This window comes from Anolis sagrei, chromosome 6, assembly GCF_037176765.1.
Source record: "Anolis sagrei isolate rAnoSag1 chromosome 6, rAnoSag1.mat, whole genome shotgun sequence".
Classification (NCBI taxonomy): Eukaryota; Metazoa; Chordata; class Lepidosauria; order Squamata; family Dactyloidae; genus Anolis; species Anolis sagrei.
The window spans coordinates 25317355-25461533 of NC_090026.1; the positions used below are offsets into that span (position 1 = coordinate 25317355).

The window sequence follows — 144179 nt, forward strand, 5'->3', positions numbered from 1 at the left end:
CTATAAAATATTCCCAGCAAATTCTGGAGTATCCCTCAACTTTGCTTAAAGTGGGATAAAAGTCTGAGTAAATCTAGAACACTCACCATAACCTGCTGTGCATCGAGAAGCCAGCCTTTGGTTCATTTGTGGTGGGTTGAGGTTTTTTAACAATGTAAACAATCTTCCAAAATTGGGGAAAACATCTCACAATCACAGGAGGTTCATTTGTGCTTTTAGATGTTTTTTGAAAAATGTTAAACCATGCAGGGAGATCCTGTTATCAGTTTAAAGATTAAATAACCTCTCCTAGAGGCTTTTAGGAGAGCCTTCACCTAAATAGCATGTGATCTGGGTGCTACACCAAGAGCCCAAGAGGGTCACATATGGTGCTTTGATGACACATTGTTCACCCTTGTTATATGTCAAGAGACTAAGGATTTTCAGATTACTGGACTCTGACTTTTAGCCTGCCTCCTTGTTTGCAGCTAGTACTTGCCTGCCATTATCTTGTTTCTGCCCTTGTCTTTGTGCACACTGCGTACCTGTTCCTTGCCAACAGACCAACAGATTGTTCCTCAGCACACAGGCAACTGAACAGGATGTAGGCATTTCATGGAAGAGGCTATTATAAGAAGGGCCTCTTGAGGTGGAAATAAGACTGAGCCCGAAGTCTAAGGTCCCTTCTATACTGTCCTTATATCCCAGGATCTGATCCCAGGCTATCTGCTTTGAACTGGATTATATAAGTCTCCACTGCCATAGAATCTGAGATAAGCAGATAATCTGGGATCAGATCCTGAGATATAAGAGAAGTGTAGAAAGAGCCTGAGGATCATTATTCAACCAATCATTATGACATTATAGGATAGAGCACTGGAATGTTGTGGGGCAGAGTTGCCACTGTCAATTGAAGAAATTTCACACCATCAGGAAAAGCAGTAAATGGTGGTCCTTTCTCCCTCACCCTTATTAAGGTCATATGTTCCCAAGGCCATTCATTTATTTTAAAAAACGCGAATAACAATTTTGACTTCCTCCTTTCAGTGATGACAGTGACAACAGGCTTGTGCTACCTGTTCACAGCATCTTATCTATAAGTTTGAAATGTGAAGCGGAAACCTTCAGGAAAAAGGTTGGAAATTTGAGAAACATACACACAACTTATATTTCAAAATCATGTTCTTTTTAAAAAAAAATCAGTATTTTGTAATATTAATTACAACTTTAAAATCTGATGTTCATTTAAACTACCTAACGATACCAATACTCTACTGTTCTGAATAGGCCTAAATCCGAATCTCTGGAACAATGAGTCTGACAACTTTCAGACATGAGAGTCTGTTTCACCTTAATTTCTACTCACACATTTGAAGGGGGTGGGACTGAGAGCAGGGCAGATCTCAGTGCTTGGACTGGCTCATAGAGGGAGATACATTCAGATAGGTAAGTTGGGCTGGAGCCGTTTAGGGTTTTATAGACTAAACCCATCACTTTGAATTGTGCTTGGTAGCAGACAGGCAGTCAGTGGAGCTGACGTAACAGGGGGTTGTGTGCTCCCTGTATGGCGCTCCGGTAGCAACCTGGCTGCCACCCACTGGACTACTTGAACTACTTGGACTACTTGAAGCTTCCGAACAGTCTTCAAAAGCAGTCTCACATAGAGAGCATTGTAGCAGTGTATTCGAGATATGAGAGCGTGGACTACCGTGACCAAGTCTGACTTCCCAAGGTGCGGGCACAACTGGTGCATACGTTTTAATGTCGTCAAAACCTGGGGTTCCAGGCTCAGTGAGGAATCCAGAAGAACTCATAATCTGAGAACCTGTGACTTCAGGGGGAGTGCAACCCCGTCCAGTACAAGCTGTAATTCTATGCCCTGTTCAACCTTTCAACTGATCAGGAGTACCTCCATCTTGTCTGGATTCAACTTCAATTTGTTCGCTCTCATCCAGATCGTCACAGCTGCCAAGCATTGGTTCACTCTCTTTGGCCCAGCTTTTTGCTTGCTGGATTTGGTAACAAGAAGTGCTGATGCAACATAGAAGTCTGCTTTGATCATTGCTTGAACTGACATAGGTTCAGTTTCACATTTTCTACTATACCATCAAAACTTGAATCTACGGCCCCTTCTACACAGCTGAATAAAACCCCACATTATTTTCTTTTAACTGGAATATATTGCAATATGGACTCAGATAACCCAGTTCAAAGCAGATACTGTGGGATTTTCCACCTTGATATTTTGGGTTATGTGATATTCTGAGTAGCAGGGCCCTAAGTGAGTCCCAACTGGGAAGCAGTGGAGAAATGGTCAGGGATTCTAAAACCAAGAATGGCTCCTTCAGAGACATCACATTTCAGAGACATCTCTGAAAAATCTAAGAAAACAATAGAGAACTAGACCTTTCTTGCATCTTTCTAGCTCAAACTTTTTCTTTGCAGTAACATTCTCGTGTACAGTTTTCTAGCCATGATATGTCTAGAAAAAAGAGGAGTACACTAAGATAGCGCCAAGAAGATCTGGCCCATCTGTGTGGGTGGACTGGGGGCACACAACTTAATGGAAAGGGCTGGCAAACCCCAAAGTGGTGACAGAAGATGCCTTCATAATTACCATGACATGTCCCAGTATCCAAAATAGCCCTGCAGCCGTGTTACTCGCTCGGCCAGCGCTAAGCCTTCCAGGGGACATTGCAAGTCCATAGCCTGAGGAAAGCACTGACACTTGAGAAGAGAGGCCACGACCCGTCTCCTCTTTCTTACCTCATTTCTAGCATCACGAAAGGCTCAGGCTGAGTTGCTTTAATCCTGGCCCATCCATCTACTTTCTCATTAACTTTTCAACCTTTCCCACCTAAAAATATTTAAACTCTCACAGTTGAAGAAGGCAGAAGATGAAACACTTTGTGGGGTCCAGCACAAATATGGGAGAAGTGCTACTGATTTGCTCTTTAATCACACCAACATTTTATATTATATAATATGCGAATCTATTCCTATACAGTGCCAGTATGGTATAGTGGTTTGAGTGCTGGACTCTGGAGAGGTTCAAATCCCTGTGCATCCAAATTCCTGGTTGACCATACACATGATACACATACTCTCAGCCTCAAAGGATGGCAAAGGCAGGCCCTGCCTGAATGAATCTTCCTAAGAAAACCCTATGATAGGATGACCACTACTCAGGAGAGATTTGAAGGCACACAGTGAAATAACACATTCCCATATTTTCAATAACAGCATTGGTCTGCAGAAACTGGTAAGTGAAGTGTTATATATCATGAACATTAACATAATCATGTGCTACTTTCAACTTGTTATTGAAAGCAAGGGAGCTAGTAGTCAAGCTGGCAATGAATCCCTTGCAGGTTTTTGCTTCTTCGTGCCTTTTTTGGGCCATGATCCTATAGCTCAGTGTTTCTCAACCTTCCAAATGCCGTGACCCCTTAATACAGTACCTCATGTTGTGGTGAACCCCAACCATAAAATTATTTTTGTTGCTGCTTAACTATATTTTTGCTACTGTTATGAATTCTGATATGCAGGATGTATTTTCATTCACTGGACCAAATTGGGTACAAATACTTGATACACCCAAATTTGAATACGGGTGGGGTTGGGGAGGGGGGTTATTTTGTCATTTGGGAGTTGTAGTGGCTGGGATTTATAGTTCACATACAATCAAAGAGCATTCTGAACTCCACCAATGATTGAATTGTGCTAAACTTGGTACACAGAACGCCCATGACCAACTGAAAATGCTGGAAGGGTAGGTGGCCATTGACCTTGAGTTTTGGAGTTGTAGTTCACCTTCATCCAGAAAGCACTGTGGACTCAAACAATGATGGATCTGGAGCAAACTTGGCACAAATCCTCCATATGCCCAAATTTGAACACTGGTGGAGTTTGGGGAAAAGAGATCTTGACATTTAGTTGATGGGATTTATAGTTAACCCATAATCAAAGAGCATTCTGAACTCTACCAACGATAGAATTGGGCCAAACTTCCCACAAAAAGTCCCTATGACCAACAGAAAACTAAATGGTCTTTGGTCTCCCCTAGGTTGAGAAATGCTGCTATAACTGGAGGACATTCCAAATGTAATGAAGTTCCTGGGGGCCTTTCCACACAGCCATATAACAAAGAACATCAATGCAAAATAAATAAATAAATAAATCTCACAATATCTGCTTTGAACTGGGTTATCTGAGTCCACACTGCCATATACTCCAGTTCAAAGCACAAAATGTGGGATTTTGTTCAGTTGTGTGGAAGGGGCCTAAGAGTCAGCCCCCTAATTGCTTTTAACCCAAGGTCCTTTTACACTGCCATATAATCCAGAATATCAAAGCAGATGATCCACATTATCTGCTTTGAACTGGATTATCTGGGTCTACACTGCCAGATAATCCAGCTCAAAGCAGATAATCTGGATTTTATACAGCTGTGTAGAAGGAGTCCCAGTGGTAACTGCTTCACTAACTGAGATATACCTGTATATGTAATTAATGTAGAACAATTTCTTGCTAGGAGTTAATACTTAATAATAATACATATTAATTTTACACGGCTGCATTCGGATTTATGGGGGTGGGGATGTCTGTGGTTGTTTCAAAGCTCTCTTCTGGACTTTTAACTTATATCCCACATTTCTCCTATTATGGGATGTTTGCACAAATTCACACATGACTATTTTCCTATATACACACATTTCTCCCCAGTCTTCCATCAATTGAGAACAATATTTCATGCACTGGATGAACCTTTATCTGATCTATGAATCAAAATATCAATACTATTTGCTATATATCTTACTATGCATTTTCTAAACCAGAAAGCTTTTTGCCTAATTCAGGAGACACTGCTAACACATTACTTAATTGCAGTTTTAACTGAGGCCCCTTCCACACAGCTTAATAAAATCCCACATTTTCTGCTCCGAACTGGAATACATGGCAGTGTGGACTCAGATAACCCAATTCAAAGCAGATATTGTGAGATTTTCTGCCTTGATATTCTGGGTTATAAGGCTGTGTGGAAGAGCCCATAGTCAAGGGACAAAAAGTTTTCTATGCCTGAGTCTCTGCTGCCCTCTAGTGACCAACCTGCTTACCAGCAACTCCTTTAATCTTTTGCACTGGACCCATTGCAGAAGGCTCACCAAAAAGTTTCTAAACGTTTGAGGACTGCATACATGTATCTACTAGGGCTGTCCAACCACGGAAAAATTTGTTTCTAAACTCTATTTGTTTTTAGGTGGTTTTTGCGTTTCGTTATTTAAAAGAATTCCGAAATTTTTCTTTAAAAAAGTTCGATATTTACGAAATTTCGTAAATCACAAAACAATACGAAACAATTATGAAACAATTACGAATCAATTCGTTAATGGCGGACGCAACCGCGCAATACGCTAAAAAACCTCCATATGGGACAGGGGGAACTTCTGAAGCTTCCCTCTCCCTCTGTTGTTGACTGTTGGTGTGATATTTATAATTTTTTTCACTGATTAAACAAACAACAACTATAAAACCTGCCCCAGACATGCGGAAATAATAACAAAACAATTTCAAAACGATAACGAAATGAATACAAAGCGAATTTGAAACAATTACGAAATGAATTTAAAAATTCGTTTCGTTTTTTTAGATGCTCCTGAATGGTTCGTTATCGCTTCGTTAACAAAAAAAATAACGAATTTTTAACGAATTACGAAATTACGAAACGAAACCGCCCAGCCCTAGTATCTACACATGTGCATAACCATAACACTCACATGTTCATTCTCATAGAATGGAAATTGCAATTCATATGTAAAGAGCTGGATCTCTGTCTCCAGGCAGATGGGTTTTAGAATACAGAGTGCCATTAGTTTCTTCAGGTATCAATCAGCCATGGCTTGAAACTATTTTTAAAAAACTCAAAAAGGAAAATTTACCGTTTGTATAAAGGATGCCATTTGATTATACTATTCTTTATAAAAGGGGCTTGAGCATCTATGGAACCAAAACCCAATGGGTATCAAGTCACCACTGTGAAATTGAGCAATTTAGAGCAGTAGCGGATAGTCAGATCTGGACCACGGGTAGTGAAACCCAAGCCGCGGATGTTGAGATTCAGTCAACGGATAACGAGACCCAGCCGCAAGCTGCTGAGAGTCCATGCTTGGTGAGATGAAAAGCTACAATCCAGTGTTCCCCAATCAAATAAATCTCACCAGTCGAAGAAGAAGCCACCAAAGAGTTTATTTGATCCACCCAGAAAGGATGACAGCTAGTGGTAAGTCACTCAGAGAAGCTGACATGTTTTGTACAAATAAAACAGACATTTTAATACAGTTTAGTCTTTTGTTTTTCCTGCGCACGCCCTGCTGGAGTTGGCTTTGCACTGATTGGCAGAGCTGCGTTGACGTCATAGCTAGCTGGGAGGATTCCCTCTGTGAGGCAGGACTGTGGCACCCGCCAGCCAATCAAAGAGCATTCCCTACTTTCAATGCAGATTCCCGCTCTCCAATGGCTGACGGGGCAGGACGACCAGCTGGACAAAAGAATACATCATTTTATGAATGAATCATATTGTATCTCTTTTGAGATGAGCAAAGCAGATCCCTGAAGATTATGTGATTGTCCTTTGTATTGTCTGTGACCTATCAAAGCAGGCTGGGCACCCATGGTGCCTATGTCCATTGTTGTCCATACAAGATTATTGTTCAAAGTGATAGGATTATGGAATCCAATTCTGGGAAAGGGGAAATGGCATCTTGGAAAGCATGACCTCCCAGCATCAGGGAAGAAATGCTGGGTGATTGTGTCCTTGTGTTTCCTTGTGTCCAGGTGGCTGCACAAAGAACAGGTGGCTTGGTATCAGGTTCCTGTTGTCCCTTGTACAGCCAGGTTTATGAGGCCGAAAGAAATGGAGTTGTGGTATAATGTAAAATAAACCACATGCAATTCACATTTGATCAGCCCACACACTGCCTTGCATGAGAAAGAAAATATGCCACACAGATGAATAAAGAACTAAGAGTAGTTTACTCTTAGTAATTCAGAACAACATATTTACAATCATGTAATCAGTTACATTGACTGACATAATGTTCTTTTATGACAGATTTAAAATGCTCTTTCTTTGTCCATGTGGAGAAACTCCTTCCAGCAGCTTATAAAGCAAGAGTACACTCCAAACTGTGTCTCTCGCTGATTCTCTGTAAGCACCTGCACAACTCATACCTGCAAAATGTAACAGTATCCAAAAGTCCCAGGCTCAGCCAGCTCCCCAAGCGTAGACTGACCAATTAGCTTTGTGCAACTTACTTTACAGTTGATACACACACACACACACACACTAACTGATTTCTTACATGCTCCAACGGAATTGGCCCAGGAGATGTTGGGTGCGTGAGTCCATTGTAGTTAGGTAATGACCAGGAAAACTGCTGGAGGGAATTCCAGGGTCATGAGGTTCCGGGTGAAATGTCAAAGTGGCTTCAGGTTTCCAAAAGTTTTATATAAAACTTAAATTATTATATTACACACAAAAGGGGTCTGTGGATACCAGGGAGACCCGATTGCGGGAATCAAGGTACTCACAGGGGCTTGGGGCAACTCGGGGTTTGTTTGGGTGAAGGGAGGTTATGCTTAGGGGGCAAGAAGGAAAGAAGCCGCACTCTGAGGGTTGTGAGGACTATGGGGACAAGCAGTTACCAGGGTTGGCTGCAGGAAGTGAAAAGGAGAAAGATACAGAAGGCAAAGAGGACACAAGGAATCAAATATAAGGATAACGAGGATACAAAGAATCAAATATAAGGATAACGCACTGCAGTGCACATTTATTAAATGGGTTACTTTGTAATAAAGGGGAAAAGAAAGTATCCAGGATGCTGGTAGCTGCTGCTGGATTAATCTGCTCTGCCAATCTTTCGCATGTCCAATCAACTGGGCTCCAGGTTCCCACTCTACCCAGGTTTCTCTGCCACAGATTCAATGTTATAGTTTTATTAATTTGACCTGGGGAGGTGGGGGTCGGTGCTCGACAGCAACTGTAGTGTTATGAGCTATCCCTAAGCATACAGAATCTCTAGATATGGAGAGTTGACTCTATATCATTAACTGGGGCAACCTAGGCCTCTTCCACACCACTGTAGAAAATCCACATTGAACTGAATTATATGGCAGTGTGGACTCAGATAATCCAAAGCAGGTATTATGGATTATCTGCCTTGATATTCTGGGTTATATGGCTATGTGGATGGGCCCCAGTTTCCCCTTTCCCTCATTGTGAAGTTTGCAGCCATGTTCAGAGAAAAAAAGGCAGCTCGAGGGGTGTGTGTGCAGATAAGGTCAACATCCCTTTTGAGCCATGACAGTTGAAGCGGTGTCAAACTGGCTTAGTTCTACAGTGTAGATGCACCTAGGATCTAAAGGCCCAACCTGCCTTGATAGGTCACTTACAATACAAAGGACAGTCCCTCAATCATCAGGGACCTGATGGCCCCGATTTCCTCATCTCAAAAGAGATACAATATGATTCATGGGCACAGATAGCATAACAAACACCAGAGGTGTTAATATAACAACAACAGCAGCAGCAGCAGCAGCACTTTATTTATAACCTGCCCTATCTCCCTGAGGGTACTCAGGGCGGTTTCAAACAAAATATTCAATGCCATAATGAAAACAAAACCCAAATCTAACCAATGAATGAAACAACATCAATATCAACTTATGATAACTATCAGTTTATAAGCTTGAATCCACAGGACAAGGTGAGCTCCTACTGTTAGCACCAGCTCCTGCCAACCTGGCAGTTTGAAAACATGCAAATGTGAGTAGATTAATAGGTACCGTCTCAGCGGGAAGGCAAACAGGCACTCCAAGCAATCATGCTGGCCGCATGACCAGGAGGTGACTATGGACAATGCAGGCTCCTCCTCCCCCAGAGCTGGAATTGAGCATCGCCTCCAGAAGCTGGAAATGAAAGGGGAAGCCTTTGCCTTTGTTTCACCTGTGAATCTCTGTATCATTACATCAAGGCATTGAATGTTTGCCTGCGTTTGTGTTTGTATATATGTTGTAATCCGCTCTGAGTCCCCTCAAGGAGATAGGGCGGAATATAAATAAAGTGTTGTATTATTATTATTATTATTATTATTATCATTATTATTAGAACAAACCTACAGAACCTATCTTGTTCATAACGTGGAAACTACCTATACAAGCACCAGGATTCTACAGCATTGAGTCTTGCCAGTTAATTATGCAATGTCGATGCACTCACTGTGATCTCCAGCTCCACTACACCATTGACCATGGCCCCATCAAACTGCATGACATATCAGTGTAGATGAGACCCAAAACTCCTTGGGGTACTCGGGCTGTTCAATTTCTTCGCATTTGATTTTCACTGGTGTGGGCCCCTTCCACACAGCTCAATGAAATCCCACATTATCTGCTTTGAACTGGGATATATGGCAGTGTGGACTCAGTTAACCCAGTTCAAAGCAGATACTGTGGGATTTTCTGCCTTGATATTCTGGGATATAGTGCTGTATGGAAAGGGGCCTTTTTTTTTTTTTTTGTCGTTTCAGGAGCGACGTGAGAAACAGCAAGCCACTTCTGGTGTGAGAGAATTGGCCATCTGCAAGGACGTTGCCCAGGGGACGCCCGGATGCTTTGATGTTTTACCATCCTTGTGGGAGGCTTCTCTCATGTCCCCATAATGGGGAGCTAGAGCTGATAGAGGGAGCTCATCCACACTCTCTCCGGATTTGAACCTGCAACCTGTTGGTCTTCAGTCCTGCCAGCACAGGGGTTTAACCCACTGTGCCACCGGGAGGGGCCTGTGGACAGTCCATTTCATAATTGTGCTTCAAGGAAAACAAAACTCAAAGCTCCAAGTTCCTCTATTCAACATCCCCTGCACTTGTGAAACAGAAGATTGCCCTATCACAAGAAGCAGGTATATTTCAGCTGGATTTTGCCAGCACAGGCTTAGGAGAGGAAGCCATACTACCATCTTGCGATGAAGTAGTCCCGAATTAAAACTTGTTACTCTCTACAACATGGAACAGTTTGGAAAAGTAGTTCATTCCAATGAGGTGAGTGCTCTGAAGCTGAAATCAAGCTCAGTGGTGTGTTGTAATGAGAACACTGGCATCGGGTGTGTGCGTGTGTGCAAACCGCAGCAGGTGACACCATCATTGTTACAGTTCTCTGCTGAAGAGTGCTGGTGCCAAAACAAACTATCAGTTCTATGATTCCATAGCATTGAACCACAGCGGTTAAAGTGGTGTCATTCTACAGTGTAGAGCAGGCATGGGCAAACTTTGGCCTTCTAGCAGTTTTGGACTCCAGCTTCCACAATTGTGGGAGTTGAAGTCCAAAACACCTGGAGGGCTGATGTTTGCCCATGCCTGGTGTAGAGCTAACCAGAGCTTCCATAAACTGTAAATTCTGAAGGTCCCATAGAAGACAACTAGGCTGTGAAAGTGGACTCCAATATGAAAATGTGGCTGAGAATCATTTTTTCCCCCCAGGAAGCTTTCAGTGCATGAGTAGAGGGGGTTATTGACAAGTTTTACTTATCTTTTAATTTAAAATGTATCATATGATTTTTATTGTGCTTCAGTGGTTGAATTGACACTGTCATATAATGCAGTTTGAAACTGCATATAGTCAACATAGAGCCAGTTCAATGTAGAGCCATATAGTGCAGTTCGACTGAAATTATACGGGTGTACACTGAAATGTAATGTGGTTTCTAACTCCATTATATGGCAGTGTTGTTCCAGCCAATGGTATAGTAAATGTTTTTAATATATTGGGTCCTGCTGTGGACGAAAAGTGATAATAACATATGTAACAAAATTTGAGAACTGTTCCTGGTTTGAGAGTATTATTAGCTGTTTAATTGTGCCACACTTACTTCAAAAGTATTTGTTCTTCTCCAGAAACCTCGTTTTTGCAGCTGCCACAAACTATGTTGAATTACTGGGTTGTTATAGGTTTTTCGGGCTGTATGGCCATGTTCTAGAAGCATACTCTCCTGACATTTCACCTGCATCTGTGGTAGGCATCCTCAGATTGTGAGGTTTGTTGGGAACTAGGAAAATTGGGTTTATATATCTGTGGTAGAAAGAACTCTTGTCTGTTGGAGCTAGGTTTGAATGTTTGAGTTGGCCACCTTGATTAGCATTTGACGGCCTGACAGTTTTTAGATGCGGTTTGTTACTGCCTGGGAAATTTCTTTCTTGAGAGATGATTAGGTGTTCCTGACAACAATCCTGTGATTCTAGCCATGAAAGCCTTCGACAATATATATGTTGAATTGGTTGAGACTCAATGAGATATATTGTCGAAAGCTTTCATGGCTGAAATCAGAGGGTTGTTGTAGGTTTTTCGGGCTATATGACCATGTTCTAGAAATATTCTCTCCTGACATTTTGCCTGATCTGTGGCAAGCATCCTCAGAGGTTGTAAGGTTGTTATAATTTTCCTATTTTCCAGCAAACCTCAGAACCTCTGAGGATGCCTGCCACAGATGCAGGTGAAACATCAGGAGAAAATGCTTCTAGAACAGGGCCATATAGCCTGAAAAACCTACAACAAACCACTCAATGAGATAGTCATCGAAAAACTATAGCAAAATGTGCTGCTGGATGTTCTGCAAAAACGAAGTTTTTGCAGTTTAATAAAGTTTTCCCATTTTTAAATGATAGATCCAATTAGGAAATTTTTATAACCATGGAACAAAAATGGTGTTACATAATGTAATTCAGGGGTCCTCAAACTAAGGCCCGGGGGCTGGATACGGCCCTCCAAGGTAATTTACCCAGCCCTCAGTCAGGGTCAACCTAAGTCTGAAATGACTTGAAAGCACACAACAATAATCCTATCTCATCAGCCAAAAGCAGGCCCACACTTCCCATTGAAAAACTAATAAATTTATATTTGTATTGTTGAAGGCTTTAATGGCTGGAATCACTGGGTTGTTGTAGGTGTTTTTGGGCTATATGGCCATGTTCTAAAGGCATTTTCTCCTGATGTTTCACCTGCATCTATGGCAAGCATCCTCAGAGGTAGTGAGGTCTGTTGGAACTAGGAAAAAGGGTTTATATATCTGTGGAATGACCAGGGTGGGACAAAGGACTCTTGTCTATTGGAGCTAGGTGTGAATGTTTCAACTGATCACCTTGATTAGCATTTGATTGCCTGGCAGTGCCTGGAGCAATCTTTTGTTGAGAGGTGATTAGATGTTCCTGATTGTTTCCTCTCTGTTGTTGTGCTGTTCTAATTTTAGAGTTTTTTTTTAATACTGGTAGCCAGATTTTGTTCATTTTCATGGTTTCCTCCTTTCTGTTGAAATTGTCCACATGCTTGTGGATTTCAATGGCTTCTCTGTTTAGTCTGACATGGTGGTTCTTGGAGTGGTTCAGCATTTCTGTGTTCTCAAATAATATGCTGTGTCCAGGTTGGTTCATCAGGTGCTCTGCTATGGCTGATTTCTCTGGTTGAAGTAGTCTGCAGTGCCTTTCATGTTCCTTGATTCGTGTTTGGGCAATGCTGCGTTTGGTGGTCCCGATGTAGACTTGTCCACAGCTGCATGGTACACAGTAGACTCCTGCAGAAGCGAGAGGATCCCTCTTGTCCTTTGCTGAATGTAGCATTTGTTGGATTTTCTTGGTGGGTCTGTAGATAGTTTGTATGTTGTGTTTCCTCATCAGCTTCCCTATGTGGTCAGTCGTTCCCTTGATGTATGGCATGAACACTTTTTCAGAGAAGCCATTGAAATACACAAGCATGTGGACAATTTCAACAGAAAGGAGGAAACCATGAAAATGAACAAAATCTGGCTACCAGTATTAAAAAAATTACAACAGCACAACAATAGAGAGGAAACAAACAAGGACATCTAATCACCTCTAAACAAAAGTTTGCTCTAGGCACTTTCAAGCCATTATATGCTAATCCAGGTGGTCAGTTGAAACATTCACACCTAGCTCCAGCAGACAAGAGTCCTTTGTCTCACCCTAGTCATTCCACAGATATATAAACCCCTTTTCCTAGTTCCAACAGACCTCACTACCTCTGAGGATGCTTGCCATAGATGCAGGCGAAACATCAGGAGAGAATTATTATTATTATTATTATTATTATTATTATTAAACTTTATTTGTATGCCGCTAGCATCTCCCGCAGAACTCAATGTGGCTTACAAAGCCCAAGGCCTCTTACATCATTACGCAATAAAAACCAGGGCTGGGCCAGTGATGGGTACAGGTTAAAAAGTGCTGGGTGTGGCAGGTGGTTGCTGGATTTCTGGGCAAGTGCAATGTGCAGAGAGTCTTAAACTCTAATAAAGTGCTTCTGGGACGTAGTGCTGGAGGTTATCCTATTCTGGAAAGGCACATCGGAATAGCCAGGTCTTCAGATTTTTCCTAAAGACTGCCAACGTGGGTGCTAGTCTAATGTCTTTGGGGAGGGTGTTCCAGAGTCGGGGAGCAACCACAGAGAAGGCCCTGTCCCTCGTCCCCACCAAACATGTCTGCGACGCAGGTGGGATCGTGAGCAGGGCCTCTCCGGATGAACGAAGGGAGTGCGTGGGTTCATAAACGGAGATGTGGTCACGCAGGTAGGCAGGTCCCAAACCGTTTAGGGCTTTGTAGGTAAGCACCTGCACCTTGAATTGAGTTCGGTAGGTAAACAGCAGCCAATGGAGCTCCTTAAAAAGGAGGGTTGACCTCTCTCTGTAAGGAGCGCCAATTAACATCCTGGCCGCTGCCCGTTGAACCATTTGGAATTTCCGAGCCGTTTTCAAGGGCAGCCACACATAGAGTGCATTACAGTAATCCAATATGGAGGTGACCAAGGCATGGACCACCCCGGCCAAATCAACCTTTGTGAGGTACGGTTGCAGCTGGCGCACAAGTCTTAGCTGTGCAAAAGCCCTCCCGGACACCGCCGATGCCTGAGCCTCAAGCGTAAGTGATGAATCCAGGAGAACTCCCAAACTGCGGACCTGTGGCTTCGGGGGGTGGGGGGAGGGGGTGGGGTGTAACCCCGTCCAACACAGGTTGCCATCCTATACCCTGATCCGGTTTACGATTGACCAGGAGGACCTCTGTCTTGTCGGGATTGATCTTCATAGAATCAAAGAATCATAGAATTAAAGAGTTAGAAGAGACCTCATGGGCCATCCAGTCCAACCCCCTGCCAAGAAGCAGGAATGTTGCATTCAAATCACCCCTGACAGATGGCCATCCAGCCTCTGTTTAAAAGCTTCCAAAGAAGGAGCCTCCACCACACCCCAGGGCAGAGAGTTCTACTGCTGAACAGCTCGTACGGTCAGGAAGTTCTTCCTAATGTTCAAGTGGAATCTCCTTTCCAGTACTTTGAAGCCATTGTTCTGCATCCTAGTCTCCAAGGAAGCAGAAAACAAGCTTGCTCCCTCCTCCCTGTGGCTTCCTCTCACATATTTATACATGGCTATCATATCTCCTCTCATCCTTCTCTTCTTCAGGCTAAACATGCCCGGCTCCTTAAGCCGCTCCTCATAGGGCTTGTTCTCCAGACCCTTGATCATTTTAGTCGCCCTCCTCTGGACACATTCCAGCTTGTCAATATCTCTCTTGAATTGTGGTGCCCAGAATTGGACACAATATTCCAGGTGTGGTCTAACCAATGTGGAATAGAGGGGTAGCATGACTTCCCTAGATCTAGACACTATGTTCTATTGATGCAGGCCAAAATCCCATTGGCTTTTTTTGCCGCCACATCACATTGTTGGCTCAAGTTTAACTTCTTGTCCACGAGGACTCCAAGATCTTTTTCACACGTACTATTCTCGAGCCAGGCGTCACCCATTTTGTATCTTTGCATTTCGTTTTTCCTGCCAAAGTGGAGTATCTTGCATTTGTCACTGTTGAACTTCATTTTGTTAATTTTGGCCCATCTCTCTAATCTGTCAAGATCGTTTTGAATCCTGCTCCTGTCCTCTGGAGTATTGGCTATCCCTCCCAATTTGGTGTCGTCTGCAAACTTGATGATCATGCCTTCTAGCCCTTCATCTAAGTCATTAATAAAGACTGAAAAACTAATTGGAAAACTTCCCATTGAAAAACTAATAAGTTTATATTTGTTAAAATTGGTCTTCATTTTAATTATTTTATTGCTTTTATGTGTTTTTTTTTTGCACTACAACTAAGATATGTGCAGTGTGGATAGGAATTCATTCATTCTTTTTTTTTTTTTCAAATTATAATCTGGCCCTCCAAAAGTTTGGTTAAAAAGTCTGGTGTAATTAATCAAAGTGGTATCAACAGGCCAAGGAAGATAAGCTCTCGCCACGTCCTTGGCTGCATCTGCACGGTAGAACTGGTGCAATTTGACCCCACTTTAATGGCCATGGTTCAAAGGCTATAGTATCCTGGGATTGGTAAATTGCTGAGACAGCAGCACTCTGTGGCAGAGAAGGGGAAAACCCTTGGAAGTTAAAGTACTGCACAGTGCTTGAATCCTACAGCGTGGAGGCACCCCCTGAATTCAAAACACGGAAGCAAACCAAACAGGCCAGCGCTAGGACGCATGAGCACAACTGGAGCAACACACGCTTCCTTTGCAAAGTTTCGTTTCCCAAACAAAGGGGAAGCCCAGTCATGTGACTCTCCGCAGCAAGTCACGTGACGGAGACCAAGTAGATTCGAACGTGGAGCTTCCTCTGCCTCCAAGTGTGGAGCGAGTTGCTGGATTGTTGCTTCGCTGATAGGAGAAGATTGCTTGAAGCAGACGAGCATCACGTCTCCCTGGTTTGTCTTCCTCGGGATGGGCGTTAAGGGTTCCTGGAATGAATGAATGCATCTTGGCACCAGTTGACTTGCTGTGGCTCCATGCTGTGGAATCCTGGGAGTTGTAGTTTAGTACTCTTTGGCAGAGAAGGCTAAAGACTTGGTAAAACTAAACGCTCCACAATTCTGTAACATTGAGCCCAGGCAGTCAATGCTATGGAGTCCTGGGATTTGTAGTTTGGTGAGGCACCAGCACTCTTAGGCAGAGAAGGCTAAAGACTTGGTAAAACTAAAAGCCCCACAATTCTATAACATTGAGCCCTGGTAGCCAATGCTATAGAGTCCTGGGATTTGTAGTTTGGTGAGGCACCAGCACTGGCAGAGAAAGCTAAAGACCCTGGAAAGCTAAACGCCCCACAATTCTATAACATTGAGCCCTAGTAGCCAATGTTATAGTGTCCTGGGATTTATAGTTTGATGAGGCACCATCACTCTTTGGCAGAGAAGGCTAAGGACCTTGTAAAACTAAAAGCCCCACAATTCTATAATATTGAGCCCTAGCAGTCAGTGCTATGAACTTCTGGGATTTGTAGTTTGGTGAGGCACCAGCACTCTTTGGCAGAGAAAGCTAAAGACCTTGTAAAACTAAAAGCCCCACAATTCTATGACATTGAGCCCAGGCAGTCAATGCTATGGAGTCCTGGGATTTGTAGTTCCGTGAGGCACCAGCACTCTTTGGTAGGGAAAGCTAAAAACTTTGTAAAACTAAAAGCTCCATAATTCTACAAGTCCTGGGATTTGTAATTTGGTGAGGCACCAGCATTCTGGCAGAGAAAGCTAAAGTCCTTGGAAAACTACAAGTTACATGCTTCTATGGCATTGAGCCCTAGCAGTTAATGCTTTGCAGTTCTGGGGTTTGTAATTTGGCGAGGGCATGAGCACAGAGAAAGCTAAAACTATGGCCCCTTCCACACAGCTGTATAAAATCCACATTGAACTGGATTATGTGGCAGTGTGGACTCAGATAACCCAGTTCAAAGCAGATATTGTGGATTATCTGCCTCAATGTTCTGGGTTATATAGCTGTGTGGAAGGGCCCTATGACTCCTTGCCAGGCAAACCGCTTTACGGGGTCATGACAAGTCAGAAATGGCTCAAAGGCCCTTTCTACATTGCCATATAAAATCCAGAGTATCTGCTTTGAACTGGATTATATGGGAGTGTAGACTGATATAACCCCAGTTCAAAGCAGATCACGTGTTTTTACCCACTTTGATAAACTGGGTTATATGGCAGTGGAAAAGGGGCTGAAGATACACAACAACAAAGTCCTTACACCAAAATGCCACCTTCTGGCTTTCCAAAAGTAATCCTCATTTCCAAAAGTAATCCTCATTCAGCTAGGGAAGAGATTGTGGTGAAAACATGAGATTGTGCTGGCACACTGATTAGGAAATCAGATTTATCTGAAGTCAACAACTAAACAGCCAAGCGGTTAAACTGAATCAACTCCAGATGTTGTTTTGGCTGCTGGAATTTCTTTCAGGAAGGCTAGATAAAAAGGTCAAGGTTTTCCTCTGACATTAAGATCTCAACCTTGCATTTGAGAGAGACTTTACTTAGTTAGGAGATCCCTTGTCTGAGTAAGATTGTCCTCCAAGTGCGGAGTACTGGCAGTGGGTATGTAGATGACTGTGGAACCCTATTCTTGACCCGCATGTTCTCCCGCAGTGAGGGCATTGGTTTTCAGGTGGAAGGCGGTCCCGGTCGGGGTTGGAGAAGCTGCATTAATTAAGGATCAATGCAGTTTGACACCATTTTAACGACCAAGGTTCCATGCTATGAAATTCCGGGAGTTGTAGTTTTGTGAGACACCAGCAGTCTTTGGAAAACATTGTAAAAACTGGGTTGTTGTTGTGTTTTCCAGGCTGCATGGCCATGTTCTGGAAGCATTCTCTCCTGACGTTTCGCCTGCATCTTTGGCAGGCGAAACGTCAGGAGAGAATGCTTCTAGAACATGGCCATGCAGCCTGGAAAACACACAACAACCCAGTGATTCCAGCCATGAAAGCCTTTGAGAATACATTGTACAAACTGCACTCTATAATTCCATAACACCATGTCATGTCAGTGGTATGAAACTACATTAATTTTGCTGTGTAGATGCACCCATGGACCCCTAGTCTCCTCCATCTGGAGAAGTCAGAGTAAGTAGCAACAAGGGGATGAAACACCCACTGAATATAAAATGCTATAGCAAAGATATCCTATTTTCTGTGAGTGTCAAAAGTCACTCTGGACTAGGGACCTGTCTAAAGACAGGCTCTTAGCTCTCCGAGTTCTACTTTTGTTCCATTGTGGTGAACTTATTTATTCCCAAGCCTCAGAGATAGGGCATGTGAGGCAACATGAGGCAGAATGGGCATCTTCTAGCCACTGCACATGCATATGGTCTTTGATATATTCATCTTGTTTCAGGGCTAATGGCCTCGGAGGAAGGAGATGCCAATACCTTAAAACGCCGTGTAGTGGAACTACTGCTTCAGAACCCCCAAGGCATTGGGTTTGAGGATTTCTCTGGGGCCTTCCATCAGTTGCATGGCTATCACCCCCGTATCGCTCTTCATGGATATAATACACTAAAAAAGTTAGCGGCCGATATGGAGAATGCGGTGGTTGTGCAAAGGAATTCACATCAACAAGTTATGAAGATTGCAAAAGGCTTCCGTCTTGAACGTTGGTTGAAAGGAGAAAAAGAGAAAGAATTGCAAACGTCGAAAGGAGAAGTGGAGAACCTGAAGAGCGGTGAAGACCAAGTTCGAGACGGAAGAAGTAAATGCAGTCAAATTTGGATTCTGGCAGCTTAATTTAGTTGGACATGACAAAAATTGGCTCTTACAATGATATTGTACATGTTTTTCAGATGGTGTATCTACACTGTAGAACAATACAGTTTGACACCTCTTTAACTGTCATGATTTAATGCTATAGAATCCTGGAAGTTGTAGTTTGGAGAGGCACCAGTAATCTTTGGCAGAGAAGGCCAAAGCTCTCATTAAACTATAACTTCAATGATTCCATTGCAGTTAAGAGTGGTGTCAAACTGTATTAATTCTACAGTGTGGATGCACCCTGTAATAGTTTTCCATGTTAGATATTGCACATTGTTCCAGGTTAGGGTTGAGCTAAATTCTGTCCCATGGCTTGACACTCAAAACGGATCAAATGAAATAGGGGCAAATAACAAATGAGTTTTACCGGCGTAGAGTATTGCTCAGTCTTAGGTGGAGAACTTCATAGGAAGAACAGGGTCAAGAGTAAAACTTAAGGTGAAGGATATATTATCAGACCCTATTTCATAGCGAGCAATCTCAGCTGTTGTAATGCAACTCCCATTAGTTTTGGACACCACAGCCAGCAAGGAGTGATGATGGGAGATGTAGTCAAAATATTTGGAGGACCATAGCTGTCTACTCCTGTTTAAATCAAACAGGCTATTTTGAATTATTTTTGCCAGAGTACCGTATATACTCGAGTATAAGCTGACCCAAATATAAGCCAAGGCACCCGATTTTACCACAAAAAACTGGGAAAACGTATTGACTCGAGTATAAGCCGAGAGTGGGAAATGCAGCAGCTACTGGTAAATTTCAAAATAAAAATAGATAGCAATAAAATTACATTAATTAAGGCATCAGTAGGTTCAATTTTTTGAATATTTACATAAAACTATAATTTAAGATAAGACTGTCCAACTCTGATTACACCATTATTCTTTCTTCAATTTAAAGGTGCTTATGTATTCTTCCAATAATAATAAAGTAATAAATGTAATAATAAATATAATAATAATAAATAGAGTAAAAATAAATGTAATAATATTGGAGTAAAATAATAAATGTAATAATAACAAATAAATTTGATTTCAATTGATTTTAATTGCGTAATTGTGTGTTGTTAATGTTATTGCTTTGTTTTTTGAGTTATTTTGCTGTTGTTGTTGTTTTTACTATTGTATTTGGGCTTGGCCTCTTGTAAGCCGCACCGAGTCCTTCGGGAGATGGTAGCGGGGTACAAATAAAGGTTTATTATTATTATTAAATTAAAATAATAAATGTAATTTAAAAATAACAACAACAACACTGTAAAATAATAAATAACCGTTGACTCGAGTATAAGCTGAGTGGGAGTTTTTCAACCTAAAAAAAGGCTGAAAAACTGCTTATACTCAAGTATATAGGGCGAAACCACATAAAATCAAATTGCAGAGCACCTAGACATTAATAAAGTGCTTCTCCCATGATCCCTTGTTACAAGACAGGATTGTCAGGGCTCATGTAAATAAAAGACCCACAACAACTGACAGTTGATCTTTTCCTGTCATCTTTTCTCTCTTTCCTCAATAATACAATAAATGGACAGGGAAACTCTGACCCTCCAGATTTTGCTGTTTTCAGCTCCTCAAAGCTCTTGCTGGTTTGTCGTATACATCTGAGAATTGTAGTCCACAATACCTATTTTCCCATCACTGGAGAAACATGAACATACTGCATTTTGTTTTGCTACTGACAAGTGGCAGAACAAATTGCTGTAATGGAAAATAAAAAGATAATTTCTGTCAGTCACTCATGGGTCATGTACATTAAGGGAAAGGCATTGTTAGATAAGGTCTCTTTATCTATTGTATGTATGCAATATGGTTTTAACATGGCAGGATTCATAGTTGTATGCAGACAGTTGTCATTCTTGTTTTCAGAATAGTTCTCATGATTACCTAAATTACTGTCATCATAGTGCCTCACGTTTGACAGAGGAAAGAAGGAGAGGGCATACATTAGCATTACCATGCTAATGTATGCCCTCTCCTTCTTTCCTCTGTCAAACGTGAGACACTATATGCAACCATCATCTGGGTACATCTAGATTTAATGCAGTTCAATACCACTTTAACTATTGTGGCCCAATGCTATACATTCCTGGTATTTGTAACTTGCTGAGGAACTAGTCTTTTTTGGCCACCAGTGCTAAACACCTCATAAAACTGAAACTCACAGGATTCCACAGCAAGGGGCTGTGACAGTTAAAATGGTTTCAAGCTGCATTGATATGAGAGTGAAAATGCACCCCAAGAAAGGGATTTTTGGATATTGTTTGTGGATTAATTGGTGAGTTATATATCAGTAAGAGCTCCAGCAAGGTATATAAAATGTCTGTGGGCACTCCAGTTGTGATCTAAGCTAGGGAATAATTCATTCAAAATTCTTGGCAAAGCTCATGTGGGTACAAGTGTCATATTATGAACCATAATAACAAGCGGAATATTGAGTTGAAATCCACATTTGGAGGCATCTTGATTTATGACTTGTTCTGTTTTGTAGTTCTTACAGACGTCTTGGATTGGCTCATCAGCCTCCTAATGGAGTACAAATCAGGACTGAGAATGAGCTATATCGAGAAATTCATGCTATCCAAGCATGACGTGAACATGGAAAAGTTCAGCATTGCCCGAGGCTACAGGAACGTCGTAGAATTCTTGGAACATGAACTGCCAGATCTAATAATCAGATATCGAGAGAAAAGCTGTGAATATGTTGTACAGATTCCTGAAGGTACAGGATTGTAAAATAATATTGGATTCGGTAGTTGTAGGTTTTTCAGGCGATATGACCATGTTCTAGAAGCATTCTCTCCTCACATTTCACCTGCATCTATGGCAGGCATCCTCAGAGGTTGTGAGGATTATGTGGAAAGGAGGAGTTGGTGCAATGTAGCAATTAGAGTTTTGGACTGGGACTCCAGGAGATCACGGTTCGAATCCCCATTCAGCCATATAAACCTTTTAGGTCAGTGGTTCTCAACCTGGGGTCCCCAGATGTTTTTGGCCTACAACTCCCAGAAATCCCAGCCAGTTTACCAGCTGTTAGGATTTCTGGAAGTTGAAGGTCAAAAACATCTGGGGACCCCAGGTTGAGAACCACTGTTATAGGTGATCTTGGGCAACAACCTCTGAGATTCCAAGGAAGGGAATGGCAAACTTCTGGATGTGTCTTGCCAAGAAACCCCATGATAGGTTCACCACGAATCAGAATCAACCTGAAGGCACATAACCACAATTGTGGAGGCGAGGGGTTGGTTACAGTTTTCCAATAGCATTGAGATCATAACATTTTAAAGTTGTTATGACTTTGTTAGATCTTGTCAGCAGTGAAGTGGGATTTTTGTAGGTGATGTGATAATCAGCAATGCAATGTGGGTAGCTTTTCTTTACAGTAGGTTCTTGTGGGTTTTTTTGGGCTATAGGGCCATGTTCTAGAGGCATTTCTTCTCACGTTTTGCCTGCATCTATGGCAAGCATCCTCAGAGGTAGTGAGGTCTGTTGAAATTGGAACAATGGGTTTATATATCTGTGGAAAGGCTGAGGTGGGGCAAGGAGCTCTTCCCTGCTGGAGCTAGGTGTGAATGTTTCAACTGATCACCTTCATTAGCATTTGAAGGCCTGGCTGAGCCTGGGAAAATCCCCTGTTGAGAGGTGTTAAGATGTGCCTGGTTGTTTCCTCTCTGCTGTTTTGCTGTTGTAATTTTAGAGTTTTTTAATACTGGTAGCCAGAGTTTGTTCATTTTCATGGTCTCTTCCTTTCTGTTGAAATTGTCCACATGCTTATGGATTTCAATGGCTTCTCTGTGTAGTCTGACATGGTGGTTGTTGGAGTGGTTCAGCATTTCTGTGTTCTCAAATAATATGCTGTGTCCACACTGGTTCATCAGGTGCTCTGCTATGGCTGACTTCTCAGGTTGAAGTAGTCTGCAGTGTCTTTCATGTTCCTTGATTCGTGTTTGGGCGCTGCGTTTGGTGGTCCCTATGTAGACTTGTCCACAGCTGCATGGTATACGGTAGACTCCTGCAGAGGTGAGAGGATCCCTCTTGTCCTTTGCTGAACGTAGCATTTGTTGGATTTTCTTGGTGGGTTTGTAGATTGTTTCCTCATCAGCTTCCCTATGTGGTCAACAGCAAAACAGCAGAGAGGAAACAACCAGGCACATCTTAACATCTCTCAACAGGGGATTTTCCCAGGCTCAGGCAGAACTTCAAATGCTAATGAAGGTGATCAGTTGAAACATTCACACCTAGCTCCAGCAGGGAAGAGCTCCTTTCCCCACCCCAGCCATTCCACAGATATATAAACCCATTGTTCCAATTTCAACAGACCTCACTACCTCTGAGGATGCTTGCCATAGATGCAGGCGAAACGTGAGAAGAAATGCCTCTAGAACATGGCCCTATAGCCCGAAAAAACCCACAAGAACCTAGTGATTCCAGCCATGAAAGCCTTCGACAATACATTTTCTTACAGTATTTCTTTACTTCAGTTTTTACTCAGATATGTTATGAAAACTGGATCATCTCTGTAATCTAAGTTTTGCCAAAGGTTTTGTTGTTTACATACCTCTAAAAATAGTTTGTTCCTTTTGACCAGGACACAAAGTGTTGCATTGCAAATCTCCAGTAGATCTCAGAGATTGAGTTAATATTGTATCAATTGCTACAGAATCCGTCAAGTTCATGGATTGGCCACCTTAACGTTTCTATTAACTACTGAGAAGCAGAGATTGAGCAAGTTGAAAGACAATAGAGTCTCGCTTATCCAACATAAATGGGCCAGCAGAACGTTGGATAAGCAAAAATGTTGGATAATAAGGAAGGATTAAGGAAAAGCCTATTAAATGTCAAATTATGGTTTGATTTTACAAATCAAGCACCAAAACATCATGTTTTACAACAAATCGACAGAAAAAGCAGTTCAGTACACAGTAATGTTATGTAGCAATTACTGTATTTACAAATTTAGCCCCGAAACATTGCAATGTTTTGAAACAGCTGTGGATCCAGGTAGGAGGCAGACTGCGTTGGATAATACAGAACGTTGGATGAGCAAAGTCTGGATAATTGAAACTCTACTGTACTTGCTGAAAATGAATTGGTTTGTATAGACTCCCCAGCTGCAAATTTCTTTGTTTGCCATGCAGGCTAAAATATATCTTTATTATTTTAACCATTTAATAATGTTTATGAAGAGAGTGAAGATATTTTATTAAGGAGTCAACAGATACTATGAATCAAACAAGATTTCATTGTGTTCTGTGCAAGCAGACAGGTCTGTTTTGCACTATGTAACTCTTTGTAATTTTTGTCAGGTTTCTTTGTCTCAGATCTGTCTCTGGACTCGGATTTTTCTACAGGGAGCTTAGAATCCTCAACCGAGAATCTAACAAGAACAAACTCTGGTAAGATTGCCTTTGAGATTCTGGGTCACTTAGTAACTACTACCATATGTCCTGCAGTTGACCCATTTGGGGCATGATCGTTCTGGGAGGGTTTGAGGATTTAAATCTTACTGTGAAGTCAGAGTTACATTGGATTACTATTCTGAAAAATGTTTTTGGATTATGTGATTTTTAAGTAATGTTTTTAAGTGATAGTTTTAATTATGTGATTTTAAAGTGTATGTTGTTTTATTTTATATTGCCTTGGGTACTCGGTGATGCCCAGGCTATTTGAAAAAGGTATTGCTTGTTTTGGGGTGTTAGGTAATATCATTTATATTTATTTATTATTTAGTTATTAATCAATTTTATATACCGCCACTCCCCGACGGCTCGGAGTGGTTTACAATATACATATGCGATACGTTACATTTAAAATCAAAGAAAAATTTTGATCAGCAAGATTCAAATGTCAGCCTAAATAAATAAGTTTTACAAGCTACGAAAAGTAAGTCTCGGAGAGCTCATGTTTCCACTGGCAAGTTAATTAGTAAAACTATGTATTAGAAAAAAGCCAGTTTTTAATTTTTTTATAAATGCTCCTATTAGACAATGCATAAGGATGTGGGTGAACTACAATTTCCAAAACCATGGGTTAATCCTCCCCAAACCAGGCCTGTATGCACAGTTGGCCATGTTGCATCTGTGTGCCAAGGTTAGTCCAGATCCCAAGTTGATTGGATTCACTTTTCTCTGAATGTAGGTGAACTACAACTCCTATAAATCAAGGTCAATTTCCCCAAACCTGGTCATGGGGGTTCTGTGTGCCAAATATGATCCAGGTCCATTATCAAAGGGATCACAGTGTTTTGCCTTGATGCAAGGTGAATTACAACTTTAGGGTGAGAAGGGCGGGATATAAATGTGACAAATAAATAACATTGTTTGTACATTAGCATAATTGAGTTGTTCTGAAAATAGAGTTAGTTACAACTTTTACGAGATTCTTTTTTCTTTCTTTCTTACAGCTAGCTCTTTGTATTCCACCTGGAAAAGTGATCCAAACCATGTGAAAGAACCTACAAAACATCTCCTAGGTGAAACAGTTTGATGCTCTGAGTTGGGCTGTTGTGACTTGTGTATTTATAGAGCAGGAGTTGTTAGAGTTGCTTTTTTCAGAGACAGCTATCAAGATGAGGCTGTAAGCATGTTTTGAATTTTGCAATACAGTTGAAGGTGTATCCATTATTGGTTTCATTATAGCCAAGATTTTCTACCCACCCACTTCCCTCATAATCTTGAGTGTACTTTTTTCTTGATGGATACTCTAGATGTGAGTACTGAAGTTCAATGCTTTTTGTTACAGATTTTCTGGCTGCTTCAAAGCTAATTCAGGGTGTGCTCAAGCAGTTCCCTTGTGGTATCAAAGTAACTAAGCTAAAAAGTATCCTCAAAAAGAGATGCAAGTTTGACTTCACGACATTTCGCACACAGCAAGGATACCCAGATGTGTTGTCCTGCCTGAAGGATATCCCTGAGCTGCTCCTCCTGAACACAAATAAGCTTCGGAATTGTGTCGTCCGCCTTCAGCCACGTAGGGCAAAGACTGTCATATTGTTTCTGTGTCCCCCAATCCCTTTGTGTTTATGGATTACCAAGCTTCATTGTGAGCGTGGTCAAGGCTGTATAGACTTTATCTTCCTGGTTAGCAGATGAGCACTAATAAGTTAAGTGAGATTTTGCCATGAGTGGGTGGGATTTTGGTATTCAATGTGGTAATACACAATCCCATATGGCTGGTTTTTCTTATAGTATTTCCCTTTTTAAAACCTTGACTTGGAGGTAGCATGCCATCTGTATCTAATTATAATCTATGTTTACCAAAACTTGTCAAAGGTGTTGTTTTTGAAATAATTTGCTTCATATGATTACTATAAGTAGTGTCGAGTAGTTTCCTGAGATTATGAGTGACCATCTTATTGATTGCTACACAATTAGTGGAAAGTCACAATATTATCTTGAGAGGATTGGCCACTTTAATGTTGGCACTCCCCCTCTGTAGTACTCTCTGTTAAGTACTCTATTGAAAAGCAGATACTGTTCCATTTGAATATATATATGTTATGCAGACATTTTCTATCTGTTAGCTGTTATGTTTTCTGTGTTGTTTTGAAATATATCTTCCTTCATTGTTTCAAATTTTTCATAATAGGTTGTCGAAGGCTTACATATCTGGAGTCACTGGGTTGCTGTGAGTTTTTTGGGCTGTATGATCATGTTTCAGCAGCATCCTTTCCTGTTGTTTTGCTTGCATCTGTGGCTGTCATTTTCAGAGGTCTGTTGGAAGTGAGGCAAGTGGACTGTACATATATCTATAGAATGTCCAGGGTGGGAAAAAAGAATCCTTGTCTGTTTAAAGCAAATGTTAATGTTGCAATTAGCAAGCTTGATTTGCAATTGAGTAACCATGAAGTTGCAAAATCAATTAGTGAGGGTATTTGCATAGAGTGGGCTTTGTTGTCGGGAGGCATCCTTTGCTTGGGAGGTGTTAACTGGCACTTGATTGTTTGATGCCTGGAGCTCCCCTGTGAGTGCTGTTCTTTATTTACTGTCTTGATTCTGGTGTTTTTAAATACTGGTAACCATGAAAATGAACAAAATCTGGTTACCAGTATTAAAAAACACCACAATCAATAAAGCACATCACTCTCAAACAAGGGAACTCCAGACAGTAAACAATCAAGTGCCAGTTAACACCTCCCAAACGAAGGATTCCTCCAGGCAACAACAGCCAGGCTAGCTCCATGAAGATATCCTCACTGATTGACTTTGTAGCTGCAAGGCTACTCAGTGCTAATCAAGCTTGGCTAATTGCAACATTCACACTTGGTTCAAACAGACGAGAGCTTTCTTTCTTTCTTTCTTTCTTTCTTTCTTTCTTTCTTTCACCCTGGACATTCCATAGACAGATATATATTATAAAAATATAATATAATATAATATAATATAATATAATATAATATAATATAATATATACACTCCACTTGCCTCACTTCCAACAGACCTCTGAAGATGCCGGCCACAAATGCAGGTGAAATGTCAGGAGAGAATGCTGCTGGAACATGACATGAATGCTGCTGGATACAGGCCGAAAAACACACAGCCACCCACTGTTTCATAAAGGTTATGATGTAAGCCACTGAAGAGATTTCATTACGGAGTCAACAGATACTACAGATGAAATAAGCCAGCTATAAGGCCTCCTGAAAAACATTTCAATGTGCTCTGTGTAAGCAGTAAGGTGTGTTTCACAGTATGTAATTTGGTATTTTTGTTAGGTCCCTTTGGCTCAGATCTGTCTCTGGACTCGGATTTTTCTGGATGCAGCTCTCACTCTGAACCCCGTGGTCAAACAACAACACATTCTGGTAAGATTGCCTTTGAGTTTCTGGGTCACATAGTAAATATGTCATGCAGTTGACCCATTCAGTGCATACTACATCTGGGAGGTTTTGAGGTATTACATCACATGGTGCATGCAAAGTTACACTGGGTTGCTTTTCCAAAGTGCCAGTCAATTCCCAAGTTGTCAATTAGAATTATGATTGAAATTTTGAGAGAAGAATATTGGCTCCAACCTGCCTTTCTTCTCCTACTACAAAGTTTTGACTAGAAGACGTATCAAGAGAAGGGTGCCAGATGAAGTATCTGCCAGTGGGTTGCTCTGGACTGTGCAAGCTTTGGTAGAGTAAATAAAGGCCACTTCATTATCTGTCAAATAAACACTGATTACTCTTAAATGCTATTAGAGGAAATAAATGCAGAAAGGCACAGTGCATTAGCCATAGTAGTCCATAATTTGCTGTGTATGTGATGAGAACTACCAACTCTTGTGGTTGAAGCTTTTCCTGTCATGGAGCAGGAGGCTCAAATCAAGATAGATGACATGGATGCAAATAGATTTCTCTGTTGCAGATGGGAGTTCTTGTTTAGTAAAGAAGGAGTTCTCTCTTTCAATGGGGTTTAACAAGAAAGAAGACAGATGACATGTGTTGTCGAAGGTTTTCATGACCAGAATCACTGGGTTGCTGCGGGTTTTCTGGACTGTATGGCCATGTTCCAGAAGCATTCTCTTCTGACATTTTGCCCACATCTATGGCAGGCATGCTCACAACCCTTGAGGAGGCCTGCCATAGATGTGGGCAAAACGTCAGGAGAGAATGCTTCTGGAACATGGCCATACAGTCCAGAAAACTCGCAGCAACCCAACGATGACGTGTACTGCAGTTACAATGGGAGATGACCTATGGCTGGTATTTTCTCAGAACTGACATCTTGTTTGCCGCAACATAAAATCTTTCCACTGATGGGAGAGTGAACATACTTATTATATCTCAGGGGATGCCAGGCCACTTTCCTCTTATCTTCCAAGACTCACTACAACAATGGCTTTATCTGAACCATGCTGTATTGGCTCTGTTTCAGTCCGGTCTCTGGAAGGTACCTCCAGCTTTACTCCTCTTGATACTAGTTTCTCTGTTGGCCACATAAATGCTCAGCCTGAGAAACCGACAGCAACAAAATCAGGTAAGGTTGCCTGAGATATTTTTCTATAACACATTAGTTCACATGTTCTTCTTGCTAAGTCAGAAGAGCATCAAACTTTCTTGTGACTTGCCACCTTTCCTCAGAAGGAAGGAAGAGCTTTGCTGAAAAAGGAGAAGTTGAGTTCCCCTCTATGTTTTGGACTTCTGGATGAGATTGTCCAAGGGTAACCATAAGCCTCATTTCATGACTGTCATATGTAGCTTTGAATAAAAGTCTACCTTTCACCCATTTTGTTGAGATCCTTTCATTCTCTACTAGAAAAAAGCTCACTGATTCTCATACCTCCATTTCCAGTTATATTCAAGTGTAATTGAGTTATTTTGAAAAATAAGATTGGTGACAGTTTTTACAGGAATCCTTTTTTGTTTCTTACAGCTGTCTCTTTGCCTTCTACCAGTGTGAGTGTGCCGAATCATGTGAAAGAACCTACAAACCAGGCCCTAGGTATAGCAGTGTGATGCTCTCATTTATGGTGTTATGGTTTGTGTACGGGATGGGAATTGTTCATTGCTTTTAGTACTTGTTTTAGAAAACTCCCAGCAAGAGACTATAGACATGTTTCAAATGTTTCAGTATTTTTGTCAAACTTGTAGTGCTTGAAGGCGTATCTATTATTTATTTATTTACTTTATTTGTATACCGTTTTTCCCAGCCCTCAGGCAACTCAAAGCGGTGAACAACATCGATACAAAACATCAGGAGACAAGTATAGGGCAATTAAAAACAATTGTAACATAAATAATTAAACATCAGTATAACAATCATTAGCGCCTCAACAGTATAATCAGAATCCAGTCTCATCATCCATTATTCCATATTGCTATGTTCAATTACACTGTTTAATCAAATGCTTGTTCGAACAGCTAGGTCTTCACTTTCCTCCAAAATGCCAGCAGGGAGCTGCCGAGGGGCCACCATTGAGAAGGCCCTGTCTCTTGTCCCCGCCAAGTGCGCCTGTGATGCAGGCGGGACAGAGAGCAGGGCCTCCCCAGATGATCTTAGTGTCCTAGTCAGTTCATAGGAGGAGATGCATTTGGACAGTAAGTAGGGCCAGAACCGTTTAGGGCTTTATAGGCTAACGCCAGCACTTTGAATTGTGCCCGGTAGCAAACTGGCAGCCAGTGGAGCTGGCGCAACAGAGGAGTTGTATGCTCCCTGAGTGCCGCTCCTGTTGGCAACCTGGCTGCCGAACGCTGGACCATTTGAAGCTTCCGAGCAGTCTTCAAAGGCAACTCCACATAGAGAGCATTGTAGTAGTCTATACGGGATGTAACCAGAGCGTGGACTACCGTGGCCAAGTCAGACTTCCCAAGGTACGGGCGCAGCTGGCGCACAAGCTTTAACTGTGTGAATGCTCCCCTGGTCACCGCTGAAACCTGGTGTTCCAGGCTCAGTGGTTCCTTTTTCAACAAACATTTCTAGTTGCTTTTCCTGCAGTAATCTTGAGTGTATTACTTGAAGCTGTAGATATGAGTACTGAAGTTCAATGTTTTTTTTTTTTTTTTTACATTACAACTATATCAGCTGCTATTTTATTACGGAATCAACAGATACTATAAATCAAATAAGGCCACATGAAATAGCAAGAGTAAATTGTTTAAGCTGAGCAATTTGATCCTGGCTGGTTTTATGGAAATCATAGATGGATTCATAATATCTACTTCACTTTTCAGGTGAAAGAGAAGTTTTAGGTCAGTCTTTCTCAACCTGCGGGTCTCTGGATGTTTTGGCCTTCAACTCCCAGAAATTCTAACAGCTGGTAAACTGGCTGGGATTTCTGGGAGTTGTAGGCTACAACACCTGGGGATACACAGGTGCTCAAAACTCAATTGTAAATTGCCTCTTTTAGCCACTCAACCAAACATTATACAAACTCCCAACATTTTAGCCTTTTCCTTGTCCAACAGACCACTTACTGTATAAAGTCTAAACATGCCTAAACCTTAAACTGGCGTTATTGAGCCGGGCATTTTTTAAATTTTATGTAGTCTTATAGTATATAAGCATTTAAATCATTTCGATTACACAGCCTGACAGCTCTGATGGACTGGATGAGGGCCAACAAGCTGAGGCTTAATTCAGACAAGACAGAGATCCTCCTGGTCAGTCGTGAAGCCGATCAGATATATGGTGGCAACCTGTGCTCCATATGGTTACAATCCCCCTGAGGACTCAGGTCTATAGTCTCAGGATCCTCCTGGACTGACCATCAACACTTGAGGCTCAGGTGTCAGCGGTGGCCGGGAGGGCCTTTGCACAGTTAAAACTTGCGCCAGCTGCGCACATACTTTGAAAAGCCTGACTTGGCTACAGTTGTCCATACCTTAGTTACATACAGAATGGACTACTGTAATGCACTCTACATGGGGCTGCCTTTGAAAATGGTTCGGAAACTGAAGCTAGTGCAAAGGTCGGCTGCCAGATTACTAACTGGATCTAGCTACAGGGAACATACCACCTCCCTGCTGGAGCAACTACACTGGCTTTCGACAAGTTTCCGGCCTCTATTCAGGTGCAGGTGATTACCTATAAAGCCTTATATGATTCAGATCCAGCTTATCATCATGACCACATCTCTTTCTACATTCTGGCGCAGGCTCTGAGGAGGTGCAGGGGAGGCCTTTCTCTCGGTCCCACCTCTGACTCAAGTGCGGTTGGTGGGGACAAGAGAGAAGGCCTTCTTGATGGTGGCCCTCTGGCTCTGGAATACCCCCCCTCCAAAAGAGATTAGGTTAGCCCCCACCCTTTAATCCTTCTGTTTCAACCTCAAAAATGGATGTTCAGACAGGCCTTTGACTTTTAGTAGGCTGAATGGGCCCATATGAAGCTGACACTTGGCATCTTGTGAATTGATGGCAGTTAGTTTTATCTACAGTTATTTTAAATTTGTATTATTTTGATTTTATGCTACATGTGTTGATGGGGGTTGTTGTTACAATTTTATGTGTCTTGTTTTATGCTTTTGTACCATTTTTACCTGTTTGTTATATGTGCCTTGTGGCCCGCTCCGAGTCCCTTCGGGGAGATAATGGTGGGATATAAATAAAGTTTATTAATGTTTTTAAAAATACACTTGCATGAAGTGATATCTATCATATTGAGGATTTTAAAATATGAGATTCTTCCCTTTTGTTACCCATGAACTGGACTGTTGTGGCCATATCTGGGTTGTTTGTTTCACAGGATTATCTTTGATTGCTTTTCTGAAATTTACATCTGTATGTTTTTTCCCTTTGCTCTGATAGCATTACCAGAAGTTTTGGCATTAGTCAATAACATCCTCACCATGTACGTGTCCGGTCTGAGAATTCACAAACTTCAAGAAATCCTGATGACCACAAACAGCTTTGACCTTGAGAAATTCAGCATTAGCCAAGGCTACAAAGACTCACTGGAATTTTTGCAGCGCCAAATGAATCATGTATCGTACTTTAAACGAAAGGAAAGATGCAACTGTGTTATTAAACTTGGTAATGTTCAGATTGTCAACTGCTGGGTTCCACTGTGTTGATAGGCAGGCTATCAAACAGAATGAATTTCAGTTCAGGTTTCAAGTGTCCACTAGAGAGGAAATGGATCAAGTGACAGCACCCAGTGTCTTCCAGCTTTTTTTATTATAACCTGAGACCTTTGGTTTAAAAGGCAATTATATTTGGTCCATCACTCTGCTATTACTGTAGTTCCTGTCTGTCTAAAACACAAGTACAGAATTGGCATAAGGGAATGTCTGGTTTTTGTGTTTGTTGTGAATCGTGGCTTATTTTGGAGCGACATGCCAGAAAGCCCAGTTGACAACAAGCTGAAGAAAAAGAATCTGGGTGACCACGAAAAGAATGGTTGGACTATATGCTCAAATATGAATCTCACTCAGCATCTCTTCCAATTCACTGTGGCTCATTTCTTTTCACAGATACTGTTTATTTCATTTACATAGGGCAAATTTGGCTATATATGTGATATATTGTTGGCCTTCCACATCCGTGGATTCTACATACGAAGCTGAAAATATTTTTAAAGGAAAAAATATCCCTCCCAAATAAAAAAATCAAACTTTTATTTTACCATTTTATAAAATTATTTTTATTAATTATTTTTATAAATTATAAATTTATAAATTATTTATTATAAATTTATAAATTATTATAAATTTATAAATTATTATAAAATTATTAATTATTTTACTGTGCCACCTGAGGATCCACTCATTTTGATATCTCTCAGAGATCCTAGAAACAACCCTAGTGGACATCAAGGGTTTGCTGTACTCTTAAGAGTTAGACCCAATAATCAACAGTGTTTTTAACTGATTTGCAATGGACAAAATTCTATTTGGATGGTGTTGCATGTGAGTGACTCTGGCTTGAAATGATTACTCAAATTTCAGAATCAGTAATGACTTTTCTTTTGGTATAACTCAGGTAAAAAGACAATAAAGGCAAAAAAGAAGCAGTCTCAAACACATCCTCAAAATGGGACAGCCGAAAAGAGTAAGTTGTCTGTCAGAAATGTCTGCTACAGTAGAATTTGTTCTGTCGTGGTTTTTGTATGCCTTCCAGTGTTGGTGGAATTTCCATCTAAGGCTTAGGACACCAGTATATTTGGTAACCCATTTCTTCATTCTTGCAACATCTATCATTAGTTTGCTACCGAGCACAATTCAAGGTGCTGGCTGTAGCCTATAAAGCCCTAAATGTTTCCAGCCCAGCTTACGTGTCCGAACGTATCTTTCCCTATGAACCATCTCGGAGATCATCCGGGGAGGGCCTGCTCTCGGTCCCACCTCTTTCTTAGGTGCAACTGGTGGGAACGAGAGAAGGGGCCTTCTCAGTGGTGGCCTCTTGGCTGTGGAATTCTCTCCCCAGTGATATTAGATCAGCCCTCTCCCTCCTGGCCTTCAGAAAGATAGTGAAAATTTGAAAACAGCTCTGGGATCAAGCCTTCAGACAAGACCTATAGTGCAATAAACGAATTGGAATTGTGTGCATTGACTACTGGAATGACCTGGATTATGTTTGTGGATAGCATGGTTCTATAATGGCTGTTACATTTTAAACATGTTTTAATGTATTTCAGTTTTGTTCTTAATGTAATTTAAGTGTTTATTTTTAATTGTACATGATTGGTAAGGCATTGAATTGTTGCCTATCTGTAATCTGCCTTGCATTCCGTTAGGGTGGAGAAAGGTAGGACATAAATATAGTAAATAATAGGGCTGGGCGGTTTTATTATTTATTTATTTATTTACTGCATTTGTTGACCGCCGTTCTCAGCCCTAGGGTGACTCACGGCGGTGTACAACATATAAAAACAGTTTACAATAAAGCAATAGCACAACGAAATATCAACATAACTATCAATAATACAACAACAATATAATTACAGGTTTCGTTTCGTAATTTCGTAATTCGTTAAAAATTCGTTATTTTTTTTATAACGAAGTGATTTTGAACCAATCAGGAGCATCTAAAAAACGAAAAGAATTTTTCAATTCGTTTCGTAATTGCTTCGTATTCGTTTCTTATTCGTTTCGAAATCGTTTCGAAATCGTTTCATTATTATTTCCGCATGTCTAGGGCAAGTTTTATAGCTGTTTGTTTAATCAGTGAAAAAAAATTATAAATATCACACCAACAGTCAACAACAGAGGGAGAGGGAAGCTTCAAAAGTTCCCCCTGTCCCATATGGAGGTTTTTTAGCGTATTGCGCAGTCGCGTCCGCCATTAACGAATCGATTCGTATTCGTTTCGAAATTGTTTCGTAATTGTTTCGTAATTTACGAAATTTCGTAAATATCGAACATTTTTAAAGAAAAATTTCGGAATTCTTTTAAATATCGAAACTCAAAAAACCCCAAAAAACGAATCGAGTTTAGAAACAAATTTTTCCGTGGTTGCCCAGCCCTAGTAAATAAATAAATGAATTTATTTCCTCACAGTCTCAGTTTTCTAGAATTTTCTGCGTCAGTCCAATTTTTCTCTACAGCATGCACGGGCAGCATATGCTCCTCTCCATGCTATTAGATTACATTTTCCATAATCCTCCATCATTGGCTGTGCTAAAACCACTTGGGAGTTGGAGAACACCTGCATTTGAAAGACAATGTGTTCCCCACTCCTGTTCTGTGCCTATCCTTGACTGTATTGATTGATTCCCTCTCCATGTTTACCCTATCTACCTCTGTTTTCCTTATCTATCTCTGAGTCCTGTCCCCCCCAGGGGGGGGGGGGGTTAAAAAGGGCAGGGTAAAAATGCTGTAAATAAATAAATAAAATAAATAAAAATATCTTCCTCAATTTCCATCAGGTTAGCTTAGCGTCCTTGTTAATGCACAGATATTTCCACTGTTTACTGTTTTGTATAATTAGATCAGCCAAATGTTGATCCCAGCTAATGGGGCTTTTTTCCCTGTTCCTCTCTCCTTGTTAGATCCTTCTGTTGCTTCTGTTCCCTCTGTGATGAATGCCCCTATGCCACCATCAACAAAACCAGTGGAGCCAGCTTATTCACAATCGGGTAAATACCTTTCTAATTGTTATACATGTAGAGGGAGCAGCAAAGGAAAGTGATAGATAAGACAAATGAAACCTTTTGAGTTGGTTTGTAAAGATTCACTAGTTAACATAGCATAGCTGGTAAATCAGCCAGGTGCTCTTCTCGCTAGCAAGGAAGCCTTGTAGTTACTCTTAACTCTTACGGAGATCTTCAAAAGATCATGCAAATGCAAAATTGTCCTATTCTAAGTCAGGACAGGACAACCTTTGTCTGGGAGTTGCTCTTCACAGTTTCTGATTCTCTCATAAACCTGTCTAGAGATCCCTAATTATTATTGCTGCACTTCCGTCCATATACTGATCGAAACTGATGTAGATGAGGGTAGTCTGATACCATAACCAGGGATCCTGTGTCCTATAGATGTTATTTAAATAGTTTTATTGTATAAGCCAAGGCACAAAATGCGGCAAATACTACCCTCAGAGCGAACAGGAAACAAAAGACGCCAAACAAAGGCCATCATTTTGCTCACACAAAGACCAAAAACAATGTGAATTCTCGATAATTGTAAATGCATTATTTTGAGGAGTGTCAAATTAGCACTTTGAGTCTCCATGACAGTTGATGGCAATTTTATCTATATTTCCCTTTCTGATCTTTCCTTGCAGCCAAAGCAAAAAGGGCCACTTGATATGTTACATATAAAGTCGTTCAGCAAAAAACCGAACCGTTCTACAAAAGAGATCACATTTTTGTTTATCAGCAAGCGTTTCAAATATCCCTCAGTTCTTGTGGGGTTTTTTGAGCTATATGGCCATGTTCTAGAGGCATTTCTCCTGATGTTTCGCCTGCATTTATGGCAAGTATCCTCAGAGGTGAGGTCTGCTGGAACTGGGAAAAAAGGGGTCTCTGCCCCGGAGTGTGGTGGAGGCTCCTTCTTTGGAAGCTTTTAAGCAGAGGCTGGATGGCCATTTGTCAGGGGTGATTTGAAGGCAATATTCCTGCTTCCTGGCAGGGGGTTGTACTGGATGGCCCATGAGGTCTCTTCCAACTCTTTGATTCTATGATTCTATATATCTGTGGAATGACCAGGGTGAGACAAAGGACTTTTGTAAGTTGGGCTAGGTGTGAATCTTTCAACTGACCACCTTGATTAGCATACAATGGGCTGACTGTGCCTGGAGCAAACTCTTCTTGAAAGGTGATTAGATGACCCTGCCTGTTTTTCTCTCTGCTGTTTTTGCTGTTGCAATTTTAGAATTTTTTAATACTGGTAGCCAGATTTTGTTCATTTTCATGGTTTCTTCCTTTCTGTTGAAATTGTCCACATGTTTGTGGATTTCAATGGCTTCTCTGTGTAGTCTGACATGGTGGTTGTGAGAGTGGTCCAGCATTTTTGTGTTCTCAAATAAAATGCTGTGTCCAGGTTGGTTCATCAGGTGCTCTGCTATGGCTGATTTCTCTGCTTGGAGTAGCCTGCAGTGCCTTTCATGTTCCTTGATTTGTGTTTGGGCCTTGCTGCGTTTGGTGGTCCCTATGTAGACTTGTCCACAGCTGCATGGTATACGGTAGACTCCTGCAGAGGTGAGAGGATCCCTCTTGTCCTTTGCTGAACGTAGCATTTGTTGGATTTTCTTGGTGGGTTTGTAGATTGTTTGTATGTTGTGTTTCCTCATCAGCTTCCCTATGTGGTCAGTGGTTCCCTTGATGTATGGCAGGAACACTTTTCCTCTGGGTGGATCTTCATCTTGACTCTCGTGGCTTGTTCTTGGTCTTGCAGCTCTTCTGATGTCTGAGGTGGAGTGTCCTTCAAGAAGGATATTCAAGAAGAGTTTGCTCCAGGCACAGTCAGCCCATTGTATGCTAATCAAGGTGGTCAGTTGAAAGATTCACACCTAGCCCAACTTACAAAAGCCCTTTGTCTCACCCTGGTCATTCCACAGATATATAAACCCCTTTTTCCCCAGTTCCAGCAGACCTCACCTCTGAGGATGCTTGCCATAGATGCAGGCGAAACGTCAGGAGAAATACCTCTAGAACATGGCCATATAGCCCGAAAAAACCCACAAGAACTGAGTGATTCCAGCCATGAAAGCCTTCGACAATACGTTTCAAATATCTTTGTATACACTATACAAAGTCACTATACTTTTTATAGTGTATAGCATCACTATTCAAAGGGCAGTTTAACATACAGTGCACAGTGTCTTCCACCTGACATTGGCTATAGATGCATAGTCTGTTTTCCAATGGCGCATTATGATAACAACCGTCTTAACACTGCAGTGGACATTACTTGGAATTGTAGTTCAGTAAAGGCAGTTCTTTAGGAATATAATAATAATGAGTACAGGTGGTCCAGTGGTCATCAGCACACTGGGTGCCGTGCCAAAAGATCTCAACCAGCATTTGGAAACAATAAACATTGATAAAATCACGATCTGCCAATTGCAAAAGGCCACCTTACTTGGATCTGCGTGCATTATTCGAAAATACATCACACAGTCCTAGACACTTGGGAAGTGTTTGACTTGTGATTTTGTGATATGAAATCCAGCATATAGATCTCGTTTGCTGTGACATACTGTGTTTTGTGTCAGTAAAACAACAACAACAACAATAACAACAACAACTTTATTTCTAGACCGTCCTCTCTCCCTAAGTGACTCAGGGTGGTTTACATATACAAAAAAGGCAAACATTTAATGCCTCAGATGAATATTAGCATGTCAAAAAATAATACATGGTAATAACAGTGAACTTACAACGAAGAATTAACCATCGAAATAAAAAATATATAAAAGAACAATCCAATAAGGCATCGTAGACAAAAACATGAGTAAACATTGTAACATATACGATAAAAAGAATTAAGATACAGTTACATTAAAAATGGCTAGCGCCAGTATTCATTTAAGATATATTAAGATATTAAATATTAAGATATTCAAGATCTAGTATATCTTGGCAACCATATAATACAAGTGGGATTAGTCAAAAATCGCATACATTTAATCAGATATCTTGCTCGAAATTTTCAGTTTTCAAAAAGGGAAATCATGGGGAGAATTTTAAGTTTCTTTTTGATTGCAGATTCCTTTTTGAGTTAATCCAAAATAGCCAGTCTTTTAATTGCTTCTAATTCATGTCTGAGGCAGAATTCAACTCGGGGAGGTTGTAGCTGTGTAGGAGATTTTCTAGGCTTCATTTCTGATGTTGATGGTTACTTACTGTATTTCCAAGTGACACAGTGCTAGAAGATGGTTGTTTGGTAGAGTGTCAATCTGTTTCAGTTACCTTAACTGGACACAATCTACTTTTGACTGGCGGTCATCCAGATTTGGTACACAAAAATGCTGTGGGAGTTCCAGTGGGGAGAGAATAAAGTTTTTGGAGGAGCTTGTTCTGCAATATTTCCAAGGCTTTATAAGTGTTAGTATCTTAAGATGCAGATTTCTGCACCATAAAGCATCTGTGCCAACACTTTTAGAGCAGGTTCAATCAGCTAACCACCCTGAATGTAGTAAAATTTCATCAGAACTCATATTTTTTTTCTCACTGCTTCCCTTTGACACAGGAAAGAGATTCACTAAAAACATTTCCCAGATACTTGAATAGATGGATTTGTTCTATGGCATGTTGACCTAAAGTCCATTTCTACCTTAGGCAGTGCCTGTTTGTTTGGACAAAACAAATAGCGTTTTTTTTGTTCTTCATTCATTCTTTTAGGGTCAAATTGTTCTTTGTAGAATGTTAGCTCACCTAAGAACATGTCAGTTCACTAGGAAATGAAAGAGGAAATGCTGGACAAACTCAAAAATAATTACAGGATCTAAAAAAAAGATGTGGTAGTTTATGAATATTTCTTTACTTAGCTCTGTTTGTTAAAAATTGCATAGGGAAGTATTTTGCTCACTTGTCTGACTAGCGTAGTAGTCGTTCACCTACAAACTCTGAAAGTTTTTCTGTAGATTTTCAGAAAGTGCACTAAACCCTCTCTGGAACACCAAAGATGGCAATTTAAGTGTGGCAACGATATGTGCTTCCATTCTGCTGCTTCTTTTTCTTCCTCATCAAGGCAGCCAAGAGCTTTGCTAACTCCAGAAGAACTTTGTGTGGATTGAGAGCAGATTGTTTTAGTCTGTGCAAGCTTTGGTAGAATAAATAAAGGCCACCTCATTATCTGTCAAATAACACTGATTATCCTTAAATGCTATTAGAAGAAATAATGCAGGAAGGCGCAATGTACTAGCCACAGTAGCCCATAATTTGCTGTGTATGTGATGAGAACTACCAACTCTTGTGGTTAAAGCTTTTCCTGCCACATATGGAGCAGGAGGCTCAAATCAAGATAGATGACATGGATGCAAATAGATTTCTCTGTTGCCGATGGGAGTTCTTGTTCAGTGGAGAAAGAGTTATCTCTTTCATTTGGGTCTAACAAGAAAGAAGAATGATGACGTGTACTGCAATTACAATGGGAAATGAACTATGGCTGATATTTTCTGAGAATTGACATCCTGTTTGTCACAACATAAAATCTTCCCACTGATGGAGAGTGAATGTACTTATCATATCTTTGGGGATGTCAGGCCACTTTCCTCTATTAGTACATCTTCCAAGACTCACCACAACATTGGCTTTCTCTGAACCATTCTGCATTGGCTCTATTTCAGTCCTGTCTGCGGAAAGTACCTCCAGCTCTACTACTTCGCTTGACACTAGTTTTTCTGCTGGCCACACAAATGCTCAGCCTGAGAAACCGATGGCAACAAATTCAGGTAAGGAAGCCTCTGATATTTTTCCGTTAACACATTAATATACTGTACTCAGTTTATGGCTTAGGTCCAGGCTATTTGACAGACCAACTTGGATACTGCGGTCATCGGAGGAGGCCCTCCTCTCGGTCCCACTCCATCCCAAGCACGGCTGGTGGGAATGAGAGAAAGGGCCTTCTCCATGGCTGCCCCCCACCTCTGGAATTCCCCTCCTAAGGAGTTAAAGATGGCCCCCTTCCTCCCCGCTTTCAGAAAACAGCTGAAGGCATACCTTTGCTCACTGGCCTGTAAGAAGGAGGAATAGTAGTTGGTAATACTACCATTATACTTCTGATTAATAGTTGTCATCCGTATCTGTACCCTGCTCACCCCACCAGCTCAATAGATTTCTTGAGCAATGATTGATCGATTTGCCCCAAAGAAATGGGAAATTATTGTTTCTATTTGATGTTTGATGTTTTGTCTTATGTCTGTTATAACAGGCTGTGCTTTTTATTTAATTTTAGTTTGTTAAGTTATAATTTGTATTTATATGTTGGGTTGTATAAATTTTATTAGTATGGGTGTATTGTTGTTGTATTCGGGCATTGAATGTTTGCCTTTTATGTTGGGAATCTGCCCTGAGTCCCTTTGGGGAGATAGAGTGGAATATAAATAAAGTTGTTGTTGTTGTTGTTGTTATTGTTATTATTATTACATGTACTTCTTGCTAAGTCAGAAGAGCACCAAACTTTCTTGTGACTTTCCACCTTCAGAAGGAAGGAAGAGCTTTGCTGGAAAAGGGGAATTTGCTCCCCCCCCCCCAATGTTTTGGACTTCTGGAAAAGATCGTCCAAAGAGTAATCATAAGCCTCATTTCATGAGTGTCCTATGTAGCTCTGAATAAGGGTCTACCTTTCACTCATTATAAACACCGCCCCCTGGAGACAGACACTATTAGACTTAATGTCAGGGGAAACCTTTACCTTTTACTTTCAGGTTATTGGAGGGAAATGACCTTTTGGTATGAGGGATATCAGCATTATTTTCAATTGGAGGCCAAAAATCCCTTTGTGAATTTGGTCGCTGCCAAGCTTTTGTCCGAGGCGTTCATGATTAGAGAACGGTTCGACTTCTAGATGGGGGAAAGTGTCTGAAATAAACTCTGTCTGTATGATTTCACCAATTGTTCCTTGTGTTCTTAATCTTTCTAATATGTTGTGTTCTCTGTTGTGAATTTGAACTTGCTCGATCTCTGGACTGTAATAAAGAATTGTCTATTTATGTAGTACAAACCATCTCATAGATGGGATTGCTTAATTTTTTTCACTGTGGAGCCCCTGGTGGCACAATGGGTTAAATCCTTGTGCTGGCAGGATTGCTGATCAAGAGGTCAGTGGTTCGAATCCAGGGAGAACAGATTGCGCTCCCTCTGTCAGCAACAGCTCCCCATGTAGGGACATGAGAGAAGCCTCCCATAAGGATAGTAAATAATATCAAACATTCAGATGTCCTCTAGGCAACATCCTTGCAGATGGACAGTTCTCTCACACCGGAAGTGACTTGCAGTTTCTCAAGTTGCTCCTGACACACTCTCTCTCTCTCTCTCTCTCTAAATGTAATGTTCATTTGTGGGATTAACATAACTCAAAAACCACAGGATGAATTGACACCAAATTTGGACACAATACACCTATCAGGCCAACGAGTGACCATCACTCATAAAAACACTGAAAAAAACAACAGAAGGGACTTAACAAGCCATTTTTTTAAAAAAATACATTACAACGCATGCACAAAACCACATATATACACATATACACAAATATATACACACACACACACAAAACACATATACACAAACTGGGCCACAGCAACGCATGGCAGGGGACAGCTAGTATAAATATATATATATATACTCACTCTCTCTTTTCTTGGGGATTTTGACCAGAAGATAGACCAATTCGTAAATGTCCCCTGGCGGCTGACTTTACAGTAATGGTGTTCTCTCTTTCCCTAGGTGCTGGAAATGTCCCTAAGCCTTCTGTTACACCCCATGATTTTTCCGCAAGCAAATCGCAGTCCCAGAGCCTGTCTTTCCTAGATTCTTCCGTACCACAGGAAATCAAGGACATGATCCATTCCAGCACGCATATCCAACTTCCATCCTTTCATGAGGTCCGTAGTGCTTCACCAGCCAAGCCTAAGAATCCCTGCCAGTCTGTTTCCAATGGTCCACGCCAGAAACTAAATGTATGCCAGGTTGATGGACCACCACCGCCGGAAGAAGTGCCTTGTCAGTTGAATAGGCAGCTATCTAGCAAATCCAACATGACTAAAGAAGAACCTTCAAAGGACCAGGATGACTTGAAGCAGCAAGTAGCCCACATCCTGGCCATGCATCCAGAGGGCATGTCACTCTTCCAGTTCCGTGCAGCCTATAGTGCCGCCTATCAGCGGCACTTCCCAATGGGCAACGCTGCTTCTGCCAAACAACGTTTGCAGGAAATGCCGGATGTTGTTTGTATGAAAAGCTTTGGCGCCCAAACAAGACTTGTACCTGTATCCAGTGCAATGTCACCTCCAAAATCTGGTAGGTTAGGTGGGATATAGTCTTTTGTTCTGTTTATATCTTGGAATGTTTTCCCACTTTTCAAAAGAACCAGCATATTTCCTATGAACAGGGAAAAGTAAAAGGAGTACATAACCCAAGACAAAGATAACTTCTCCTCATCTAAATGTTTACCTTTCTAGTTTCATCTATTTTTCAGTAAGAAAATCAATAGCCATGTAATCCACATGTTTTTAAAAGGGCAGGAGTTAGACAGTGTACTCAAATGTTACAAAAGTAGTGTCAAGGTGGCATAACCTGAGCGTGAGGGGTTATTGCTCAGTGGGGTGATCCATTGGAGACTTAGTCTGTGAAAGCTTATGCTACCAACTTCTCTCAATTAGTTTCTAAGGTGCTACAAAATCCCTTTGCACATTGGTATTCCAGACTAACACAGTTATGTCTTTGAATTCTGTGCAACTTGTTTCAATGTTATGTCTCCTCAAGTATCAAAAACATTTCCAGTTCTCTGTCTTCTGAGCCTAATTTTCTGTCTTTGCAGGTCTGCCTGTCTCTTCCACAATGAAAAAAACTTCTGTTGTCCCTGGTCTCTCACAGCACAGAACAGTTTCACTGACTCAAGAGGTAACCATTTTCAAGCTTTCTCCCTCTTCCTTAGGCTCCTGTGGCATCCCCTACGTTTCTTAACCTGGGGGTTGGGACCCCTGGAGGGGGTCATGAGGGGGTGTCAGAGGAGTTGCCAAAGACCATCAGAAAACATAGTATTTTCTTTTGGTCATGGGGGTTCTGTGTGGGAAGTTTGCCCCAATTGTATCATTGTTGGGGTTCTGAATGTTTTTTGATTGTTGGTGAGCTATAAATCCCAGTAACTACGATTCCCAAATGTCAAGGTCTATTTTCCCCAGACTCCACCAGTGTTCACAATTGGGCATATTGAATATCTGTGCAAGTTTGGTCCGTAGCCATCATTGTTTGAACTCACAGTGTTCTCTGGAAATAGGTGAACTACAACTCCAAAATTCAAGGTCAATGCCCACCAAACCCTTCCAGTATTTTTTGTTGGTTGTGGGAGTTCTGTGTGCCAAGTTTAGTTCAACTCTATCCTTGGTGGAGTTCAGAATGCTCTTTGATTGTAGGTTAACTATAAATCCCAGCAGCCACAACTCCCAAATGACAAAATCAACCTCACCAGGATTAAAATTCGGACATATTGGGTATTTGTGCCAAATTTGGTCCAGTGAATGAAAATACATCCTGCATATCAGATATTTATATTACAATTCATAACAGTAGCAAAATCACAGTTATTAAGTAGTAACGAAAATCATGTTATGGTTGGGGGTCACCAAAACATGAGGAACTGTATTAAGGGGTCACAGCATTAGGAAGGTTGAGAACCACTGCCTTACCCCGTTTGCCTCCCAAATTCAGGCCATTCTCAAGAAACACGGATAATGGTGTTCTCAAAGCACAACCACCAGGAATACACAAAACCCCCTGCAAATCGTTTGCAAGAGCACAAGAAAGCCAAAGCTAACTTGGTGGATCTTTCAGGTCAAGTTGATTTATCTAAAATTGAAGAAGTGACTCATTTTTGGCCGTGCCCTGCATAAAGCTGGCTCTACAACAGCTTCCGAATCTTGCCTTAAGCCTCTATTTCCCAAAGCTTCTGTACTGCTCATACTTCAATTCTCTCTCTCTCTTTTCTAGAATTCTGAAGAACTTGGAGATGACAACAAGGAGGACTACCCATTCCTTACTCCTTTGCTCCAACAAGTAGCTAAACCAAGAGCTCCTGTGCAAGAGGAAGTGAAGAAGAACCCCAAGCCAATGAGAACTCCGGTCATTCCTCAGTCCCCTGTAGTCTGTCATACATACGCCCAAGTCACAGCTTCATGTAAACCTTTGAAACCAAATAGTCTTCACTCCAAGCCGATGCATCTGAATAGCCCTTGTGTTTCTGCCAGTAGTGTCTCAGTATCTTCCCATCCAAATGATCCTTGTATTTCTTCCAGTAGGGCCTCAGTGCCTTCACATCCAAATGATCCTTGTTTTTCTGCCAGTAGTGTCTCAGTATCTTCCCATCCAAATGATCCTTGTATTTCTTCCAGTAGGGCCTCAGTGCCTTCACATCCAAATGATCCTTGTTTTTCTGCCAGTAGTGTCTCAGTATCTTCCCATCCAAATGATCCTTTTATTTCTTCCAATAGGGCCTCAGTGCCTTCCCATCCAAATAATTCTTGTATTTCCCCCAATAGGGCCTCAGTGCCTTTACATCCAAATGATCCTTGTATTTCTGCCAACAGTTCCTCAGTTCCTTTCACCTCTCATCCAGCCTCTTACAATTTTGGAACATGGGCACAGCCGGTGCCATTTGTTCCCCAGATGCCATTTGTTTCTCAGATGCCAGGGATTTCCCCAGTCAAGCCTGCCTACACCCAAGTTTCTAGATATCCTTCCAGGATCCAGTTTCAAAACCCTACAGTGCAAAGCTCACCTTTTGGTCAGCCACCCCATGTGCTCCCAATTAATTGTCATCCGACAATGTTTCTCACCCAAAGCGCAGAACAGTGGACCAACATTCACACTCTCCCACAAGTGGCTGCCTATTCTCGAGTGCAGACATCATCCAATGTTCTTCAGATTGCCCCAAACCCTACAGTTCCAACAGGGATATATCCTGTATCTCCATCTTCTAGAAACATGCCCCAGAGTGTCCAGCAGCTAGAATGTTATAAACATACACAGCAGGATGGTCTGCAGCGCAGTTCGGTTGTGGTAACGAAGAAAAGCTTCACAGTAACATCTCTGGGCACAGAGCCTAAGCCTTCAGCATCTCCTAATCAGAGACAATACGTTGATTGGAATCCTCTGGTATCTACTACAGACACAGCGCCGTTCATTTCACATGGTTGTTGGTCCACTAGCCAGTCCTTTCAGACTTTGGAAACTTCCTCTAGTAGCAAAAGCAATCCTAGTGCTCTGCTTTTTGAACCTCCAGTTTTTGAGGATCAGCAACTATCTGTTAGTGCAAGTGCTACCATAACAACCTCATCATATTCACCACCTTCACTTGTAGATGCTACTGTAAGCCCATATAACAAACACTTGTTTCTCTCCAACAGTAGCAAAAATTCTGCTGCTCAACCTTCAGAGCCTCGGGCTTCCATTAATCAGCAACAATATGCTAAACCGAACACCTCTGTAATCACCTCCAGTAGAAAACAAGCGGGTTCATCGCCTTGCCCTCAAGACCTCCCCATCAGATCATCCCACCAACTCTCCATTACACCTTTAAGTGTTTGTACAGATAATGAGCTTCCTGCCCAAGCTAACCCTGTGGTTTCTTTTTCCAAACATGATGACCATCATCATGTTTCTTTGCCAAAAGCTCAGACCTCTTATTCTCCCCCAAATAGCCCTCTAAAAAAACCTGATAGGTGTGTTATCCTGTAATAGCAAACATTAAGGAGATAGGCATTTTCTGGGATGATGCAATGCTGGATGAGTGCATTCAGAATTTCTAAGATTGTCCCCATCCAATTCTGGGATGTTCTAGGTGAGGTGTGTGGTGTCTGCTTGTTCTTGGGTATTTCAGTCCATTTAGTAGACACTGCATCGTTGACGTCTGTAACCTCATGATAGTAATGCAGTATAATAGTGGGAATTTTGAACTGGAATTTGGGATAAAAAGTATTTTGTTTCCACTTGAAAGGCACTAAGTGACCTTGGTCCGGTTGTGAGAAAAATGTGTGCTGGAGGAAATCCATACACACCACGTTAGGTAATATCAGAAGAAAAGTGGACTATGAATGTACTCAACACATTGCTCCCACAGTTCCGCTGTTGAGGATTATGGGAGTTTTGGTCCAGGGTGCCTGGAGGTCTGAGGTTTGCCCTTGCCTGCCAGAAGTTGACCACAGAGTCATGCTGAAGGACTTAAAGATTCCTAGACAGAACAGCTTTCTAGGAGTCCACCAGACTATAGAGTTGTTCTTGGATGACTTCAAGATTCATAGAGAGGTGTTTCCCCCATGTTTAAATAGTGATTGGTATGGTGTTTTGTTTGCAGAGTGTCAGATCATGAAGGGAGAGACTCAGCTTTAAATCTCCATTTGTCTATGAAGTTCACTAAGATCTTTGGACAGGTAGTTCCTCCCAACTTTACTTAGTGTGGTCGGTGCAAGATGATGGTGGTTGTGGTAACCATCATAGTCGTAATACTACTGGAGGAGATATGTTACCCCAGCTCCTAGAAATGAAAGTCCATTCGTCACCTGTAGTTGAAAGTAGCACATTCTTTTCTACTTACTTAGTTCCTTTTTTTTTTGTTGGATATGTGGGTAGCCTTACGTTCATTTTTCCAAAGGATACTGAGAAAACTATGGTCAGAAAGGTAATTTTTCATTTATGGTGGAGCTTTGAAAAATAATCTTTCTGAAAAGAATAAATATATGGATTGTCCTGAGTGTATCTTAATTAAATAATTTTCAGGGAATCCCATTGCTGTGGGAATGATGATGTGGAACATATAACAGCTGAGGTTTGTGTGTATGGATAGGTATCATTTAATGGGAAAATAACTCCATCAGACTTAGGGATGAGAGTAGTTTGAATGATTACTCCATGATCATTTCCCAGTTGGTTCTTTCACTGGCAGAAGAAACTTGTCAATAGATCTCAGAGGAGGTATTTATAACCATATCCTGAGATTCCTGTACATCCAGAACAGGACATTATAATGCCTCAATGCTCTGTACTTTGATGGGTTTTCCAAACTTACATCATACATATTGAGGATTCACAGGGACTACACGGAAAGGGGAAATCCACTTCCACGGTTTACTAATAGATTTCCATCAGTGCCAGAAGTATACATCAAACAGCTACATCTTGTGGGGGCCATCCAGGCCTTGGCAACTTTCTAGTAATTTTTGTTTTTATTACCATCAGTCTTTGCCTTCCAACTGCATTTTGGTTATGGTTGGTAAATGATGACGGCGCATTTTTAATATGCTAACTTCTAATTGTTTTATCACATTTATCATTCTTTTTAAATTAATTACAGATATATTTGTATATAGTGCAAAATAAATTATAATAAATGACCGGTCTTTTATGGATGACTTTGCTTTTTGTTTTTCTTTCTGTTACATGGTTCTCCGATTTGTGAAAATTGTTTGGTGGTCAAGCACATTCTTGTTTCATATTTCCTTCATCCAGATTTCCATTCATTGTCCTGAAATAGCTTACAAATATAAGTTTGGTGGAAACTCTGGAGTATCCCAAGACTTTAGGGCAGTCTGGACAGTGGAATTGAGTCTGATTTGGGCCAATCCACTGTCCAGATGAACATTGCTGCTACCACCTTTTCTCTGCACTTCTCATGCCCGTGTCCCCATCATCCTTGTTGGCCATGTGGGTGCTCCATTCTAACATCAACAGTGGTGCCCAGGAGCTTTCATGGAACTCTGTGACCAGCTAGGAGCGATGGTGGAGGCAACATGGAGTAAATGACAGTCCAGCAATTCTCTGGTGGGTCCTAAGGGTCGATTGGACAAATCTACCCAGTATAGATTGATGTGCTCTTAGAGACAGATGAGTCAGGAATCTAGAAGAAAAATCCATTCTGTCTTGCAGAACACTAGAGAGATGGCAGAAATCATCTGGATGTACCCAAGTTCAGTGATGGCCAATGCTACCTGAAGCATGTTCAACTTCAGTATTAACAGAGTATGGCAGAACCAGATACAAGCTGAAATCACAGTGAATCTTTACGGATGTGTGCAATCTGCCCTTTTAATAACAGGCGTTTTTCTTATTTGAATCATGGTCTTAGATAGTTATAGTGTCAGGGAGCCTTTGAAGTTTGTCTCTTGGGAATGAAGATGATGGCCAGGGTCCCTCCAGATAATTACCAAGCCAAATAACTATCAGAATCTTTGTGAGTGTATCTAGATTGATGATCCTCTTTGTAAACACAATAAGCTCAGGATGTTTGGTCATTCAATTATACTGTGTTTCAAGTATGTCTCCTAATTTTGCATATACTCAGTTCCTGACCATGCTTACTCACAGACAATGCACTAAGACATGTAGTTTGTTTCCACCTATTTTAGCCTAAATTAATATGCTCAAAATGTGAACTGAGAACTTACTTCCCTTTCAGATTTCTTTGGATTCACATTAAAAGTGTGCAACAGAATGTGGAAACAGATTTAAGAATTTCCTTATAAATAAACACAAGGCATTGCAGAAAGACATCAACTCTCTGCATGCTAGAACTCATTCTTTCCTTGCTATGCCCTTGTTAACTAATGTAGTCTTTCTAAGGCATATTTTGTTCTGAAATTGTGCACTGATTTGATTATATTGCATTATTAAATGTGTCAGTTGCAATGGCTCTGACTTTGTGCCTCCCATATTTGGTATCCAGCTCTGTCAGTTGACCAAAGCCTGTTCGTAACCATTTTGGTAGTAATGTTGGAGAGTGGTCCCTGGTCAAAGTGGTCCCCCTGGTAAAAAAGAAAAAGGTTGGGAACCACTGCTCTAGTCATTGCTAAGATGTCATAGAAAAAAATGTTTGTTTCCTGTCCCTTAAACATCCAAGGAAAATTAATTGAGGCAATAAAACAAAATGTTCAAATGTCAATATTTCAATATTTTATTCTCATTTCCTACAAATTATGCAAATTCATGCTCTCTCAAAACAAAAAGCTATCCCACATTTAGGTCTAGAAGCAAAAGTGAAACATGTAGGCTTTTGCCCTATTAGTCACAGTTGAGGAAAACAAACTGAATAAGCGAATGGCAAGTCAACCACCAGACAGATGATGCCATACCAGGTGACAGACGCATTGAGGAAAAACAATAGGGAAAACTCGGCCGCTATCAAGACCTCGAAATCGAACTGCAAAGGCTCTGGCATAAACCAGTACAGGTGGTCCCAGTGGTCATTGGCGCACTGGGTGCCATGCTAAAAGATCTCTGAGGGCATTTGGAAACAATAAACATTGACATCACGATCTGTCAACTGCAAAAGTCCACCTTACTTGGATCTGCGCGCATCATTTGAAAATACATCACACAGTCCTAGATGCTTGAGAAGTGTTCGACTTGTGATTTTTAAATACGAAATCCAGCATATAGATCTTGTTTGCTGTGACATACTGTGCTTTTTTGTCAGAATAATAATAATAATAATAATAATAATAATTATTATTATTATTATTATTATTATTATTATTTCTGAATTCAGACTGACAGAGTTTTGGAGCACAAGACTCCTGACTTCACAATTGTGATAAAAAACAAAGTATGGATCGTCGATGTTGCAATCCCAGGTGACAGCCGGATTGAAGAGAAACAACTGGAGAAGCTAACACAATATGAGGATTTAAAGATCGAACTGCAAAGACTCTGGCACAAGCCAGTCAAGGTGGTCCCAGTGGTGATTGGCACACTGGGTGTAGTGCCTAAAGCCCTTAGCCTGCACTTAAACACAATTGGTGCTGACAAAATTACCATCTGCCAGCTGCAAAAGGCCACCTTACTGGGATCTGCACGCACTATTCGCTGATACATCACACAGTCCTAGACACTTGGAAGTGTCCAACGTGTGATCTAATACAACAGCCAGCAGAGTGATCTTGTTTGCTGTGGACTTATCTTGTTGTGCTTCAAATAATAATATTTTTATTTCTTCCCTGCCTCTCTTCACGGCTTGAGGCCGGTTACAATATTGCTAAAACGCATAACCAAACACAATAATTTAAAATACCCTGCAGAATAACATATTAAAACATATTTCCATAAAATCCATATTAAAATACACAAAACAAATGTTAGACATAGAATGGAAGTTTAAAATTTGTCATTAAAACTGTCTGGGTAGGCCTGCCGGAAAGGATAGGTCTTCACTTGTGTCTTAAATTCTGACAGCTGACCTAGCTGTTGGAGCTCTAGTGGGAGGTCATTCCCATTAACTTAATGATCCTACAGCTGGCAGGAGTGGAAGGATGCTTTTAGACAATAGAGAGTAAAAGTCAAAACATGTAGGTGTAAAGTTCTAATCACTGAGTATAATTTCTTTTGCTGATCTTTTGAAATAAATAAAGGAAAAGTTCAGGACAGAGAAAAGTGATCACCTTCGCATATTATCCTTAAAATTAATGTCTTTTCTCCGTCAGCAATTTCTTTGAATTCATGTCAGCTCTTATAATAATAATATAACATTTGGGGAAAAAGATGCAAGCCAAGAGACCAGTATTGGAGGCCAATATGGCAAAAACCTCCACAGCAACTATGTATTTTCCCTTGGTGCTCATGTAACTTGGAATAAACAGGATCCAAACACTGCAAAAAACCAGCATGCTGAAGGTGATCAGCTTGGATTCATTGAAAGTGTCAGGCAATTTTCTGGCCAAAAAAGCCACAGTGAAGCTAATGATGGCTAGAAGCCCCATGTAGCCTAGAAGGCAATAGAACATGGTGAGAGACCCTTCATTGCATTGAATGACAATTTCCCCCCATTCTGAGTGCATGTCAGCATTTGGGAATGGAGGAGAGGTTGAGAGCCATGCTGCACAGATACACACTTGAATGAGGGAGCAGGAAACCACAATGGCAGTGGCCACTTTTTGCCCTAGCCATTTTCTCACCCTATTGCCTGGTTGTGTGGCTAGGAAAGCCAAGACCACAATGATGGTTTTTGCCAACACACAAGAAACCGCAACAGTGAAGATGATGCCAAATGTCATTTGCTGAAGAAGACAGGTGACCTTGCCTGGCTTGCCTATGAAGAGGATGGCAGAAAGGTAGCAGAGGAGGATGGAGATGAGCAGAATGCAGGTGAGGCTCCTGTTGTTGGCTTTGACTATGGGAGTATTCCAGCTCTTCAGAAAAGTTTGTACCACTAAGCATGTAATCACAAAAAGGAAAATACTCAGGAAAAGCAAAATAATTCCCAAGGGCTCTTGAAAAGATAGGAAAACTATAACCTTTGGGATACACTGATGTCTTTTTTTGTTTGAATATTGATCTTCAGGGCATTTGACACATTCATTTGCATCTGAAACATATAAAGCGCTAATGTTATTTCTGATAAATCGTATTGTGATCTTAGCTTTATGACAGAACTAAGGAGCAAAAGGAGGAGAGGATTAAAATGTCTAGTATTTCATGTTTGCATAAACAGAATTTTTAGCATTTGAGTGTCCCTATTACCTTCCTTATGGCCCTATTACTTTGGGTGGGAACAATTGTGGGTAACTTCATTGGGTCCAAGAATAATTTTTGCTCTTCTTCAAACTTCAGTAAGCCATGCAGACTCCATGATGCCTCTAAGTATTTGAAATAGATTTGTTTATAAAAATACACCTATAATGGAAAACAAGTACAAATGGATTTGGTGAGGACTCCCTTACATATGGCATTACCTCTTGTACCAACTTTGCGTTATTTCAGTGGATTGAGATGTTGCCTCCATAATTCATGATTTCATAACTTCTAAACCAGACCACAATAATAAATTCCACTTAGTTATTCCACTAACCTATACTCTATACTTACATGCAAATGCATTGACAATTGGAATGAAGTCTTTTGTTAGCACAGACACATACCTGTCTGGTTAGAAATCATGTCTTTTGGGCATAGAATGCAATCATAGCAACAGAATGGTTTTCCCTCCTGAACTCCCTTGCTGTATCCAAGTTGGCAACTCTTGGTGCACATGGAATGGGGCGGTAGCTATTTATAAAGGAAATATGTAGCATTCACCTTTTGATTCCATTCAGTAAAGCCAGTTATATGTGACAGCTATAAATGTACACTGAAATCTATAGAAAATAAAAAGCATGGAGAGATATCTCTGATAGTAGAGTCCTCTACAGGTTTACCTAAATCTCAATGAATTAAGTAACACTGCCTCTCAAGTACATTAAAACTTGATCTTGCAGCCTGAGTTTCATTACTTCATGCTGTGATCTATGAATATTAGTTACTCAAGTTTGTTGTAAAAATGAGGAGGATATTAGATTGTAATGGGAAAGGGCCTGGCCTTTCATAATAATAATAATAATAATAATAATAATAATAATAATAATAATAATACTTTATTTATACCCCGCTCCATCTTCCCCAAAGGGACTCGGTGCTGCTTACATGAGGCCATGCCCATCAGTACAATGCACACAATATAACACAAAAACATAACTAAACCAAAAAATAAAATACATAAAATAGAAAACCAATATAGTAAATGACACAACAATATAAAATCAACCATTAAAACACAAAAGATTTTCACTGGGAAGGGCCAAATTCAAAGATAAAATTTTAAAACGTTGGGAGATAGGGCAATGTAAAATTATTGGGGAGGAGGATCCAGGGATAAGGGAGGATTTAATTGCACGAACAATAAAATAAAGTGCTTCTGAGGTTAATTTGTACAAAGTTGGTCAGGGAGTATCTTACATTCAATCATTGAAGGCACTTTGGAATAACCAAGTTTTCAGATTCCTCCTGAAGATTGCCAGCGTGGGGGCCTGCCTAATATCCCCGTTTACAGCATCTCTAGCTCTGATAACATCCAGGAAGGAGGGAAGAGAAAGGTTGATCTCTCACATTACTTTCTTCTTTCTCCACTCTCTATCTGGATCTACACTGCCATATAATCCAGTTTCCGAATCCAGATTATCTGCTTTGAATTGGTTTATATGAGTCAACATTGCCATATAATACAAATAATCAGATAATCTACTGGAAACTGTACGATATGGCAGTGTAGATGGGACCTCCATCTCTTTGTTGTCCCTTTGTCAGTATGAGGGCAACACAACTTTAGGAAAGAGCTCATTGCATGAATAAGAAAATCTAGGACTTTACTAAAGAATTATTATGTAAGCATGGACTCACTGTTAATGTGGAGATTCAAGCCACATGTATATGCATTTCAAAAAATATTTGAAATTACTGAAGATTTGGAATAGTTGCCAAATTTTAGATTTAATTTCAGATCTCTTTCTATGTTTTTCCCAATCTTTTTCTCAGCTGGTTCCTTATGGTGTTTGTAAAGCACAATATCTGAAAAGCACTTAGAAGCAAATTCATCACAATGGCTATTTTTACTTCTTCATCTGTTTTATTCCCCCCCCCCCCCCGAAAACTTTTATCTCATTTTAAAATCTGTCTTGGTTGCATGCTGCAATAATGAAAGGGCCAAGGCAGTGACATCTCCGGCCCATCCCCTGTTCGGATATCATCCAGCAAGCCAACGCCTTAAATCAAGAAATCGTTTCTAAGATGTACAGAGATACTTGCAGGAACGCCTCAGCATGTGAGAGTCTAAAAGTGGCAGGCTAAAACCCAGAACCTCAAGCCATGGCTGATACCAGAGGAGAGACTCACCCTTGGGTACACGGAAGACTGGGCGACTTGGAAGGCACTGAACAGACTGCTCTGGCACCATGAGATGCAGAGCCAACCTTAAGATAGGGAGCCACAAAGTGGACTCCACAACATGCGAGTGTGGAGAAGAGCAAACCACAGACCATCTATTACAATGAAGCCTGAGCCCTGCCACGTGCACAATGGAAGACCTTCTTATAGCAACACCAGAGGCACACCAAGTGGCCAACTACTGGTCAAAGGACATTAAGTGTAATGCCAAATTTAAAAACTTTGTGGGTTTTTTTCTAAATATATTACAACTATACCCTCAGTTTGCTTCTGATAAAAAATAAATCTGTCTAGATTTGTCTTGGTAAAGATTTATTTTTATTTATGTAACCCAAATAAGGACTGCAGTAGATACTCAAACATTGTTGATCAGTTATGACACAAACCCTGAATATCTATTTTCCCAGTAAGATTTCACTTTATCCATTCATTCTTACCTTTTCAAATTTACTGTTCCATTGTATACCATCCTCTCTGATAGAGAAGCCTTGAATTGGAGAAATTTTCCCCACTTTGTTTTTAATGAAGGATTTATTGGGAAAAATCATCCAGTTGATGATGTCATACCCTTCTGGGGACAATTTCCCATTCTCAAAGAGGACCTCGTGCCCAGCGCCATTATTAAAGTGAATGTTCCTAAGGAAGGCATGGAGCTAAATTCAGAGGGAATAACAGTGTTATAAAATGAAGCCCGGTTTCTAAGTGTGGTCACTGTGCTTATGCCAAATAAAATATGGTAGAGGCTCATGTATTCTCAGTACTGGCAGCTGCCCTAACTGTATAGAAGTCATGTGGCTTGGCGGTAACTAGTGGCTGGCATCTCCTCCAACTTCCTAATGGCCTAAACATCTGTAGTTTCTGAAGAGGAAAACAGTGGAGAATGGGAGTGGTTCTGGGTGGAAGCTAAGTAAAACTACTAGGTCTGGGCGGTTTCGTTTCGTTAATTCGTAATTTGTTAATAATTCGTTAATTTTTCCAATTACAAAACGATAACGAACCATTCTGGAGCAATTATTTAAAAAAACGAATTTTTAAATACTTTTGTAAATGCTTCGTATTTCGTTATTCTATTCGTTTCGTTATTGTTCTGAGGTCATTTCGTTATTCTTTCCGCATGTCTGGGCCAGTTTTATGGTTTAATTAGTGAAAAAAAAATATAATATCACACCAACAGTCAAGAACAGAGGGAGAGGGAAGTTTCAGAAGTTTTTGGAGGTTTTTTAGCGTATTTCGCGGTTGCGTCCGCCATTAACGAATCGATTCGTTATTGTTTCGGAAATCGATTCGTTAATTTTTTACCATTTACGAAATTTCGTAAATATCGAACTTTTTAAAAGGAAAATTTTGTAATTATTTTAAATAACGAAACGCAAAAACCCCCCAAAAAACGAATCGATTTTAGAAACAAATTTTTCCGTTGTTACCCAGGCCTAAAAACTACTATAATTCTATCTTTCAATTCTGAGCTAAGTCAGATAAGTTAGGATAGTGGTGTCATCGCCATACAAGTTAAAGAGGAGGAAAATGTGAAATCGATGATGTAAAGTTGTTCCTCCACATTTGCTGGAATTAAGGGAGCAGGGCTCCTGAGAAAGTGGAAATAACATGAATTAAAAACCACTATGTTTTTGTGTTGTCGAAGGCTTTCATGGCTGGAATCACTGGGTTGCTATGAATTTCTGAGCTGTATGGGCATCCTCTCCTGAGTTTTCTGAGCTGTATGACCATGTTCCAGAAGCATTCTCTCCTGATGTTTCACCTGCATCTATGGCAGGCATCCTCAGAGGTTGAGAGTTCTGTTGGAAACTAGGCTAGTGGAGTTTATATATCTGTGGAATGTCCAGAGTGGGAGAAAGAACTCTTGTCTGTTCGTGGCAGGTGTAAATGCTGGCCACCTTTATTAGCACTGAATAGTCTTCCAGCTTCAAAGCCTGGCTGCTTCCTGCCTGGAGGAATCCTTTGTTGGGAGGTGTTGGCTCACCATGAAAACAGGGGAATTCCAGAGAGGAAACAATCAGGGCCATGTAACACCTCCCAACAAAGGATTTCACCAGGCAGGAAGCAGCCAGGTTTTGAAGCTACAAATCTATTCAATGCTAATCAAGATGGCCAATTGCAACATTCACACTTGCCTCCAACAGACAAGAGTTCTTTCTCCCACCCTGGACATTCCAGATATATAAATTCCACTTGCCTAGTTTCCAACAGACCTCACAACCTCTGAGGATGCCTGCCATAGATGTGGGCAAAACATCCGGAGAAAATGCTTTTGGAACATGGCCATCCAGCCCGGAAAACTCACATCAACCCACTATTTTGCAATTACAGGGTTAAAAAGCAAAGTAATAACACTTCAGCCTGCATGTTTTGATCATGAAGGCAATACATAACATATAACCATACAGGATTTTATGTAAATTATATGTCTTCCAATACTGTTAATTACTAAATTAATATAGAAACTCAGAACTGTGATGATTTTACCTTCCATGGTTGAACCTTCAGATTCATAAATGTGTCCCTATTCAGCATTTCTCTCTTCTTTGCCAACTGTAAAGCGTGTGCTATAGTATACACAGCATTGTAGATGCTATAGCTCTCCCCTGTAAGGTCTTTTTCCAGAATATATCCAGGGAGCCTTCCCAGATTTTCTTCACCTGTACATGTTTTACAGTTTTTACAGTATTGGTAGTATTCATTAGGTATACGGCAATGGAATGCATCTTGCCAGAAGACAGAAAGAAAAGTCATCATTGCTTTGTCAGGTTTCATGGTCTGGATAAAATCCTGGAATGCTGGTACTGCTTTGGTATGGACAAAGAAAGAGAAGGAACCGTGGAACGTTTTTGTAGGACATCCATTGCTACTAGCTGTATTGGAAAAATCCCACTGTGGTGGCATGACCCACACTTTTCCTATATGAGCGTTTCTCCTAAATTCATAAATTTCTAAGATTATTGTTAAAACATGCAGCGATTGAGATGTCCCACTGACAATAATCACATTGGTTTCAACTGAGTGAAGTAAGGAATCCAACTTGAAAAATACATTTTTAGGGAGAAGCCATGAGTGACGATAGTTCATTGCCTGAACACTTTCTGTGAAAGCAACACAAATGCCATTCTGGGCCAGCCGAGGTGTCATGGTTTTAACAAAATTTTCCCCCTCATCATCATCTGAAACTATGAAGCCAATCCACGTCCACCTGAAATGTTGGAGTAAATGGATGATCCCCATGTAATAGATAATTTCTCTTGGTGCCATCCAGTATAAAGAAGTGGAATGAGTTTTCTCACTTTGATGTGCTGTATAAGTGAGCTAAGGGAAGACCCAGCAGATTAGAGACAATGACAATTTTTTTTCTATGTGGTGCCTTATCTAAATGTTGCAAGTAAGTAAGTAAGTAAACTTTATTGCAGTCGAAGACCAGATCATAACAGGGGGACCCAGTCCCGCACATTCATGTCAAACCCAAGGGGTTATATGCTTCAAACTTCAACAAATTTTAAAATCTAGGTAAAAGCCACATACAAATAGTTATTAAAACCCAACTTAACCCACAAGATCATCCGAAGGCAGTCTAAAGGGAGGTAGTGGGGATGGCACGGGGGGAGGGGGGGGGAGGGAGGGAATATCCAACACTATAAATATCAGTCTAAATGTTGCAATTTTTATTGCATTTTAGATGTCAGTGTTTTTAGATGCTAACAGCAAAAAAGCAGTTTCGAAATGGCTGTCATCAAATGGACTTTAGTTTGGGCATCTTTAACATAATTTATCCAAAATTAATTAGGAAAGATTAGCTCAGATTACCTTGAAAATGTTCTATCCATGCTTCAATATACGCACACATACCTGAGGAATCTTGTAGGTGCTCAAGAGGGTGGCCATGTGTGTGGAGGTTTCTACAGAGAGCCCACCAATGACAGATAACACATCTTTTCCCCACTCACACATGTAGTTAGGGGCACGTATTTGTTGCATGAATAACAGATCCAGAATTGTCTCAAATGTGCTCCCTAAATCAAAAAGATTATCGTAGATATGCAGCCCCAGAGTGAGATTGGGCAAAAGTTTAGGGTTTTTGTTGATCTCATGGATAGCAAACATCAAGGAGAAGACATGTTGATAATTTTTCAGCGCTACACTGCAACAAGAGTGACAATGGTTGTTAGAAAATTATATTACAGATAGTATTATCTCTTTTATATTTATTTCTCATGTCAGGGCAGCCAGTCAAATATATTACATTTCTAACAGAACAAAGCAAACAAACAGAGAAAATACAAAATGTGTGAGTTTGGTAGTTGATTAAATGTCCTTTGACCAGTATCTGGCCACTTGGAGTGCCTCTGGTGTTGCTGCAAGAAGGTCCTTCATGATGCATGTGGCAGGGCTCAGGGTGCATTGCAGCAGGTGGTCAGTGGTTTGCTCTTCTCCGCACTCGCATGTCGTGGATTCCATTTTGTAGCCTCATTTCTGAAGGTTGGCTCTGCATCTTGTGGTGCCAGAGCGCAGTCTGTTCAGCGCCTTCCAAGTTGCCCAGTCCTCTGTGTGCCCAGGGGGGAGTTTCTCATTTGGTATCAGCCATTGGTTGAGGTTCTGGGTTCGAGCCTGCCACTTTTGGACTCTCGCTTGCTGAGGTGTTCCAGCGAGCGTCTCTGTAGATCTTAGAAAACTATCTCTTTCATATATAACTGGTTCAAAATGTCTTTTGAAGTCTTGGAAGAAAGCAAGATATGATAACCACCCTCAAGAAATGTGAATATATTTTTCAGACTAACCATGCTTGGACCACTCCTACAAAATATCCCCCCCAAATGCCCCTTAAATATACCATGTTTAAGATTCTTTTGCAGCTACTTATAAGATAACAAAAGGAAGCACAAAGAAGCAATGATTTGTTCTACAAGATTTTAACACAGTTCAAGTAGGCAAGGAGACAAATTATTATTATTATTATTATTATTATTATTATTATTATTATTATTATTGCTTTATTTATATCTCGCCTTCCTCCCCATGGGGACTTATATAGAAATAGGTGGTGTCCTTTAGCCTTTTTTGAAGTAGCATGACATGGAAAGGCATGGGTCATCACTTCATAAGGTAATCCATTCCTTCATCCTAGCAAATGAATAGAAATGGACCATGTGTATACCTACAAAAGGGACATGCAACCTTGTAAAGCTGGAAGTGATGTTTGGCTTAGGCACTGACATAGAAATCTAAGTGGAACCCCTGAGATATGATGTGCAAAATTCATATCATCACCTACCAAATAACTTTACTTCTATTAAAAACAAAGAACATACCTATAAACACCATGTTTCCTATTTGGAACGACTTCAAAACTGGTCCGGAAAGTTGAAGGATGTATTAAAGAAAAGATCCCACCAAAAATAGCTCCTCCTGGCCTATATACATTGTCTTGGATTTTACTGTTAAAAGTATATTTTTCATTCATATCTTGAGACACAAGAGGAGGAAAAGAAAGCAAAAAAATTAACATCCACATGACTATGAATACATGTTCACGTTTGAACACCTGCATTCCTAGCCACCCTCTGTGTGCTCCAAAAACAAACAGATTTGGGGACGGTATACATAGAATGCTGGTAAACCAAAGTGAATAGGAATGGTTGAATTTCTAAGCAGCACAAGCTGAATTCTTTCATATTGTGAGTGAGCTCAGAATTTAAGTTGGTGATGGTTGAAATCTGGATATTGTTGTTGTTATTGCTGACGCTAATAAGAGTGATTTCCATAATGACAGGGTAGATAAATGCATTACTCTTTCTGATTATAGATTTTCTGTGCAAAATGAAATACATGTTTGTCAGGTTCTTTTCAGTAAATTGATAACTGGCAAAAGTTTGTTCATATTGCATCACTCAGAGTATCCACCAAGCACCAGATGGATTTTAGTGGAAACATTTTCAATCGCTACATCCAAGTTAATGCAACACTAAATATATGATTCATTAACAAAGTAATACATAAAACAGCTCCCTTTTACTGGGTTGCTGTGAGTTTTCTGGGCTGTATGGCCATGTTCCAGAAGCATTCTCCCCTGACATTTCACCCATATCTATGGTAGGCATCCTCAGAGGTCGTGTAGTCACAACCTCTGAGGATGCCTGCCATAGATGTGGGCAAAACATCAGTTGAGAATGCTTCTGGAACATGGCCATACAGCCCAGAAAATTCACAGCAATACAATGATTCCAGCCATGAAAGCCTTCAACAACACAACTCCCTTTTAATTTGCAGTTCTGATGTTTCACACTTTAATAAAGTTCCTTATTTGTCAGCTTCAGAGTACGCAATGTTTTTTCCTTCCAAGAATGTCCAGTAATGCTGTTCGTATTTCTTTGTTCCTGAAGCTGTAGATTAGAGGGTTCAGGAAAGGAGTGATGATGGTGTACAATATAGAGATCAGGCGATCCTTTCCCGTGGAGTGACTGGAGGAGGGACGCATGTATGTAAAGATGGCAGTACTGTAGAAGATGCTAACTACAGTCAGGTGGGAGGCACACGTGGAGAATGTTTTGATTCTAGTCTGAACTGAATGGATTCTGAGCACAGCTGAGACAATGAGGAAATAAGAGAGGACAATCAAGATGAGAGTTGTTATCATGATGCTTCCAGAGATAATGAAGGTCCCCATTTCAGCAAGGAAGGTATCAGAGCATGAAAGATGCAGGACAGGTGGGATGTCACAAAAGAAGTGTGCAATTTTATTGGAACTGCAGAAGTTCTGGGAGAAGACAAAGGCTGTATTGACCATGGCATTGAGATTTCCAATAATCCATGAAGCTGCTAGAAGCCACTTGCATGTAGGTTGGCTCATAAGTATAGTATAGTGCAATGGATGGCAAATGGCAGCATAGCGATCATATGCCATGGCAGAGAGTAGGGCGCCTTCTGTGGCAGCAGTGGTTAGAAAGGAATACATTTGGACCATACAGCCAGCAAAGGAGATGGTCTTATCCCCCGATGAGAGATCCCATAACATCTTTGGCATGGTGGTGGTGATATAACAGATTTCAGCAAAGGAGAGATTGTTCAACAAGAAGTACATGGGAGTGTGGAGATGCTGGTCAATTTGGATCAAAAGAATGATAGCTAGGTTCCCTGCTACTGTGAATAAGTACATCAACAAACCAATAACAAAGAGCAAGATCTTGACTGTAGGATCATCTGACAGTCCCATCAGGATGAATTCTTTCAGAGTTGTTTGATTCTTTCTTTCCATACTGCTGTTTATTTTACTTCTGAAGGAACCAGGATTTCTTATTGTTGCACGGATTGCTGTATGTTAAAAAAAACAAAAAACCAGAGACTATAACAAATACTGTTTTGGCAACAATTATGTGAAAACTAAAAACCCCTCCAACAAAGGAAAACATCTCTGAAAGTCCCAGATTTTGTTCTTGTTCCAGTTTTAATTTGGAGAGCCACATGAGGGTTTATCTATCTGGAAATATATCCTGGGAACTCCAGACATTATCAATATTTTTTCATTCCTACTTCCCTAGTCAGTTTCAATCAACCCAGTATTTTCTGACTTGACATTTATCTTTTCTTGGTCATCTGTTTGTATTATTTTGGAGAAGGCTAAATCCCCTTGCACACATATAGTTTTATTTGGACTAGATGTATACTGTATGTTGTTTTTATGTTGTCTGTTTTGATAAGACCAATTGGCTGATCAATAAAATAGTTTTGAGAAGTTTCCAAGAAGTTTCCCTTCCATACCCTAAAATGGTTGTCATAAATAAATACAGAGATTGTTTCTGAAATGTTTCATGAGTTCAGATATGACACATGAGCAGAGAAAGATAGGGTATATCAGAAAGGGAAAGTGAAGGAAACATGGGATCTTAAAGAGAGAGGTTGGATGCAGACTTAGGGCCCTTCCACACAGCCCTGTATCCCAGAATATCAAGGCAGAAAATCCCACATTATCTGAGTGTGGACTCAGATAACCCAGTTCAAAGCAGATATTGTGGGATTTTCTGCCTTGATATTCTGGATATTGGGCTGTGTGGAAGGGCTCCTAGGTTCCTAGGTCTGCATCCAAATGCAGGTAAAATAAAAATTTAAAAAACCCCAGAAGCTTTCAATTCTTCCCTCCTCATGGATGAGTTCCTTATCTCTGATATAAGTAATCATATAGTGATGACTGTCACAGATTTGTGCTTCAGAAAAATGCCATTGTAAAGGGGAAAAAAATCTGTTAATGATACCTTGATAAAGGTCAGCACAGATACATTTGTTCCTTCAAGCATCTTCCTCCCTATAAAGATTTTTCCAAAAATCATTCAGTTTTGTATTGTGTGCCATACATAGAGAACTGCAGTATAAAAAAGAACAAATTAATAAATCAGCAGTAATTTGAAACAGCTATGAATTTAGTTAGACAAGCACGAAGAAACTGTTTGAATACTAGCCAACACTTCTTTTTGAACTAACTAGATATGGCATCAACTGTCCCTTTTAGCATGTTCCTATTGACATATGGTGACCCCATGAATTTTGTAGATTTTTCTTAGGCAAGGAATACTTAGAGGTGGTTTTGCCAGTTTTTTATTATCAAAACACGTGGAAGCCTAGCTTCTATGATGAGATGGGATTGGGTGCCTTTAGGCTATTTATTTATGCCATTCAAAACATATGTCACCTCAGTGCAAAAGGCAATGTTAAACATAACATTAATCAAAACAAATTCAATTGAAAAAATGTGCAGCTAATCACAAATGCAAGAACGTCACTTTTAAAAAAACAAATAGATAAAATGAATATTTCATGCCGGAGTGCTTACAGACACACATTGCATGGATTGAATCCACAGCAGCAATAGAAGGCAGATTTCAAATGCTGGAGATCTTGATGTCTGCTGTCTTCTTCACTGGTAAAAAGGTCCTTTGTTGTCTGGAAGACTCCTTCTCTTATCAAACATCACGTCCAGATATTTAAGATTTCTCCTACAGAGATGCCTTCCTTTCAAAGCAACACCAAAAGCCACTCTGGTTGTAAGATTTTTTAATAATTTTTGGTGCCTCCTTATTTGATCGCCTCTCAGTTTTTTCTGGTTGAAAAACTATATAGCAAGGTGCTACCGAGATGTTAAGATTCTTTCAAATCTGTTTCCCTTTGGGATCTTCAGAATTAGGCCTTTGAGGAATGAATCTAGTGTACTCATTAACAATGATGACAAGAACAAAAACACCAACATGGCTTAAGTTGTAGGAAGCATATTACTATTTGTGCAAACTAGTTTAAGAAATCATTTTAATTGCATACAGATTCATTGAGTAGATAGCAAAATCCTTCCATGTCAGGCCCCTTCCACACAGCTGAATAAAACCCCACACTTTCTGCTTTGAACTGGAATATATGGCAGTGTGGACTCAGATAACCCAGTTCAAAGCAGATATTGTGAGATTTTCTTCCTTGATATTCTGGGATATAGGGCTGTGTGGAAGGGCCCTCAGATTGTAGGACCAACGTTTCCAGACAATAACCTTTCCAGAGTCAGTTGATCCCATCAACCAGCAAAAGTACCATAAAATCCATATTACCAGTTATCCGAGGTGGACAAAGAAGATGGCATACTACTGAATAATCCCCCTTCTTTCACCACTCTCATGTAAGCTCATTGTCCTGACTCAGCCTTTCAACACATTCAGCTATTTCTGAATTAAATCTTTCTTGTGAATTCTTCACATTCATCCATGACTGTTCTTCTGCAACCCTGTTTATATACTCATAATTTCAGTGGATGATCATTATCTATATTTAAGCACAATGGCTATGGAGAACAAGATAAATAGAATCAACTTCTGTTATTCTATGTTTCAAACAATTTAGTACTTGAAGCAAGGATTAGAGAAACAACAGAAAAATGTGTTTTCCATTAAATTGATAAATTTTATAAGTCATATCAAATCCAAATTTCATAATTATCTGTTCGTCTTCAGAACTCTCTGAAGTGCCCCCTGGACTTCTTTGTTCCTGAAGCTATAGATCAGGGGATTTTGCATTGGAGTAATGATGGCATAAAACACAGAAACTTGGTGGACCTCTTCTTTAGAATTAACAGAAGATGGGCGTATGTAAGTGGTAAATGTAAGTGTAAATGACAGTGCCAAAGAAGATGCTCACCACAGGTGGAGAAAGCCTTCATCCTGGAAGTGGGGACTCATATTATCAAGTTTAATGTAGAAAACCTGGGATCAGATCCTGGAATATAGGGCCTACCTGGAAGGGCCCCTAATTCATCACTCAAAATACTACACCATACTGACTTTGACCTGGTATTGGACTGAAGCCTATTTCCTACAGAATATTTGTTAGAAATGTCTTGTTCATTTTTTTAAAATCATGGAAGCTGTCTCTGATAGTTATCAGACAATTCTGAGCCATTACAATGATAAAGGAAATACAGGGATAATACAAAAAGCTCTCAAATTTCTTTTATTTTTTATTTTATTTTAGAATATTGACATTTTGGAGTGTATTCAAAGTATATTACATGCATGATGAAATTAATGACAGTACACCCTCACCAATATTAATGGGAGACAGCACAACACATTGTTTACTACTATCCTGAAAGCAAAGGGACATAAATATGATTAATTATGGCTGGAGCAAAAACTACTAATAGCAAAATACTTTTAAAATTAAATACTATTATTTAAACGTTTGAAACATAACATGGATGTCTTATCTCAGCATCTATTCCCAGACATATACATCTACAACCCTTCCATTACTTACATAGCATCATAAAAATGCAGGGCTGTCAATTCTATTACTTCTACATTATTCTAATTCTACATTATTCTTTCTTGGTTGCTTGGTGGTTTAAATTTACCACTGCTTTTACACATGAAACTAATACAGGCATTTTCTACATTACAAACAAGTTAAGTTCTGTAGGTTTGTTCTTAGGTTAACACACTCCTGTGGAGTTTACTTTGTTGTTTGTGCCCTGTTCAGAAGATTTCACCTCATTTTTTGTCCCTGTGAGAACTGGATTTTGAAAAAAAATGTTTTGTTGTGGAAACAAGGATGGTGATAAAGCTTTAGTTCAGACACCTTTCCCCCTTGATAACTTTTTCAGGAATTAATTTCCCTCCCTAAGAGTAGATTTCTTTTACTTCCTGTTGCTTCATTGCATTTCTTAATAGTGAATTGTTAGTAAGTCGGATGTATAAGACTGCCTATATGTCTTCCTTCAATTCACCTCTTGCTAATCTTAATTTATAGGTTAACTTTTCCAATCACCTATATCCTTTTTGACCAATTATTTATTGTCAGATCCTCTAGTCCAGTGGTTCTCAACCTGTGGGTCTCCAGATGTTTTGGTCTTCAACTCCCAGAAATCCTAACAGCTGGTAAACTGGGTGGGATTTCTGGGTGTTGTAGGCCAAAACACCTGGGGACCCACAGGTTGAGAACCACTGCTTTAGTCTTTTCTAGGTTTTCACTATTTTGAATCTTGCAGCACATAACAGGAGCTCAGATCCTTATTCTCACTTTCAAATACTGAAATTATTACTAGAGCTCCCCTGAAGTGTATTGCTTACCCCACTATTTGTCTTATTCGTGATAGGACTTCATCTCAGAATTTGTGATGATTGCAGAACATTGTTAGCAATTAAATTCACTCACAACTAAGTTTTGGAAATTTCTTTAATGGTAGCTTACTACTATACAACAAAACTATAAATGAAGAAAACATGGGCATGTTCTCAGGCCAATACCCCAAATCTCAATCCCCTCAACTCCCCAAAAATTCTCTGTACAGCCCCAAGTCTTCCAGTCTAAACCAGCTCTTCTTATCAGGCTCTTTTCCGCACCAGGTCACAGATGTTTTCATTCTGTTTTCAACACTCAATTTTGGCTGTGAGTTCAGAGCATGGAGGTGTCTTGAACACACCAGGTACAAGTCCATGGCATATCTCTGTACTTTTGGAAATTTTAGCCACATGATAGCAAAATACTTAAGGCATCATCCATCCTCCTGAAGGCACAATTGAGTCTGTTATTGTGGATTGACTATGAACCTGAAAGAACTCCCTTCTCTCACTTTTCATCCTTCACTGGACTTTAAAGCATAGGAGAACATAGATTTTTTTAGATACTGGGGCATTTCTTGGAATGGGAGGCTAGCATGCATCTTCTATATGTGTGTTTATGAATAAAAATTGCCTACACATTTCTTTGGTTTGATCAATAATGATTACACAGGATTCAAGCATAAAAGTGTTTCTTACTAGCATTTAGTGTGGAACGCCCTTCCCACGGACATTAGATTGGCTCCATCGCTAATGGTATTTCAGAGAAAAGTGAAAACCTGGTTATTTGAACAGGCGTTTGAATAGGCAGTGCAATGAATATAGGAACGGAACAACGTATGACGAGTTTGGATCATGTTTTCAGTTATGAGACGCCACTGAGTGGTTATTGTCATTAATTGATTAGTCTGTTATTGTGTTAATTGTTTTTAAATATCTTGCTGTTGTTGCATTTAATTTTTGCTGCTACTGTTGTTAATCGCTGTGAGTCGCCTAAGGGCTGAGACCAGCGATATACAAATAAAGTAAATAAATAAAGTAAATAAATAATAAATAAATAATAGAGCAAACCAGGTTTTCCAGTTTTACTTATCCTTCTTGTGGGGCGGGAGTTGGGAATCCAATAGTCATTTCAACCTTGGAAATTGTTATTTTCCCTGCATTACTTTCCGGAATACTCTTTGTACATCCTTGTTCCTCAAGCTATATATGATTGGATTAAGCATAGGTGTTAGTATTGCATAGAACACAGACGAGATTTGGTCTTGGGCCTGAGAGTAACTGGAGTTTGGACGTATGTATGTGAAGATGATGGTCCCATAATAAATGCTCACAACAATAAGGTGAGAAGCACAAGTGGAGAATGCTTTCAGACGCCCTTCTTTTGTGCGGATCATAAGGATAGCTACAACTATGTAGACATAAGACACCAGGATAGCCAGAAATGGACCCATGATCACACTTCCACCCACTACAAAAGTAACAATTTGGTTGAACAGAGTGTTAGAACAGGAGAGTTGGAACAGAGGTGGGACGTCACAGAAAAAGTGCTGAATGACATTATCCCGACAAAAAGACAGATGAGACATCAAGCCAGTATGCACTCCTGAGTTAGACAAGCCAAGAATCCAAGCAGTTGCTGCAAGACAAACACACACTTTTGGGCGCATCAGCACATTATAGTGCAGTGGGTGACAAATAGCTGCATACCGGTCATATGCCATGAAACCTAGTAGGAGGCACTCAATCCCACCAAAGGAGATGAAGAAATACATTTGGGTGAAGCAGCCTGCTAGGGAAATTGTCTTGTCTTGGGAAAGGTAACTCAGGAGCATCTTGGGGACAGTAGAAGTTGTGTAACCAATATCCACCACGGAGAGATTGAAAAGGAAAAAATACATGGGATTGTGAAACCTTTTGTCAAAGCTGATCATTAGCAGGATAAGAATATTCCCAATCAAGACTGCTAAATAAATGACAAGAAAGAGACCAAAGAGAAAGAATTGTGCTACTGGGCTGCTGGAGAGTCCCAGGAGTATAAATTCAGTGACAGTTGTTTCATTCACCATCTCATGTTGGGACTCTACCTGTAAGGAAATGTTATTAATTTTTAGCAATCTTTTTTTTTTGACTAGAACAAATTAAAACTCTGAGAAACATAACAGGCCATGACATTAAACAAGAACCCAATGGCGTCTGAAACATCCCCCTCTCCCACCAAATGAAGATACAGTATCACAATTACCACTAAGTCTCATATAAAGTAGACACTTTAGAAGGGTACCACAGCTGTTGATATGGTTTTGCATTCTATTAGGGACTTTGAGCATGGCTTGGGTGTTGGAGTAGGCCATGGAAGGGTATTTTGTAAGAAGTCACGTGCACATAAGGAGGGAATGGTAAACCTCCTCCGAAGAAATCTTGTCAAGAAAATCCTGTGACATCTTTTCCTTAGGGTCATTGTAAATCTGAAATGACTTTAAGGCAAGCAACCAAAGCAGTGCTTCTCGTGTACATATGTATATTTTTAGGGGTGCTGAGTAGGTTGATATTCCCTTCCTCCCTTCATAATTCCTAAGATATCCTTATCATGGTGAACAACATTCTTGCATGGCAATTTACTGCTTTTGGACAGAGAAGGTAGAATCAGAGAAGCATTTTGCAGTAGCCAGATTCAAAATGATCATACCAGCAAAGATTTCTTTCAGTGTCTCTCAGGGGTCTCTCCTCTGCTGTAATAATTTTACATTCAGTTTTGGGCATGTGGTCAAATGCTTTTATGATCCTGCTTGCTCTCCATGAGTCAGGGAATGGTGATGTTAGTGGGGAAGGACGATAGGCTGTTTAATACGTCATGGTAATACATGAATTAGCCTAGCCTAGGTTAGACCATCTTAATACAGGGTTAGTCAAAATGCATAGGCCAATAAGCCATTCAATTGAATGGCTTATTGGCCTATGCATTTTGACTAACCCTGTAGTTCTCCAACCAATTCAGTGGATTTGAGACCCAGAATATCAAAAAACTTGCAAGGTACATTATGATAAAGTAAATGCAGAAAATTCTTCTATATGCAGATCAACATACTATCTATCATAGAAAATCAGAGTTGAAATGTGACCTGCTGAATGGACCATAGGGACATACAGCCTTGTCACATGTGCTGTTGGAATTGCCCTGGATCACCGTGGATAGCATCAATCTTGGCAAAATCCACCTAGGGGGCATGGGGACCTGTCATAGAATCATAGAGTTGGAAGAGACCTTGTGGGTCATCCAGTCCAGTCCCCTGCCAAGAAGCAGGAAAATCACATGTCGTCCCATGCCCTGTCTTCCCCTCTACCTCATCAGATAGGCAGAAGCCCCTTTAAGCTGGCTCGACCCTTCTTTCCCAATGGATATGGGGATTTTTTCGGTGATGGAAAGGTGTTTGCTCCAGTTCAGCCAGAGCCACCTTGGAAGTATTTCTCTGGGGTGTGATGGGAGCCATTGGGCTTCATGGCTGAACTAAAAAAAACTGTTGCTGCTACCAAAAAAAGTAAATGTGAAGAGGTAGTAGCAGTAGTGAAGCCACGTATCAAATGGGACACAAACACTGTTACTATGGAGTCTATAAAATCCTGTATAGGCAGCCCCAAGTTATAAACAATATAGGTTCTGTAGGTTTGTTATTAAGTTGAATTTGTATGTAAGTCAGAACAGGTACATTTTAAAAGTGTAATGCCACACACACACACACATACCGTGGCATTGGTTTCGCTGCCAGTCCCCTGTTCAGAAGATTTTACCTCACTTTCTGTCCTTGTGATCATTGGATTTTGAAAAAAAATGAATTGTTGTGGAAACAAGGATTGGTGAGAAAGCTTCAGTGGAGACACCTTTTCCCCATGATAACTCTTTCAGAACAAGCCCTATGAGGAGCGGCTTAGGGAACTGGGCATGTTTAGCCTGAAGAAGAGAAGGCTGAGAGGAGATATGATAGCCATGTATAAATATGTGAGAGGAAGCCACAGGGAGGAGGGAGCAAGCTTGTTTTCTGCTTCCTTGGAGACTAGGACACGGAACAATGGCTTCAAACTACAAGAGAGGAGATTCCATCTGAACATTAGGAAGAACTTCCTGACTGTGAGAGCCGTTCAGCAGTGGAACTCTCTGCCCCGGAGTGTGGTGGAGGCTCCTTCTTTGGAAGCTTTTAAGCAGAGGCTGGATGGCCATTTGTCAGGGGTGATTTGAATGCAATATTCCTGCTTCTTGGCAGGGGGTTGGACTGGATGGCCCATGAGGTCTCTTCCAACTCTTTGATTCTATGATTCTATTATTCTATTATTCTATGAGTGAATTTCCCTCCCTAGGAGTAGATTTCTCTCACTTTCTGTTATCTCACCTCTATTCTTAACTAGGAATCATTTGTAAGTGAAATGTTTGTAATTGTTTGTAACTCAGGGATTGCCTTTACTTATTTTGAAAGTGCAGGATTTATAGTAAAGTTTCTGAGCAAAACAAGCATCATACCAAAGATTGCCCTAGCTATCTCAGGAAGACAGATTGTTGGGTACTAGGATGAGAATTACACTGCAGAATCTCTATTCTGTCCCCCATTGATTGCAGTGTCTGCTATCCAGTAAAAGGTATTGGGGACTTTCATGATTCATATAAATTTCTTGGGAGGAGAGCAATGACCAATCTTGATAAAATAGTGAAGAGTAGAGACATCACACTCGCAACAAAGATCCGCATAGTTAAAGCAATGGCATTCCCCATAGTCACCTACGGATGTGAGAGCTGGATGATAGGGAGGGCTGAGCGAAGGAAGATAGATGCTTTTGAACTGTGGTGTTGGAGGAAAGTTCTGAGAGTGCCTTGGACTGCAAGAAGATCCAACCAGTCCATACTTCAAGAAATAAAGCCTGACTGGTCATTGGAAGGAAGAATAGTAGAGGCCAAGATGAAGTACTTTGGCCACATCATGAGAAGAAAGGAAAGCTTAGAGAAGAGTATGAAGCTGGGGAAAAAGGAAGGAAAAAGGAAGAGGGGCCAACCAAAGGCAAGATGGATGAATGGTATCCTTGAAGTGACTGGATTGACCTTGAAGGAGCTGGGGGTGGTGACGACTGACAGAGAGCTCTGGCGTGTACTGGTCCATGAAGTCACGAAGAGTCGAAAATGACTGAACGAATGAACAACAACATAAATTTCCTAAACTAGAGGTTTTGCGGGGGATTTGAAATTGAAAGAATCACACATGTGAAGCGTTCAGAACTGCCCAATCAGATTCCAGTTATTATATATTACTGAATTATATAATTAACAGATCTACTGCTATATTTAGGCATATTGCCTCTGATATTACAGGAGAGAGATAGCCATTTCGACAGAGAACCATTGATGGAGATCCATCTCCATGAATTTGGTTTAGTTCCTTTCTACAGATAATTACATTCAGTGGAATTGAATTCTATAGCATTAACAATGTACTTGTTAAAAATTAGGAAACAATTATAACTATACAATAACCATTTCATAATATCTTTCTTACCTGTCTAGTGGTTGTGCGCTTTTTGTTTCACTTCAGGCAATGATCCATTCTTCTCATTCTGGAAAAAATCTTGATACCCTAGAATGTTTTTAAATCATCCATACCAAACTGTTGGATCTCTGTTTCCTACAAGCCCACATCACTAGTATTTCTGGCTAGATATATTCCAGTGAAACATGCTCAGGGGAATTACATGACTCATACAATTACTTTTTACGATGGGGATTTCTTTTGTAAACTCTTGATTTTCCCTTTAATGCCTTTAAGTACAAACTTTCCATGGACTCAATTCCCAGTTTGGATTTTCTCTATAGATTTCAGATGTGACTTTTGAACATAAATGCAAGAGTGCAACATCTATATCTGCTAATGCACTCCTGCTTGGGGGCCATGTAGCCCATGTGCAAATGTACAGAGCATGGGCTACATGGCCCCCAAGGCACCCACAGGGACTATTTTTTCCTGTCACTTTTGCCTATCATTTCATATTGTTAAAAATATCTCAGGGAGCTAAAACTTTGGTGGAAATGCTTCCTCTAGAATGTTTTGGGGGCATTTGGTGGCAAAGGAAAATGTTTTTGTGTGTGTTTGGCACTGCTCCCCAAAATCTCCTAAGTGGGCTAATAGAGCTTTTATGTAAAACTGCAGCTCTCTGGATTCCATAGTGTTGGTTTCCATTTTGTTATCTGAAATATCAGGATCTGTTCCGGTGTGCCAGCTCCAATGTTTCCCAATCAAGACACACAATGATAAGGGTGTAATCAGAGGTTAATTGCTACAGTTAGCCAAGGAAGAATGTCATGGGAATTTTCTGGATTTGACATGCTTTCAATTTACAGACAGCAGTATTTTATGGATCTTGGAGAATAACAGACGTTAATGAATAATAATAATAATAATAATAATAATAATAATAATAATAACTTTATTTCTATCCCACCACCATCTCCCAAAAGGTGGCTTACAAAATAGCACAACAAAAGTGCAGAACAGAACACATAAAATATAACAAAATTTGCAAAAAAACCAATAACCAGACCAATTAACATAAAAGAACGACTAACAAAATTAACAAAAACAACTCTATTAAATTAAGAAGTAACCAATAAAACACAACAATAGATTATAGTCCAAGCAAGTGTCCCCCAGCATCTCCATCTGGGTATGATGCCCCAGGAAGGAGCAGAGCCACTGCAAAGCAATGCCCCCAAGACCCATTCCGAAGAGCTGGCCCAGAAGGATTCCTTGGTTGATGGTATCAAAAGCCACTGAGAGATCCAAGAGAACCAACAGGGACATATTTCTCCTGTCTAGCTCTCTGCAGAGGCCATCCACCAAGGGGACCAAAGCTGTCTCTGTTCCATGACCAAGCTTAAAACCAGATTGTGATGGATCAAGATAATCGGTTTCATCCAAGAATCCCTGCAGTTGAAAAGCCACCACTTGCTCTAGATCCTTGCCCAAAAAGGAAAGATTGGAAATGGTCTGCTAGTTATTTAGTACTAAGAAGTCCAGGGATGACTTCTTCAGAATTGGCTTTACTATTGCCCTTTTTAGGCTAGATGGCATTTGTCCCTGCTCCAACGAGGTATTTATAATCCTTGTGAACCACTCGGCTAATCCCCCGCTAGCGGGTTTTATAAGCCAGAAAGGGCAAGGGTCTAGAGCACATGTGGTTGCTTTAACAGCTTCAAAAATCTTGTCCACATCATCATGCTGAAACAAATCCATTAAAATAGGACAGACAGGTGCCTCAGGTATATTATCGGTATTCCCTTAAGGCTGGATTCCAAGTTGGAGCACATTTGAGTGACTTTATCTGCAAAATGATGGGTGAACTCACCACATCAAATTGTCAAATGGTCAGGGAACTCCCCCTGAAGATCAGGGTGAAGGAATCCCTGGACCACTCGAAAAAGCTCTGCTGGTCTATTCATTGCAGATGCAATGTGGGCAGTCAAGAAAGACTTCTTGGCTGCCTTCATTGCCATGGAGTAAGCCCTAAGTGAGGCTCTAGCCCATGCTCCAGCCGATTTGTCCTGAGTCCTTCACCAGTAGCATTCTAGTCTCTTGCTCACTTGCTTCATCACTGCCAGCTCCCTGGTAAACTAAGGAGCTGATTGGCTCTGCTATGCAAGAGGGAATGTTCAGAGGTGATTGTGTCCACCACCCTGGCTGTCTCCATGTTCCAGTGATTGACCTGGGCTTCTACAGGATTGTCTGTTTCCATGACAGGAAAATCCCCAAGAGACAATTGGTGGGGGACCCATCTGAATGGGTCCCCCACCTCTGCAGAGGTTAGAGGCTGTAGTTAGTCTAAACCTGATCAGGTGATGGTTAGTCCATGACAACAGAATAATAGAGAGTTCCTCCACACCGACATTTACATCCCCATCCACATTGAAGACTAGGTCCAAAGTGTGTCCAGCTACATGAGTGGGCCATAATATCATTTGGGACAGATCCATGGTTGTCATGATTGCCATGAAGTCCTAAGCCAGATAGAGTGGATTCGGCATGGACATTGAAGCCCCCCAGCACAATTAGCCATTGGGACTCCAGTGCTGTGCCCTAGACCACCCCTGGTAGCTCAAGTAGGGAGACTGTTGTGCAGCGGGGTGGGTGGTACACAAGCACAATCCCCAATCTGTCCTGTTTACCCACTTTAAGATTTCATCTCCCTGATCAGGTGCCCCATACCACAAACCTAGACAATTGTGGTATGGGGCACCTGATCAGGAAGATGAAATCATGATAGATCACCACAACCCTGCCTCCACACCCCAAGGTCTAGCCTGCTGGTGAAGTTGACTCCCCAGTTCATCCAACCAAGTTTCAGTGAAGCAAGCCAGGTTTGCATGTTCATCTAGGATCACATCCTGGAGGGCTGCTGTTTTACCATTTATGGACTTGGTATTTAACAGCAGGACTTTAAGTCCAGCGGACCTGTAATTTTGGCTATCCAGCTTGTCTCAAATTGGGGAGCAGTTCACAGTCACAAGGACTCTGCTGTGCCTCCCCCCCACAGGATGGTATTTACAACCACATCCCCCCCTCCTCAGCTTGAACTCTATAGGGGCACCCTGGCCTGATTGGTACAAATTACAACCCACTGTCTTATTGATTCAAAGTACCTTCATTGTTGTCATGTTTTACAGCTTGTGAATGGCAGTGTGTGCATGACAAGATTTTAATAACATTTCCATTGGAGGAAAACCTGAGTGTTAGCCTGGAGGGGGCCTCCCAGGTACGAAATGGAGGCACTGATTACTATCAGAGTGAAAAGGCCCTTAGTTGATCGCGTTTCCTAGCTCCCTTGGTAAAACAATGGAGAGCAGAACTGTGGTGATGAGCCTGGACTCAACTTTAAGTGGGATTAATGGTGCTCTTGTATGACCAACTTGTCATCTGATTGATTATCTGCATTCTGATCTCAGTTCTGAGTGGCTAGGCTGAAGAGGAAATTCTGGAGTCTTGTGACTATTATGTGGAGATGGGAAAAAAAGAAAATGTGGCAGAGCTGCTTAGTGGGGGGTAACCACAGGTCATTTACCTAATACTCTATTTTTGGGATACAAGAGCCAGATAGCAATAACATTAAGCCATGGGAGTTAAAAACAGCAGAAAAATCATTAATTCTAACAGTGTAGTTAAACAATTAGAGATGGTTGGAAGTTTTTTGCCTTACCCATTGAATCTCAGGTAAAACGAAATGAATTAAGCTTTCCATGTTATCCACACTTCTTGGTAATTTATTTACTGGTTACAGCCATTAGTTTCTTTACTTTATAGCATCAGCATCAGTAACAGCTGTGAAATTTGCTGCCTTTTGATAGATTTATGTGCAGCTGAGTTCTATGTTGCTGGAGAGACTGCTGAAGTCAGGTTCTATTGTTCCTTAGTCACCAAGGGTTGCAGCTACACTGTAGAATTAATGTTCTTTGACATCACTTCAACTGCCATGGTTCGATGCTATGGGATCTTGGGATTTGTAGTTTGATGAGCCACCAGCATTCTTTGGCAGACCTTATACAACTGAAATACCAATTATTCCAGAGGATTGAGTCATGGCAATTAATGTAGTGTCACCTACTTATGCATTATAGCCTGTTTATATTTGTTAGAAATGTCTTGTACCATTTTTTTAAAAGATCAGGGAACTGCTTCTGATACTTATCAGGAAATTCTGAGCCATTGCAATGATAAGGAATATACAGGAACAATACAATAGCTGTCAACTGACTTCTAAATATATTTTTTTAGAATATTGACATTTTGAAAGTGTATCCAAAGTTTATTAAATGCATAATGAAGTTAATCACATTAAATCCTCACTGATATTAATTGGAGACATCACAACACATTGTCCATTATTATCCTGAAATGAAAAGGGACATAAATATGGTTAATTATTGCTGGACCGTACTCATTCGATAGTCATTTCAACCTTGGAAATTGAATGCTTTTTCCTGCTATTTTCCCTTCATTACTTTCCAGAATACTCTTTGCACATCCTTGTTCCTCAAGCTATATATGATTGGATTGAGCATAGGTGTTAGGATGCCATAGAACACAGGCAAGATCTGGTCCTGTTCCTGAGAATAGCTGGAATTTGGTCGTATGTATGTGAAGATGATAGTCCCATAATATATGTTCACAACAGTCAGGTGAGAAGCACAGGTAGAGAATGCTTTCAGACGCCCTTCTTTTGTGCGGATCATAAGGATAGCTATGACTATATAGACGTAAGACACCAGGATAACCAGAAATGGACCCATGATAACACTTCCACCCACTACAAAAGTAACAATTTGGTTGACCTGAGTGTTAGAGCAGGAGAGTTGGAACAGAGGTGGGATGTCACAGAAAAAGTGCTGAATGACATTATTCCGACAGAAAGACAGACGAGACATCAAGCCAGCATGTACTCCTGAGTTAGACAAGCCAAGAATCCAAGCTGTTGCTGCAAGACAAACACACACTTTTGGGCGCATCAGCACATTATAGTGCAGTGGGTGACAAATAGCTGCATACCGGTCATATGCCATGAAACCTAATAGGAGGCATTCAACCCCACCAAAGGAGATGAAGAAATACATTTGGGTGAAGCAGCCTGCTAGGGAAATTGTCTTGTCTTGGGAAAGATAATTCAGGAGCATCTTGGGGACAGTAGAAGTTGTGTACCCAATATCCACCACGGAGAGATTGAAAAGGAAAAAATACATGGGATTGTGAAGTCTTTTGACCATGCTGATCATGAGTAGGATAAAAATGTTCCAAATCAAGGTTACTAAATAAATGATGAGAAAGAGACCAAAGAGAGAGAATTGCACTGCTGGACGGCTGGAGAGTCCCAGGAGTATAAATTCAGTGACAGTCGTTTCATTCACCATCTCATGTTGTGACTCCATCTGTAAGAGGATATTGTTAACATACATTTAGCCATCTTGTAGAGTTTGTGCAGAATAAGCCATCCATCACATAGAATATAAAAAGGTCAAATATTCTCCTTGTTTGAGTTTCCTATTATTCAAAGTATCATTTTTTTCATTTTTTTAAAACATATTATCCCAACTCTGTTCATTTGGTTCTATACAGTGGTGCATAGTGGCTCAGAGCCATTATTTCACATGCTAGTAGTATTGTAAACATCTCCTAGAGAAATATGTACTTTGACTTTAAAAAGGCTTCCTCAATGTGCTCCTTCCCTAGGTGTGTCAGACTATAACCTTAGATAGCCCACAACTATTATGTGTTAGTACAAGGTGTGGGAAAACCTTCCTCTCTCAACCTCTCAACCTCATTTGGAATGAGAATCATAGAGTCTTTTTGAAAATGAATGAAAAATGTTAAATAATATTGGCTGGAATCTTTTGGGTAGTTGCAAATGCATAAGCAGTGCACCATAGTTACAGTGCTAAACAGTTAATTCTGCCACAATCCTCTCAATTGGGTAGCAGCTAACTGATGTTCTACCTCATCCTATGAACAATATTTTGATGTGACAAGAAAAAGCAGGACCCCTGTTGCAATTTCCCTTTATGTTGGGGAAATGAGTAGTTGGGTGAGACCATCAGCTGGCCACTTCCTGATCAACAGGAGAACAGCCCCCCAATTGATTGCAATGGCTGATATCTTATAAGGCTTATTGGAAGACTTTAATGTTTCCTATAAATCCCCTAAACTAAGGGCTTTGTAGGGATTATGAAATTAAAACAGTCACAAGTGTGCAGCAGGCAGAACAGACTCAACAGGATTCCATCCATTCTATATTTCTGAATTATATCAACTGATCTGCTGATATATGCAGGCATAATGCCTCTGATATTGCAGGTGAAAAATAGCCATGTTGACACATTACTATTTATTGAGATCAATGGCCTTGAATTTGCTTCTGTCTCTTTCTATAGCAAATTGGCAGCCCTAATTACACAAGCTTCAAAAGAGTTATGAAACAATATTAACTGTGTAATAATCCATTCATTATATCTTACCTTTTCAGAAGTCTTGCACTTTTTGTTTCATTGCAAGCCATGATCAATTGTTTCCATCCTGGAGAAGATCTTGAATGATGTAAAATTCTTCATACCAACTTCAGTACATCTTGTCTTTCTGCCTTCTTTAATCCCACATCACTAGTATTTCAGGCTAGATAAATATTCCAGTGAAACATGCTCAAGGGGATTGCATGCTACATGGCGTCTTGACTCATATGATTATTTTTTTTCACAGTGGGGATTACTTTTTTTTTTGTAAACTCTGATTTTTTTTCAATACCTTTAGATGAACTCAGTTCCCAGCTTGGATTTTCTCTATAGCTTCCAGAGGAGTAATTTTTCAATATAACCACAAGAATGCAGCATCTATCTGCCTTGGGCAACAGGACCAGTATTTCTGTATTAGCAAGCACACCAGTGCTCTCAGTATTCTGTCTGCTATAAATCCCAATGGGAAACAGAATGATGTTATGAAGTATTGTCGAAGGCTTTCATGGCTGGAATCACTAGGTTCTTGTGGGTTTTTTCGGGCTATAGAGCCATGTTCTAGAGGCATTTATCTTGACGTTTCACCTGCATCTATGGCAAGCATCCTCAGAGGTAGTGAGGTCTGTTGGAATTAGGACAATGGGTTTATATATCTGTGGAATGGCTGGGGTGGGGCAAGGAGCTCTTCCCTGCTGCAGCTGGGTGTGAACATTCACACCCAGCTGCAGCAGGGAAGAGCTCCTTGCCCCACCCCAGCTACTCCACAGATATATAAACCCATTGTCCTAATTCCAACAGACCTCACTACCTCTGAGGATGCTTGCCATAGATGCAGGCGAAACGTCAGGAGAAATGCCTCTAGAACATGGCTCTATAGCCTGAAAAAACCCACAAGAACCTGATGTTATGAAGTGTCCGTCGTTTTGGTACATTCCTGAACTTCATTTTGTTAGATAATGAGAGAATAGGGTAGCCTACTGCAGAATTAGCATGGGGAAATTGCCTTCAAAGAACCCATCATGGGTATGAAACTGTTGGCCATTCCTTCATAGGATCTAACTACGGATTTATTTAAATGATTTTATTACTGGCTTCTGAAAAAAGGCATCCTAAAGGCAGCTGCAAAGTAAACAAACAAACAAATAACAACATTGAAACTAAAATGAACATAAGCCAAACCCAAATTCTAGAAATGCACATTTACAAAATGAAAATGGGCTTATATTCATTTAAGAATATTATGGAATATTCAGTTTCTTAACTTCTGTTGCCTTTGAAAAAAATATTTGCATCTCATAGTAGAACATTTCTTAAAATGGGGCCATCACAAAACAAAAAAGCAAATAAACAAACAAATAAACAAGTAAACTAACTAACAAACAAAGAATATTTCTTTTTCCAGCTCAACTAATTGAACTTATTGGTTGGTATGTAATTTGAATCTCTGTGGCCAATCAAGTGTCTTGCCAGATAGTCTTAAAATAATCTTGTCTCAAACTTTTTAGTGCTTTGAAGACTGTCAGTACTGATTCTGTAGTACAAGAGTTATGTGTTCTTGGTAGCTTATCCGATTAATGCTTCTTTTGACAAAGTTGTCTTCCAAAACAAATGCATACTCTCAATGAAAGAAAGGTCAATCAGAAACAGAGATTAAATTTTCAGCCTCTCTTCTACCACCCATTGAAGAGCAGAAGAGTGAGATGTAACATTTTATTTTTGTTACCGAGCAACATGTACTTTTTCATAATTATTCCCATCATTATGTGGAAGGCTTCTGATTTCTAATAAGTACACAGCACAGCTACATTGTTTATTATAGCAACCATCAAAAAATGGGACTTGTTGTATCTTAGAAACTAAGATTTTTATTATGATACAGGTTCACAAAACCTTACATGTTCAAAACTTTATGACGTCTTTAAGATGTCATAATGCTCCTTGTTGCTCTGACTTTCAGCTATTCCATTCTGTATTTGTTTTCTGAAGATAGAGCTGTATGCTATGCTATTAATCTCACAAATTACTGAGTACTATATTTGAAATTGAGAAGGAGAAGAAGGAACTTGGTTTATCCAGTGATCACAGAAGGACTTGATCTCTATCCATCTTAGATCCCACAAATTGTAAGGAAAATTTTGATATATGGTGTTTTAAAACACTTGCCTATCATTCTTGCATACTCAGTTGAGAAATAATTATGTTGAAGTTGGAATTCATTTCCCCCAAATTAGGCTAAGATGGAGGGGAAATTCCCTTTGTTTGTTCTCCTTTTTCATGAGGTCTTGATTTACAGTCTTCTAAATGCTGCCTTTCAGAATTCTGTTGCACAATGAGGTTTTTCACACAATGTTTTTCTTCTATTTTTTCTTCTTTGGCATCTCATTTCAGGCCAAAAAATGCTTACTCATCTTAACCTGCATTTGTTTTGCAAATAATTTTTTTCTTGGTGTATTATTGCACTTTTCCCATTTCTGTGTGGCTTTTGGAGTGAATAATTGGTTACAAGAAAGGCAAGTTGCATTGATTATTAGAAATGCAAGTATTTATTTGTTTATTTATTGCATTTCTATACTGCTTTTCTCACCCCTGGGGGGACTCAAAGTGGTGTACAACATAATAATTGGCAAAAATTCAATGTCAAACATATAAGTATAAAAGCAATACATAACATATTTAAATCAGTGGCATATAACTATGAATTAAAACCATTAAAAACTATACAAAAAACTTCAAACATGGACATAAAACATATTAGACATATTAGCCATTACACTAGTCCTGTGGTTGGCATTTAGCTGCTTCAGTAGTGCCATCTCTCGTCGAATGCTTGCTTGCATAGCCAGGTTTTGAGTTGTTTTCTGAACACCAAGAAGGAGGGGGCTGATCTAATCTTGCTGGGATGGGAATTCCACAGCTGAGGGGCCACCACTGAGAAGGCTTGGTCTCTTGTCCCCACCAGTCACACCTGTGATGGTGGCTGGATTGAGAGCAGGAGCTCCCCGGCTGATCTTAACAATTGAACTGATTTATGAAAGTAGATAGGTTTGGTCAGGTAAGCTAGACTGGAACCATTTAGGGATTTCTAGGCTAAAGCTAGCACTCTGAATTGTGCTCGGTAGCAGACTGGCAGTCAATGGAGCTGATGCAGCAGGGGGGGTGGGGTGTATGCTTAAGATTCTGTTCAAAACAATAAGTGGACCAGGAGATCAGAAGAAAATATGACTTCTGAGATTTTCTCTGAAATTTACATCACAACTACAAATTATAATTACAGACTTTTCAAGTACTGTATTTGTGCATCTTTCATGGTATGAGAGAGTTCTCCTCTTTCTTATTTGGAAACAATAATGGGAAGTATTCTGTTTCCATTCATGCTCAGGATGGACACTAGGTGCAAGTGACGTTTTACTATTTACTTAAGAGACAGTTTATCTATTTATTTAACTGATTTCTCCATGCTCATAATAGGGAAGATGTCATCCCACACAACAGCAGTAACTGTATTTTAGAAGCAGCAATTATTTGTTCACTAAAAAAGCCAATCCTTCCGCTTTGACAAGCAAAACTGGTGTTTGTAGTGCCCATTAAAATGGTTGGAAATATAGAAATGGTTTAATATAGAAATGATTTAAACACCAAATGTTTTCAAAAGATTAACACAGCTGTACTGCATGGATTACAATCAAGCCAAAGCACTTATTAAACAACGTATCACAGACACAGAGCGACAACTAGATCTGGCCTCGGTTCCAACCTTCCTTATCAGCGAAGACAGCAGATACCTTGCCTCCCCTGTGGCATATTTAACAAACTTAGAGGTTCCTCTTCATCGAAGGGCTTTCACCCTGGCTCGATGCCACGCTCTCCCATCAGCTGTACTCGAAGGTCGCTACCGGAAGATCCCTTTCCCAGAGAGACTCTGCCCCTGTGACTCGGGTCATGTAGAAACAATAGAACATGCGCTCCTTCAGTGCCCGTTCTACAGGGATATCCGTGCCAGGCTTATCTTACCTCTGATATACAAGCACCCAGGCCATTCAGGACAATTTTACACCTCCATGCTACTTGCAGATATTAATTCAGCTACAACCTACAATGTTGCAAAGTTCTGTGCAGCAGCATACAAAATCCGTCAGGGAATGACTAGTCCCAAAAGTTAACTGTGTGTCCAGTAATCATCTTCTCTGAATCTACAATTTGGTGATGGATCTGGGCATTGTATGTTTTTACCCTGTTTCCCCTTCCCTTCCACTCCCTCACCCATATTGTGCTTCAGTAGTTATATTTATATTTTTAATGTACCAAACATACCAAGTTTGGTACATTAAATGTGACTCTATTTCCTGTGCTGGTCAATGACCGAAATAAATGATTTGATTGATTGATTGTGCTGCATGAAGTACTGATGCAGACATCAATGCCTGCAGTGACTCTTGCCCTTTTCTGCTTTCTGATATTGGAGGCAATGCAACAACTACATAAGCCAATCCATTAAAATATATTTTTAAAATGCTGAGCTATCCCTTGTTCACATGTTAGGTAACCCTTGCTTCTGCAAAATTCCAGGAATGGGACTATAAATAATGTCACTCAAATAACTGAGCTCTATTTCTCCTTGCTAAATATTCTTTGCTGTTTAACTCAGGCTTCAGAGCAATTATAAAGCATTTGGGGAAAAAGATACAGCCCAGTAAACCAACACTAGAGAATAAGATAGAGAAGATCTCCACAGCCACCATGTATTTTCCCTTGGTGCTCAGATAGGTTGGCACAAAGGACAACCACACACTGCAAAATACTAACATACTGAAAGTGATGAATTTGGCTTCATTAAAAGCATCAGGCAACTTCCTAGCAAAAAAAGCAACCACAAAGCTGACAATAGCCAGGAGTCCCAAGTATCCTAGAACACAATAAAACATAAAGGCAGATCCTTCATTGCACTGTATCACTATTTCTTTAGGTATGGAGTACTTATCAAAATCTGGAAATGGAGGGGCAACACCGATCCACACAGTACAAATCACTGTTTGAATGAGGGAACAGGAGAGTACAATATAAACCGCCATGCATTTCCCCATCCATTTCCTTTTCTTGGATCCTGGTTGTGTAGCCATGAATGCTAACACCACTGTAATGGTTTTTGCCAACACAGTAGAAATAGCAACTGAGAAGATGATGCCAAAAGTGGTTTGCCTTAGGAGGCATTTTATTTTCTGGGGCTGACCAATGAAAAGCAATGGGCAGAGGAAGCAGAGGAAGAGAGAGACGAGAAGAGTGTAGGTGAGATCTTGGTTGTTGGCTTTAACAATAGGAGTGTTTCGGTATTTAATGAATATGCCTAACACCAAAGCCGTGATCGTGGAAAATGAAAAAGTCATAAAAATGATAATGATGCTCAAAGTTTCTGCATAAAGCAAAAAGTTAAAAACTTTAGGAATGCATTGGTCTTGATTGCTACTTGGATATTGATCTTCTGGACACTGGATACATATGTCCATGTCTACAGGGAAAGAAGAAAGGAAAGAAGAAAGAAAAGAATGACTTTATGTTAATCTCAAACAAGAGTGTATTCTGTTCAAAAATATGCTTTTTTGTGCAAAACACATTTCTGCTAAAATACATGTTCTGGGAAATATGAAACCATGTAAGGAAAAAGCTTAAAATATTTTATCAGAAGGCACACATGATGGGAAAAAAATGAAACAAACATCTCCTATCTATAACATATCACAAACTCTGTGTTTATGACTGCTATGTTAACTCAGTCTAGTGTCCAACATTAGTTTTTTTAAAAAGTAGATCATCTGAAATAGATTGGCTTTTACTAAATTTGCATTTGTTAACCAATATTCTATAAGGAAAAAATGAATGTGTAAATATTATGTGTTCCAAAGCATGTTGTTGATTTTGCTGGTTTCATCTAAATAATCTTTTTCTTAATTTAGATTACTTTACAAGAGATTGTGTAATCTGAACTAAACTATTGTACATGTACCTCAGATATTATCCTATAGTTTCTTTAATGGGAGTAAAGAATTAAACAGGGGTTTTTATGAGTAGGCATCCATACGAGTGCACTATTGGTGGCTTTGATTTTATGATGTTGTGCTTTGTTCCTTACCGTTTTTATCAGAAATCTTCCCTTTGGGACATCGATTGCAATCATAGCAACAGAATGGCTGTTCTTCCTTTTTCTTCTTAACTGAACCTGGATGGCAGTTATCATTACATACTGAAGAGGGTGCCATCTGCCCATATAAACAAGGTTTTAGAAATACTTGGTAAATGCAGTTACTTCAGAAAGCATTAGAAATAAGAGAAAGGAATCAGATGTAGGAGTTTACTCCAATAGACTAGGGTTCTAATCCCTATTCGGCCATGAAAAGTCAGCTAGTAATCTTAGGCAATGATATCCTCTCAACCTAAGAAGAAGATAATAGCAAACTTCTGAATAAAATTTGCCAAGTGAACCCTATAGTATATTGTCATAACTCAGAATTGATTTGAAGATGCATAGCAATGACAACAATCCCTAAGTGTACCCATGCTTTCTCAAATTGCAATGACAAAAAGCTTCTCATCTTGACATAATGGTTCCAAGGCGGATCAAGTCAAACCTTATTGGTTCTGTGATCCAAAACCTTCCACTTTTAGTGGTTGGAAAATAAAGCAATTGTGTCTTTGATTATAAAAGCATGAAGATTATGGGGATAATTTAGGCTATGGCCCTAAATGTTTGCAAATAAGGCACAGAAAACAAACTGGAATGCACGCCAATCTTGGTTTAATGTTACACAGGGAGTATAGAAAGTAGTAATAGAATATAAAATGAGGATTGAAAGCTTGCAAAATATTTTTATGTATAGTCAGAGTTATAGAGGGTTCTATGCACTTGAACCAATATGTTCTGTATATGGCAAAAGAGCTTTCACTATGATTGAAATTGGAATACTCATCACTCAGCTTTCTCTCTCAGATCAATATCCATAACCTACCTGGTTGAATGTGTGGTACCATGTGATGATCTCATCATTAATGGAGATTTTTTTGTCTTGTGTGGCCCATGGATCTATCCTTCCTACTTTCACCCTTGAGAAAGATTTGTTTGGGAAAGTCACCCAATTTATAATATCAAATCCACTTTGCAATTCACCTTTATCATTCAAAGACATCTGATCTCCAACACTATTGTTAAATGAAATTCTCTTCAGAGAGGAATGAAGCTGCAGGAGAAAGGATAGAAACAGCCATTTCAAAGTATGGAAAGGAAGAGATATAGAAATATCTGTATTATTTCACATTGAGGTTTATTCATCAACTATTTTATATAAAATACAAACACCCATCAAATAACTTAATAATAACAGTATAAACATCAGTCTAAACTACAGGTGTCCCATGTCAATTGCCAAGAGCAATAAATCATTTTTGTTAGTCTGAATATTTGCTGAAAAATTATTTATTTTAGGTCATTTGATTTGTTCTTAAGTTGAATTTGTAAGTCAGAACAGGTACTTTTAAATTGTAACTAGCCATATATATATATAAACTTTGGATGGCATAGGGGTTTACCATTACTATCTGTACCATTTCAGAAGATTTCATCTCACTTTCTGTGCCTGTCATAATTGGATTTTGAAAAAAATTGACTTGTGGAAACAAGGATTGGCGAGAAAGCTTCAGTGGAGGTGCCTTTTTCCCATGATCACTCTTTCAGGAGTGAATTTCCCTTTCTAGGGGTAGATTCCTCTCACTTCCTGTTGTCTCAACCCTGTTCTTAGCAATATGGGTAGCTTTTAAGTTGAATATTTGTAACTTGGGGACTGCCTTACTGGAATTTATGTCACATGGCAGGAGAGTAGTTTTAGTTGTGAAATCATACCTGCCAAGGTTGTAGAGCCGGAGTTGGTTTTACCAGCCTATGCTTGGAATTCCACTTGTACATGGCCTGCAAAGCATGTGCCACAATATAGACAGCATTGTATATACTATAGCTTTGAGGAGTCATGCTCATTTCAAAAAAGGGCCCGGAAAGATTTTGCAGTTTTTCTTCCCCAGTACAAGTTACATCGCCTTCTCTGTATTCATTGGATTCTGAAAATAAACAGTCGAAAGCTTGCTCCCAAAAGGGCCTGATGAAATTGTCCCTGCTTTGTGAGTGCGGATGGATACCCAGGAGGAAGTTTTTGAATCCCTGCACCTCATTGGAGTGAACTGCAAAAGACAGGGCTCCTTGGAAGACTTGGATATCCCAATGCCTGTGAAACTGTAATGCAGGGAAGTCCCATTGGGCTGTCATAATCCAGACTCTGTCTAGAGTAACTGTCACATCTCCTGTTTGCACCAGTAGATATTTCAGACCTAAAATGGAGTGTGTCTCTGCATAAACAACAAGTGCTTTTACATTGTTATCTGTGAAAAGATGAAGTCTTTTTTCTGTCTGTAAATACACATCGTGTAATTGAGAAAAGTCTGTTGGAGGAGGCATTCTGTCAGTGAAAGCGACACAGATTCTGTTCAGAGAAAGCATTGGTATCAAGGTCTGCACAAAATTCTCTCCCTTATCATCATCCAGTGTGACGATCCCAACCCATGTCCATTTGAAATGCTTAAGGAGTTCAACAATTCCCCAGTATTGATGTTGTTCATTGGGGACTACTCGATGGATAAAAGGAAAGTATGCTTTAACATCCAGCACAGGACCAAATAAATAATGCGAGACCTAAGTAAAAGCAAATATATTGTTAAAATGGAATTGAAGTTAAATATTGTTACAGATAAGGCACATGTTAGTAATGTTCTATATATTTTGGCTTCTCTTTTCTTCTCCTTTCCTCTTTTTGATTGTGTCTGGTTTTCTTTCCCAAATGTATCAGGAACTACATTTGTACATTTCTTGTGTGTTTTCAATTTGTTTCTGACTTTTATTAACCATAAGACAAACTTATATAATGGAAGTTTCTCAGTGATATTTGTTCAGAACGTGTTTGCCTTCTTCTGAGGCTGAAAGAACGCAGGTTTCCACATTTAAGTAGGGATTCAAACCCTGGTCTTCCAGAGTCATAGTCCAAAACTCAAACTGTGACACCATGCTGGTCTTCCTTCTCCTTCTGCTTCACATATACAACTGTGGGGAGGCCAAATGAGGCCACTGCCTTCAAATAAGAATTCTTTTCCCTCAAAAAGAGTTCACATTTCTACAATTACCCTAATTTAATACTTCAGTATAGCATTTAAAAACAGAACCTGGGCATATGAAGAAAAGGGATGGGAAAAGGGACCAAAAGAAACTGAACATAGGCATTGAAGGGTTCTAGATATGAATGAATTATCTAGAGACCAAGCCAAGGGAAGAGGGTTCATTTGGTGGGGCAAGATTCTTACTGGGAGATGTAATGGTGTGCCCCCCCCCTCAACAAACCCTATGCTTCTCACACACCAATAATCAGAATGCCACAAAGTAAGATGTAGCAGTGTTATAAAAGCCATATTCATCATATACATGTCTTACCTGTGGAATCTTATAGATGCCTAAGAGAGTAGCCATATAGAGTGAAGTTTCTGAATCAAGTCCTCCAATGACAGCTATCAAATTCTTCTCTGTGTCACACTTGAAGTTTGGTACAATCCTTTTCAGACAAAAAAGAAGGTTCAGGGTGGTCCGATAAGTCATCTTGACATTAAAATAACTGTCATGGATGTGGAATCCCAAAGTGATATTGGGTAAAATCCTAAGATTTTTGTTGAGCTCTTTGACTGCAAACATGAAGGCTAAGACATGCTGGTAATTCTTTACCACTACTCTGAAATGAAAATAGAGGTTGCATTTTAAGGATATTGTATCCTAGTGAAATTAGGTTGTTCTGGTAGACTTCAGTGATTTACAATATAGTTTTCAATATCCAGTGATTTCAAAGCCCAAGTTTATCCTATATAGCCAGTCCCCAACTTACATACGACTCATAGCTAAGAACAGGGTGAGAAAATAGGTTGTGAGAGAAATCTACTCCTAGAAAGGGAAATTCACTCCGGAAACAGTTATCATGGTGAAAAAGGTGTCTTCACCGAAGCTTTATTGTCATTCCTTGTTTCCACAACAAGCAGCATTTTTCAAATCCAATGATCACAGAGACAGAAAGTGATGTGAAATCTTCTGAACAGGGGCACAGACCACAAAAAAACACTACAGAGGTGTTCACCCTTCCCTATGCTATCCAAAACTAATATGTATACACAAACTTACACACAAATTCAACTTAAAATTAAACCTTCAAAACATACCTTGTTATCAACTCAGAGACTGCCTGTATTAGAATGCTGAAATGAAACAAATGGCATGGGGAAAAACATTTTGTGTCTCAAGTAGATGTGTCCACATCTTCAACAATGTAAGAATGGATGATCTGTGGGGTTTATCTTCTTTATTTCTCAAAGCTATCACCATCATTGTTCTTGCTTTTAATAATTTTATATTCTTCATATGCAAAAAAATCTATGTTATGGAGAAGGACAGCTATGCTCTCAAAACTTCTTTTAAACTCATTAACAACCCATTAATAAGCAGGTTAGCATAGCTAGGACATCAACTGAACACGAGGGTCAAATTTCTTTTCTTTTCTAATTCAGTTTATTAAAAAAACCAATTAGGTAAGAAATAAAATAACATTGAGAAAAAACTGCTTAAGGAACACCTCCTGAATTTATAAACAAAATTATATTATTTGGCTTTCAGTATATTTGAATACTGTGATCTGTTTTGCTTCTATGATGAAAGAAAATGCTGCAATTGTGGGTTATGAACCAACAAGATGGTTTCATTTGGCTGTATTTTTACATATTTTTTTTCATAATTCCAGAGCTAAAACTACACAGAGTAAACATCTTATGATGGTTAAAACTTTTTCTTTTGGAAGGGGTGGTACAGGTATTTTTTTAGACAAGTGAAGCTTAGATATTGTGTTTCTAATAATCAAACCTCATTAATGTATTGTCGAAGGCTTTCATGGCCGGAATCTAGAACAGCACAATAACAGAGAGGAAACAAACAGGACATCTAATCACCTCTCAACAAACGATTGCTCCAGGCACTGCCAGGCAATCAAATGCTAATCAAGGTGATCAGTTGAAACATTCACATCTAGCTCCAACAGACAAGAGTCCTTTGTCCCACCCTGGTCATCGCACAGATATATAAACCCCTTTTCCTAGTTCCAACAGACCTCACTACCTCTGAGGATGCTTGCCATAGATGCAGGCGAAACATCAGGGGAAAATGCATTTAGAACATGGCCATATAGACCGAAAAAACCTACAACAACCCAAACGTCATTAAATTGGTCATTCAAAGATGCAAGAAAGAACAAAAGCAACTATGAGAAAATACCTACAAATTAATAAAAGGAGTGGTAAAAGAACAACTATCACAATATAGCGGAAATGAGAAATCGCAATAATTGAGATTTATATTTAATTGCAATCTATGGTGCAACAGAAATAGAACATATAGATCACAAAATTCAGAAAAAACTAATAAGGGAAAATTATAAGCACCACAGCAGTAGGTAATACAATATGCAAATTTGTAGATCTGACAAGATCTGACAAGGTGGGATATAAATATTTCAATAAATCCTAAAGAAGAATGGGAAACCAATAATCCAACAAGATATAAACACTCCACGGTATGCACATAGCATGTTCTGTAACAGATTGAACACATTTAGATAATACTAATATTAAAATATTACAATGTATTGTTTAACCCTGTTTTCTTTTTCTAAGAATTTCAGTAAGCTGTTCATCAACCTTTCATGGAAATAAAACATTCCTTACATGGGATCTTTAATAAACATTGCATCAGGGTGTTCATTAAAGATCATTGTATCAAAGAAACTGAAGAACTGAGATGAGATGCTACCAATGATGAGATCACCTTGCTGGTAGTATTCATGTGGTATCTGGAGAGGTTCTTGAAATTGGCAAATAATAGGAAGTGCCTGGCATTCAGTTTGGGGAAGAAGCACAAAGCATAAAAGCAATAGCAATAGGAAGAGAAATATCATTGCAACTGTAGGAGTGAATCCTTTGCTCTCAAAGTAAAGCCCTCTGTTCCAAACTGATGTACTATCATCTAGTGGCAATTTGTTTAGAATAGCCCAGTTCTACCATCTCCTGGCCCTGCTAGGCAATGCTAGCACGACATGATTGGTAAAACCTAAAACAAACTGCCAGCTTGACCTTATCTACAGCCTATCCTTCTGAGCTTTGAAAGGCAGAAGTGCATATATTCTTCATGTTCATTTGGGTGACTTATTTTGAGATTAGTAATTGAAAATCCATTCTACTCTTTGATGAGATAGATGCTCATAGTAATTTTAGTTAATGACAGGCCTTACAGTGACCTCCCCAAAGTATTCAATAGAACAATTGAAGAAAACATGTTGACTAGGTTTCATTTTACATCTCTTCCAACTTGGAACATGAATGATACATAAGCATTACTGAATTATCTGGGGAGGAAATCAAGATGAATATTGTTATTGTGTCCTTATTACAGTTCTGAAAAAGTTTCTGAAATATACTTTGAGAGATTTGGTACGGTTTTGTTTACTATGTTTTATTTCTCTTGAACAAACGCATGACATGGCTGGAAGATGAATTCTCTGAAGATGCCGGCCACAGATGCAGATGAAACTTCAGGGGAGAATGCTACTGGAACAAATCCGAAAGCCTTCAACAACACTATGTGTCCAACTGTCCATGTACTTGGGAAACTGCACCCCATCTCCTATCCTGTTTTTCACTTAAAATCAGAAAAAGAGCCTAATGCTTGACTGGTTGCATGCTGCAGATTGCTTCTGATGTGAGAAAATCTGCCATCTACAAACACGTTGCCTGGGGGATGCCTGGATGTGTTCCAACCCTGTGGGGAGGCTTCTTTCATTCTCCATTTCATGTCTTAAATCAAGAAACAGCTTCCTAAGATCTACAGAGATACTCACAGAAACACCTCAGCACGTGAGAGTCCAAAAGTGGAAGGCTAAAACCCAGAAGCTCAATCAGTGGCTGATACTGGATGAGAAACCCCCTCCTGGGCACACAGAAGACTGGAAGACTCTGAACACGCTGAGCTCTGAGACCATGAAATGCAGTGCCAACCTTAAGATATTGGCCTAGAAAGTGTAGTCCATGACATGCGAGTGTGGAGATGAGCTAATCACAGACCACCTACTATAATGCGGCCTGAGCCCTACCACATGCACAATAGAGGACCTTCTTACAGCAACACCAGAGGCACTCAAAGTGGTCAGCTTCTGGTCAAAGGAAATGTAGCATAATGCCAAGTTCTAAACTTTGTTTGTGTCTTTTTTAAATACATTATATTTGTACTGCTTCTGACATAATAAATAAATAAATAAATATCTTAAAGTTTGGACCAACTGTAAAAAAACTCTGAAAAATTGAATTGCCAGGAAAGATTCCTAAAGGCATTGGAAGCCGGGAAAGACCCCCATTTTTTGGATTTTTCTGAACCAATTGTCCACAAAAGCAAGGAGAAATTACTTCTACAGATCGAGGGGACAAATTAGAAATTTCCTAGGTACCCTGGGATCATAAAATAACCTTGTATTTTAATGGCCCATATCAACACTTGCCTTATCTCACAGGGAGGTAATGTATTATTTAGTCTTGACTTTTTACATTATGATATATTGCCCAGACATAGGTACATATGTGGGTAGATGAAAGACATAATCTCTGAGGAAAATCCTAGATAAAAATTTGGAAATGAGATGTATTTATTGTCTGATTTACTTTGTAGAAGTGGATGAAACAATATCCCATGGGGAGTGAGGCAAAACACAACACTGATTTCTAATCAGATGTTCTGGACTCATGGGATCAAAATCCTCTGGAAAGCCTTAAAAGAGGTTCCTGCCAGGCATACTGCAATTATACGTAGCAAGTAATGGTCTTTTCCACACTTTGTTCTTGTTATCTTTATCAGGTGTTTCAAATGAATTTATAGCAAAGGTTAATATTATCAACAAAGCACCACAAATTTGTTCTGATTATTGAATGATTTGAAATGGTTGGGCAGTGAACAGATAGATTCACAAATCTCATACTGTTATGAAAAGTGGCCAAGAATCTGCATTTTACAGTGCCTGGAAGGCGTGCAATGAAGCTTTGGGTAAGTGTAATTGATGTCTGCATTTTTGCAAGAACTGTATTCCAGTTTTCTCTGTCATCTACCTACCTACCTTTCTACCTTACTACCTACATATTCTACTATCTTTTTGATAATTTTGAAGTGGGAAATTGGAATGTAAAAAATTGTGTACATCCAATTGGTTTTGTATAGAACAGCAAAGCTTTTAAAACTTTGGAAATCATTATCATTGATTTCTTGTTTGTTTGCTGGAACTGTTGCCAATATTTCTGCACATATGTGTTTGAGATATATGAGATATAGGGCAGTTCTGCAAAGGATAATGCCGGTCTACATTGAAGTCTAGCATTGTGGATAGGTTCAGTAATGGCTAAAACAAACAGCTGACAAATCTTAAGAAGAGACTTAAGAGGTCAAAAATTGGGGATATGTTCTGCGCAGGCTGTCATTGCAATTGCTCTCAGGGTGTTCCTCTCGGTAATGCTACTGTAGAAAAGATATAATAAGTCTATTCCCTTGACATCTCTGAGGAAACAAACACAAATGTTCCTCTGCTCATGTGGAAAAATAAGAGATGTATATTCTTCAGTTTTATTAGACAAGGTTGGTTAAACTTAAACTATATGTTTATCAGCAAATTAAAAATTATTGTCTTTTTCTGTCTACAGGTATTATATATGGATTGAAGGCAACATGTACAATCTCACTTCCATATCTGGTTTTCTTCTGCTGAACTTCTCAAATATCAGAGGATTGCAGATCTTACATTTCTTTGGGTTCCTAGTGCTTTTCCTAATCACAATAATAGGAAATCTTCTCATCATCATTGCAATTCTGACAGATTACCACCTACACTCCCCCATGTACCTTTTTCTGTTCTGTTTGGCTGTGGTGGACCTTGGTTCGGTTTCTGTCACAATACCAAAATCTATGGCTATATCCCTCATGAACGACAGGTCAATATCTTTTTCTGGATGTGTAGCTCAAGTTTTCTTTTTCTTTTTCTTCATAGCATCAGATTTTGTTGTCCTCAATATAATGGCACATGATCGCCATGTTGCAATCTGCAACCCACTCCATTATGAGAGAATCATGAATAAGGCAGCCTGTGTTAAGATGTTAGCTATTGGGTTGATTATAAGTCTGATTTATGCCATTTTGCACACCAGTGGCACCTTTGTGGTTACCTTCTGTTCAAATTCTGTCAACCAGTTCTTCTGTGAAATTCCACAATTATTGAAACTCTCCTGTTCTGACATATATCTAGTTGAAGTTGGGCTTCTTGTACTGAGCAGCATTGCCGCATTAGGATGTTTTATCTTTATCATCATCACATATGTTCAGATTGTTGCTGCAGTGCGCAAAATCCCCTCTGTACATGGCCAGAAAAAAGCCCTTTCCACTTGTATTCCCCACCTCACTGTTGTTTCTTTACTATTAATCACTGGATCATTTTCTTATGCAAGGCCTCCTAGTGATATATCTTCTAGTCTGGATTTGGGTTTTGCTGTGATATATTCCATAATTCCTCCCATGTCAAATCCATTCATTTATAGTATAAGAAACAAAGAGATCAAGAATGCTTTGAAGAAAGTGCTCTATATGAAGCTTATTCCTGCAAAATCATCTTAAAGACCATTCTGTGGCGATAGGTTTGCATGATCTTTCACATGTTAATGTTTCTCTCTTAATGAGTAACTCTTCAATATAAAATTTTCATTTAAGCATAGGAATGCATTCTATCTTAGGTGTTTCTCTTTGCTCCCTCTACTTTTTTTTTAACTTATTCTCAGTAATATTTTTCCGCACTACCTAGCAGAGACCATACAGATTCCAAGACCAGCTAAATCACCTGATAGGAAAAAAGTTGGAGTTTCACACACACACACACACACACACACACAGAAATCTATCTCTTATCTATTTGAGTCTTTATGCTCCCCCCCCCCCACCTTACTCCCTTTCCCATTTATTTGAGTCACTGTATTTTGTCTATCTCTCTTTAACTCTCCTTCTCTCTCTCTCCCTTTCACCCCTCCTTGGTCACCATGGGCTCCTTTGCCTTGCCTTGCTCTTCAGCTTGATCAACCTCATCAAGTCCCATTCAACATGGCTGCTTTGGAAGGCAATTATTCTACTCCCTCTCCATTGCCAGAGAACTGGAGAACTGCTGGGCATATCTGAATTATGCAATCAATATCAACATCTATCACATGCATTCTCTCAACCTAGAGATGCATAGCATAAATATCTTAACATATATGTTGTATGTATTGTCAAAGGCTTTCATGGCTGGAATCCACTAGGTTCTTGTGGGTTTTTTCGGGCTATATGGCCATGTTCTATAGGCATTTCTCCTGACGTTGCCCCACCCCAGTCATTCCACAGATATATAAACCCATTTTCCTAATTCCAACAGACCTCACTACCTCTGAGGATGCTTGCCATAGATGCAGGCGAAACGTCAGGAGAAATGCCTACAGAACATGGCCAAATAGCCCGAAAAAACCTCACAAGAACCATATATGTTGCAATTTATGCCAGTGCTGGATGTCAACAGAAAGGGTGGTTTATGCACATGATGTGGGAATGTGAACAGGCACAATACTTCTGGCATGAGAGTCATACTGGACTCTCATGTCATTCAAAACATTTTGTCATTACATAAAAGTTAAATCCCTTGAATAAACTACTACCCATCTCTTCACACTGTGTTTTATGCCATTCTTCCATGTTTGTTCAGTTGCCTAGCCTGGCAGACTATACAAAATGTGTCAAACTAAATATTAGAAACTAATTGAGTTATAACAAAAGACATGGTGGTCTTAGTCAAAAGAGAGGGAATGAAAAATTACAGGGAAGTAAAGAAAGCAATAATTGAGTGCATACAAGTGGTGATAGCATTGGGATGGAAAGACAAATCAAAGTGGACAGTAAATAAATGGTGTCAGTATAGGATGCATCAAATGGCATTAGAAATTATTAATGTAAAGTTAAATGATTTAAAAGGTAATGAAAATAGAAGGAGAGAAATTGAAGAAAAAAGGAACCGGGTCAAGAAATATATTATGAATAAGTCTAGAGATCAGGCCATAAGAAATAGAAAACAAATGTTATAGTATGTAAATCTATAAGTATTGTCTCAAAAACAATTAATATGTAAAAGAAAACAATCTTCCTGGGGGTGTTGGCAATAGGAAATGTTGTGTATGTGTATGTCTAACAATATAATAATAATAATAATAATAATAATAATAATAATAATAATAATAAATATCTGTTGTAATTTAGTAAACAGAATCCTCGCCTAATCAATTACTAGGCTTTGTAATTACATCAAACTCAAATAGGAAAAAAACTATAATCTTTTTTTTAGTTTACAATGATAACATGAGGCTACAGGGTGTGCAAAAACTTATAGATTCAAATAAAAGAGATGAGTCGAGTTCGAAAGCATATATTTTTGTTGCATTACAATGAGTCAGAAAATCTTTAACGAATTCAGAATTTTACAAAATCAATAAGGTGTTTTTCTGTGATGGGTCTGAATAACTTATTTCAAAGTTTTCACTGAAATGTGACATCATTTGTTTTTTGCAATAATGAGAGAAATTAAAAAGCGACCCTGGTCATTTTTTACTCACTGTACCTCTGGCAATCCTATACTTTTAATGATATGGTATTTTGGGTAGTTCCTGATGCTGGAGCACCAATCATACTGGACTCCCATGCCATTCAAAACATTTTGTCATTACATAAAAGTTAAATCCCTTGAATAAACTACTACCCATCTCTTCACACTGTGTTTTATGCCATTCTTCCATGTTTGTTCATTTGCCTAGCCTTCAAGGCCAGAACTGTTAATTACTATCTTTAATCCATGCCAAAATATATACGAAATATCACTTTTTCATCGTACCTTGGTTAATATGTTCTTAGAACTACAGATGTTTCCCTTCACTGTTCCTCTATGAATCTAAATGAGAGAGACCTCTTAACTGTATGCAGCAGATTGGTTGATGGAAAGTGTTACTCTAGCTCTACACAATTTCTGGGTATTCAGGATAAGCTGATCCATGTATGCATCTAAATAGATATTCTAAAAGTGGAGCATAAACATCACCCAGGGAACTTCTCTTGGGCTTATACGAGGGTTATCTGGAAAGTAAGATTACAAGAATTTTTTAAAATACAAAGAATGAATATATTTTAATAAAAATGACATGGATTGTAGCATAGGTATTACATTATTTTTCCACATAATCACCATTCAGTTCAATATATTTTGTCAACCGTGGGATGAGTTTTTAATGCCTGTGCCATAGAAGTTTCCCTCCACCTTTTTCTGCAAGTTTGTCATTTTGATTTTCACCTCATTATCATCGGAAAAGTGTTTTCCATTAAGATGTTCCTTCAGTTTACTGAACAGATGATAGTCACTGGATGCGAGATTGGAGCTGTGAGAGGGGTGGCTTCAAACATCCCAACCAAATGAATTTAACAACTCTTGTGTTGCACGAGCAGTGTGTGGATGTGCATCGTCACGAAGGAGACATACTCCTGCTGTCAGCATCCCATGATGTTTGTTTTGGATGCAAAGTTTATTCATGGTTTCACAATATATTCCGTACCCATGATGTCACATGTTGTCTTGACTTTATGCCCCCTCCATAAACTGTAATAATTTCACGATGAATCGCAGTGGTGTTTATGACCTTAGCATTTAGATAGCCAACTTGGAGGGAAATGGAATGAGGACGATAATCTCTAACCTTCACAACAACACCAGTCAATGAGCTACTGATTACTGGCACTGCTCATTCACTTCCACTGGCTTCCCACTACATGGCAGTGATACCAACTTCCCCTGCAAAAATTCCCTGCCAGAGCTACGTGACTTGTAACCTTACTTTCCAGATAACCCTCATACTTCACTGGCTGCACAATCTCAGCTTGAAGGCACCAGAGTGCAAATCCCACAAATAATAAGTCATCATGGGTCAGCAGGAATAGGAAGTTCCATGTGTCATAGAATCTGTGCACTTCCTCTTCCATCCTTGATTTTGTGTGACTGACTTCTGAAAGTTCTGGGCATCTCATTCCATAATAATTGCAAAATAATATATGATGGCACAAATGGAATTTATGCTTGCATATGATCAACAGAAGTCCAGTTGCTAATCAGGAGAAGATTAATTTAGTGTAAACTTTTAAAAGGTTGTTAGTGAAAAACAAGGAAGTGAGATGGTAAATGCAAGGGCCAAGATACTACAACATGACTGCATAGCATAAGCACCATCTATAGAGTTTGGCTGAGGTTGTTCCATGTCACAGTTAGGCTCCCACTGAATAGAAGTTATAACTTCATGAATTCTTAGAGATAATTGCATATATTTTATTTGTGCACTGAAAAATACTTTGTGATAGCCCTAACACAAATTGCTACTTGTACAATGGCCATGCACTTCAGCTAGGGCTGTGCAGCCTTGAGCTACATGCAATCACAGTGCAATCAACAAAGAAATCATTCAGTTGGCATTTGTGAATGCTTCCTGGTTTACATCACTGTCACAAATGCAGACAATACCTATATCTATTATGGTTTTTTCCCCCATTGGAATCCCAGATTGAAATTGCTTGGTTAGTTCAGTGTTCTTTTCATTGATTTATTAATTCTGAATGCTTTAGTATAATTAAAGATACATTTTCAATGATATGTCTTTTTTTGTATTTGAAATATTCTTTCCTCATAAATTAATATTTATGAGGCAATATTTGACATGCTTGTTCGCCATTTTATTGTTTTAATGAGAAATAATTGACATGCTTATTTGCTGTTCAATTTTGTTCTCAGGTGAGCTGGACTCATGGGAGTAAAATCTTAAGAAGCCAAATCAGTCTTAAATGATGCTCTTTCTTGGCACCTTGCAAAGCAAAGCAAAGAAGAGATTGTTCACATGTTATGTGGCTCAAAATGTTTCAGGGAGAAGATGAATAACCTCACCTACCAATGTGTTTGGGTAAGTTTGATTGTGATGTATTCTTTGCTACCATCTGTTTGTCTGCCTGACAGTTTTCCATCCATCCATCCATCCATCCATCCATCCATCCATCCTTATCTATTATAAGGAAATAATAGCTTACTTTTTAACCCCCCCCCCCCCCCGCAAGTAGAATAACATTAGTAGAATAACACTAGAATTTTGTTTTTCCAGTTTGCTAAGTATTTTCACATGCACTCTTGTATGCTTGAAACATTAAAATGAGGAGAGAGGTATCATCTTTTTGCTATGTGGTTTAAATATTCTGTTACCATTTGAGATTTTCTAAACCAAGATATAGATATCATTGTAACCAGTCAATTTCCACATAATTGTCCATTTAGTGGGGAAATGTATATATTGTCTGATAATGGAATAATGAGAATAAATGACTCAACTTCCCTAATATATTTATTGGCTAATTTTTCTTCACTATCAAAACAAAGCAGTACTAAACAATGACTGAGAGGGTTATCCAGTTCTAAGAATGGCATTCACTATCTGTTGATCTCCAAACAATACAAATATACGCTAGATTACTATCAATAGGAACTATTGACGGTAGGTTTACAGCATGAAATCATTCCAACTCAAAGTGCCTAAATGCTCTATGAATCCCCTCCTGCAATATTAAATTTATGTAATCCTATATTGTGGCTGAATATATTGGCAAGTAACAGCTACACCTTTTGTCCCCAAGAAAACCAGAGGATATCCATAAATCTAGATGTGATTTTGTAAACATTAGAGTTATGCCTGTTTTCTTTACGGCTGCAGTCCACCTGTAATCTTGTTTCATATTGTATGCAATTGCTATAGGAATTACTACACACAGGGCTATTGCCATAAGATTTTTTAGAAAACAAACATGAAAAATTATTACACAAATGAAGTAGCAAAAATATCACTGTCCAAGAAAAAAAGAGTAAAATTAAAATGGCTATTCTAATATTCCAAAGTATAAATTTAACTTTTCTTTTAATCCTCATCCTACAGGAAATATCAAGATACTGACACAGCATGAATAACCTTACTTCCATATCCTCTTTTCTGTTGTTGGAATTCTCAGATATGAGAGAACTACAAATCTTATACTTTTTTGTCTTCCTAGCACTCTACTTGACTGCATTAATAGGTAACCTTCTCATTATCACTGTAGTTGCAGTTGATTCCCACCTTCACACTCCCATGTACTACTTCCTATTGGATTTGGCTACGTTGGATATTGGATCAATTTCTGTTATGGTGCCTAAGGCTATGGCTATGTCCCTCAAGAATGACAGGTCAATTTCTTATGCTGGCTGTGTTGCTCAGGTTTTCTTTTATATATTTTTTGTAGCCTCAGGTTATAGTGTCCTAACTATAATGGCTCATGATCGCTATGTTGCAATCTGCCACCCACTTCATTATGAGAGAATCATGCACAAAGGAGCCTGCCTACAGATGGTAGCCACTGGGCTCATTGCTAGTCTTATCTATGCCATATTACACACTGTTGGTACCTTTGGAAATACTTTCTGTTCCAATATTGTCAATCAGTTCTTCTGTGAAATCCCACAATTAATAAAGCTGTCCTGCTCAGGCCTTTCCATAATGGAAATCGGGGTGCTTATCCTGTCATTTAGTATAGGATTTGGGTGCTTTATCTTCATCCTCAGATCGTATGTAAATATCTTTGTTGCTGTGCATAGAATCCCTTCTTCACAAGGTCAGAAAAAAGCCTTCTCCACTTGTATTCCCCACCTCACAGTGGTCACAATGTTGGTAGCCGGTGGGGTCCTCGCCTACGCAAGGTCTACTGCTGATTCTTCTAATTTGGATACAGTTTTGGCTGTGATATATATAATAATTCCTCCGATGTCAAATCCATTCATCTATAGTGTTAGAAACAAAGAGGTCAAGACTGCTTTGCGAAATCTGTTACATGTTGCACTTTCCTATTAAATATTTAAAGTTTTATGTGAGAATTTACTTATATGATCTTTCAAATGTTAATATTTCCTTCTTAATGTTTAACGCCACACTTCCCATGTACTTTGTCCACTCACACAGGTTGAAATCTTTTTCTTTTGTGCTATTTCCTTGAGTTTTCTTCTTTATCAGATAGAATATCTGATAGAACATCTTCAACCAGAGGTAATAAGTACTGTTGGCTGTTTGTATAATCCCAGGTCCAGTTTTAGATCAACAGGAGTGCCTCCTCCTTGTAGTCCCAGCATACGGCTACTCAATGCTTGTAGAAATGTGACCAGGTCCATTCAGTTTAAGGATACGTCATCTTCCCAGTTTCATTGCTGGGAAACCAATGTTGCTTGAAAAGGTACTTATTTCAGAAGATTTCCTCAATGTACAATGCTCAGAAGGCTAAATACTTGGAGCTCTGAGATGTTTCATTTAATTTTTTAATGTTTTAGGACAATCTCAGTGGCCTGAGGCATAGGGATTTTAACAATTATATATATGATTATTTTAGGCTTATTTCAATATAATTTATGTTGTATGCAATATTTTGATTTATTTTTATATTGGGTTGGAGGGATGATGGTTCCTGTATTTTGTATTTTTTGTTTTTTTCTATTTTGTTCGCCACTTTGAGTTCCATCCATGGAAGAAAAGTGGGATAAAACATAAATAAATAAATAAATAATAATAATATACAATGTGCATATATAGGATGTTGTAACTGAGAAGCACCCTATGAACGCTAGCATACAAAGCAACCTGAATTGTGTTTGAAATATGATTATTTTACAGGTTAAAAATGTAAAAAACATAGCACCTCCCCCTCCAAAACACAACTTGATAATTCTTTAAGAATCTTTAGGCACGTGAGAGATTTAAAACAAATGGGAAAATTGAATGTGTTCCTTATTGGGACACATTCAATGCACTAATAAAAGTAAATGTTTTGCCAAGGGTCAGTTCTCATCCAGTTTGCTTATTTATAACTTAAAAAGAGATTTCAACAGGAGAAAAGCATGGAAAAAACTAGTTTCATTTGTAATTGTATAAAGATGGTGGTTATATAATTTTTAAAAAGTGTACAAATGCCCTTTGAAATTAGAGAGAAGCTGAAAACAATAAGGTGGGTCAAGAATTATGGGCATCATGAACAAATGAACATTTTTTAAAAAAATGTGGCAAGATATAAAATAGACTTGTCCAGTGCTTTTGTAACAAAATATACATAAAAAGATACTTGCCAAAAATGTCCACAAATGTTTCAAATTTATGTCATGCTTGTCAGGATAAGGATGGATCTTTTTCTGACGTGGTGGACCTGCAAGAAGGTGAAAAGATCCATATCTCATCTGTGTATTTTATTTTATTGTTTTGTGTAAAAGGCATTGAATGTTTGGCTTATATGTATACTGTAATCCTCTCTGAGTCCCTCCAGGTAATATAAATAAAGTTTATTATTATTGTTGTTGTTGTTGTAATGGAAATTAAATTAAATTAAATTAAATTAAAGGTAGATTGTGGAATTTAATCAGAAATTGTGTTATTGGAGAATTTTGCGAAGAAATTGAATTTCAAACAGATCCACACACAGACACACACACACAATAACAGCTGGAAGAAAACTGTATGATCAAACTTGGAAACAAATTGAAGCACCAATGAATGGAAGAATGGGTTGCTAAATTTGCAGAATTTGCCCAAGTTTCCAATTTGTAATGATTGAATAACATATCTTTTGTTAATTTGTTCTTATCTTCTCTTTATTATAGTTCATTGGGGCAAAGTTCTGAAAGATTAATCAACTGACATTTTAAGGAAATATTGGAAACTGTTTATGGATTTTTTTCGAGCAAAAAGATTGTGATTATGGCATCTAATAGTTATGTTAACAACTAGAATTTAGTTAAATCTGTAATGGTTGAATAACATATCTTTTGCTAATTAGTTATTTTCTTCTCTTTATTAGAGTTTATTGGGAAGCAGAGTTATTTTGTAACTTTGTAATGTAGTGTTTACTTGGTTGTAGGTATTACAATACCATAGATTAGTGACTTAGTAATGCAGCATTATGTTAGTTTACGGTTTGAGTTAAGTGTTAGTTTAGGATTAGGGTTAAGTGTAGTGTACTTTTATTTTAGTTATCCGTATATTGTATGTTATTTATGTATAGTCCTTCTTTTCTTCTGGTTTTTTCTTGAATGCTGTTTACCTCAATGTTAATTAGTTTGTATACGTTAAAGCTAATACATAGCACTTAAAATTTAAATATTTTATATCTCTAACAATAAAATAAAAGCATATCTAACATCTCTGTGTATAGTTTAAGACTTTTTGATAACTCCAGCAAAAAGTAAAATTTCAGAAAGGGAATGTAAGATTGTCCATGCATAAAATTTAAAAAAACCTCCAAATTCACAAAAAACCAACAAGAGCAGTTACTAGAAATGTATCATTTTTAAAACTAATAAATAGCACTTAAAGAATTAAATATTTTATATCTTTAACAATAAAAGAAAAGCACATCCAACATCTCTGTGTATAGTTTAAGATTTTTTGATAATTCCAGGAAAAAGTACTTAAAATTTCAGAAAGTAAATATAAGATTATACATGCAGAACATTCCAAAAATGCCTCCAAATTCACAAAAACCAACAAGAATAATTACTAGAAACATACCATTTTTTTCTAAAAGAAGGAAAATTCAATAACTTTCTTCACACTTTTTGGAGGGAAATTGCAATAGAAGAAAAGAAAAGGATAATAATAGAATTTATTTAGATCTCATGTGGCGTGGGTCTCCAACTTGCATCAAATGCATGAAAAAGCAAGGTACGAAGATGGCCGTTACCAGCAGCCCCCAACCATAAAATTATTTTAGTTGCTAATTTTGCTACAGTTATGAATCACAATGTAAATATCTAATATACAGGATGTATTTTCATTGTTACAAATTGAACATAATTAAAGCATAGCGATTTATCACAAAAATAATATGTTTGGGGGAGTATGGACAATGGAATGTGATTTGCAGTAGCTTCAACTGATTCAGCTTTGACTTTCACAGACACTGACACCCCCCCCCCCCCCGCCCCCAAATTACAGACCTGGACCAAACTTGGCATACAGAACCCCCATGACCAACAGAAAATACTGGAAACGTCTGGTGGGCATTGACTTTGAGTTTTGGAGTTGTAGTTCACCTACATCCAGAGAGCACTGTAACCTAAACAGCTATGGATCTGGACAAAACTTGGCATGAATACTTAATATACCCAAATTTGAACATTTGGAGTTTGGGGAAAATAAACCTTGACATTTGGGAGTTGTAGTTGTTCTGTAGTTCATCTACAATCAAAGAGCATTCTGAACTCCACCAACAATGGAATTGAACCAAACTTGGCACACAGAACTCCCATAACTGACAGAATATCTCAGACTTTTCCAAGTGAATCCATACAGCAACAAGACTACAGCAGCAGGCCAAAAATTATCTACAGCCATAGCTAAAGCTAAAAAAAAAACAGCTGGATACAACTACTTGAGAATCTTGACATGTCTAAGAGCAGCCGAAGAGCCTGGCAATTGCTGAGACACCTGGATAGTGACCCTCTGATCAGTTGCGGACATGCAAATGTAACACCAGACCAGATAGCACATCAGCAAATTCAGAATGGGAAAACCAACTGCAGCAAAATAAAGGTGAAAATCAACAGGGTGCCAGAACTTAAAACCCACCAGTTGACATCTCCCATAAACCTGAAAGAACTCAGAGAAGCTATTAAGCGATGTAAAACTGGTAAAGCACCTGGCCTAGATGACTTAATGATGGAACAAATCAAACACTTGGGCCCCAAAGCTGAAAACTGACTTTTGAAATTTTACAATCAATGCCTAGCATACAAACAGTTTGCCAGACTATGGAGGAAAACTAAGATAATTACAATTTTAAAACCTGGTAAAGACACCTCCAATGCCAGGAACTAGCAGCCTATCTCACTCCTATGTCATCTATATAAAGTATATGAGAGGATACTACTAAATCAATTAGGACATGATATTGAACCCCAGATTATTGTACAACAAGCAGGTTTCAGACCAGGGTAAAACTGTACAGCCCAAATTCTTAATCTGACTTAGCACACTGAGGAAGGATATGAGAAATGTTGCATTACTGGAACAGTTTTTGTCAACCTTACAGCAGCCTATGACACTGTGCAACATAGGAAAATGTTGCAGAAAGTCTACCATATTACCCGAGACTATGATTTTACAAAACTATCCAGACTCTTCTAGAAAACTGTAGCTTCTATGTGGAGTTTCAAGGCAGGAAAAGTAGATGGAGGAGGCAAAAGAATGGTTTACCCCAAGGGAGCGTTCTTGCACTGACCTTGTTTAATATCTTCACTAACAATCAGCCACAACCACCACTCACAAAGAGCTTTATATATTCTGATGACCTTGGCCTAACAACACAAGCAAAAGACTTTGAAACAGTCAAAATCCAACTTACTAATGCCTCCAGCTACTACAAAGATAATCAGCTGAAGCCTAACCCTGCCAAGACACAAGTGTGTACTTTCCACCTATGCAACCATGAAGCCAACAGGAAATTGAAAGTCACCTGGGAAAGTCAAGAGCTTGAACATTGTTTCCATCCTAAATATCTCTGTGTCACCTTAGATCCAACACTAGCATATAGGAAACACTGCTTGAACACCAAGCACAAAGTAGCTGCATGCAATAACATCCTGCGGAAACTTACTGGCAGCACGTGGGGTATAGACCCAAAATTGGTAAGAACATCAGCCCTAGCCTTGTCTTATTCAACTGCCAAGTATGCTTGCCCTGTTTGGCATAGGTCAGCCCATGCAAAGCAGGTGAACATAGCACTGAATGAAACATGCAGAATAATCACAGGATGTCTTAAACCTACACGTACACCTGTTGATAAACTCTACAAGCCTGATGTGTGATGGGAAATTGCTGCTAAATGTGAGAGAAATAAGGTTGACCACTGTGAAAGCCACCCACTGCATGGCTACCAGCCTCCTTCCAGTATGTCCTTGAAGGGGGAAGAGGGGGCTCCCTCCTCTGCCAAAGTGGTTCAGTGAGTTGAAGAGGAGCTTCAGGTTGCATGCCATGGCAGGGGAGGTTGCACAAGCAGAGAGTGCCCCCTGAGCCCGAGCCCTGATCTCCCTGTCTTACCCATCCCCTCTGCCCTCCTTTGAGAGGAACGCCCTTCCCCTCCCCTGGTGGACCCTACAGGCCGCCCTTCACCCACCCCCTCAGCCCCACTCCATTCCTCCCTGGGTGCATCTCCTCGCCATTGTGGAAGGAAGGGAGCTTGATACTGCCCACATAGTGCGAGGCCAGAGCATTGTTGCAAGGAGGCCTTTGAGCCAGGGAGGAGGAGCAGGAGGAGACCTCTCTACTTCCATTGAGCTGACCATGCTGGTGCCTCCCCATGGAGGAGGCGAGGTCTAAGGAGGCTGCGGTGTGACATCTCCCAGATGGCCGATCAACTTTTTTAAAAAAATGAATTTTATTAGAATATTATAAAGTTACATCGAAAGAGGGGGAATATTTGTGAGAAGATAGAAAAGTAGGTAAATAGGAAATAAAAAACCAAAAAGGAGAAAAAATACCACTCACTTCCCACCAACAGTTCCAAGAGGGGGGAAAAAACACAGAAAAAATAAAAAAATAAAAATTGACTTCCATCCCATCCTCAGGTTTTTAGTCTCATTAAATTCTCCAGTTACTTAAAAAAAACCCACATTTCCTCTTATTCTCTTCTTTCTTTCTCATATTGACCAACGAGGGTCCAATTCGTCCTCTTTATCGATTTCCCGGTGTTTTTCTTGAAGAAAAAAGTTAGTTCATCCATTTCTCTTATTTCTCTGATTTTCCCCAGCCATTCATCCATGGTTGGAGTGCAGTCTTGTTTCCAGAATTTTGCTAAAGGTATTCTCGCCACTGTCGTAAAGTATGTAAATAATTTGTCCTCATTTTCATTTAATTGTAGTTCCGAGTCTGTAAAACTTAATAAGTAATATTCTGGTTTCTTTTTAAATGCTCTCTTCAATTTTTTTTGTGTTTCCTCATGAACCGTCGACCAATACTTCGATGTTTCTTTACAAGTCCACCACATATGGTAAAAGGTACCAACCTGATGACAACCTTTCCAACATTTATCAGAGGAATTTTTATATATAAGAGCCAATTTTTTAGGAGTGGTATACCATCTGTGGAACATTTTTATCCAGTTTTCTTTTAAATCTGTTGCATAGACATATTTTAATGTTTTGTTCCACATCTGTTCCCACTCTCTAAATTGAATCGGTCTTCTTATATTCTCTGCCCATTTAATCATACATGATTTGACCTGTTCACATTCTGTTAACCAAGTTAATAATGTATTATAAATTATTGTGATTATTTTCTTTTTCATCTTCAGGGTCTTGTCCCATATTGTTTCTTCCAGTCAAATCCTGTTTTGTTATCTTGTTTATAATGCTCTTTTATTTGCATATAATGTAACCATGTGACATTTGCATTTATTTCTTTTTTTATTTATTTATTTATTTTTATTAAAGTTTCAACACGTCAACACAAGGAAAGAGGGGGAACAATAACAAGAAGACAGAACAGTAGGAAAGGGAAAAGGAAAAAAAAATGCATTTATTTCTTTTATTTGTTGGTAAGCCTTAATCTCAGTAGTGTTCCTTATTAAAATGTCTCTATATGTTGGCCACATTCTCCAGCCTAATAATCTTCTTTGATGGGCCTCCATTGAGGATACCCATAACGGTGTCTTATTATAAAAATAATTCTTATATTTCAGCCAAACTCTTTACAGAGATGCTCTTACAAAATGGTTTCCAACGTTTTTTCCCCCTTTGTTTCTTGATCATACCACACGTAGGCATGCCATCCTATGCGTAGATCGTGTCCTTCTAAATTCAAACATTTCTCTTTATCCAGAGTCATCCAATCTCAGACCCGCAAGAGAGGACATGCTTGGTGATATGTTTTAAAATCAGGGAAACCTAGTCCACCTCTCGTCTTTTTATCAGTCAAGTTCAAGTACTTAATTCTCGGTCTTTTCCCATTCCAAACAAATTTCATTAGTTCTTTATTCCATTTTTTAAAAAGATGTTTGGTTTCTAATTATAGGTATATTTTGAAATAAAAATAATAGCTTTGGTAAAACATTCATTCTTATAAGAGCAATCTTTCCTACTAAGGATAAGTTCAGGAATTTCAATTTCTTAAGGTCTTTCTGTCTATTATTCCAAGACATTTCATAGTTATTCTTCAGGAGTTGACCATTTCTCGCTGACAGCCAAATCCCCAGATATCTTAATTTCTTTACTATTTCCATACCTGTATTCTTTACAAGTCTATCTTGTTTATTCCTTTCTACATTCTTAGTTAATATTTTGGTTTTCCCTTTATTCATTTTAAAACCTGCCACCTTTCCAAATTGGTGTATTTTTTCAATCCAGTTTTGCAAGTTTTTAGGGGCCGCAACTCCCAGTCTGAGAAGTGCTGTCTTAGAGAATCCCAGACAAGAATTGACTTTGTAAATGAGCTATTTTTCAAAAATTAGATATAATTGAGATGTGATTTGGCTTTTGGTAGAAGTGAGTGAAACAATATTCCATGGGGAATGTGAGTGCAATTTCTAATCAGCTGTGCTTGGCACATAGGATTAAAATCCCCAGTAACCAACAGCCTTTAAAGAGGTTCCCTGTTGCAATACTCTGTAACTAATGCTTGTACACACATTTTCTTCCTGCTATCTGTACAGATCAGATGTTTCCAACGCATCTATAGCATAAGAAAATGTAATCAATTAAATGCCACAAATTTTGTACTAGTTATTGGATGGGACCAATGGACAGATAGACTCTTACATACTACCGTATCATATTTTTATGAAAGGTGGCTGAGAAGTCAAACTTACAGAGCCTTGAAGGTGTGCAGTGAAGTTAAAGGAGTTTGTGTAAGTGTTATTTATACCTGTTTGCTTACCACAGCTGTTTGCCAGTTTTCTCTACCATCTATCTATCTATCTATCTATCTATCTATCTATCTATCTATCTATCTATCTATCTATCATCTGCCTATCTATTGTAACATCATTGTGATAAATAGTTCCCAAGGCAGGAAATTTAGAAGGTGAGAAATTCCAATTATATAGAGTCTATAAGTTTGCAGTGAAGCTATCAAAAGTGTTTGGATAAGTGTCACTGTTTGTTTGCCTGAACTGTTGCCAACACCTCTCCCCCTCTGTCTGCCTGTCTGTCTCATCTGTCCTTCACAATATATTTTTCAATTGTCTTTGAAATAGGAAAAGTAGAATGAAACACACTCTTCATCTTCAATTGTTAGCCTTCGCAGTTTTGATGCATCATATTTTATTTCAGCCATGGATAACAGTATAATTTGGACATAGTTTTTCTCTAAGCATTTTTTCCAGTAAAACACTAAGAAATTTTAGCAATTTTCTTCCCATTTGAAGAAAACCTTGAAGAATAGATAGAGAGATAGAGACAGACATAAATTAATTTATGTTTTAAATTGAACTTTTTTGATATCTTTTCCTTTCTTCAGGAATTGTTGAATTTCAGATGTATTGTTGTAGAGAGAATTCAATTTATGTTTGAAATTGAACTTTATTTTTCTGATGTACCGATGAATGTATAAATATTGGGATATGATGAAGTATACTGTCTTTTTTCCATATTTTCTGAAGCACGAAAAATTGCGGAAGACCAATATCTAGATAGGCTGTTTAATGGCTAAAGGGTTTTTTTGATCCAGGAATTGGGGAAATGTTTTATTCAGGTTATGATTTCTGTTGCCCTGAGAGTGTTCTTATTGCTAAGGCCAATGTAGAAGAGATATTCTAGTGTAACTCTCTTAGCATCTCTGGGGCAACAAACAAGCACAATTGTTTCACTACTGATGAGGCAAAATAAGTCTTGTGTATTTTTAGGTTTTATTAGAGTGCTTGGTTAAATTTCAACTATACCAACAGTTTAAAAGTTCATATTTCTTTCTCTCCATAGGTGTTATATATGAACTAAAACATGTACAATCACTCTTCTACATCCAGCTTTCTTCTGCTGGAATTCTCAAATATCAGAGGACTGCAAATATTACACTTTTTTGTCTTTCTAGCAATGTACTTCATTGCACTGACAGGGAATCTTCTCATCATCATTGCAATTCTGACAGATTACCAGCTGCACTCCCCCATGTACTTTTTTCTCTTCTGTTTGGCTGTGATGGACCTTGGTTCGGTTTCTGTCACAATACCCAAATCTATGGCTATGTCCCTTATGAATGACAGGTCAATATCATATTCTGGATGTATAGCTCAAGTTTTCTCTTACTTCTTCTTTTTAACATCAGATTTTGCTCTCCTCAATATAATGGCACGCGATCGCCATGTTGCAATCTGTAACCCACTCCATTATGAGAGAATCATGAACAAGGCAGCCTGTGTTAAGATGTTAGCTATTGGGTTGATTATAAGTCTGATTAATGCCACATTGCACACCAAAAGCACTTTTGTGAATACCTTCTGTTCTAATAATGTCAACCAGTTCTTCTGTGAAGTTCCACAATTGTTAAAACTCACCTGTTCTGACATATATCTAGTTGAATTTGGACTTCTTATTCTAAGCATCATGGTAGCATCAGGATGTTTTATCTATATTGTCATCACATATGTTCAGATTGTTGCTGCAGTGCTCAAAATCCCTTCTGTACATGGCCAGAAAAAAGCCCTTTCCACTTGTATTCCCCACCTCACTGTTTTCTCTTTACTATTAATCACTGGAGCATTTTCTTATGCAAGGCCTCCTAGTGCTATATCTTCTAGTCTGGATATAGGTTTTGCTGTGATGTATTCCATAATTCCTCCCATGTCAAATCCATTCATTTATAGTATAAGAAACAAAGAGATCAAGAATGCTTTGAAGAAAGTATTACATGCAATTCATTCCTGCAAAATCATCTTTAAGACTGTTCTGTGATCATTGGTTTGCATGATCTTTCACAGGTTAATGTTTCTCTGTTAGTGAGTAACTCTACAACATAAAATGTGCATTTAAATATGAAAATTAATTCTGCCTTATGAGTTTCTCTTTATTCCCTCTACTTCTTCATTCTTTTACTTATTTTCACTCATATTTCCCCACATTACCTAGTAGAGACCATATAGCCATCAAGACCTGCTAAATCATTGAATTGTTGGAATTTCACACAACCACACGGAAAATCCATCTCTTATCTATTTGAATCATTATGTTATTCCCTTACTCACTTGTCCATTTATTTGAGCTACTGTCTTTTGTCTATTTCTCTGTGTCTCTCCTTTTCTCTCTGCCGCAGGGGAAAACGAATCCTTTGGCACAAAGCAGGAAAACCCTGCTTTCTGACTAAGTAATTTGACAGCTGTAAAGACCTGGGTCTTTCAGAATACCTGGGTTTTTCCAGTTGCTGTGTAAAGGGGTCCGGGGATTGCATTGTGCCCCCCACCCATACCCCCCAGAATAGCCTTGCAGGACCAGAACAAGAATTTTGTTTAAGATGCATATACTGATCAATTTCTTTTGAGTACCCAGATATTGTGTAGAGCTCGAGTAACATTTCCCATCAACCAACCAATCTGCTGCATACAGTAAAGAGGTCTCTCTCGATTATGGTGGTTCCACACAGGGCTTCTCCTGGTGTGTCATTTTGATTGTGCTCAGGTTAAAGCCCTATGTAGTAAATGGTAAATGAGAGAGACCTCTTAACTGTATGCAGCAGATTGGTTGATGGAAAGCATTACTCTAGCTCTACACAATTTCTAGGTATTCAGGAGAAGCTGAACTATTTACACATCTAAATAGATATTCTTGTTCTGATGCTGATAGAACATAAACATCACCCAGAGAACTTCTATTAGGCTTACACTTCACTGGCTGCACAATCCCAGCTTGAAGGCACTAGAGTGCATATCCCACAACTACTATAAAAAAAGTCACTCAGCTGGCATTTGTGAATGCATACTGGTTTATACCACAGAAATATGGACAGTACTTATACATATGTTCATAATAATAATAATAATAATAACAACAACAACAACAACAACAATCCACTACTTGTAATAATAATAATAATAATAATAATAATAATGATAATAATAATTTTATTATTTGTAAATACATCACACAGTCCTAAACGCTTGGGAAGTGGTCGACTTGTGATTTTGTGATACGAAATCCAGCATATAGATCTCGTTTGCTGTGACATACTGTGGTGTCAGTATAATAATAATAATAATAATAATAATAATAATAATAATAATAACAACAACAACAACAACAACAACAACAATCCACTACTCATTACACTCGATGTTGACAATCTACCTGCCCAGAAAATCAGGAGGTAGGGGGCTTCTGCAAGTGAGACAAACGGTAAAAGAAGAGAAACATGCACTGGCAGATTATGTGAAAGGCAGTCAAGAACCAACATTGAGGGAAATCAATAGTAGTCAACTCCTTCAAGTGCAAAAGACAAAGAGTGAATACTGTAAAAACACAATCCAGAGCAGACGAGAAGGGCAGGGCAAGGCAAAAGGCAAGGCAAAAGGCAAAAGGAAAGGCAAGGCTTAAATATTCCGATACCATTTGGGATTTTTTAAAGGCAAGGCAAGGCACAACCGGGTTTCTTAAATGAGATTGGGCCTGGGTTGAAGTCCAGACACCTCTCCCTAACATTCTCGTTTTCCTGGGACTTTCCAACAGGGCACCCATTCACAAAACAAAACCCCCAGAATAGCCTTAGAAAGAAAATAATTCACCTTGCCACCATTCCCCTTTCTCTGAAACTCTCCTGGTTCATAAAAATGACACACCAGGAGAAGGAGGGAGGAGGAAAATTGCTTCTGGCCCCTCTTTCTCCTGGCTTGTCATTTCTATGCACCAGACGAGCTCTGGAGAAGGAGGAAGGGTGGCTGGGTAAGTTATTTTCTTTTTAAAAGGCTTTTCTGGGGGGGGGGGGGGGTTGTTTTGTGAATGGGTGCCCTGCCGGAAAACACAAATGTTAGAGGGAGGTATCTGGACTTCAACCCAGGCCCAATCGCATTTTAGAAACCCGGTTGTGCTCTGGTTAAAGCCCGGTGTGGGACAACCCTGAATGAGGGAGACCTCTTAACTATATGCAGCAGGTTGGTTGATAGAAAGTGTTACTCTAGCTCTACACATTTTCTGGGTATCCAAAAGAAGTTGATCTGTGTATGCATCTAAACAAAATTCTTGTTCTGATGCTGATAGAGCATAAACCTCAGCAAGAGAATTTCTATTAGGTTTATACTTTACTGGCTGCACAATCTCAGCTTGAAGGCACTAGAGTGCATATCCCACATCTAATCATCAGTCATCATGAGTCAGCAGTGATAGGAAATTCCAAGTGTCACCCCACTTGTGCCATCCTTGATTTTGTGTGACTTGCTTATGAAAGTTCTGGAAATCAATCTCATTCCATAATAATCTCAAAACAATATATGATGCCACAAATGGAATTTATGCCTGCATATGTAATCAACTGAAGTCCAGCAGGTAATCTAGAAAGCCTCAATTTAGTGTAAACTTTTCTAAAGGTTGTAAGTAAAAGAAACATGGAACTGATATGGTAAAGGCAAGGTCCAAGATCCTACAACTTGACTGCATTAGCATAATCACCATCTATGGAGTTAGGTGATCATTCAGGATTATTTCAGATGGGGATCCACACCAAATTTATGCCACCCTTTTGTATTATCTTCAAGTCATAAAGTTTAGTTTGGTAACATTAATAAAAGTAGCTCATATTTTAACCCATACCTGTTGTGTGGTCTCATTACTTTGGGGGTTGGATGGCAATGACCATTCTCTTCTGCTAGGGCTGTGCAGCCTTGATCTACATGCAACCAAAGTGCAACTAACAAAAAATCACTCAGCTGGCATTTGTGAATGCATACTGGTTTACACCACTGACACAAATGTGGACAGTACCTATATCTATGTTCTTTATAGACACTGATGACAATTACTTATTATGGCTTTTTTCTCATTGGAACCCCAGATTGAAATTGTCTGGTTAGTTCATTGTTCTTTTCATTGTTTTATTAATTCTGAAAGTTTTGGTATTATAAAGAATACGTTTCCAATGATACGCTTTTTTAGTCTTTGGAATATTATTTCCTCATAAAGCAATATTTATGAGGAAATATTTGACATGCTTGTTTGCTGTCGTAATCAGAACTATTTGACATGCATATTTGTTGTTCAATTTTGTTCTCAATGTGGAAGAAAACACCTTAGATGGGAGAGGGAATGGAAGCAATGACTTGTGATCAGGTGAGCTGGACTCGTGGGAGTAAAATCTCAAGAAGCCAAATCAGTCTTAAATGATGCTCTTTCTTGGCACCTTGCAAAGGAAAGCAAATAAGAGATTGTTCACATGTGTCTCAAAATGTTTCAAGGAGAAGATGAATAACCTCACCTGCCAATGTGTTTGGGTAAGTTAGATTTCAATGTGTTATTTGCTACCTTCTGTTTGTCTGCCTGATAATTTTCCATCCATCCATCCACTCATCCTTATCTATTATAAGGAAATAATAGATTGCTTTTTACCCTCCCTCCAGTGACACAAGTAGAATAATGGATTTTGTTTTTTTATTTATTAAGTATTTTCACATGTACTCTTGTATGCTTGAAACATTAAAAGGAGGAGAGAAATATCATCTTTTAAAATTTTATTTTATTTAAGTATACATACACTTGCAAGTGTTTGTTGCATACAGTGCAATACTTTCTACCTATTAATGTTTTATCATCATTTATCTAATAATATATTTCCGTTAAGGGGGGTCACAGTCTACTATCTAAATAATGTGTATAAAAATATCATAGACTCTTATCATCTTTTTGTTATGTGGCTGAAATATTCCGTTACCATTTGAGATTTTAAAAACCAAGATATAGATATCATTGTAACTGGTCAATTTCCACATAATTGTCCATTTAGTGGGTAAATGTATATACTGTCTGATAATGGAAGATTAAGAATAAATCAGATTATGACTCATCTTCCCTAATATCAAAACAAACCAGTAAGTTTGGGCAAATGCTTCTAGCAGCCTACTAAACAATGACATAGAGGGTTATTCAGTTCTAACAATGGCATTCACTGTCTGTTTTATCTCCAAACAATTCAAATACACTCTGGAATAGTATCACCCATGAACTACTGAAGTTAGGTTGACAGCATGAAACCATTCCAACTGAAAGTACGAAAATGCTCTAGGAATCCCCTCCCATAATATTAAACTCATGTAATCCAATATTGTGACTGAAGTTATTGGCAAGCAACAGCTGTAGCTTTCATGCCCAAGGAAACCAGAGAATATCCATAAATCGAGAGGTGATTTTAAGTCAGATAGCCATAGAATCCCAGCTAGAGATTTCTTAGATGTAAGACAGTTAGATGTTCTGAGTGTGGCTGCAGTCCATTTGTAATCTTGATTCATATTGTATGTTTTTGCTATAGGTAATATTACACAGTACTATTGTAAAAGAGTTCATTAAAATTAAAATGGCTCATTTCTGAAGTAGTAGTTTAACTATTCTTTTCATCCTCATCCTACAGGAAATATAAAGATACCGAAAACAGCATGAATAACCTTACTTCCATATCGTCTTTTCTGTTGCTGGAATTCTCAGATATGAGAGAACTACAAATCTTATCCTTTTTTGTCTTCCTAGGACTCTACTTGATTGCATTAATAGGTAACCTTCTCATCGTCACTGTAGTTGCAGTTGATTCCCACCTTCACACTCCCATGTACTACCTCCTATTGGATTTGGCCATGTTGGACATTGGGTCAATTTCTGTTATGGTGCCCAAGGCTATGGCTATGTCCCTTAAGAATGATAGGTCAATTTCTTATGGTGGCTGTGTTGCTCAGGTTTTCTTTTACATTTTCTTTGCAGCCTCAGGTTATAGTGTCCTAACTATAATGGCTCATGATCGCTATGTTGCAATCTGTCACCCACTCCATTATGAGAGAATCATGCACAAAGGAACCTGCCTACAAATGGTAGCCATTGGGCTGATTGCTAGTCTTATTTATGCCGTATTACACACTAGTGGTGCCTTTGCAAATACTTTCTGTTCCAATATTGTCAATCAGTTCTTCTGTGAAATTCCACAATTAATAAAGCTGTCCTGCTCAGGGCTTTCTTTAATGGAAATTGGGGTTCTTACATTTTCATTTAGTATAGTATTTGGGTGCCTTATCTTCATCATCAGATCATATATACAGGTTTTTGCAGCTGTGCATAGAATTCCTTCTTCACAAGGTCAGAAAAAAGCCCTGTCTACTTGTGTTCCCCACCTCACAGTTGTCACAATGTTGGTAGCTGGTGGGGTCCTCGCCTACGCAAGGTCTACGGCTGATTCTTCTAATTTGGATACAGTTTTGGCTGTGATATATACCATAATTCCTCCCATGTCAAATCCATTCATCTACAGTGTTAGGAACAAAGAGGTCAAGACTGCTTTGCGAAATCTCTTACATGTTGCTTTTTACTATTAAAAGTTGTTATGTGAGAATTGAGTTATGCGATCTTTCAAATGTCAATATTTCCCTCTGAATGTTTAACCCCACACTTCTTGTGTACTTTGTCCTATCACACAAGTTGGGATCTACATTTTTCTTTTGTGTCATTTCTTTGAGCTTTATTTATCTTCACTGAGAGATAATAAGTACTGTTGGCTGTTTGTATATTCCCAGGTCCTCCTTGATTTTCTATAAACAGTTTGGGGTCACTCCTTGCAGGCTACTCAATGCTTGTAGAAGATTGCCCAGGTCTACTCCATCTTCCCAGTTTTATTGCTGGGGATATCAATGTTGCTTGAAAAGATACTTCTTTCAGCAGATTTCCTCAATGTACAATGCTCACAAAGCCAAAGACTTGGAGCCCTGAGATGTTTAGTTTAATGTTTTGATGTTTTAGGGCAACCTCAGTAGCCAGAGGCATACCAATTTTAATGATGATGATATATGTGATTATTATTATGCTTATTTCAATGTAATTTGTGTTTTATGCTATTGTTATTTATAACTTAAAAAGAGAACAGGATAAAAAAACCTTGTGCAAAAGATGGAGAAAATTATTTTTATTTGGAATTGTATAAAGATGGCCATCTGTTAGGGGTGCTTTGAATGCAATATTCCTGCTTCTTGGCAGGGGGTTGGACTGGATGGCCCATGAGGTCTCTTCCAACTCTATGATTCTATGGTGGTCATATAATTTTTATAAGTGTACAAATGCCCTTTGAAATTAGAGACAGTAAAACGATAAGGTGGATCAAGAATTGTGGGCATAATGAAGAAGAAGAAGAAGAAGAAGAAGAAGAAGAAGAAGAAGAAGAAGTTGTTTATTTTTATACCCCACCTTCATCTACCCGAAGGGACTCAGGGAGGCTTACATGGGGTCAAGCCCAAAACAACATACAGTTAAAACAAGGCAAATAAAATATTAAAACATTGCCATACATAATAATTAAACAAGCATCATAAGCAATAACTAGAAATATTTCAAGTCTCATTTGTGGGAGGGAGGTGGTGGTGTGCAAACAAGTTAGGGAATAGGCTGGTCAATAAGGTAGATTGTTCATGAACAAATGAACATTTGAAAAAAAAAAGATGTAGCATAACATAAAATGTATCTTTTCCAGTAATTTTGTAAGAAAATATATGGAAAATGATGTATAGATAGTAGTTAACTTTAAGTAGGTTGTCAAAAACGTCCACAAATGCTTCAAATTTACGTTGCACTTGTTGTCAAGATAAGAAAGGATCTTTTTCTGACATGTGGTGGACCTGCAAGAAGATGAAAAGATCCATACCTTAATGCAAATAAGGTAAAATAAAATAACAGGTGGATTGTGGAATATAATCAGAAATTGTTTTTGTTTGAGGGTTTTTTTTTGAGAAATTGGATCCCAAGCAGAGATCCATACGTATAATAACAGATGGAAGAAAACTGTATGCTCAACCTTGGAAAGAAATTGAAGCACCGATGAATGGAAGAACGGTTTGCTAAATTTGCAGAATTTGCTGAAGTTGCCAAATTGATGTGGATTCTGAAAGAAAAATCAATTGAATTTTTATGAAATATTAGAAACTGTTTATTGATTTTTTTTGAGCAGAAAGATTGCTATTATGGCATATAGTAGTTATGTTAGTAATGGAATTTAATTAAATCTCTAATGGCTGAATAACATATCTTTTGATAATTAGTTATTTTCTTCTCTTTATTAGAGTTCATTGGGGCAGATTTATTTTCTTCTTGTTTTTCTTGATTGCTGTTTACCTCAATGTGAATTAGTTTGCATATGTTAAACCTAATAAATAGTACTTAATTTTTAAAATATTTTATATCTCTGACAATAAAAGAAAAGCATATCCAATACCTCTGTGTACAGTTTAAAACTTTCTGATAACTCCAGAAAAAGTAATTAAAATTTCAGAAAGTGGATATAAGATTGTACATGCGGAACATTCCAAAAATTCCTCCAAATTCTCAACCCCCCCCCCAAAAAACAATAGCAGTTATAAGAAAGATATCATTTTTTTCTAAGAAAATAAGAATTAAACAACTTACTTTCCACTTTTCGGAAGGAAATTGCAGTAGACCAAAAGAAAAGGAGATAAAATGATAAATGATAAATGATAAATGATAAAATATATTTAAATATCAAGTGGCCTGTCACTCTGTCTTGAGGCAAATTTATTTATTTATTTATTTGGTGCATTTGTTAACCGCCGCTCTCAGCCCTAGGGCGACTCGCAGCGGTGTACAACATATAAAAACATATTTTACAATAAACTACAACGACAAAAAACAACATATCACTGATACACTATCATCTAATTACACTAAGATAATCCGCTTCGTCTTATCATAGAATCATAACCAATCTCTTAGTCTATATACCGTTCCAGTTGTCATTTCCAGTTACTGTAGCATTTAGTTAAATGCCTTCTCGAATAGCCATGTCTTCAGGCTCTTCCGGAAGGACATAAGGGAGGGCGCCTGTCTGATGTCAATAGGGAGGGTGTTCCACAGCCGGGGGGCCACCACTGAGAAGGCCCTATCCCTCGTCCCCGCCAGGCGTGCCTGTGAGGCAGGCGGGATCGAGAGAAGGGCCTCCCCAGACGATCTCAAGGTCCTCGTGGGCTCATAGGCCGAGATGCGGTCCGAAAGGTATTTTGGGCCGGAACCGTTTAGGGCTTTGTAGGATAGCACCAGCACCTTAAATTGGGCCCGGTAGCAGATCGGCAGCCAGTGGAGCTGGAACAGCAAGGGCGTTGTATGCTCCCTGCGTCCTGCTCCTGTTAGTAACATGGCTGCCGCGCGCTGGACTGCTGAAGCTTCCGGGCCGTCTTCAAGGGCAGCCCCACGTAGAGAGCGTTGCAGTAGTCAAGGCGGCTTTGAAGAGGAGGGCATCACATCATGGGGAGATCACAGAAGAGAAGGTCCTCTTAGTTTCCACCTTGCATCAAATGCACGAAAAAGCAAGGTACAAAGATGGCTGTTGCCAGAAACCCCATATTTTTAAAGGAGATCTATACTAGATAGTTTGTTCACAGTAATATTGAATTTTTTTTGTACATTCTCAGTATATTAATGAATCATTATACCAAAACTTTCTAAACCTCTACGATTTTCGTATAATTGTGAAATCCTTCTAATTTTCAACATCAAAATCCGAAGGTCACAAACCATTGGGATGAAATATATTACTGTCAAGTCATTTTACTATACATATATCATTTTTATTAATTAAAGAACCATACTTTACCTTTAAAAGTAGGATGAGAAAAAGAGTATTTACTTATTTACAGCCATGAATTATTAGAATTAGAATTATTGACATAAATTTTCAAATAAGAAATTTTAAAATACAAACATTCTCACTCTGATAGAATTATAACATGGTTTTGTACACAAATTTTAAAAAATAGTGATGACAAGATCCTGCATAGGAGTGTTCCGTCTCCCAGGAGACTGTTTTTGCATTACCTTTTAATTGCTCAGGGTGTCTTCCTCTTGCATTTCTCCCAGGCTGCTGCAGCCTTTGCAAAGTCCTAAAGGTTAGCAGCCTGCAGGCCTCTTTGCAATGATTGGTCTAGGGAGCAGCCCTTTGAGCCCGCCCCTGCTCCCAGGGAAGAACCTCCATTTTGGAATCCTCCCTGCCCTATTCAGTTTGAGGAAGGACTTCAGGCGTGCAGACGGCTATGCAGCTAGGAGAACCATTGCAAAAACTACTTTAACCTAGGCTACTTTATAGATAAGTATTAAAATATACTGAGCTAGTATAGATAGTGTATTGTGAACATATAGTTATAGAGAGAGTTGGCACTCCTTAGTTTCCTGAACTAACTTTAAGTTAAAGATAGGGAAAGAACCTGCTTCTTTCTAAACCACAACAGCTTGCAGTTAGGGTGTTAAGATTTCAGAATCTTATCTGCCATCTGGAGAAAGGGGTTGCCTCTGTAACTAAAGAAAAGAAAGAGTTTTTCTAAAGTTCCATTTATTGTCCATTTATTGACTGTTTGATTGCAACTTAATGACCTGTGCCAAGTCTTTAAGGACTTCGTGCAAATAAATATTCTTTTTGATATTTAAAACCAGTGCTAGTCTCAGTTGCTTAATATTTTAAATTTTTAAGATAGACAACTGCAGTTCGCTCAGCAATAGAGGAAGCACGTCGAAGTTGTGTTTTTATAGTGTCTGGGTGGATGGCACAAGGAGACATATGTGTCTCACACTTAGCTCTTTACCTATTTGCTTTGGCCAATGACCATGGATTATGGGAGCTGAAGTCCATAGGCTCACTCTTCTCAGGCCCCAATTACATTGCCATATATTGTAGTTTCATAATGCAGTTTAACTGTATTGAACTGCATTATATAGCAGTGTAGACTCATATAATGAAATTGCATTATATGGCAGTGATAGGGCCTAAGTCAGAAAGCTCTAGTGCCTCATCAAACATACCCCAAGATTCCTCAGGAGATTGTCATAGTATTTCAAATGAAAATGTTGAGTTAGAATTGTGTAATGTGAAAAAAACCCTGGTGTGACGATTTCATGTCATATGGTTCAGTGAGAGGGAGAGGGAGAGGATGTATTGTTGAAGGCTTTCGTGGCTGGAATCACTGAGTTGTTGTAAGTTTTTTTGGGATGTATGGCCATGTTCCAGAAGCATTCTCTCCTGACATTTTGCCTGCATCTATGGCAGGCATCCTCCAAAGTTGTGAGGTCTTTTGGGAACTAGGCAAGTGGGGTTTAAAAATCTGTGGAATGTCTGTTGGAGGTAGGTGAATGTTTCAAACTGGACACCTTAATTAGCATTTAATGGCATCTATCTATCTATCTATCTATCTATCTATCTATCTATCTATCTATCTATGTATCTATCTATCTTTATATCTGCCTATCTATTGTGACAACTTGTTGATAGATAGTTACTGAAGCAGTAAAATTAGAAGGTGAGAAATTGTACAGTTCCAATGGTATAGAATCTATAAGTTTGCAGTGAAGCTACTTAAAGTGTTTGCTTAAGTGTCACTGTTTGTTTGCTGGAACTGTTGCCAACACCTCTCCTCCTCTGTCTGTCTGTCTCATCTGTCCTTCACAATATATTTTTCAATAGTCTTTGAAATAGGAAAAGTAGAATGAACCACATTGTTCACCTTCAATGGTTAACCTTCGCAATCTTGATGCATCATATTTTATTACAGTCAGAGGTATCCGCATAATTTGGACACAGTACTTCTCTAAGCATTGATTTCAGTAAAAACAATAAGACATTTTAGCAATTTTCTTCTATTTCAATAAAATCTTGAAGGATAGAGAGAGAGACAGACAGATTATTTTATGTTTTAAATTACACTTTTTGATATCTGTTCCTTTCTTCAGATGTACTGATGAATGTATATATATTGGGAGAAGGGCTGAGGGACCTGATGAAGCATAATGCCAGTGGCTGTCTTTTATCCATATTTTCTGAAGCGCAAAAAATTGCGGAAGACCAATATCTAGATAGGCTGTGTAATGGCTAAAGGGTTTTTTGATCCAGGAATTGGGGAAATATTCTATTCAGGTTATGATTTCTGTTGCTCTGAGAGTGTTCTTATTGCTAAGGCCAATGTAGAACAGATATTCTCGTGTAACTCTCTTAGCATCTCTGGGGCAACAAACAAGCACAATTGTTTCACTACTGATGAGGCAAAATAAGTCTTGTGTATTTTTAGGTTTTATTAGAGTGCTTGGTTAAACTTAATCCATACCAACAGCTTAAGAATTCATGTTTCCTTCTCCCCATAGGTATTATACATGAACTGAAAACAACATGTGCAATTGCTCTTCTACATCCAGTTTTCTGTTGCAGGAATTCTCAAATATCAGAGGACTGCAGATCTTACACTTTTTTGTCTTTCTAGCAATGTACTTCATTGCACTGACTGGGAATCTTCTCATCATCATTGCATTTCTTACAGATTACCAGCTACACTCCCCCATGTACTTTTTTCTCTTCTGTTTGGCTGTGATGGACCTTGGTTCGGTTTCTGTCACAATGCCCAAATCTATGGCTATGTCCCCCATGAACGACAGGTCAATATCTTATTCTGGATGTGTAGTTCAAGTTTTCTTTTACATCTTCTTTATAACATCAGATTTTGCTTTCCTCAATATAATGGCATGTGATCGCCACGTTGCAATCTGCAACCCACTCCATTATGACAGAATCATGACTAAGGCAGCCTGTGTTAAGATGTTAGTTGTTGCGTTGATTATAAGTCCGATTTATGCCATTTTGCACACCAGTGGCACCTTTATGAATACCTTCTGTTCTAATTCTGTCAAACAGTTCTTCTGTGAAGTTCCACAATTATTAAAACTCTCCTGTTCTGACATATATCTAGTTGAAGTTGGGTTTCTTGGATTAAGCATCATGGTAGCATTAGGATGTTTTATCTTTATCATCATCACATATGTTCAGATCATTGCTGCGGTGATCAGAATCCCCTCTGTACATGGCCAGAAAAAAGCCCTTTCCACCTGTGTCCCCCACCTCACTGTTGTCTCTATACTAGTAATCACTGGATCATTTTCTTATGCAAGGCCTCCTAGTGATGTATCTTCTAGTCTCGATTTGGGTTTTGCTGTGATGTATTCCATAATTCCTCCCATGTCAAATCCATTCATTTATAGTATAAGAAACAAAGAGATCAAGAATGCTTTGAAGAAAGTGTTATTTGCAGTTCATTCCTCCAAAACCATCTTTAAGGTCATTATGTGACCATTGGTTCGCAAGATCTTTCACGTGTTAATGTTTTTCTCTTAGGGAGTAATTCTACAATATAAAATGTGCATTTAAACATGGACATTCGTTCTGTCTTAGGGGTTTCTTTTTCTCCCCTCTATTTTTTCATTCTTTTACATATTCTCACTCATATTTCCCTACATTATCTAGTAAAGACCATGCAGCCATGTACATCATCTGATAGAAAAAAAAAATGTTCGAATTTCACACAACCACACAGAAATCTATCTCTTATCCATTTGAATCATTATGTTCCCCCCTTATTCCTTTTTCCATTTATCTGTGTTTTGTCTATCTTTCTCTGTTTCTCCTTCCTCTCACGACTCCTGGGTCACCCTGGGCTCCTTTGCCTTGCACCATTTCACAGTTAGGCTCCCATTGAATGGAAGTTGTAACATTCATGTATTCTTGGGGATTATCGCATACATTTTATTTGTGAACTGCAAAATACTCTGTGACAGCCCTAACACTAATTGTTACTTGTACAGTGGCTATGCTCTTCAGTTAGGCCTGTGCAGCCTGGATCCGTGTGCAATCAATGTGCAACTGACAAAGAAATTATTCAGCCGGCATTCGTGAATGCATACTGCTTTATACCAATCTGGACAGTACCTATGTTATCTATAGACACTGATGATTTATTCTGGCTTTTTTCTCATTGGAATCACTGATTGAAAAAGCTTTGTTATTTCATTGATCTTTTCATTGTTCCATTAATTTGGAATGCTTTGGCATAATAAAGAATATGTTTTCAATTATATGCCCTCTTAGTTTTTTAATGTTCTTTTTATCATTGCTTAATTGTTTAAATCAGAAATATTTGACTTGCTTATTCACTGTTAAATTTTGTTTTAAACATGGAAGAAAACACCTTAGATGGGAGTGGGAATGGAAGCAATGACTTGTGATCAGGTGTGCCCGACTCATAGGAGTAAAATCTCAAGAAGCCTAAAACGCCTTAAATGATGTTCTTTCTTGGCATCTTGCTATCATTTTTGTGGCAAATATGTGTCTGTGCTATCTGTATACATGATAGTAATGTAGACCAAAGCAATGAATAGATGGTTCATTGTCGTGTGGCTCAAAATGTTCCAAGGGGAAGATTGATAACCTCACCCACCAATGCCTCAATGGATGCTGGAAGGGATGCTGAATTTAACAATTACAATCCCCGGCTTAAAATTGTTTAAATGTGTTTGGGTAAGTTTGATTTTGTTATATTCTAGAGTGTTCTGTTCTTTGCTACCTTCTGTTTGTCTTTCTCTTCATCCAGCCATCCTTATCTATTATAAGGAAATAATAGATTACTTTTCTAAATTCTTCCTGCAGTGGCACAAGTAGAATAACACTAGGATCTTTGTTTTTCTATTTGTTAAAATATTTTCACATGCACTCTTATGTACTTGAAATATTAAGATGCTATGTAGTTTAAATATTCCGTTGCCATTTGGTATTTTCTAAACCAAAATATAGATATCATTATAACCGGTCAATTTCCATATAAATAACTGTCTATTTAGTGGGGAAATGTATATATTGTCTGATAATGGAAGAATGAGAATGAATCATATTGTGACTCATGTCTCCTTACTTTTGTGTAATTGTGTGTAAAGTTTTCTTTGCTATCAAAACAAAACAGCAATTCTTCTTGTAGCCTACTAAACAATGACTCAGATAGTTATCCAGTTCTAACATTGGCACTAGTAGCTATCTATTGATCAACAAACAGCACAAATACAACATTACAACAACAAAACAGCAAAACAGCAGAGAGGAAACAACCAGGCACATCTTAACACCTCTCAGCAAGAGATTTTCCCAGGCTCAGCTAGGCCTTCAAATGCTAATGAAGGTGGTCAGTTGAAACATTCACACCTAGCTCCAGCAGAGAAAAGCTCTTTGCCCCACCCCAGCCATTCCACGGATAAATAAACTCATTGTCCTAATTCCAACAGACCTCACTACCTCTGATGATGCTTGCCATAGACGCAGGTGAAACGTCAGGAGAAATGCCTCTAGAACATGGCTCTATAGCCCGAAAAAACCCACAAGAACCTAGTGATTCCAGCCATGAAAGCCTTCGACAATACATAGCACAAATACACATTAGATTAGTATCACTCATACACTGTTGAAACTTGGTTGACAGCATGAAATCATTCCAACTCAAAGCATCAAAATGCTTTATGAGTCCCCTCCTATAGTTTTAAACTTATGTAATCTTATATCGTGGCAGAAGGTATTGAAAAAACAAAAACCCAGCTGCATCTTTTGTACCCAAGATTGTGACTCATCTCTCCTTACTTCTCCAGATTTTATGAGTGAATACAATGACAACAATTGATGTGTGACTTATATTTTATCAATGCAGCTGAGCAAATCGATGTTATTCTATGAAATCTGGCAGTGAGTTTGGAAGATGTGTTTATGATTTGTAATTGGGAATAGATAGACAGACAGATGCTAGATGGAAAGTCAATCCTAAAACCCAAATAATATTATAAAAGCTGATTTACATACTCAGAGTTTATATCCTGGAGAAAGGGATATATATATATATATAAATATATATATATATATATATATATATATATATATGCGTATGTGTGTGTGTGTGTATATATATAATAGGCCAATATTGCCGTATCCCATTAATACAGAAGAGGAAAGCATAAGTAACCCCTTCTATTAATCTATTGTAAATGCAGACATTGATAACAGACTTGGTGCATAAATTCCACCTCATGCAAGAAACATGATAACAAGAAATAATCTTTCCTAAGTGATGTAGAAAATGATGGGTCAAAGAAAAAAGAGTTCATTAACATTAAAATAGCTAATATTCCAAAGTAGTTGTTTAACTATTCTTTTAATCCTCATCTTACAGGAAAAATCAAGATACCGAAAACAGCATGGATAACCTTACTTCCATATCCTCTTTTCTGTTGCTGGAATTCTCAGATATGAGAGAACTACAAATCTTATGCTTTTTTCTCTTCCTAGCACTCTACATGATTGCTTTAATAGGTAACCTTCTCATTGTCACTGTAGTTGCAGTTGATTCCCACCTTCACACTCCCATGTACTACCTCCTATTGGATTTGGCCATGTTGGACATTGGATCAATTTCTGTTGTGGTGCCCAAGGCTATGGCTACGTCCCTTAAGAATGATAGGTCAATTACTTACGCTGGCTATGTTGCTCAAGTTTTCTTTTATATTTTCTTTGCAACCTCAGGTTATAGTGTCCTAACTATAATGGCTCATGATCGCTATGTTGCAATCTGCCACCCACTCCATTATGAGAGAATCATGCACAAAGGAGCCTGCCTACAGATGGTAGCCATTGGGCTGAGTGCTAGTCTTATTTATGCTGTATTACATACTGGTGGTACCTTTGCAAATACGTTCTGTTCCAATATTGTCCATCACTCCTTCTGTGAAATTCCACAATTAATAAAACTGTCCTGCTCAGGTCTTTCCGTAATAGAAAGGGGTTCTTATCCTGTCACTTAGTATTTGGGTGCCTTATTTTCATCAGGTTTTTGGTGCTTTGCTTGGAATTCCCAAGGTCAGAAACAAGCCCTCTCCAATTGTGGTCCTCACCTCACAGCTGTCACAATGTTGGCAGCTGGTGGGGTCTTTGCCTACACAAGGTCTACTGCTGACTCTTCTGATTTGGATACAATTTTGGCCATGATATATACCATAATTCTCTCATGTCAAATCCATTCATCTATAGTGTTAGAAACAAAGAGGTCAAGACTGTTTTGTGGAATCTGTTACACTCTGCATTTTCCTATTAAAACAGTTGTTCTGTGGCAATTGAGTTGTATGATCTTTCAAAAGTAAATATTTCCCTTTGAATGTTTAACTTCTCATGTGCTTTGCCGTCTCACACAGGTTGAGCTCTACTTTTTTCCTTTTGTGTCATTTCCTTGAGCTTTATTTATCAGATACAAAATTATTTGATAAAATATCTTCACCTGAGATAATAAGTACTGCTGACTGCTTGTATATTCCCAGGTCCTTCTTGATTTTCTATAAACAACTTAGGGTCAACAGGAGTGGCTGCTTCTTGCAGTCCCAGCATATGGCCACTCAAGGCTTGAAGAAGTGTGCCCCATTAGGAGCGTAGATGTTGCACAACAATATTGTCCTGTCTCCAAATTCAATGATAGTGCCTAGGATTCTTCCTTCCTGGTCTTTAAAGACCTGTCTTGATGGTATTCTCTCATTTATGTACGTTACTACCCCCCTCTTCTTTTCACCTCCCGCTGAATAATATGTTTTTCCCAGTTTTTTTTGAGTTAGATAAGACACATGTTTATGACATATGTGTGTTTCTTGGAGCGACATAATATCAAAATGTCCTTTCAAAAGTTGGTGCCAAATTTTATTTCTTTTATTGGGGTTATTCATACCATTTACGTTTACAGAATATATTTTAATTTTTTGGGCCATTGTTGCTATTATTGTCTCTCTCGTTGATCCTAGTCGCCACTGCCAGTTCCGCAAGACTCTTATATCCTTTTGGGGATGCTTCTCTTGGTCTTTTCCTTTGTCTTTCTTCTGTAGTCTCGTCCGTATTATCTTCGTCCGCGTCCTTTCCTTCGTTGCCGTTCTTCAGTTGTTCATCGCCTTTTCCCAGGTGTCTCTCATAGAATTCTTTTGCCTTAAACTCTGACGTTAGCCTATGTTGGTTGCCGTCCCACGTCACCATTAAGCCCTCCCTCCTTTCCCACTTAAATCTTATGTTTTGCTTTTTAAGCTCGTCGGTGAGGAAGAAGTATTTTCGCCTTCTTTCTAGGACAGCTCTGGGTTGTTCTCTTAGAATGGCTATCTTGTTGCCTTTGTAGTGGGAGGCTTTCCTAACATTCTCTTTTAGTACTTCGTCCCTAACGCTTTTTTTCCGGAAGCATACAATTATATCCCTTGGAACATTGTGTCTTTTGGCGTAGTTAGATTGTATCCTGTAGACGCGGTCGATGTTATCGTCACAGTCTTCCCGGCTGATTTGTAGTGACTGGGCCACCAGGCTCACAATTATTTCTCTGAGATTTTCCTTTTCTTCCTCTTGGACATTCCTAAATCTTAATTGGAATTCTTTTTCCTTGGCCTCTAGATTTTCCTGTTGTTCTTGAAGTACTTCTAATTTCTTTTCAAATTTTTTCTCCATCGAATATACCGTTTTTTCTAGCTCTCTTTGTTGAGTTTTCATTGCTTTGTTCTCCTTTGCTTCTTCTATCCTTTCCTGCTTCATGTTTTCGATTTCCTTGTGTATACTTTGTACTTCCTCCTTTAATGCTGATTGTACTTCTTCCTTGATCTCTTTCTTCATTTCCTCCATCTCCTTCTTTATATTATTGTATTGCTTTTCTTGTTTTCCTTCCAGTCTTTGAACGTCCGATTGTAGTTTTAAGATTTCTCTCATCAGATCCTTCATTGTGAACTCTTCTTTTTTGGCCGTGGCTTCTTCGCTAGACATTTCTTTCGCTTCCTTGGTTTCTTTTACTTGGGGATCTTTCGTTAGAGAATCCTTCCTATTCTGTGTTTTCTTGTCTTTGTCTTTGTCTATCTTAACCTTCGGTGTTGACATCTTTCTGTTGTTTTGGGCTTGACCGTCCACTCTTGTTTCCTAATTGGGACTTTTTTTTTTTCTCTCTCTCTTCTTTGTACACTCTTTGCTAGCAATGGAGTCGGAGTGTCGTACCTTTATCTTGTGTCGGTTCACAATCACAAATCATTTGTCACACAAACATTACAGTTTACTCCTCTATGACAGTATAAAGCTCTGTATGCGGTAGGGTGGTTAAGGTGTGCGCATTATCGCATGGTCACTAGATAGTCTCTATTGCACAGCTTGCTGGGAGAGCTCTACTATTTCACCTTTGTGATGGGTTGCTTGCAGAGGGGAAGCAGGGGGGGAAGAAGAAAAAGGGAGGGATAGGCGGAGACGAGAAGAGGGGGAAAGGGACGGGGGAAAGGGTCAGGGAAGAAAAGGAAGGGAGAGAAGAAAAAAGAAAAGGAAGAAAAGAGAGAGAAAGAAAGAAAGAAAAAAAAAAGAGAGAGATAACAACAACAACAACAAGAAGACAAATTTCCCCGAGCGGAGCAGCGCGCGAAAATTAAATGTCACTGTTTTTCATAAGATGCATATCATTTCTTTAGGTACCACACTCGCTTCACCTGAGTGTCGGCGAGGTCAGCCGTTCCCTTTACAAATAGAGTCCACTGTCTCTAGGCTGCCTTGGTCAGAATCGGAGGTAAGGAGATGTTGGAGGGAGGGGGACCGACTCGCGGCGTATGTCCGTGGGTTTAAAGTTATAGTCCTTAAAAATTCACTCTCCCTCTGCTCCCCCTCTCCGTTGCCCTTTCCCCCCCCCCTTCAGTTTTGTACCTTCTTTCTCCTTCTTTGGGTATGTTGCCTCACCGGTTTCCCTGGTCGGCGATGTCTTTCTCTTCGCGCTGCTCCTTTCTCGCGGCCCCTCCTCTCGCCTCCGGCCTCTCCTCTGTTCTCGGTACTATTCCTGTATTAGTCCCGAATCCCTACCGGTGGGTTTTTCTTTTTTCTGCATGTCCTCACATCGTGTCTGGCGTCCTCGCTTCTCCGCTGCTTCTTGCGTCCTGACGCCTGGTGTCCGCCGTCTTACGTCTCGACGCTACTAATGACGTCCCGGCGTTTTGGCGTCTTGACGTCCTGACGTCCTGACGTCACCGCGCGGCCACTCCCGGACGTTCGCACGTCGGCGTCCTCTCGTGCAATGCCTGGGTCCGTTCTCTCCTCCTCCTCTCGCCCCGGGCCCACCCTGGGATGGCTCCGCGGCCGTACTCGCCTCCGCGCCGCGGGACCTCTCAACTGTGTTTGACTTGCGTCCGCAGTTCAACAGTTCGACAGTTAGTATTATTCTTATTTTGTGCCCCGGGGCCTGTATGTTCTTCCTTCCTTCGATGTTTTCGGTTTTACAGTTCAAGTAGCACTCAGCACTCAGCACTATATTTACACATCGGGCCCGAAGGTCTACTCTTAAGAAGCCGAATCTTCCTCTCACTCTTCCTCCCAATCTTCCGCAGTTCACGGGCAGATATTAACAATGGCGCAGGATTAAACTAAGACAGTCCTCTCTTCTACACTTTTAGTCTTTCAACCCTAGGGTTCGCACGTCTGTCTCATCGGTTCGCTTGTCTCTCAAACTTCATATATTTCTTCTGATATCCTCTATGCACTGCCACCTTCCCCATGTACCCGTTACAGGAAAAGGGTGTGGGGGGGTTGCTATTCTTTTTTTTTTCTCTTATATTAGACTGTCTGTGTCACTTGAACCCTTTCTTCTCTTTCTTTCTTTTTCCCTTGACTCTTCTCTACCAGTTAAAATGGGGGTTGGCGTCCTCACCAAATCCGGCGCTCCTTGCTGTGCTTGCTTCCCTCGGGTTCGCCTCTTGGGGGGTCTCTCCCCTCAACTGAGGTGAGAGTCCTTCACAGAGACTGTATCCTTTTGGGTTGGCACCACGAAGACCTCCAATCTTCGTAGGGAGAGTCTAGCTCTGCCTCAGCATTTTTGCAAGGACAGTTTACAGAGCGGGAGCTCTGCATTCCGTGGCGTCCGCCATGATTCCCCCACCGGAACAGCTCCATAAAAAAATACTAGAACAGGAATATGATGACTTAATTATAATGGGCGATTTCAATGGGGTTTTAGACAACAAAATAGACAAGACAAAAAGCCCCAGTAAAATAAAGAACCAACACGCCGGAGAACTTCCTAAGGAGTTTAAAACACTAAAAGATAAATTAGGACTACGTGATATCTGGAGATTCTATAATGCAAATGTTCGGGACTACACCTTCTTCTCTGATCGCCATAATTCATGGTCTCGCATTGACATGATATGGGGATCAGAATCAATAATAGCAAGAACATCTAAAATCAATATCCAAACAAGGGTTAATTCAGATCATGCCCCATTAGAACTAACATTGGTAAACCCAGACAACAGGCAAGGAATACAAAGGTGGAAACTAGACGACTTTCTGTTAAAAGGAGCTGAAGACCAAGAAACCAACAGGAAAATACTTGAAGAGTTCTTCCAGTTCAACACGGAACAAGACACGAGTGTAGAGACCATATGGGACGCCTCCAAAGCGTACATTAGGGGGCATTTTATACAACAGAAAGCAAAAAAGAATAAAGCCAGGAAAGAAAAGCAACGAGAGATAGAGGGAGAAATAGAGAGAACAGAGGGAGAAATGAAAAAACATCCGGACAACAAGAAATTGAAGCTACAACTAGAGATATTAAGGAAAAGAGCAGACTCATTGCAACTAGAAGAAATAAGTAAAAAAATAAAATTTCTAAGACAAAATCAATTCGAAAACGCCAACAAAATAGGAAAATACCTGTCCTGGAAAATTAGAAGGAAGAAGTCCAAACAACAAATACTCAAAATAGAGGAGGGAGAGAAATGCTACACAAAACAGGCAGAAATAGAAGACCAATTTCGCAAGTTCTATAAAAAATTATACACGAACGACAACATCCCCAAAGAAAAAATAGCTCAATATCTAGGGAAACAGAGAATAAAAAAACTAACGGAAGAAGAAAGGGAAATATTAAACAGGAAAGTCACAGAAGAGGAAATAAAGACTACAATAGCCGGCCTCCCAATGAACAAATCTCCAGGTCCGGACGGACTTACAAACAAATATTATAAGACCTTTAGCAATACATTAACACCACATCTAACCAAAGTCATAAACAGAACAATGGAGGAGAGAAAAATGCCGGACTCATGGAAAACAGCATTAATAACATTAATTCCCAAAGAAGGGCAAGACACCACAAAAACCAAAAACTTCCGCCCAATATCCCTACTCAATGGAGATTATAAGATATTTGCGGGTGTGTTAGCAGAAAGATTTAAGAAGGTACTGAGCACAAGAATACACGAAGATCAGACGGGTTTCCTGCCAGGACGACAAATAAATAACAACGTGAGGCTGATACTCAACACTCTAGAATATTACAACAGACACAATCAAAAGGAAGCAGGTCTCCTTTTTCTGGATGCTGAAAAAGCATTCGATAGGGTCAATTGGGGATTCATAATAGAATTACTGAAGGAAATGGACGCGGGCTTTCAGCTTATAAATGCGATCAAGACAATCTACTCGCAACAGACAGCAGGTATCATTGTGAATGGGCAGATAGCAAAACCAATAAATATAAACAGGGGAACCAGACAGGGCTGCCCATTGTCCCCTCTAATATACATCCTGACCCTAGAAGTTATGCTCGACAGTATCCGAAATAACAAAGAAATTAAAGGTCTAAAAGTAAAATCACATAACTACAAGGTGGCAGCATTCGCTGACGATGTGATGTGTATCATAGAGGATCCCCTGAGCCAATGGGAGAAATGGTGGGCTGAATTCTCTGGCTTTGGCGAAGTAGCAGGATTAAAGATAAATAAAGATAAAACCAAATTCCTGATTAAAAATATGACAAGGGGGAGGAAAGAAGAACTAAGAGAAAGGTCGGGGGTCGAAATCGCATCGAAAGTTAAATATCTGGGGATACAAATAACCACCAGTAATGCCCAGCTCATAAAAAATAATTATGATAGCAAATGGAAATCCATAAAAGAAAAAATGAGACACTGGTCGAGACTGGACCTATCCCTACTAGGCAGAATCGCGGTGGCAAAAATGAACATCTTAGCAGAAATGCTATATCTTTTTCGAATGATCCCAGTGATTAAATCGGCAAAAACAATAACAAACTGGCAGAAGGAATTGAACAGATTCATTTGGCAAAATAAGAGGGCCAGAATTAAATTTAGAAATCTAAGTGATGAACCCGAAAGGGGAGGCTTGGGATTACCGGACCTTCTGCTCTATTACGAAGCTGCGTCACTAGCATACATTCGGGAGTGGGCAACATTAAAAAACGACAGACTACTCGCATTGGAAGGAGAAGACCTAGCCAAAGGATGGCATGCCTACTTGTGGAAAGGGAAAACAACAAGAGAAAGGAACTTTAACATCCACCCGCTCAGAGCATCGCTGCTAAAAACATGGAAGAAGTACAAGGAGAGGCTATACACGAAAACACCAATGTGGATAGCTCCCAATGAGGCAGAACAGCACAGAGAATCATCAAATGAAAAATGGCTGACCTATAGACAGTTACTAAAAACGGATAATCAAGAAATAAAGTTAAAATCTCTCGAAGAAATAAGACAATTAGACCCCAAATTCTCATGGCTACAATATTGGCAGGTTAACGAAAACTTTAAAGAAGACAGAAGAATAGGGTTTGAAAGAAAAGAGAAAATATGGGATAAGATACTGAAATCGGAGAAAAAGACGATCAAAAGATTATACCAGCAACTACTAGTATGGGCAACCGAAGAGGAACAGGTTAAAGAAACCATGATCAAATGGGCCAGGATGATTGGGCGAACAATCACTATGTCGGAGTGGGAGGAACTGTGGAAGAGAAAACTTAAATATGCATACGCCACCGAAATCAAAGAGAATTGGTATAAAATGTTCTACCTCTGGTACCTGACTCCTGAGAAAATAGCAAAATACAGCAAAGGAAAATCAGACAAGAATTGCTGGCGATGTAAGAGGAAAAAAGGTACATTTAAACACATGTGGTGGGAATGCAAGAAGATAAAGAAATTCTGGAAATTGATATATCAAAAAATGAAGGACATATTAGGAATTGAAATAGCATTCAGTCCAGAACTACTCTTATTAGGAATGAACAATCCAGACATTAATAAGAACAATGAAAAAATTCTCTTTTACCTTACCACCGCGGCTAGGATCTGTATAGCCAGAACATGGAAAAATAAGGAAACAGCAACATACAGTTCATGGATCATCAAGGCCACAGATATTATGAATATGGACCTCCTAACCCAACTGCTAAGGAAGAATGAAACAACAAATAGCAAAACTGACTGGAGTAAATTTTTGACCTTCCTAAAGAAAGATAACATAAAGTACTAGTAGGTTAGCAAACGAATACAGCCATGGGGGCTACTGAAACTAAAACAGTAAACGACCTCTATGAGCAATAAGTCCAAGATAATAAGACATAGGAAAAGATAATCGGATACTGTGCTCACGGATAACCCTGGAAGTTAATTTGAATGTATGGTAATTGTGAGTATGTGTAATTATTTATGTTGGTATGTATGGGAAAGGGGGGGAGGGGGAAGGGAGTTTAGGGCGGGCAGCAAATTATATTATATAAGCAAGTAGTTATGTAAGAAACACAACAAGAAAAACTGCCTGCGAGCGAGATTCGCACCTTTTGTATGTGTAAGTGTCCAATGTCTTTTTTATACTAAAAATCAATAAAGACTATTTATAAAAAAAAAAAAGAAGTGTGCCCATTTCCATTCAGTTTGAGGTGACTCCATCTTCCCAATTTCATTGCTGGGACAATCAATGTTGCTTGAAAAGACACCGCTTTCAGCAGATTTCCTCAATGTACAATGTACATATATAGGATGTGGAAACTAAGAAACACCTTATATACTCTGTACAAAAATCTGTGATGCTTCTCAAAGTGTTTTCTTAAACATCAAGAAAAATATTTTAGCAATCCACTCCCTCCGCAGGAAAAAAAAACCAACCCGATGAATTTTTAAGAATCAGAATCAGAAATGTTTTTGTTGGACATTTTTGAGATGAAATTTGATGTCAAACATGGACTATCTTTCATATATATAATAACAGCTGGAAGAATACTATATCCTGAAATTTGGAGATGAATTGAAGCACCGATGGAAGGAAGAATGGGTTGCTAAATTTGCAGAATTTGCCCAAGTTGCCAAAAACTGATGTGGATTCTGAAAAATAAACAATTAAATTTTTAATGAAAGATTGGAAACTGTTTATGGATTATTTTCAGCAAAAAGAAGCCGATCTGTGTATGCATCTAAACAAAATAATTATTCTGATGCTGATGGAGCATAACCTCACCCAGAGAACTTCTATGAGGCTTATTCTTCACTGGCTGCCACAAATTCAGTTTGAAGGCACCAGAGTGCATATCCCACAACTATCAGTCATCATGGGTCAGCAGGGATAGGAAGTTCCATATGTCAGCCCATGTGTGCCATCTTTGGTTTTGTGCGACTTGATTATGAAAGTTCTGGGTACTTCATTCCATAATAATTGCAGAAATAATATATGATACCAGAAATTGAATTTATGCCTGCATATGGTCAACAGAGGTCCAGCTTCTAATCGAGAAAACATTAATTTAGTGTAAACTTTTAAAAGATTGTTAGTGCAAAACATGGAACTGAGATGGTAAAGGCAAGGGCCAATATCCTACAACTTGACTGCATAACATAATACCATCTATAGAGTTAGGTGGAGGTTGCGCCATGTCACAGTCAGGCTCCCTTTGAATAGAAATTGTAACTTCATCAGTTCTTGGAGATGATTGCATATATTTCATTTGTGCACTGACATATACTCTGTGATAGCTGTAACACAAATTGCTACTTTTACAATGGCCGTGCTCTTCTGCTAAATCTGCATGTAACCAAAGTGCAACCAATAAAGAAATCACTCAGATGGCATTTGTGAATGCTTACCGATTTACTACTGTCACAAATGTGGACAATACCTATACCTATGTCTTTATAAACACTGATGACAATTACTTACTATGGCTTTTTTCAGATTGAAATAGCTTGGTTAGTTCATTGTTCTTTTCATTGTTTTATTAATTATGAATGTTTTGGTATAATAAAGGATATGCTTTCAATGATACGTCTTTTTAGTCTTTGGAATATTCTTTCCTCATAAATGAATATTTAATCAGAAATATTTGGCATGCTTATTCACTATTCAATTTCAGTAGAAACATGGAAGAAAACATCTTAGATGGGAGGAGGAATAGAAATAATGACTTGTGATCAGGTGAGCTGGACTCGTGGGAGTAAAATCTCAAGAAGCCAAATCAGCTTTAAATTATGCTTTCTTTGCACCTTGCAAAGCAAAGCAGAGAAGAGATTGTTCACATGTTGGGTGGCTCAAAATATTTCAAGGAGAAGATGAATAACCTCACCTACCTATGCCTCATTAGATGTTGCAGGGGTGCTGAATTAGTCAATTACAATTACTTGCCTAAAATTGTTTAAATGTGTTTGGGTAAGTTTGAGTTTGATGTATTCTTTGCTACCTTCTATTTGTCTGCCGGATTGTTTTCCATCCATCCATTAATCTAACCACCCATCCTTATCTATTATAAAGAAATAATAGATACTTATCTTAATCCCTTCTGCAGTGGCACAAGTAGAATAATACTAGGATGTTGTCTTTGTGTTTCTTAAAGTATTTTCACATGGACACCATTCGGTATTTTCTAAATCAAAACCATATAGATATCATTGTAACCAGACAATTTACATATAAATAACTGCCTTTTTAGCAGGACAATGTATACATTGCTTGATAATGGAAGAATGAGAATAAATCAAATTGTGACTAATCTCTCTTTACATTTGCGTAATGGCTAATTTTTCCTTTACTATTTAAACAAAGCAGTACATTTGGACAAATTCTTCTAGCAGCCTACTGAACAATAAACTAGAGAATTATCCAGTTCTAACATTAGCACTAGCTATCTGTTGATCTCCAAACAACACAAATACATGGTAGATTAATATCACTCATGTACTTTTGAAGGTAGGTTGGCAGCATGAAACCATATATTTTGGCAGAAGGTATTGGCAAATAACAGTTGTATCTTTTGTGCTCAAGAAAACCAGATGATATTCATAAATCTAGAGGTAATTTCAAGTCACATAGACATACAATCCAGGATTGTCATCTTCAGGAACAAAAGCATTAATTCTTTCTAGTATTCAAAAAAAGAAAAAAAGAAAAAAGAAACAGAAATCTAAACTCAGTCAGTATCATCTATGTAACTATTTAGAAAGAAAGGAAGGAGTGTGTGATTCTTGTGGTCTTTTTTAAAAATAGTTTATTTCAGGCTGGGCATGTGGTTATACAAAAACTTCTTCAAATATCATGAATGGCCACAATGACTCATACAATCTTTGATTTGTATATCAATGCATCAAAACTGGTGGCTGCTTTGGAAGATGTGTTTATTATTTGTAATTTGGAATAGATAGATAGACAGGCAACATCTAGATAGATAGACAGCCCATAATAAAATGTAAATAATATTATAAAAGCTGATTTAACCAATATTGTCCTCTCTCATTAATACTGAAGAGCAAAACATAAGCAACCCCTTCTATTATTCTATTGGAAATACAGTGATTGAGAATGGAGTTCATGTGCACCCTATGCATTGTCTGTGTATATGTTAAAAAATATGTGATTGCTCCATCTGAAACCATTATGAATTGACCTTCAAAATTTTTTGACATGCCACCAATATGGCAATGTCACTAATAAGCTCTTTCTTCAGAAACACAAAAGGCTGGACTAAATGATGGGATAAGATAAATTAAATTGACACTAAAATTGGAAAATAATAATGTAGCTAGAGATTTCTTAGATGCAAGAATTTGAGATATACCTGTTCTGGTGGTGACTGCAGTCCACCTGTAATCTTGGTTCATATTGTTTGTGGGTTGCTATTGAAATGATTACACAGGACTATTGCCAGAAAACAAACATGAAAAGTTATTTCCCAAATGATGAAGTGAAAACTATCTTGAAGATTTTACTGCCCCATAAAATTAAATTTACTAAAATGAAATATTGTATTCCTCTTCCTACAGGAAATATCAAGATACCAAAAACAGCATGGATAACCTTACTTCCACATCATCTTTTCTGTTGCTGGAATTCTCCGATATGAGAGAACTACAACTTTTATGCTTTTTTGGTTTTCTAGCATTCTATTTGACTGCATTAATAGGCAACTTTCTCATTATCACTGTAGTTGCAGTTGATTCCCACCTTCACACTCCTATGTACTACTTCCTATTTGATTTGGCCATGTTGGACATTGGATCAATTTCTGTTGTGGTGCCTAAGGCTATGGCTATGTCCCTTAAGAATGATTGGTCAATTACTTATGCTGCCTGTGTTGCTCAGGTTTTCTTTTATATTTTCTTTGCAGCCTCAGGTTATAGTGTCCTAACTATAATGGCTCATGATCGCTATGTTGCAATCTGTCACCCACTCCATTATGAGAGAACTATGCACAAAGGAGCCTGCCTACAGATGGTAGCCATTGGGCTGATTGCTAGTCTTATTTATGCTGCATTACACACCAGTGGCACCTTTGTAAATACTTTCTGTTCTAATATTATTAATCAGTTCTTCTGTGAAGTTCCACAATTAATAAAGCTATCCTGCTCAGGCCTATCTTTAATGGAAACCGGGGTTCTTATCCTGTCATTTAGTATAGCATTTGGGTGCCTTATCTTCATAATCAGATCATATGTACAGGTCTTTGCTGCTGTGCTTAGAATTCCTTCTTCACAGGGTCAGAAAAAAGCCCTCTCCACTTGTGTTCCTCATCTCACAGTAGTCACAGTGTTTGTAGCCAGTGCGGCCCTTGCCTACGCGAGGTCTACTGCTGACTCTTCTGATTTGGATACAGTTTTGGCCATGATATATACCTTAATTCCACCAACATTAAATCCATTCATCTATAGTGTTAGAAATAAAGAGGTCAAGATTGCTTTTAGAAATGTGTTACATGTTAAGATCTCCTATAAAAACATATTTCAAGTTGTTCTCTGAGAATTGAGTTGTATGATCTTTCAAAAGTTATTATTTCCCTCTGGGTGTTTAGTTTCTCTTGTGCTTGCCCTCTCACACAGGCTGAGCTCTACCTTTTTCTTCTGTGTCATTTCTTTGAGTTTTATTTATTAGATAGAATATAATTTGATAGAATGCCTTCACCCAGAGATAATAAGGACTGTTGGCTGTTTGTATATCCTTAGGTCCTCCTTGCTTTTCTATAAACAACCTGGGGTCAACAAGGAGTGCCTTGCAGCCCCAGCATATGGGCATTCAATTTGCCCATATCCATTCAGATTATGGCTACTCCATCTTCCCTGTTTCCTCAATGTACAGTGTACATATATGGGATGTGCTAACTGATAGCTTTGTGCATGGATTTGGTCGTCATTTCCCTTTGGCCTATCTGTCTGTAATGGTAAGGGCTAAGTCATCACGTTTTTTCATCCGTAATGGGACCATGTGGTAGCCAGTCAGGGCTCCTCCTCCCCTATTCGGCACCATGCGATATGTGGAAAGGCTGCCATGTGTTGCTCACATGAAGTTTCCTTGTGAGCCTTGCCTGTTGGGTCAATCAAAACAGAAGAAGTCTGTGACATGTCCTACACAAGCTGTGCCCATTTAATGGGGTGACCGCCTCCATTGCTCTCAATTGCGTCCTTGTTCTAGAGAGGTACTTCAGTCTGACTGCCTTGCCACTCAAACTCAGCTTATTTTTTTTGCTTGGGTTGGCCTCTCTCTTGAATCTTTTTTATTTTCCTTTGCTTTCTTGATTTTTTATTTAGTGGAACTGACTGGGAGTAGGGAATGTGTGGAATGTGTGGATGGTATGCATGCGCATGCACGTTTTGGGCACGGGAGACTCACCCTTTAGCCTCTTTTTCTCCTCCCATCCTCTCCTTCAGAAAAAAATTGCAAAAGATAATAATAATTAATAATAAATAATTACAAGCCCTACACCAAACAGAAAAGCCTCATTCTCAGAAAACTACTCCCTAGTTACCTACCGACCGACCTATAATTTCATTCCTTTGCAAAAAAGTTCTCTCTGTTTATATTTCTCTCTGTTGGTGCTCCTTTCTGCCTTCTGAATTTCAAGTAATCAACAACAACAACAACAACAACAACAACAACAACAACAACAACAAGTTTTGGCTGTTGCCACTGCTAGTAGTAAGAACAACTACAACACTTAGTTTTGGGCTTCAATCTGTGTAGAAACTTTGCCAGAATTCATCACCATCCCTCCTCTCCTTCAGAAAATACTTTCAAAAGATAATTAATAATAATCCTTTGGCTGTTGCTTGCTGTTGTATTTTTTATTAGAAAAGATGAAAGTGTAATAGTGGGGCACTGGGCGGTGTGATACAGAAGTGTACCTTTGACATTTGGTAGGAAGGAATGGTGCCTTGTTGCTGCTCCTGGAGAAGTTACAGGGTGGGGTCAGTGTGTGTGTTTGTGTGTGTGTGTGTGTGGGGGGGGGGTAGGGGATTATTTTGGGGAAATTTTAAAAAGAGGTTTTATTTCTAAAAAAGAAAATAAATTTCTAAAAATCTGGGGGTGACCTGAACATTATGAAACTTGGTGGGCTAACAATGGTAGATTTATCCTCCAAGCATTGCCATTTTCATCCCAATAGCCCTAAAAAGGAAGAGAAGGGGAGCCCAGGAATACTGCCCATATCCACCAATGGGCCTGATCTAGCCACATTTTTTGTCTGCAGACCGAAAATGGCTATCTGGCTACCTGCCCATTTTTGGGAGGTGTGCAAAAACAGATCTGGGGACTCCTGAATTCAGCCAGCAGAAATGAATTGAGGTTCAGCTAAAATGTACAAGCCTAGTAACTGGGAAGCACCCTGTGTATTCTAGTATACAAGACCACCAAACGCAGCATTGCCCAAAGACGAATCAAGGAACATGAAGGACACTGCAGACTAATTCAACCCAAGAAGCCAGTCATTTCAGAGCACCTGATGAACCACCCTTGATAGAGCATATTATCTGAGAACACAGAAATGCTAGACCACGCTAAAAACCATGTCAGACTACACAGAGAAGCCACTGAAATCCACAAACATGTAGATAATTTCAACAGAAAGAAGGAAACCATGTAAATGAACAAAATCTGGCTACCAGCTCATTTTTCTAAAATTAGATATAATTGAGATATGTATATTATCTGATTTGACTTGTGATAGAAGTGGGAGAAACAAGATTCCACAGGGAGTGGAATTGCCATTTCTGATCAGCTGTGCTCGGTGCATGGGATTAAAATCCCCAGTAACCAAATCAGCCTTTAAAGAGGTTCCCTGCTAGGCATGCTGCAATATGCTGCAAATAATGTTTGTACATACATTTTGTTCCTGCTATCTTTACAAATCAGACGTTTCTAATGCATCTATAGCATAAGATAAAATGCAGCAAATTTTGTACTAGTTATTAAATTATTTCAAATACTGTTATGAAAGGTGGCTGAGAAGTTGCATCTTACAGAGCCCTGAAGGTGTACAGAGAAGCTACTAAAGTTGTATGTGTAAGTGTTATTGATACCTGTTTGCTTACCATAGCTGTTTGCCAGTTTTCTCATCCATCCATCTAGCTAATCTTTCTATTTTTCTATCTGCCTATCTATTGTAACAACTTGTTGATAAATAGTTATTGAAGCAGGAAAATTAGAATATGAGAAATTGAACAGTTCCAATGTATAGAGTCTATAAGTTTGCAGTGAAGCTACTTAAAGTGTTTGGATAAGTGTCACAGTTTGTTTGCCAGAACTGCTGCCAACACTTCTCCTTCTCTGCCTGTCTGCCTGTCTTATCTATCCCTCACAACATAGTTTTCAATAGTCTTTGAAATAGGAAAAGTTGAATAAACCACATTGTTCACCATCAACTGTTAACCTTCACAGACTTGATGTATCATATTTTAGTACAGTCAGGGACAGAAGCATAATTTGGACATAGTTCTCTCCGCATTGTTTTATGTATTAACTATAAGAAATTTTTAGCAATTTTCTTCTACTACAAGAAAATCTTGAAGGATAGGCATAAATTAATTTATGTTTTAAATTTAACATAAATATTGGGAGAAGGGTTGAGGGATATGATGAAGCATAACATCCTTGGCTGTCTTTTCCCCATATCTTCTGAAGCACAAAATATTGTACAAGGATAAGATCTAGGTAGGCTGTGTAATGGCTAAAGGTTTTTTTGATCCAGGAATTGGGGAAATGTTCTATTCAGGCTACGATTTCTGTTGCCCCGAGAGTGTTCTCATTGCTAAGGCCAATGTAGAAGATATATTCTAGTGAAGGGATCCTCAAACTAAGGCCCATGGGCCAGATGTGGCCCTCCAAGGTTATTTACATGGCCCTCACTCTAAACATTAGACTTAAGGTTGCTCTAAGTCTGAAACGACTTGAAGGCACACAAGAACAACAAGCCTAAATAACTTAACTATTTCATCAGCCAAAATCAGGCTCATGCTCCCCATTAAAATACTGGTACATTTATGTTGGTTAAAATACTTCTTCCTTTTAAATATTGTATTGCTCCTTCACAGTTTTTGGTTCTACAAATAAGATATTTCAGTGTGCATATTAATTCATTTGTGTTTTTTTCAAACTATAGTTCAATCCCCCAACTGTCTGAGGGTCCGTCAACTGGCCCTCTTCTTAAAATGTCTAGTGTAACTCTCTTAACATCTCTGGGGCAACAAACAAGCACAATTGTTTCACTACTGATGTGGCAAAATAAATCTTGTATATTTTTAGGTTTTTTAGAGTGCTTGGTCAAATTTCAGCTCTACCAACAGCTTAAAAATTCATGTTTTCTTCTATCTATAGGTGTTATATATGAACTGAAAACAACATGTACAATCACTCTTCTACACCCAGTTTTCTTCTGCTGGAATTCTCAAATATCAGAGGACTGCAAATATTACACTTTTTTGTCTTTCTAGTAATGTACTTCATTGCATTGATAGGGAATCTTCTCATCATCATTGCAATTCTGACAGACTACCAGCTGCACTCCCCCATGTACCTTTTTCTCTTCTGTTTGGCTGTGATGGACATTGGTTCGGTTTCTGTCACAATACCCAAATCTATGGCTATGTTCCTCATGAATGACAGGTCAATATCTTATTCTGGATGTGTGGCTCAAGTTTTCTTTGTCCTTTTCTTCATAGCATCAGATTTTGTTCTCCTCAATATAATGGCACGTGATCGCCACGTTGCAATCTGCAACCCACTCCATTATGAGAGAATCATGAACAAGGCAGCCTGTGTTAAGATGTTACTTGTTGGGTTGATTATAAGTCTAATTTATGTCATTTTGCACACCAGTGGCACCTTTGTGAATACCTTCTGTTCTAATTCTGTCAACCAGTTCTTCTGTGAAATTCCACAAAGAGATCAAGAATGCTTTGAAGAAAGTGTTATTTGCAGTTCATTCCTCCAAAACCATCTTTAAGGTCATTATGTGACAACTGGTTCGCATGATCTTTCACGTGTTAATGTTTTTCTCTTAGGGAGTAACTCTAAAATATAAAATGTGCATTTAAACATGAAAATTCATTCTGTCTTAGGGGTTTCTTTTTCTCCACTCTACTTTTTCATTTTTTTTACATATTCTCACTCATATTTCCCTACACTAGTAGATACCATGCAGCCAAGTACATCGCCTGATTTCACACAACCACACAGAAATCTATCTCTTATCTATTTGAATCATTATGTTCCCCCCTTATTCCTTTTTCCATTAATTTGAGCCACTGTATTTTGTCTATCTTTCTCTGTTTCTTCTTCCTCTCACGACTCCTGGGTCTCCATGGACTCCTTTGCCTTCCACCATTTCACAATTAGGCTCCCATTGAATGGAAGTTGTAACATTAATGTATTCTTGGGGATTATCACATACATTTCATTTGTGAACTGCAAAATACTCTGTGATAGCCCCAACACTAATTGTTACTTGTACAGTGGCTATGCTCTTCAGTTAGGCCTGTGCAGCCTTGATCTGTGTGCAATCAATGTGCAACTGACAAAGAAATTATTCAGCCGGCATTTGTGAATGCATACTGCTTTATACCAATCTGGACAGTACCTATGTTATCTATAGACACTGATGATTTATTCTGGTTTTTTTCTCATTGGAATCTCTGATTGAAAATGCTTTGTTATTTCATTGATCTTTTCATTGTTCCATTAATTTGGAATGCTTTGGGATAATAAAGAATATGTTTTCAATTATATGCCCTCTTAGTTTTTTTAATGTTCTTTTTATCATTGCCTTATTGTTTAAATCAGAAATATTTGACTTGCTTATTCACTGTTAATTTTTGTTTTAAATATGGAAGAAAACACCTTAGATGGGAGTGGGAATGGACGCAATGACTTGTGATCAGGTGTGCCCGACTCAAAGGAGTAAAATCTCAAGAAGCCTAAAATGCCTTAAATGATGTTCTTTCTTGGCATCTTGCTATCATTTTTGTGGCAAATATGTGTCTGTGCTATCTGTATACATGATAGTAATGTAGACCAAAGCAATGAATAGATTGTTCATTGTCGTGTGGCTCAAAATGTTCCAAGGGGATACTAATCTTATGAGTGATACTAATCTAATGTGTATTTGTGCTGTTTGTTGATCAATAGATAGCTACTAGTGCCAATGTTAGAACAGTTTTCCTCTCCCCAAGAAATGGGGAGAGAAAAAACATTTGTCTGCCTCACACGAGGCAGGGAGGAGTTCTGGAGGAACCCTCCAGAACATCCGGGGGCGTGGCCTGCTAACACAGGCCAGGCCCTCCCAGGCTCATTCCACGCCTGGAAGTTGGGGAGAGAGGTCGCAGAGAAGAGCGAAGACAAGAAGTCTGAAGAGGTCCGGCAAAGAAGAGAAGAAAAGAGGTTAAGGGGATAAGAAGAGCATCTACAGGTCTGTACAGGGGTCCTGGGGGAGGTAGGCTTCACCCACCCCCCACCCCTCCCGGACGAAGGCTGGGCCCTTCAGGGCCCTTCACAGAGGCCTTGGTTATGGCAAACAAGGGCCCACGTGGCCAGGGGCCTGGAGCTGGGCGGCTTGGCATGCGGCTAGCTCGCAGCGTCAATTTTGGGCGCCGTCCGGGCCGTTGATGGAGGCCATTGTGGGAGATGGGGCGGCCGCCATTTTAGGATAGGCCCAATTTTGTTTGCCACATGGGGCAAAATGAAAGTGAAAGTTATTTCAATTACTTTATTTTGGGCCGGATGCGTGTTATATGT

At 39.1% G+C, this 144179-nt stretch overlaps 10 protein-coding genes and 2 pseudogenes across 11 annotated transcripts; 7 read left to right on the forward strand and 5 right to left on the reverse strand.

The window, feature by feature from the left end:
* The first annotated feature begins 15634 nt into the window (after positions 1 to 15634).
* LOC132779526 (mucin-5AC-like) lies at positions 15635 to 47575 on the forward strand. Of its 2 annotated transcripts, XM_067469963.1 has the most exons (16): positions 15635 to 15782; positions 18240 to 18593; positions 21140 to 21370; positions 23955 to 24044; positions 25052 to 25120; positions 25390 to 25617; positions 27362 to 27451; positions 28509 to 28610; positions 29007 to 29075; positions 31877 to 32101; positions 33050 to 33118; positions 35058 to 35144; positions 39800 to 39904; positions 41901 to 42473; positions 42994 to 43076; positions 44163 to 47575. In XM_067469963.1, exons 2-16 carry the CDS (start codon positions 18245 to 18247, stop codon positions 45906 to 45908), a joined length of 4116 nt encoding a protein of 1371 aa, XP_067326064.1. In that variant the 5' UTR covers positions 15635 to 15782; positions 18240 to 18244; the 3' UTR covers positions 45909 to 47575. The 2 variants fall into 2 exon arrangements, with proteins under 2 accessions (XP_067326064.1, XP_067326065.1); XM_067469964.1 differs by lacking the exon at positions 23955 to 24044.
* A 3045-nt stretch (positions 47576 to 50620) lies between these two features.
* Positions 50621 to 57056, reverse strand: LOC132779527 (vomeronasal type-2 receptor 26-like). The gene is made up of 4 exons (XM_060783212.2): positions 56397 to 57056; positions 54350 to 54565; positions 52076 to 52202; positions 50621 to 51522 (listed from the first exon to the last, which is right to left on the reverse strand). The coding sequence occupies exons 1-4, from the start codon at positions 57054 to 57056 to the stop codon at positions 50621 to 50623; spliced, it is 1905 nt and encodes a 634-aa protein (XP_060639195.2).
* Positions 57057 to 60228: 3172 nt separating this feature from the next.
* LOC132779399 (olfactory receptor 5F1-like) lies at positions 60229 to 61170 on the reverse strand. The gene has a single exon (XM_060783093.2). It carries the CDS (start codon positions 61168 to 61170, stop codon positions 60229 to 60231), a length of 942 nt encoding a protein of 313 aa, XP_060639076.2.
* A 5481-nt stretch (positions 61171 to 66651) lies between these two features.
* Positions 66652 to 67608, reverse strand: LOC132778034 (olfactory receptor 5AP2-like). Its single transcript, XM_060780641.2, has one exon. It carries the CDS (start codon positions 67570 to 67572, stop codon positions 66652 to 66654), a length of 921 nt encoding a protein of 306 aa, XP_060636624.2. The 5' UTR covers positions 67573 to 67608.
* A 7628-nt stretch (positions 67609 to 75236) lies between these two features.
* On the reverse strand, positions 75237 to 77714 carry LOC132778035 (olfactory receptor 5AP2-like). Its single transcript, XM_067469485.1, has 2 exons — positions 77535 to 77714; positions 75237 to 76451 (listed from the first exon to the last, which is right to left on the reverse strand). The coding sequence occupies exon 2, from the start codon at positions 76449 to 76451 to the stop codon at positions 75513 to 75515; it is 939 nt and encodes a 312-aa protein (XP_067325586.1). The 5' UTR covers positions 77535 to 77714; the 3' UTR covers positions 75237 to 75512.
* Positions 77715 to 82111: 4397 nt separating this feature from the next.
* LOC132779528 (vomeronasal type-2 receptor 26-like) lies at positions 82112 to 87201 on the reverse strand (annotated as a pseudogene).
* Positions 87202 to 91661: 4460 nt separating this feature from the next.
* On the forward strand, positions 91662 to 93333 carry LOC137097249 (olfactory receptor 14A16-like; annotated as a pseudogene).
* A 5429-nt stretch (positions 93334 to 98762) lies between these two features.
* LOC132779529 (olfactory receptor 14C36-like) lies at positions 98763 to 99686 on the forward strand. The gene has a single exon (XM_060783216.2). It carries the CDS (start codon positions 98763 to 98765, stop codon positions 99684 to 99686), a length of 924 nt encoding a protein of 307 aa, XP_060639199.2.
* Positions 99687 to 108790: 9104 nt separating this feature from the next.
* On the forward strand, positions 108791 to 109753 carry LOC132779530 (olfactory receptor 14C36-like). The gene has a single exon (XM_067469486.1). The coding sequence runs from the start codon at positions 108803 to 108805 to the stop codon at positions 109751 to 109753; it is 951 nt and encodes a 316-aa protein (XP_067325587.1). The 5' UTR covers positions 108791 to 108802.
* Positions 109754 to 114420: 4667 nt separating this feature from the next.
* Positions 114421 to 115350, forward strand: LOC132779401 (olfactory receptor 14J1-like). The gene has a single exon (XM_060783095.2). It carries the CDS (start codon positions 114427 to 114429, stop codon positions 115348 to 115350), a length of 924 nt encoding a protein of 307 aa, XP_060639078.2. The 5' UTR covers positions 114421 to 114426.
* Positions 115351 to 121181: 5831 nt separating this feature from the next.
* On the forward strand, positions 121182 to 122132 carry LOC137097250 (olfactory receptor 14C36-like). The gene has a single exon (XM_067469488.1). It carries the CDS (start codon positions 121182 to 121184, stop codon positions 122130 to 122132), a length of 951 nt encoding a protein of 316 aa, XP_067325589.1.
* A 19657-nt stretch (positions 122133 to 141789) lies between these two features.
* On the forward strand, positions 141790 to 142392 carry LOC137097420 (olfactory receptor 14C36-like). The gene has a single exon (XM_067470516.1). The coding sequence runs from the start codon at positions 141790 to 141792 to the stop codon at positions 142390 to 142392; it is 603 nt and encodes a 200-aa protein (XP_067326617.1).
* The last annotated feature ends 1787 nt before the right edge of the window (positions 142393 to 144179 follow it).

Coding starts and splice junctions, on each gene's coding strand:
- LOC132779529 (XM_060783216.2), top strand. CDS start 98,763: ATGAATAACCTTACTTCCATATCCTCTTTTCTGTTGTTGGAATTCTCA.
- LOC132779399 (XM_060783093.2), bottom strand. CDS start 61,170: ATGGAAAGAAAGAATCAAACAACTCTGAAAGAATTCATCCTGATGGGA.
- LOC132779526 (XM_067469963.1), top strand. CDS start 18,245: ATGGCCTCGGAGGAAGGAGATGCCAATACCTTAAAACGCCGTGTAGTG. Junction 21,371..23,954: donor TGTTGTACAGATTCCTGAAG/GTACAGGATTGT, acceptor AATTTTTGTCAG/GTTTCTTTGTCTCAGATCTG. Junction 28,611..29,006: donor ACCGACAGCAACAAAATCAG/GTAAGGTTGCCT, acceptor TGTTTCTTACAG/CTGTCTCTTTGCCTTCTACC.
- LOC137097250 (XM_067469488.1), top strand. CDS start 121,182: ATGTGCAATTGCTCTTCTACATCCAGTTTTCTGTTGCAGGAATTCTCA.
- LOC137097420 (XM_067470516.1), top strand. CDS start 141,790: ATGTACAATCACTCTTCTACACCCAGTTTTCTTCTGCTGGAATTCTCA.
- LOC132778034 (XM_060780641.2), bottom strand. CDS start 67,572: ATGGTGAATGAAACAACTGTCACTGAATTTATACTCCTGGGACTCTCC.
- LOC132779527 (XM_060783212.2), bottom strand. CDS start 57,056: ATGACACCTCGGCTGGCCCAGAATGGCATTTGTGTTGCTTTCACAGAA. Junction 54,566..56,396: donor TGAAGGTTCAACCATGGAAG/GTAAAATCATCA, acceptor CTCTGAATTTAG/CTCCATGCCTTCCTTAGGAA. Junction 51,523..52,075: donor CATGATTTCTAACCAGACAG/GTATGTGTCTGT, acceptor TATATGTTTCAG/ATGCAAATGAATGTGTCAAA.
- LOC132779530 (XM_067469486.1), top strand. CDS start 108,803: ATGTACAATCACTCTTCTACATCCAGCTTTCTTCTGCTGGAATTCTCA.
- LOC132778035 (XM_067469485.1), bottom strand. CDS start 76,451: ATGGAGTCACAACATGAGATGGTGAATGAAACGACTGTCACTGAATTT.
- LOC132779401 (XM_060783095.2), top strand. CDS start 114,427: ATGAATAACCTTACTTCCATATCGTCTTTTCTGTTGCTGGAATTCTCA.